Raw genomic sequence first — 144179 nt, forward strand, 5'->3', positions numbered from 1 at the left:
GGGCTATCAGGGTGCACTGGCGACAAGTCAACCACTGAGAAAAACTGTGCATCTGATGTAATTTGAGACAAAATAGTGTGTGGGTTGGGCACAGTAGGAGCATGTGGCTGAACTTTAGCATTCACCGCTTGGAGGTCCTGTACAAAACGCCATTCATCTGGCTGGCCAGCATCTTTAATCTTTTTAACAGGAAACAATGGAGTAAGCACAGGTGAATTTTCAAAAGGAACAATAACGCCTGTTTTCTGAAAAGATTGAAAAACAGGTTTAATCCCTTTAATTGCTTCAGGCTTAAAAGGGTATTGTTTTTTACATGGACAAAAGTCTGATTTAGGGGTGACAATTACTGGTTCACAGCCTTTTATCAACCCCACATCATATTTGCTCTTAGCCCAAAGATCATTGGGCACTTCAGCCAACATGGGTATCGAAGACAAATCTGTTTCAGATAAAAAACATGCTTCAAAATGTGATTCTGTGGTAGGAATTAAGTCCACAGTTCTTTGACAATGCATTGTACTCAAAAATGTTTTTTTGTATGCTGACAATCGTTCAGAAAACATCAAATTTGGATCAGCAGGTGAAACAGTCCACTCCATTTCTTTCTGACATGTAGCAACAAACTCTCCCACACCTTGTCACTGCCAGTGTGTACGTTTGGCCAAGGAAATGTGAGGGCGAGTACCACAAACATTAAAAAAATCGAAGTGCTCTGGAGTGAGCGACACAGCCAATAAAGTAGGCGCACATATTTTTTCACTTCTTCTCATAGTCATTGTCAGGCCCCAAAGAAATGTGTGATGTGCAGTGCAAATCAGTAGGTTGCATGAAATCAGAAAGGGGTGAAACTAGCGCTTTTGCTTCTTCCACTAGTTGTTGTGAAAAAGGAGAGCTGGGAAGTTTCCACTCATAAGCATATGTAAGTGCCGATGAATCAAACTGCACTGCTGTGAAAACTTTGTCAGGCTGTAACATAACCTTAACACCCTCTGGTGTAGAAGTTAAAATAATGCCTAATTTACACATGAGATCACAGCCCATCAGGTTAATGGGACACAACTCTGATAACAAAAATGAGTGTTTGAAGGAGAGCTCATCGGGAGTGACAACACGCAATGGGCATTGTCATTTTCTCCTTCACAACCTGGCCTGATGCAGACATACAGTAAACGTGGTTTCCACTTAACTTTGGAGGACAATCAAACTCCCCTGACGTCACTACTGATGAACATAAGTTCCTATATTCTGAGAGAAATATCTTTGCTCTAGGACTGAAATAGCATGCAAAACTTTACTACGTGAATCACAGTCGGCAAGCGTTGCTTCACTACACAGAGCAGGAAAAATGTGTGAGTGTGTTTGTGCTATCACCCATTAGTGGAGGCTCCGCTGCCGCGTGACGTCCAGAACCTGCCTCCCACCCTCAGTCAGCCTTTTGCCCAATTTCATCACTTTTTAGCTGTGGACAGTTCTTCTTCCAGTGTCCAGTCTGGCCACAGTAAAAACAAATATTCGGATCAGAGCTCTGGCGTGGCCCATTTCGACCTCCTCTCCCACACGTCCACGTCTTCGACTTCGGCCTCGTCCTCTGTTTACACCCACTGCGTAATACATGGTCATGGTGACCAAATGCAGCTCCTTTTCACACTTGTCCCTTTTGATGGTCTTACGCGTCTCAACTTGGTTCTGAGCATGGCGAGCATATCGGCGAACGTCAGCCAAACGAGGACCCTCACACCATCCCACGTAAATGTTCTTTACTTCAGTGGCGACATCTATATAATATTGTCTGTAAAAACATGTATTCCCCATTTTCTATCCCTTCAGTAGCCAACCAGTTTGTATGGAGTACACTGGAGCAACTTGACTGATCAGTAAAACACTGCTTTTGTTGTCACCGCAAGGCTTCCCCCGTCGGTTGTTTCACTGAGACACTACTGAGTAACTACAACTCAACACAGTTTATACACATAACATTCATATACATACTAACAAACAAACAAACAATAATTTATCGCAATTTTCTCATCTCTGTTTGAACGTACACCCAGGTAAATATTCCTGTAGTCTTCTCATACCGACTATGGACCCATTCATTGTTTAACTTCACTGTTTTGCAAATCCTAATTGAATATTACACATTGTTAGAAAAATTCTCTGTAAAATTAGGCTCAGAGTCGCTGGATACGATTAATTAACACAAAACATTTATTTCTTGCAAGAAAGAGACAAGTCCGCACAAATCCACACAACCTGTCGGGAAGACCGCTCAGAGTTGTCTCCCGACCAAATGGTGCTCCAGCTATTTATGTTGTTTATGCTTGCTGATCACACAATGTTATGAGAAAAGGCGCTTTTCTCACCATTCATTATTATGGGAAGGAACATTCAATGTTATGGGGAAAGGTGCTTCTCTCCCCATTCCTTGTTATGGGAAGGAACATAAGAGGTGCTTCTCACCAGTTAATATTATGGGAAAGACTAGTACCAGAGTCAAAACTCTTTTGCTTGAATCATAGAAGGTGAACAGATGGAGGGACTCTTCTGTCATAGTATAACTATATAATTTTTCCAACATTCCCTCCTGTTTATGCTATGAAGTATTAAAACTGTACAATTAACATTGAATGTATTTCTATCGTTCGCAGTGCATAGGAGCGAAAAACCCATTTGCTTTATTTACGGGAAAATTCTCCTATGGCCCCATTCTCTCCTTGGCGACCGACCGCTTAGTCACTCACTCAGTATCAAAGGTCACACTCCGAACCGTTAATTTCAATGAATGGTGATGGACCTAGGTGTGACCAGCAAACACAAAACGGATACAACCAAAAATACATGGAAATAAGGACAAACAAACAATAAAACTATGACTAAATGATTAATGGACAAAATTAATACAATGGAATAATAAAAATGGAAATATGACACAAACAAAAAATTAATGAAATGAAAATAAGAATAATAAATGAAAATATGATTATATGCAATTAATAAATAATATGAAATTGATATTAAATGGAAAAATTAATAAAATGAAAAATAATAATAAATGAAAATCAAGAACAGTCAAACAATAATAATAATAATACAATGCAGTTTATTCAGTCCACTCTGCAATCGTCTGCTTCTGGCCGAACATCAGTCCGGCTGGGTCTGGAACTGCTAAGCTATCTTGGAAGGAGAGGTTACTAGCACTTCACTTCCCGGAAGAGGTCTTTACCACCTCTTATTCCCTAACTAATCCTCTTTTAGGACACTTCAGGATATAATTCAGCCATACAGTGGTTGAAGGCTGTAGATTGTTAGACGTTACTTGGTGGAATGAACTCTTCAAATCAGCTTTTCATTCAGTTGGGGTGGAGCGCTTAGCTTCACCGTCCACCCTTTTGTACACATGTGGATAAAAATTTGTGATTGTTCCGCCATCATCTTGGCATGATGGGAATTCCAGAATTCCAGAAACCTGTTCAGTTACCTGACTTTGAGTCCTGTAGTGGTTCTGCTGCTGATGCAGTTCATCAAACTGTGGACAAATGTTAGCAGGAAGAAGCAACATATCATCTTTACAATGCTCTACATTCAGGAATTGCCTTTTATTAGGTCCAATTCCCATGTTCATTGGTCTTTCATATGAACGCAAAAATAATCATTAGAGAAATCATTTAGAATTCACTCGGGGTCATTCAAAGTACTTTGAACTTTAAAGGTTATCATCGTCTCCATCGTCCACGTGTAGCTCGTTGTCATCATCTCCCTCTATCTGTTGATACATTATGCAGGTAAGGGTGGTTTCAATCAGTCTTTGGGACAGTCCTGTCAAGCATGTGATACAACATCAAGCACAGGTGGCTACTATGGCTGTGACAACAGACAGAGACCAAACCACTTCTCCATCATGTCAGTGAAGGGGTCGTTGATTTTCTATCAGCTCTGCAGAGAGTGAGGCGAGTCCCTCTTTGTGATTCTGCCATCTGCGGAAGTATTGTTAGGAATAAAGGAACAGAATAAAGTTCCAAACATTTTAATTGTTCAGCAATGCCTCGTAGATGTAATTTATCCAATAAACATTTTTATTTATTGTTGCCCACCAGAAAAGAAAAGATTCAAAGTCTGTAGTTACTTGATTTCTAGCTTTAAATTCATCTGGGACTCAGAACTCCAATGCTATCCAGGTACACTCTGTTGTCAAATGAACCTCCAGACGCAGTTGAACGCTTGAGACATTGCAGTTTCTCACCCAAGGCCTTAAAGTCCCCCACAGGGAACAGATGGTAAGGCATCTGTAGTTGGGCTATTGTGCAGCTGCCAGTTAGGCAGAAGGACGGACCTCAGTTTCATATCCCCACACAGCCACCAGAGGTCTGCTCTCATGGAAGTCTGGTTCCGAAACCAAGATGCTGAGTAGTTACCTGCATCCTGAGTGACATTGATGGATTTTTTTACAATAATCTGACATGAGTGTACCCACATTCTTACCTGTACCCCTGTGGATGAAACATATATAATTACCCGTATAAGCCAACGCTGAGGGCAGTACATCTCTTTTCTTAACTGCTGGGAACAACAAAGAGAGAGTTTTACATTGCTCTGTGTTAGGTACAAAAGATTCATTATGCAATTGTAATGCAATTGTAATGCTTCATTTCTAAATTTATGTTCTGGCTTTAGCACATTCAATACAATTAGATTGGTTATTTTGTCATGCTGTACACATTCTAACAAAATTCCAACTGATACACTGGCGATTCTTAAAATAATTGAGCATAAGTCAATGTCAGCCACCCCATCTATTCCTGCAACAAAAAATAGGTTGACAAGTTATCTGTTGGACCTGAAGGACCTCCTATCTCTGTGGTCAGTCTGTGTCAAGGGTCTGAGGGTGATTCAATGCATTATCTTTTAGTTTTTTATTAATCTGTGCTTAATCCCATAGAATTAGGAATACGATAATAAGAATAATGATTAACAATACACAACTGGTTCCTTTTAACCTACAAAATCCTGGTAATCTGAATGGATGCCACGGCTGCTGTCTGTCTATCCCTGTCTTATTTTAGCCACACCCTATGTTCTCATTTTAGCCGTTGTTTTCTTCACTGAGGTTGAGACGAACCCCCTCCTGTTGAGAGAATTCCCCTTTGTAGTCAGACTTATGCCTCAGAGAACGGTGGTGGGTAACTAATCTTTCCCTACTTCTGCAGGTCGTGGCCTTACTGGTTTATAGTGTGATGAGGATCCAGGATATATTAGTTTAGCTGCTGTGGGTGCTGTAAGCAGTACCTGCTATGAACCTTCCCACCTTGGGCTGGAGCAGTTATCTTTCTTTATCACTTTGATGAGGATCCAGTCTCCAGGTTTTAGAGATTCCTCCACAGGGTCACCTGGAACAGACACTAGACAGAATAGATCTCTCTACTTGTTAACATTTTAACCATGTATCCTGCTAAGGTTTCTTCTCTTTCTTCATCATGTCTGGTGAATAGTTCTGTGGTAGTAAAAATGGTCATACATTATACATCATCTCAAATAGAGTTAATTCTGTGCTAGTTAGAGTAATATGTATGTTTAGGACTACTAGTGGTAAACAGTAACCCAATTCTTCCCAGTTTCTTCAGTCTTGCACAGTGGTTTCTGAGATCCTTTTTTGTTTTTAAGTTCTTCGCCATCAGGAAGATAATGTTGTTTACAAAGTGCGTCCCTGTTATCACTGTAGATTTTTCAGGAATTCCAAATCTAGGTAATATTTAATTCACCAGTGTTGAGGGTACATCTGCCTGTGCATTTGGAAATACTTCACTTCATTTGGTAAAACATCACTAATCACCAGGGAGACCCCTTTATTTAATTCAATGAAATCTATACAAACGTGTTGAAAAGGGTCCTCCGGCCCCGGGAACTGTCCTCGTCCCGGTCCTAGGCCATATGTATGGATCATATTTTGCACATATTTGACATGTTAGACAAAAATTCTTTATTATCATATTATGATATTATGATTTTATTATAATTAAAACCATACACTGCAAAAACCTTGTTCATTGTTGCTACCTTCCCTCCTGTAGAGACATGACGTAGTCCATGGCTCGATACTGAAGCATATTTAAACAAACTCTTTGGCAGTATAAGTTCTACATTTCATAGTAAATGGCACCTTTATTCTTCCAGATCTGTCCTTGTAAGTGTATATTTGGTTTTGCATGCGTGGTCCAATTTAATGGACTAGTATATGCATCCAGTTTCTCAGAATAAACGCTCAGGATGGCTCTTACCATTTGCTGATTTGACCCAAATAATTTCCTTGGATTCCTCAACTCCCGGAATGTCATCAGGATGGATTACAGTTCGTGTTGCACCTGTGTCGCATAGAAAAGTTACCTCCGTCCCGGAAACATTCAATGTAATCTCAGGTTTGATGTCATACTATAAGATAAGTTCAATTCCCTCTAAGTTTAGCACTTTTTCTGGCTTTTCTGCTTCTATCCTGGTTACAGCTCCTGTTTTTTTCTTATCTAGTCATAACTGACTCCCAAACTCTTCCTCTATCTTACTGTTGCTCCTGCAGTCCCTCGCCCAATGCCCCCTCCTTCCACACAGCCTCCTGCTCTGTCTCTCCTTCTACTTCCTCTGTCTCTGCTCCTGTTGTGATCTGTGTTTTTGCTTTCCCTCATCACCTAAATAGTTGCTTCTCTCCCTTCCAACAAAAAGTTTAGTCCTTTCTTCCTTTTCTTTTTGTTGTCAGAGTGCTACTCTGCATGCCCTCTTTATTCCATTGCTGTGCAAACACATTAAGATGACTGTTTATTGTCATGTTACAAGTCACACAAAATTACTCTCTGCATTTGACCCATCTAGTTTGGCACCTGTTGAACACACATGCACACACCTTTCTGTTTAATTTAATTAATATTTATCTGCAGGCTTAGAAACTGCTTATAGTATTAATATATTACTCCATATATTACGCTGATTTATTGTAGCTGTCTTTAAATTTCTCTTTAAGAAAGCTATTGTTTGATATCTGACTCACATAGCATATTTCATTGCTGTGTTGGTTTTTTAAAAAAAATATATTTTATATATAAAATATATAAATATATTTATATATCTATATATATATACTAATACTCACTTTAACCCATTCTGTGAGATAAATGCTTTAATCTCTGATGAATATGATGTCAGTTCATAAGTTTTAGGGAAGTTAGTCAATCAGAAGTAATGAAGCATTACTTAACCATAGCATTACTTAACATTAATATGTTAAATTCTCTATTTTCGGCTTATGTTTCTGATACACTTATGATTTTGTTGCAGAAGAGCTAATCTCAAATTTAGAAAATGTTTCAGTTTGGCTTGAAAATCATCTGCACCTGAAGGGTTTGACTGTCTGGTCTCAGACCTGCTTCAGGTGGAAATTATTTCATTTTTTAATGCCTTGAACTTTGTCATTAAAGAATATTCCGACTTCATTACCCTTATATGTAGAAATGAGTTCTAAATGCAACCTGGAGGGTTTGTTAATCTGTTTACTGTAGCAAGCAAGACATGAGAGTTGTTACTGCAGTTTTTTTTATGATTTCAGAAAATAACTCTCTCTTCATCTATGCAAAGTCACACACTGAGTTAGACCAAACATTTCAAAGACAGCAGTGAGTTCTTTAGCTTGCTTATTATGGCCTACATCTATGTGCACCTTCAAGTCCCCTGTTATGATTAAACAGTCAACAGCAGTGCACACAATTTAAAGAAATTCCAGTAAAATCATCAATAAAATCATTCTGCGGTGAGACAAAGTATTTAAGATAATTTTATCTCCCTTTTTAAATGACACATGCTCGAATTAAAGACAAAAATAAATGTTTTATCTTGTGAGTGGGTATATTGGCCCTGAATATGGCACAAAGACCCTCCCCACTCTCTGTCTTGTTGTTTCATCTCTCAGTTAAACACATACTGTGAGATGAAAGTATCAAAAGCATTGTTAGACAGGAAAAAGTCAGAAAGCTGTTGGTATACAACTTTTCCTAGGACTTTGCCTAAGAATGGCAGGTTTGATATGGAATTTATAAAAATCACAGGTTGTAAAACATCTTTTGCTCAGATAGTTTTTCCTGTGAAAGGAGTAAAGATTTGAAATGATCTGTTTGTTTGTCTGAGATCTTCTGAACTTTAACTCTTTAAGAGAGCTGTTAAATCTTAATACACAAGATAAAATATCTTAAGACTACAAATGTCTAGCTCTAATCCTTGTTGTTCTTTTTTTTTTTTGTTGTTGTGTTTTTTTTTAACTAGATTTACTTTGTACATTACTTTTGTCTTCCCCTTCTCTAGGATTGGACAATTTTACCATGTTCAATTCTCCCTCAAACCCAAATTTATTTTCTCATCTCTCTAAGTATTCAATATTATCGGATTTTTTCTGAAACATGATTTTAGCACTCCCACTTAACTCCCGGTTAGCTTTAAAACAGGTATTTCCCATACTGTCCTTTTGCAGCTAATCAATTTTCAGTGGAGTTATTTTGAGTACTACCGAATGAAACACTACTTCTGTCGTTATGTCACGAGCAACAACCAGATTCCAATGTTCACTTCAACTCAATTAGTCAGTAATACATTTTTTCTGTCGTCACCATCAACAACATCACACACCAGCAGCTGTTTCACTCTTATACATACATAGCAAATAAAACAACACTGTAGCAAAGAAGGAAAAAATCACAATTTAACAAACAAATAATTCAGCAACCAGCCCTTTTAGCAAACCAACAATTCTATCACAAAGCAACAGTTCAACAATGACCTATACCTTCAGCAACAATACACACACACACACACAGCTGTTTTACTCCCATACATACATAGCAAATAAAACAACACTGCAGCAAAGACTTTAACAAACAGTTCGACAAACAAACAATTTAACAACCAGCCCCTTTAACAAACAAACGATTAGACGTATAACACTAACAAAAACTAACATGGATTTAAAACTTGCGATCTTTCATCGCAAACTCTCTTAAGAAAGATTCCGTTTTCTAACGCGCTGCGCGGAGTTATTTATTCCTGTAGTCTTCTCACACAGACTATGGACTAACCTTTTCTGACTGCATTTTTGTTGTCCTTGGTTAATCCCACCACTACACACGGTTACCAGTTAAAAGGCTGACATTTTCTGATCGTTTCATTTGTGGGTTATCCAACACAACATACAGGTACCAGTTAAAAGGCTTTTTTCCTTTGCCTCACCTTTTCTGACTGCTTCTTTTATGGGTTCATCCAGCACAATTTACACACAGTTACCAGTTAAAAAGATGACCTTTTCTGACCGCTATTAGGTTTCTATGGGTTAATCCTATACACAGTTACCAGTTAAAAGGCTGACCTTTTCTGACTGCTTCTTTTATGGGTTAATCCAACACAACCTACACACGGTTACCAGTTAAAAGGCTAACGTTTTCTGACTGCTTCAATTGTGAGTGTTCCAACATAACTTATACACAGTTATCAGTTAAAAGGCTTCTTTACTAGGTTGCATTCGAAATAGTAATATTCTTAGGAAAATAACAACGACTCAATCTATTTAAAGGCCTCCATTTTCTATGACTATAACTGGAGCACCATTTTATATCAATTGCTAGTTAATCAAAATTTTCCCTAATAATCACACTATTTCCAACCAACAATAGTAATACAAAGGGTTCCTTACCATAAATCCATTGGTAAGTTAAACAACGAAGAATCCAGCGAGTTTGTCCACTGATTCAAAAATAGATTCTGTCACCTTTCCTCCAGCCAGTGGCAGCCGGCCTCTATCAGAAACTGTGCTGAGAGGACTTCAGTTAGGAATCCTGGACTCCCCCGTGCACGGTTTCAGCTCCGATTCTGGAAGGTGGAAAGGACTTAGAATCTGGCTCGAAGGACCATTATGTTAGAAAAATTCTCTGTAAAATTAGGCTCAGAGTCGCTGGATACGATTAATTAACACAAAACATTTATTTCTTGCAAGAAAGAGACAAGTCCGCACAAATCCACACAACCTGTCGGGAAGACCGCTCAGAGTTGTCTCCCGACCAAATGGTGCTCCAGCTATTTATGTTGTTTATGCTTGCTGATCACACAATGTTATGAGAAAAGGCGCTTTTCTCACCATTCATTATTATGGGAAGGAACATTCAATGTTATGGGGAAAGGTGCTTCTCTCCCCATTCCTTGTTATGGGAAGGAACATAAGAGGTGCTTCTCACCAGTTAATATTATGGGAAAGACTAGTACCAGAGTCAAAACTCTTTTGCTTGAATCATAGAAGGTGAACAGATGGAGGGACTCTTCTGTCATAGTATAACTATATAATTTTTCCAACACACATTGACATTGAAATTTACTGGATAAGCAGGTCTTCATTGCATTCAGCAGCCTATATGTGAGCATCTATATGTAAGCTGTTCTTCTTTGCATTTATCAGCAGCAAGCAATTCTTCACTGCACATGCATATGTAAATAGTAAAACAATTCCAATGTGTTAGCGAAACCTTCTATATCACAGTGGTTTCTAAGATCTATTTTAAGTTCTTTGCCATCAGTGAGATGACATAGTTTACAAAGTGTGTCAAATTATCACTGAAGATCTTTTCAGGTATTTCAAATCTAGAAATGAGTTATTTTACGCGTGATTTTGCTACTGAGAGTGCATCTGCTTGTGCACATGGAAATATTTCAGACCATTTGGTAAAAACCTCTGTTGTCACTGAGCAGAATCGTTTCCCTTAACATTAATTTAGTTCAATGAAATCTACACAATAATGAAATCCAAACAAATATGTTGAAAAAGATACACTGGCTTAGGGAATTATCTTCGTTTTGGTCTTAGATTGCCCTGTGGAATGTATTTTGCACATATTTGACCTGCTAGACAAAACTTTATTCATTTATTTATTCTAAAAAAAAAAATTCAATAATTAGTAAAACCATATGCTGTAAAAACCTTGTTCATTATTGCTTCCATCCCTCCTGTTGAGACATGACATGGTCCGTGGCTCAATACTGCAGCATATTTAAACAAATTCTTTGGCAGTATGGTTTTCCTTCCGGTCATTCATACGAGTCTATTGTAGATGGCAATTGAATAACATCTAATAATGCTAAAATATTTGTAGTTTATACATTTAGCTGTGGATGTCAACATACCTGTTTTTCCAATGCTGTGTTAACACATGTACAGTTGAGAAGGCATACTGACTGTCAGTGTAAACGTTAACAACCTTTTTGTTATTTAATTTACAAGCTTCAGTTAAAGCTACCAATTTGACTGCTTGAACAGAGTAATTTTTTGGTAGTGGTTGTTTTAAGAAAACTTCAGTTTCTGTTACTACTGCAAATCCTGTAGCATTTGTGCCATCAGGGTTTTTTGCTTGACCTGTTGAATAAATATAGTTATTTCTGCATTTTCATAACGTATATCAGTTAAGTCTGGCCTGGGTAAAACACTGATGGTTATTTCTGACATGCAATCATGAGGCTTTCCATCTGTGGGGTAGGTAGCAGTGTGGATGGATTAAGTGTAGCACATCGCTCGACAACAAGGTGTGGCTGTGAAAGAAGAACTGTTATGTAGGAGAGATGTCTGGTAAAGATATTTTGTTAAGTAACCATATCACAGCCACTGCATGAGGTACCTTAAGTGTTAATGGGTGAAATAACACCATTATTGTTGATGCCTGCACTGCCAATGGCTTCTGGCCATTGATTCAAAAGTACGATCTCGTCCCTTTTTCCCCCTTTCAGTGGACACTGGCCCCTAATTACCGCAATTCAGCAGGGGGTCTTTCATTAGGAGTACTGGACTCCCCCGTGCACGGTTTCAGCTCCGACCCTGGAAAGCGGAAAAAACGTTGAGATCTGGTTTGAGGACCCAATTGTTGAGAAAAGTCTCTCAATGAGACTCGGAGTTGCTGGAGTCAGTTAATGCAAATGTTTAATCTTGCAGCAAGTTCAAGAATGTGTGTGTGTATGGGTGTATGTGTGCGAACGTGTGTGAGTTTGTGTGTGTGAGAGTTTAAAGAACCTGTTATCCACAGGCAGGTCTTAACTAGTATGGCACAGGTCCAGCCTGTCTCATCTTTTTTGGAAGGTCCAGCGCTCGCCCCTTCTGTCTGTTTGGACTCTCACATACATTCGGTTAATCATAGAAAAACGAGAACAAAACTTTTTAGCCCCTTAAATTCATAAAACAGACATGGTGCAGTTATTTCCATTCTAGAAAATAAGAGTAATCACCACCATTCCTATAAATTCTGGATATTCTAACAATCTGAATCTTTTTTAAATGTTCGATGAAGCCCTTTGCTGTTCTGTTTAGAGACTCAGCTGATCATAAACCAAGTTTTGCTCTTGAACCAAGCTTCTAAACTCTTCACCTTTTTCATTTCTCAGTTAGTATTCACTTTAAAACTGATTAAAAGAAAAATTAAATGAATGCTTATCAACAAATGTGGGATCTAAACTCTAGTGCTTTCTCTAAAATAATTTCCTTTCTCAATTCAGAAATGTGTGTGTGTAAGTCACAACACCCGTGACACCAAAACGGCTTTCTTTTCTCTCTTTTCTCTACACTCTGCACTGTGAGCACACACACCAAATCAGAAAGGCTTTTTTCTCTCTTTTCTACATTATGGACTGTGGGGACACAAAACCGCTCTCTCTCTTTTTTTTTTTGATTGTGTGCCAGGGCGTTGTCTCACGTATTAGATTATGCTTAAGATACGAATGGGTTTATCAGTCACATCAGAATCCATACATACTGATCCTCCCGTAATAAAATGGTCGGATCTTATCAAACACACTTTGTTTCTTGTGACAAGTCAGCGAAACAGCGTATACACGTCAAGACACTGAATCAAGTTTGCCACAAGAACTCATAAGTTTGGCAGTATTGCTCTGCCGTCAGCAATCATACACCCATTTTATTTTCATGAGACATGTGCAGGCACCTGTTCATCTACTGTTCTATCACTATGAATTAGTTTATCTATTATCAATAAGGATACTTCTACAACTACTATCAAAGTATGTCCGGACTTCTTATGTTGTCAGTTGCTATATATGAATAAGTGGGTTGCTACTGAAAAGCATTAAGCATGTCACACAGCCCAAACATATAACATTTCAGGACACACCACACAGTTAACAACCACAGTGAAGCGTGTCAAAGCCCAAACATGTAACATTCAACAGGACACTTACACAACACATTCAAATCAAACAGTCAGACAACATACAAGAACATATACCCCAGCCGGCATTGCTCCTTGCCTATTTTCCTACAACTCACTATGTGTGCGCACACCTTTATTCACAAACTCTTCAACTTATACTCTTTTACCGAAGCTGCTACAGCTCGATTGGCCAAATACCCTTAGATCCTATTTCGGTGAATTTGACATCTGCCTTGTATGTAACAGATTAGCGGTTTAGCAGTTTTAATTTAGTTTGAGTGAAGGAATTCATTTTATAGCAAAATCCGAAATCGTGAAGAACTCATGAAAGTAAGCTTATTCTCGGATTCCTGAAACTTTAGATTTGCTCTTTCTTTTACTGCAAAGTACAACGTTGAGCAGCACTAATGAGTTGTTTCTATTTTTGGCAGGCTTTACCTTTGCGGATGAAGCCCTTTCTGTCTGTGCAAAAGAAATCTTGTTACTGTGCAGAGTGACTTCTCTGAGTAGAGTCGCCTCACTTGTTGCGACTGTGCCGATGTTGCTTGAATGGTGCTCGCTGGAGCGTGTGGTAGTGTAAAGTTATACCATTTAAAAGGGCTGAAGAGTGCTCAGTGCAGCGGGTGGGCGGAGGTGCAAAGTGACACTATGGCCATAAAAAGAACACCGCTACAAGTGCGCATTGTGCCAGGAAGGGCCCTCGGACGTGAACCAGTGGACAGTTATCGCTTCTCGGCCTTTTGGCTAAGATCAAGTGTAGTATCTGTTCTTATCAGTTTAATGTCTGATATGTCCTCTATGCGAGACTACATATTAAATGGATTTGTATCAATAGGAGTTGAAAAAGGAGCTTGCTCCGTTCACTCCAAGCATCGACCCGGTACTGCAGTGCCGCTGGGAACGGTGCGCTCTCCTCTGCTCTTGTGAAAAAGCAAACAGCGGTGCAGGATGGAAGTTTCAGGGAGCCTAAGATGAAACTTTCTTTTAATCTGCTGATAAAAGAGAGTGAATGCGAAGCAGACTTTAACACGGTTCTGGGAGCGAGCCGAGTGCGGGCTAACTGGGAGAATTGCTTGAAAGAAACGCGACACCGAATGAGCAGTCAGATCAAAGCCTCAACACGGTGTTCCCGTGTTGTTTGTGGCTGCCTTGTCTTTTGCACAGAGTAAAAGACAAGGCCGCCATCGAATATGGCCCGATTGTTCCTACTTGGTCAGCCGAGGAGCAAGGGGGGGGAGCAAGCGTCTCAACCAAGCAAAGCTCACCATGGGGAAGGTGGCTATGCCAACTAGCCTGATGCCCTGCTCCCGCAGTGATGGATAATCATACACTGGTTTCTCTTCATAATGTACAAGTCTTTCGCCTTTTACTAAAGACTTCCGTGTAGAGCAGCACTAATGAATTGTTTCTATTTTTGGCAGGCTTTACCTTTGCGGGTGAAGCCCTTTCTGTCTGTGCAAAAGAAATCTTGTTACTGTGCAGAGTGACTTCTCTGAGTAGAGTCGCCTCACTTGTTGCGACTGTGCCGATGTTGCTTGAATGGTGCTCGCTGGAGCGTGCGGTAGTGTAAAGTTATACCATTTAAAAGGGCTGAAGAGTGCTCAGTGCAGCGGGTGGGCGGAGGTGCAAAGTGACACTATGGCCATAAAACGAACACCGCTACAAGTGCGCATTGTGCCAGGAAGGGCCCTCGGACGTGAACCAGTGGACAGTTATCGCTTCTCGGCATTTTGGCTAAGATCAAGTGTAGTATCTGTACTTATCAGTTTAATATGTTATATGTCTATGCAAGGACTACATATTAAATGGATTTTTATCAATAGGAGTTGAAAAAGGAGCTTGCTCCGTTCACTCCAAGCATCGACCCGGTACTGCAGTGCCGCTGGGAACGGTGCGCTCTCATCTGCTCTTGTGAAAAAGCAAACAGCGGTGCAGGATGGAAGTTTCTTTAATCTGCTGAGAAAAGAGAGTGAATGCGAAGCAGACTTTAACACGGCTCTGGGAGCGAGCCGAGTGCGGGCTAACCAGGAGAATTGCTTGAAAGAAACGCGACACCGAATGAGCGGTCAGAACAAAGCCTCAATACGGTGTTCCTGTGGTGTTTTTATAAAATGCGGTGTAAAAAAAGGTGTGAATGCCCCATAGAAAACTAAAAGGTGGAGCGGAAGTGTTCGGCTGCAAGAAGGTGTGAATGTCCGACTATATTTGGTGAAAAGCAGGTGAAGCAAGGTCTGAATGCCCAACCTTACATCATCAAAAGCGAGATCAGAGGTTTTTGGCTGCAAGAAGGCCATAGTTTGCCAAAAGCGGGTAAGGTGCGAATGATCGGCTAAATATCAACAAAAGTGGGGGCGGAGGTCTTCGGATGCAAGTGGGTGTGAATATCCCACCATACAAGTATGGTGGAGAGGAAGCTGTGAATGGCCGACCATAGTTTGCAAAAAGCGGGTGAGAAAAGGTGCGAATGTCCAACCATACATGATCAAAACAGGGAGCGGAGGTGTTTGGCTGCGACAAGGTGTGAATGTCCACCCATAATTAATGAAAAGCGGGCAACAAGTAGGTTCGAATGCCCAACCATACATCATCAAAAGCAGGAGTGGATGTGTTCGGCTACAAGAAGGTTTGAATGTCCGAGCATAGTTTGTAAAAAGCGGGTAAGAAAAGGTTCGAATGCCCGAACATACACCATCAAAAGAGGGAGCGGAGGTGTTCCGCTGTAAGACGGTGTGAATGTCCGACCATAGTTGGTAAAAAGTGGGTATGAAAAGGTTCGAATGCCCAAATTCGGCTGCAAAAAGGTGTGAATGTTCGACTAAATTTTGTAAAAAGCGGGTAAGACAAGGTGCGAATGCCTGACAATCTATGATCAAAAGCGGGAGCGGAGGTGTTCAGCTGCAAGAAGGTCTAAATGTCCATTTTTAATTAATAGAAAACATGAAAGAAAATTTTCGAAAATCAATCCGCACATGATCATAAGTGGGAGAGGAGGTGTTCAGCTGCAAGAAGGTGTGAATGTCCTACCATAATTGCTGAAAAATGTGTTAGAAACGGTAAGAATGCCGGAATATACATCATCAAAAGAGGTGGTGTTCGGCTGCAAGTAGGTGTGAATGTCTGAGTAAAGTTCAAATATATTAACAAAAGCGGGAGGAGAGGTCTTCGGATGAGTGGTTGAGAATTTCCAACCATAATCTATAAAATGCGGTGAAAAAAAAGGTGTGATAGATACCTAAAAGGTGGAGCGGAAGTGTTCGGCTGCAAGGTGTGAATGTTATATATATAGTTGGTGAAAAGCAGGAAAAGCAAGGTCTGAATGCCCAATCTTACATCATCAAAAGCGAGATCAGAGGTGTTTGGCGGCAAGAAAACGGGTAAGGTGTGAATGATCGACTAAATATCAACAAAAGTGGGGGCGGAGGTCTTCGGATGCAAGTGGGTGTGAATATCCCACCATACAAGTATGGTGGAGAGGAAGCTGTGAATGGCCGACCATAGTTTGCAAAAAGCGGGTGAGAAAAGGTGCGAATGTCCAACCATACATGATCAAAACAGGGAGCGGAGGTGTTTGGCTGCGACAAGGTGTGAATGTCCACCCATAATTAATGAAAAGCGGGCAACAAGTAGGTTCGAATGCCCAACCATACATCAACAAAAGCAGGAGTGGATGTGTTTGGCTACAAGAAGGTTTGAATGTCCGAGCATAGTTTGTAAAAAGCGGGTAAGAAAAGGTGCGAATGCCCGACAAAGTATGATCAAAAGAGGGAGTGGAGGTTTTCGGCTACAAGAAGGTTTGAATGTACGACCATAGTTTGTAAAAAGCGGGTAAGAAAAGGTGCGAATGCCCGAACATACACCATCAAAAGAGGGAGCGGAGGTGTTCCGCTGAAAGACGGTGTGAATGTCCGACCATAGTTGGTAAAAAGCGGGTAAGAAAAGGTTCGAATGCCCGATTATATACCATCAAAAGCGGAAGCGGAGGTGTTCGGCTGTAAGAAGTTGTGAACGTCCGACCAAAGTTTGTAAAAAGCAGTTAAGAAAAGGTTCGAATATCCAACCAAACATAATAAAAAGTGGGAGCAGAGCTGTTCGACTGCAAGTAGGTGTGAATGTCCAGCCATAATTCCTGAAAAATGGGTAAGAAAAGGTGCGAATGCCCAACCATACACCATCAAAAGAGGGAGCGGAGGTGTTCCGCTGTAAGACGGTGTGAATGTCCGACCATAATTGGTAAAAAGCGGGTAAGAAAAGGTTAAAATACCCGACTGTACACAATCAATAGCGGGAGCGGAGTTGTTCAGCTACAAGAAGGTGTGAAAGTCCGACCATGGTTTGTAAAACGCGGGTAAGACAAGGTGCGAATGTCCGGACTCCTATTGATAAAAATCCATTTAATATGTAGTCCTTGCATAGACATATCACATATTAAACTGCTAAGAACAGATACTACACTTGATCTTAGCCAAAAGGCCGAGAAGCGATATCTGTCCACTGGTTCACGTCCGAGGGCCCTTCCTGGCACAATGCGCACTTGTAGCGGTGTTCTTTTTATGGCCATAGTGTCACTTTGCACCTCCGCCCACCCGCTGCACTGAGCACTCTTCAGCCCTTTTAAATGGTATAACTTTACACTACCACACGCTCCAGCGAGCACCATTCAAGCAACAACTTTGCACTCCAGCTTCGAACATCGGCACAGTCGCAACAAGTAAGGCGACTCTACTCAGAGAAGTCACTCTGCACAGTAACAAGATTTCTTTTGCACAGACAGAAAGATCTTCACCCGCAAAGGTAAAGCCTGCCAAAAATAGAAACAACTCATTAGTGCTGCTCTCCACGGAAGTCTTTAGCAAAAGGCGAAAGACTTGTACATTATGAAGAGAAACCAGTGTATGATTATCCATCACTGCAGGAGCAGGGCATCAGGCTAGTTGGCATAGCTTGGTTGAGACGCTTGCTCCCCCCCCTTGCTCCTCGGCTGACCAAGTAGGAACAATCGGGCCCTATTCGATGGCTGCCTTGTCTTTTACTCTGTGCAAAAGACAAGGCAGCAACAAAAACACCACGAGAATCCCGTATTGAGGCTTTGTTCTGACCGCTCATTCGGGGTCGCGTTTCTTTCAAGCAATTCTCCTGGTTAGCCCACACTCGGCTCGCTCCCATAGCCGTGTTAAAGTCTACTTCGCATTCACTCTCTTTTCTCAGCAGACTCTTGGGATTTTATCTATAAAATGAATTCCTTCACTCAAACTATGTGAAAACTGCTTTGTCCTTAATATTTACCATGTCTAGAAAGATTTAAACAAAAAAAACAACGTTGTACTTTGCAGTAAAAGAAAGAGCAAATCTAAAGTTTCAGGAATCCGAGAATAAGCTTACTTTCATGAGTTCTTCACGATTTCGGATTTTGCTATAAAATGAATTCCTTCACTCAAACTAAATTAAAACTGCTAAACCGCTAATCTGTTATATGTAAGGCAGATGTCAAATTCACCGAAATAGGATCAAAGGGTATTCGGCCAATCGAGCTGTAGCAGCTTCGGTAAAAGAGTATAAGTTGAAGAGTTTGTGAATAAAGGTGTGCGCACACATAGTGTGCTGTACGAAAATAGGCAGGGAGCAATGCCGGCTGGGGTATATGTTCTTGTATGTTGTCTGACTGTTTGATTTGAATGTGTTGTGTAAGTGTCCTGTTGAATGTTACATGTTTGGGCTTTGACACGCTTCACTGTGGTTGTTAACTGTGTGGTGTGTCCTGAAATGTTATATGTTTGGGCTGTGTGACATGCTTAATGCTTGTCAGTAGCTACCCACTTATTCATATATAGCAACTGACAACATAAGAAGTCCGGACATACTTTGATAGTAGTTGTAGAAGTATCCTTATTGATAATAGATCACTAATTCATAGTGATAGAACAGTAGATGAACAGGTGCTTGCACATGTCTCACGAAAATAAAATGGGTGTATGATTGCTGACGGCAGAGCAATACTGCCAAACTTATGAGTTCTTGTGGCAAACTTGATTCAGTGTCTTGACGTGTATACGCTGTTTCGCTGACTTGATTGTCACAAGAAACAAAGTGTGTTTGATAAGATCCGACCATTTTATTACGGGAGGATCAGTATGTATGGATTCTGATGTGACTGATAAACCCATTCGTATCTTAAGCATAATCTAATACATGAGACAATGCCCTGGCACACGATAAAAAAAAAAAAGAGAGAGAGCGGTTTTGTGTCCCACTCTAAAACTATCAGGCAGTCGGTCGAGTTTTTCAAAATCTTTAAAAACATCTAAAATGTCTGATGATAAAAGGTCCCAATAGGTCAGATAGAATTCTGCAGGAAGCCCGTCTAAACCCGGAGCTCGACTTCTCTTAAAACCTGTTAGGCATTTTTTTAACTCTAAAGCAGTAAAATTCTGTGTCAAGTGTGCATTCTCTTTTACGGTTTTGTCAACGAATTTTAAGATTTCTGCCGATGTTTCCAAGTGCACTGGTTTCTCTTTGTACATGTTACTATAAAAGGTATGTACAGTTTCAATCATCTCTTGTGTGGATTTTGTTAAAAACCCATCTTCTCTTTTTAGATTTTGAATACACTCCTTTTTATTTATAACTTTCTTTCTTTTTCACCTTCCTCAATTTCCTGCTCCCTGCTTTTTACAAAAATTCCTTTACTCTTTATTTCTGCTAAAACTGACATTTCCTTTTTGACATCTTTGATTTCTTCTTTAAAGTCTATGCCACACTGATTTAGTTTAAAGTAGCGCTGTAAGCGTTTATGTAGTCCCATCATACATCTATTCTCTTTCCTTTTTTTACGTTTACCTTGCTGTTTAAAAAAAGTCTGGGTCGTTTCCTTCACCATTTCCCACCATTGTGCATGTGTTTCGTAGAGGTCTTGAAGGGTCTGCCACTCTTTATAACATTCCCTGTACTGACTGACTATGATTTCATCCTCCAACAGGGAACAGTTGAGTTTCCACAGACCACTTCCTACCGTCACACCAGAAGGGGGTGAAAGGGTGCAGGAGAGCATAAGGTGGTCTGAAAAGAAAACAGGGGTTAATCTAACATCAGTGGGTGGGCAATCTCTAGTAAAGAAATAATCAATGCGAGAGGCTCTGGTGCCATCATGACTAAACCAGGTGAAGCTCTCCTCTCTGGGATGCATGGTTTTAAAACAGTCAGTAAGCTTAAAATCCCTGCATATGCCCTGAAGTAAAATCGAAGTCTTATCCACTTTAAAATCTACCCCTGCTCTTTTTCTATCTTTCCTGCTCAAGATACAGTTAAAATCCCCTCCTACAACTAAAGGTACTTGCCCTAGCATGTAAAGCTGTATATCTTCTAAAAGGTCATACCTTTCATTTTTTCCATTGAAACCATAAATATTTAAGAGGTTAAAGTCTTGCCCCATAAAATTCAAGTGTGCTAAAAGTGCCCGTCCGTCTCTCACCACTGTGCTACCTTTCACCAGAACATGCGGATTTTTAATTAGAATGGCCACACCATCATTTTTATTTTGATTTGAGCCACTCCATATCGATAAATGGGGCCACATTTCCTCCCATTGTCTATGGTTTTTTAAAAAAGGTAGTCCACATTCTTGTATTAAAAACACATCTGATTTTATGGAGTCTAAGAAGGATAAAATACTCTGGGCTCTTGTCTTTGATTTCACACTTCTCACATTTAGTGTTGAGAAGGTGAGAACCATTAAAAGCATAAAGGAAAGTAGGTATGTCATTTTCGTTTTTCTAAGTTATCAAAACAAATTACACACAGGTTATTTCTTGGGAAACTAGCTCTTCCTTCATTTCTTTAGGTGAAAAGTGAGTAGGGTGATCTATATTTCCTTTTCGGACTCTCGGTGTTGGCCTCTGACGCAATGTTGCATTTAACTTTGAGTCCCTGGGGGTTGATTGCAGAGCTGAAGTTAAAAAGGAGACCTCATTTGGTGAGTCGGAGGGGAAGACTCTAGGTTCTTCCACTGAAGAACTGTCTGAAAGGGACCTAACCCTTCCCCTCTTCTCTGATACCACTGGGGAATCAGAGGCTCAGATGCCGTCCTCTTCGGCTGTTGACCTTCGGGGAGGTGAGTATCTTCACTAGACTCACCTGTCTGCTCTTCCTCCTCATTTAGCGTAGCTCCACCCTCTGCCTGTGAATTCTCACAGACTTCAACACTGAGTGGTGAGGCCTCTACAGGCCCCTCCCCTTTTTGCTCCTCACTTCCAATCCAAGCTTTTGGCAGGAAGTTTGAATTTATTGGGTCAACCTCTTCACTTTGTTCACCAACTGCCACCTTTGGTCCTTCTCTTTGTTGGCTTGACTGTGGCTTTACCGTCTTTAATTTGTTGGCAAAAGATTTAGGGCAATCTCTGAAGAGGTGATTTAATTCTCCACAGAGATTACATTTCCTGCCATTTGGACACTCTCCAAAAGTTTGCCCAATTTCTCTGCTCTTCCCACATAACACCTTGGTACAAGCCTCAACCAGGTGTCCATGCTCACCACACTTGCGGCAGAACTTGGGCTGCCCCTGGTAGTGGATGTAACCTCGGTTTTCAAGGTGGCCAGAGTGTCGCCCACCCGCTGCACTGAGCACTCTTCAGCCCTTTTAAATGGTATAACTTTGCACTCCCGCACGCTCCAGCAAGCACCATTCAAGCAACAACTTTGCACTCCAGCTTCGAACATCGGCACAGTCGCAACAAGTAAGGCGACTCTACTCAGAGAAGTCACTCTGCACAGTAAGAAGATTTCTTTTGCACAGACAGAAAGGGCTTCACCCGCAAAGGTAAAGCCTGCCAAAAATAGAAACAACTCATTAGTGCTGCTCTCCACAGAAATCTTTAGTAAAAGGCGAAAGACTTATGAGAAAGAGTTATGAAGAGAAACCAGAGTACGATTATCCGTCACTGCGGGAGCAGGGCATCAGGCTAGTTGGCATAGCCACCTTCCCCATGGTGAGCTTTGCTTGGTTGAGACGCTTGCCCCCCCCCCCCCCCCCCCCCTTGCTCCTCGGCTGACCAAGTAGGAACAATCGGGCCCTATTCGATGGCTGCCTTGTCTTTTACTCTGTGCAAAAGACAAGGCAGCAACAAAAACACCACGAGAATCCCGTATTGAGGCTTTGTTCTGATCGCTCATTCGGTGTCGCGTTTCTTTCAAGCAATTCTCCCGGTTAGCCCACACTCGGCTCGCTCCCATAGCCGTGTTAAAGTCTACTTCGCATTCACTCTCTTTTCTCAGCAGACTCTTGGGATTTTATCTATAAAATGAATTCCTTCACTCAAACTATGTGAAAACTGCTTTGTCCTTAATATTTACCATGTCTAGAAAGATTTAAACAAAAAAAACAACGTTGTACTTTGCAGTAAAAGAAAGAGCAAATCTAAAGTTTCAGGAATCCGAGAATAAGCTTACTTTCATGAGTTCTTCACGATTTCGGATTTTGCTATAAAATGAATTCCTTCACTCAAACTAAATTAAAACTGCTAAACCGCTAATCTGTTATATGTAAGGCAGATGTCAAATTCACCGAAATAGGATCAAAGGGTATTCGGCCAATCGAGCTGTAGCAGCTTCGGTAAAAGAGTATAAGTTGAAGAGTTTGTGAATAAAGGTGTGCGCACACATAGTGTGCTGTACGAAAATAGGCAGGGAGCAATGCCGGCTGGGGTATATGTTCTTGTATGTTGTCTGACTGTTTGATTTGAATGTGTTGTGTAAGTGTCCTGTTGAATGTTACATGTTTGGGCTTTGACACGCTTCACTGTGGTTGTTAACTGTGTGGTGTGTCCTGAAATGTTATATGTTTGGGCTGTGTGACATGCTTAATGCTTGTCAGTAGCTACCCACTTATTCATATATAGCAACTGACAACATAAGAAGTCCGGACATACTTTGATAGTAGTTGTAGAAGTATCCTTATTGATAATAGATCACTAATTCATAGTGATAGAACAGTAGATGAACAGGTGCTTGCACATGTCTCACGAAAATAAAATGGGTGTATGATTGCTGACGGCAGAGCAATACTGCCAAACTTATGAGTTCTTGTGGCAAACTTGATTCAGTGTCTTGACGTGTATACGCTGTTTCGCTGACTTGATTGTCACAAGAAACAAAGTGTGTTTGATAAGATCCGACCATTTTATTACGGGAGGATCAGTATGTATGGATTCTGATGTGACTGATAAACCCATTCGTATCTTAAGCATAATCTAATACGTGAGACAACGCCCTGGCAGACGATAAAAAAAAAAAAAGAGAGAGAGCGGTTTTGTGTCCCCACAGTCCATAATGTAGAAAAGAGAGAAAAAAGCCTTTCTGATTTGGTGTGTGTGCTCATAGTGCAGAGTGTAGAGAAAAGAAAGCCGTTTTGGTGTCACGGGTGTTGTGACTTACACACACACATTTCTAAATTGAGAAAGGAAATTATTTTAGAGGAAGCAGTAGAGTTTAGATCCCACATTTGTTGATAGGCATTCATTTATTTCTTCACTTCTGATGAAGTTTCAACAATAAACAACAAACTTTGTATTATGAGAAAGAACCAGACTCATTCTTCAGGAATCCGAAAATAAGCTCTATTTTATGAGTTATGCACGAATTCGGATTCTCCTATAAAACGAATTCATTAACTCAAACCAAGTTAAGACTGCTTTGTCCTTCATATTTATTCATGTCTAATCAAGTTTCAACGATAAACAACGTTGTACTTTGTAGAATGAGAAAGAACTTCTTCAGCAATAAGCATCTCTCGACATATGACGAAATACAGATTTTGCTATAAAATTAATTCCTTCTATCAGCCTGACTTAAAACTGTTTGTCCTCCTTATTTATCCATTTCAAATCAAGTTTCAACAATTAAAAAAAAATTGTAGTTTGAGAAAGAACAACTTAATCTTCAGCAATCAGTATAAAAAGAAGTGCAAATGCCAACCATACATACCTAAAAGGTGGAGCGGAAGTATTCAGCTGCAAGTAGGTGTGAATGTTCGACCATAATTTGTAAAAAGCGGGTAAGAAAAGGTTCGAATGCCCGACTATATATTAACAAAAGCGGGAGGAGAGGTCTTCGGATGAGAGTGGGTGAGAATTTCCAACCATAATCTATAAAATACGGTGAAAGAAAATATGTGAATGCCTCATAGAACACTAAAAGCGGAAGTGTTCGGCTGCAAGAAGGTGTGAATGTCCGACTATATTTGGTGAAAAGCAGGTGAAGCAAGGTCTGAATGCCCAACCTTACATCATCAAAAGCGAGATCAGAGGTGTTTGGCTGCAAGAAGGCCATAGTTTGCCAAAAGCGGGTAAGGTGCGAATGTCCGACTAAATATCAACAAAATTTGGGGCGGAGGTCTTCGGATGCAAGTGGGTGTGAATGTCCGACTATATTTGGTGAAAAGCAGGTGAAGCAAGGTCTGAATGCCCAACCTTACATCATCAAAAGCGAGATCAGAGGTGTTTGGCTGCAAGAAGGCCATAGTTTGCCAAAAGCGGGTAAGGTGCGAATGACCGACTAAATATCAACAAAAGTGGGGGCGGAGGTCTTCGGATGCAAGTGGGTGTGAATATCCCACCATACAAGTATGGTGGAGAGGAAGCTGTGAATGGCCGACCATAGTAAAAGGCGGGTGAGAGAAGGTGCGAATGTCAAACCATACATAATCAAAACAGGGAGCGGAGGTGTTCTGCTGTAAGAAGGTGTGAATGTCCAACCATAGTTGGTAAAAAGCGGGTAAGAAAAGGTTAAAATACCCGACTGTACACAATCAATAGCGGGAGCGGAGTTGTTCGGCTACTAAAAGGTGTGAAAGTCCGACCATGGTTTGTAAAAAGCGGGTACAAAAAGGTGCGAATGCCCGACAATGTATGATCAAAAGAGGGAGTGGAAGTTTTCGGCTGCAAGAAGGTCTGAATGTCCAACCATAATTTGTAAAAACCGGGGAAGAAAAGGCTTGAAAGCCCGACTATACACCATCAAAAGTGGGAGCGGAGGTGTTCAGCTGCAAGACGGTCTGAATGTCCATCAATAATTGCTAGAAAACATGAAAGAAAATTTTCAAATATCAAACTGCACATGATCATAAGCGGGAGAGGAGGTGTTCAGCTGCAAGAAGGTGTGAATGTCTACCCATAATTACTGAAAAATGGATAAGAAAAGGTGCGAATGTCAAACCATACATAATCAAAACAGGGAGCAGAGGTGTTCTGCTGTAAGAAGGTGTGAATGTCCAACCATAGTTGGTAAAAAGCGGGTAAGAAAAGGTTAAATTACCCGACTGTACACAATCAAAAGAGGGAGCGGAGTTGTTCAGCTAAGAGAAGGTGTGAAAGTCCGACCTTGGTTTGTAAAAAGCGGGTAAGAAAAGGTTCGTATGCCCGAATATACACCATCAAAAGCGGAAGCGGAGGTGTTCGGCTGCAAGATATTGTGAACGTCCGACCAAAGTTTGTAAAAAGCAGTTAAGAAAAGGTTCGAATATCTAACCAAACATAATCAAAAGCGGGAGCAGAGCTGTTCGACTGGAAGTAGGTGTGAATGTCAGATCATAATTTGCAAAAAGCTGATGAGAAAGGGTGAGAATGCCCGACTATACACCATCAAATGCGGTAGCGGAGTTGTTCGGCTGTGAGTAGGTGTGAATCTCCAACCATAATTGCTGAAAAATGTGTTAGAAAAGGTAAAAATGCCGGTCCATACATCATCAAAATCGGGAGAGGTGGTGTTCAGCTGCAAGAAGGTCTAAATGTCCATCAATAATTGCTAGAAAACATGAAAGAAAATTTTCGAAAATCAAACCACACATGATCATAAGTGGGAGGGGAGGTGTTCAGCTGCAAGAAGGTGTGAATGTCCACCCATAATACCTGAAAAATGGGTAAAAAAAAGGTGCGAATGCCCAACCATACATCATCAAAAGCAGGAGTGCATGTGTTCGGCTACAAGAAGGTGTGAACGTCCAACCAAAGTTTGTAAAAAGCAGTTAAGAAAAGGTTCCAATATCCAACCATACATAATCAAAAGCGGGAGCAGAGCTGTTCGACTGCAAGTAGGTGTGAATGTCAGATCATAATTTGCAAAAAGCTGATGAGAAAGGGTGAGAATGCCCGACTATACACCATCAAATGCGGTAGCGGAGTTGTTCGGCTGTGAGTAGGTGTGAATCTCCAACCATAATTGCTGAAAAATGTGTTACAAAAGGTAAAAATGCCGGTCCATACATAATCAAAATCGGGAGAGGTGGTGTTCAGCTGCAAGAAGGTCTAAATGTCCATCAATAATTGCTAGAAAACATGAAAGAAAATTTTCGAAAATCAAACCACACATGATCATAAGTGGGAGAGGAGGTGTTCAGCTGCAAGAAGGTGTGAATGTCCACCCATAATACCTGAAAAATGGGTAAAAAAAAGGTGCGAATGCCCAACCATACATCATCAAAAGCAGGAGTGCATGTGTTCGGCTACAAGAAGGTGTGAACGTCCAACCAAAGTTTGTAAAAAGCAGTTAAGAAAAGGTTCGAATATCCAACCATACATAATCAAAAGCGGGAGCAGAGCTGTTCGACTGCAAGTAGGTGTGAATGTCAGATCATAATTTGCCAAAAGCTTATGAGAAAGGGTGAGAATGCCCGACTATACACCATCAAATGCGGTAGCGGAGTTGTTCGGCTGTGAGTAGGTGTGAATCTCCGACCATAATTGCTGGAAAATGTGTTAGAAAAGGTAAGAATGCCGGTCCATACATCATCAAAAGCGAGAGAGGTTGTGTTCGGCTGCAAGTAGGTGTGAATGTCCAGCCATAATTACTCACAAACGGGTAAGAAAAGGTAGTATTGCCAGACCATATATGATCAAAACAGGGAGCGGAGGTGGTTCAGCTGCAAGAAGGTTTGAATGTCCGACTAAAGTTCAAATATATTAACAAAAGTGGGAGGAGAGGTCTTCGGATGAGAGTGGTTGAAAATTTCCAACCATAATGTATAAAATGCGGTGAAAAAAAGGTGTGATAGAACACTAAAAGGTGGAGCGGAAGTGTTCGGCTGCAAGAAGGTGTGACTGTCCGACTATATTTGGTGAAAAGCAGGTGAAGCAAGGTCTGAATGCCCAACCTTACATCATCAAAAGCGAGATCAGAGGTGTTTGGCTGCAAGAAGGCCATAGTTTGCCAAAAGCGGGTAAGGTGCGAATGTCCGACTAAATATCAACAAAATTTGGGGCGGAGGTCTTCGGATGCAAGTTGGTGTGAATGTCCGACTATATTTGGTGAAAAGCAGGTGAAGCAAGGTCTGAATGCCCAACCTTACATCATCAAAAGCGAGATCAGAGGTGTTTGGCTGCAAGAAGGCCATAGTTTGCCAAAAGCGGGTAAGGTGCGAATGACCGACTAAATATCAACAAAAGTGGGGGCGGAGGTCTTCGGATGCAGGTGGGTGTGAATATCCCACCATACAAGTATGGTGGAGAGGAAGCTGTGAATGGCCGACCATAGTAAAAGGCGGGTGAGAGAAGGTGCGAATGTCAAACCATACATAATCAAAACAGGGAGCGGAGGTGTTCTGCTGTAAGAAGGTGTGAATGTCCAACCATAGTTGGTAAAAAGCGGGTAAGAAAAGGTTAAAATACCCGACTGTACACAATCAATAGCGGGAGCGGAGTTGTTCGGCTACTAAAAGGTGTGAAAGTCCGACCATGGTTTGTAAAAAGCGGGTAAGAAAAGGTGCGAATGCCCGACAATGTATGATCAAAAGAGGGAGTGGAGGTTTTCGGCTGCAAGAAGGTCTGAATGTCCAACCATAATTTGTAAAAACCGGGGAAGAAAAGGCTCGAAAGCCCGACTATACACCATCAAAAGTGGGAGCGGAGGTGTTCAGCTGCAAGACGGTCTGAATGTCCATCAATAATTGCTAGAAAACATGAAAGAAAATTTTCGAATATCAAACTGCACATGATCATAAGCGGGAGAGGAGGTGTTCAGCTGCAAGAAGGTGTGAATGTCTACCCATAATTACTGAAAAATGGGTAAGAAAAGGTGCGAATGCCTAACCATACATCATCAAAAGAGGGAGCGGAGGTGTTCCGCTGTAAGACGGTGTGAATGTCCGACCATAGATGGTAAAAAGCGGGTAAGAAAAGGTTAAATTACCCGACTGTACACAATCAAAAGAGGGAGCGGAGTTGTTCAGCTAAGAGAAGGTGTGAAAGTCCGACCTTGGTTTGTAAAAAGCGGGTAAGAAAAGGTTCGTATGCCCGAATATACACCATCAAAAGCGGGAGCGGAGGTGTTCGGCTGCAAGATATTGTGAACGTCCGACCAAAGTTTGTAAAAAGCAGTTAAGAAAAGGTTCGAATATCTAACCAAACATAATCAAAAGCGGGAGCAGAGCTGTTCGACTGGAAGTAGGTGTGAATGTCAGATCATAATTTGCAAAAAGCTGATGAGAAAGGGTGAGAATGCCCGACTATACACCATCAAATGCGGTAGCGGAGTTGTTCGGCTGTGAGTAGGTGTGAATCTCCAACCATAATTGCTGAAAAATGTGTTAGAAAAGGTAAAAATGCCGGTCCATACATCATCAAAATCGGGAGAGGTGGTGTTCAGCTGCAAGAAGGTCTAAATGTCCATCAATAATTGCTAGAAAACACGAAAGAAAATTTTCGAAAATCAAACCACACATGATCATAAGTGGGAGGGGAGGTGTCCAGCTGCAAGAAGGTGTGAATGTCCACCCATAATACCTGAAAAATGGGTAAAAAAAAGGTGCGAATGCCCAACCATACATCATCAAAAGCAGGAGTGCATGTGTTCGGCTACAAGAAGGTGTGAACGTCCAACCAAAGTTTGTAAAAAGCAGTTAAGAAAAGGTTCGAATATCCAACCAAACATAATCAAAAGCGGGAGCAGAGCTGTTCGACTGCAAGTAGGTGTGAATGTCAGATCATAATTTGCAAAAAGCTGATGAGAAAGGGTGAAAATGCCCGACTATACACCATCAAATGCGGGAGCGGAGTTGTTCAGCTGTGAGTAGGTGTGAATCTCCGACCATAATTGCTGAAAAATGTGTTAGAAAAGGTAAGAATGCCGGTCCATACATCATCAAAAGCGAGAGAGGTTGTGTTCGGCTGCAAGTAGGTGTGACTGTTCGACTAAAGTTTGTAAAAAGTGGGTAAGACAAGGTGCGAATGCCTGACAATGTATGATCAAAAGCGGGAGCGGAGGTGTTCAGCTGCAAGAAGGTCTACATGTCCATCAATAATTGCTAGAAAACATGAAAGAAACTTTTCGAAAATAAAACCACACATGATCATAAGTGGGATAGGAGGTGTTCAGCTGCAAGGTGTGAATGTCCACCAATAATTCCTGAAAAATGGGCAAAAAAAAGGTGTGAATGCCCAACCATACATCATCAAAAGCAGGAGTGGAAGTGTTCGGCTGTTTACTAGGATTCAATGAAAACTAAAAGGTGGAGCGGAAGTGTTCGGCTGCAAGAAGGTGTGAATGTCCGACTATATTTGGTGAAAAGCAGGTGAAGCAAGGTCTGAATGCCCAACCTTACATCATCAAAAGCGAGATCAGAGGTTTTTGGCTGCAAGAAGGCCATAGTTTGCCAAAAGTGGGTAAGGTGCGAATGACCGACTAAATATCAACAAAAGTGGGGGCGGAGGTCTTCGGATGCAAGTGGGTGTGAATATCCCACCATAGAAGTATGGTGGAGAGGAAGCTGTGAATGGCCGACCATAGTTTGCAAAAAGCGGGTGAGAAAAGGTGCGAATGTCCAAGTTCGGCTGAAAAAAACTGTGTTCGGCTGCAAAAAGGTGTGAATGTTTGACTAAAGTTTGTAAGACAAGGTTCGAATGCCTGACAATGTATGATCAAAAGCGGGAGCGGAGGTGTTCAGCTGCAAGAAGGTCTAAATGTCCATCATTAATTGCTAGAAAACATGAAAGAAAATTTTCGAAAATCAATCTGCACATGATCATAAGTGGGAGAGGAGGTGTTCAGCTGCAAGAAGGTGTGAATGTCCTACCATAATTGCTGAAAAATGTGTTAGAAACGGTAAGAATGCCGGACCATACATCATCAAAAGCTAGAGAGGTGGTGTTCGGCTGCAAGTAGGTGTGAATGTCTGACTAAAGTTCAAATATATTAACAAAAGCGGGAGGAGAGGTCTTCGGATGAGTGGTTGAGAATTTCCAACCATAATCTATAAAATGCGGTGAAAAAAAAGGTGTGATAGAAACCTAAAAGGTGGAGCGAAAGTGTTCGGCTGCAAGAAGGTGTGAATGTCCGTCTATAGTTGGTGAAAAGCAGGAAAAGCAAGGTCTGAATGCCCAATCTTACATCATCAAAAGCGAGATCAGAGGTGTTTGGCTGCAAGAAAACGGGTAAGGTGTGAACGACCGACTAAATATCAACAAAAGTGGGGGCGGAGGTCTTCGGATGCAAGTGGGTGTGAATATCCCACCATACAAGTATGGTGGAGAGGAAGCTGTGAATGTCCGACCATGGTTTGTAAAACGCGGGTAAGACAAGGTGCGAATGTCCGACAATGTATGATCAAAAGAGGGAGCGGAGGTGTTCGGCTGCAAGGTCTGAATTTCCAACCATAATTTGTAAACACCGTTGAAGAAAAGCCTCGAAAGCCCGACTATACACCATCAAAAGCGGGAGCAGAGGTGTTCAGCTGCAAGAAGGTCTGAATGTCCACCAATAATTACTGAAAAATGGGTAAGAAGAGGTGTGAATGCCCAACTATACATCATCAAAAGCAGAAGTGGATGTGTTCGGCCACAAGAAGGTTTGAATGTCCGACCATAGTTTGTAAAAGGCGGGTAAGAAAAGGTTTGAATGCCCGAAAATACACCATCAAAAGAGGGAGCGGAGGTGTTCCGCTGTAAGATGGTGCGAATGTCCGACCATAGTTGGTAAAAAGCGGGTAAGAAAAGGTTCGAATGCCCGAATATATACCATCATAAGCGGAAGCGGAGGTGTTCGGCTGCAAGAAGGTGTGAACGTCCGACCAAAGTTTGTAAAAAGCAGTTAAGAAAAGGTTCGAATATCCAACCAAACATAATCAAAAGTGGGAGCAGAGCTGTTCGACTGCAAGTAGGTGTGAATTTCCACCCATAATTCCTGAAAAATGGGTAAGAAAAGGTGCGAATGCCCAACCATACATCATCAAAAGAAGAAGTGGATGTGTTCTGCTACAAGAAGGTTTGAATGTCCGACCATAGCTTGTAAAAAGTGGGTAAGAAAAAGTTCGAATGCTCGAACATACACCATCAAAATTGGGAGCGGAGGTGTTCCGCTGTAAGACGGTGTGAATGTCCGACCATAATTGGTAAAAAGCGGGTAAGAAAAGGTTAAAATACCCGACTGTACACAATCAATAGCGGGAGCGGAGTTGTTCGGCTACAAGAAGGTGTGAAAGTCCGACCATGGTTTGTAAAACGCGGGTAAGACAAGGTGCGAATGCCCGACAATGTATGATCAAAAGAGGGAGCGGAGGTGTTCGGCTGCAAGGTCTGAATTTCCAACCATAATTTGTAAACACCGTTGAAGAAAAGCCTCGAAAGCCCGACTATACACCATCAAAAGCGGGAGCAGAGGTGTTCAGCTGCAAGAAGGTCTGAATGTCCACCAATAATTACTGAAAAATGGGTAAGAAAAGGTGTGAATGCCCAACTATACATCATCAAAAGCAGAAGTGGATGTGTTCGGCCACAAGAAGGTTTGAATGTCCGACCATACTTTGTAAAAGGCGGGTAAGAAAAGGTTTGAATGCCCGAACATACACAATCAAAAGAGGGAGCGGAGGTGTTTCGCTGCAAGAAGGTTTGAATGTCCGAGCATAGTTTGTAAAAAGTGGGTAAGAAAAGTTTCGAATGCCCGAACATACACCATCAAAAGAGGGAGCGGAGGTGTTCCGCTGTAAGAAGGTGTGAATGTCCAACCATAGTTGGTAAAAAGCGGGTAAGAAAAGGTTAAAATACCCGACTCTACACAATCAATAGCGGGAGCGGAGTTGTTCGGCTAAAAGAAGGTGTGAAAGTCCGACCATGGTTTGTAAAAAGCGGGTAAGAAAAGGTTCGAATGCAAAAATATACACCATCAAAAGCGGAAGCTGAGGTGTTCGGCTGCAAGTAGGTCTGAATGTCCACCCATAATTAATGAAAAGCGGGCAACAAGTAGGTTCGAATGCCCAACCATACATCAACAAAAGCAGGAGTGGATGTGTTTGGCTACAAGAAGGTTTGAATGTCCGAGCATTGTTTGTAGAAAGCGGGTAAGAAAAGGTGCGAATGCCCGACAATGTATGATCAAAAGAGGGAGTGGAGGTTTTCGGCTACAAGAAGGTTTGAATGTCCAACCATAGTTTGTAAAAAGCGGGTAAGAAAAGGTGCGAATGCCCGAAAATACACCATCAAAAGAGGGAGCGGAGGTGTTCCGCTGTAAGATGGTGCGAATGTCCGACCATAGTTGGTAAAAAGCGGGTAAGAAAAGGTTCGAATGCCCGAATATATACCATCAAAAGCGGAAACGGAGGTGTTCGGCTGCAAGAAGGTGTGAACGTCCGACAAAAGTTTGTAAAAAGCAGTTAAGAAAAGGTTCGAATATCCAACCAAACATAATCAAAAGTGGGAGCAGAGCTGTTCGACTGCAAATAGGTGTGAATGTCCACCCATAATTCCTGAAAAATGGGTAAGAAAAGGTGCGAATGCCCAACCATACATCATCAAAAGAAGAAGTGGATGTGTTCTGCTACAAGAAGGTTTGAATGTCCGACCATAGTTTGTAAAAAGTGGGTAAGAAAAAGTTCGAATGCCCGAACATACACCATCAAAAGAGGGAGCGGAGGTGTTCCGCTGTAAGACGGTGTGAAAGTCCGACCATAATTGGTAAAAAGCGGGTAAGAAAAGGTTAAAATACCCGACTGTACACAATCAATAGCGGGAGCGGAGTTGTTCGGCTACAAGAAGGTGTGAAAGTCCGACCATGGTTTGTAAAACGCGGGTAAGACAAGGTGCGAATGCCCGACAATGTATGATCAAAAGAGGGAGCGGAGGTGTTCGGCTGCAAGGTCTGAATTTCCAACCATAATTTGTAAACACCGTTGAAGAAAAGCCTCGAAAGCCCGACTATACACCATCAAAAGCGGGAGCAGAGGGGTTCAGCTGCAAGAAGGTCTGAATGTCCACCAATAATTACTGAAAAATGGGTAAGAAAAGGTGTGAATGCCCAACTATACATCATCAAAAGCAGAAGTGGATGTGTTCGGCCACAAGAAGGTTTGAATGTCCGACCATAGTTTGTAAAAAGCGGGTAAGAAAAGGTTCGAATGCCCGAACATACACAATCAAAAGAGGGAGCGGAGGGGTTTCGCTGCAAGAAGGTGTGAATGTCCGAGCATAGTTTGTAAAAAGTGGGTAAGAAAAGGTTCGAATGCCAAAATATACACCATCAAAAACGGAAGCCGAGGTGTTCGGCTGCAAGTAGGTGTGAATGTCAGATCATAATTTGCAAAAAGCTGATGAGAAAGGTGTGAATGACCGACAATAATTATCTAGTTTAATGGATTGGTTTAGACATTTATAACAGCATTTTAAGAACAAAGAGAGAAACAAAAAGGGACAACGCTTCATGGTGGAAGGTGATGTATAAATAACTGTGTATATGATGAAGGAGAGACCATTTGAGCAGCACAGCCATTTCGCAGCACAGGGACAGCAGTCCAAGTTAAAAGATCTCCCATGTGGTATCACCTGTCACACTGTGTCAAGGCATCAAAAGAAGAAAAAATCACCAAACTCAAGGACAAAGAGACGAAGACTCCGGTGAACGAAGAGAGAGGACTTACAAACCAGAAATACAAAAGGATGCTCGATATCAAGATCCAGAAGAAGAGGCTAACAATGCCACGAACACTTACGATGCTGGGAATGATGCCAGCAATGAACAGAGAAGAAGATTCAGTGTCATCAATCTGCAACACGTGCCTCTAATGAGGGGGTGAATATAGAATCCTCAACGATTACAACGTCTCTGGGAACTGTGACAACAACAAGGTTTAAACCATTTTGATATATATTGTAACCTATTGGCTAAGGAATAGTGCTGAAAATGAGGTAAATCTAATCCACCACTGTCCTTGGTCTTCTGTAGGGTTTTTAAACTAATACGTGGTGGTTTGTTTTTCCACAGAAATTTGGAGATGCATGAATCTAGTGACTTAAACCATGTAGCAGATGGTTTTATGGGGATCATTGAGAACAAATAGTTAACTTTTGGTAGTATCATCATTTTAATGGTTGTAACTCTCCCCATAAGTGATATAGGTAAGGACTTCCAACGAGAGAGATCGTCCTCTACTCTCTTTACTAATTGCACATAATCCATCTGTACTTATCAGTTTAATATGTGATATGTCTATGCAAGGACTACATATTAAATGGATTTTTATCAATAGGAGTTGAAAAAGGAGCTTGCTCCGTTCACTCCAAGCATCGACCCGGTACTGCAGTGCCGCTGGGAACGGTGCGCTCTCCTCTGCTCTTGTGAAAAAGCTAACAGCGGTGCAGGATGGAAGTTTCTTTTAGTCTGCTGAGAAAAGAGAGTGAATGCGAAGTAGACTTTAACACGGCTCTGGGAGCGAGCCGAGTGCGGGCTAACCAGGAGAAATGCTTGAAAGAAACGCGACACCGAATGAGCGGTCAGAACAAAGCCTCAATACGGTGTTCCTGTGGTGTTTTTATAAAATGCGGTGAAAATAAAGGTGTGAATGCCCCATAGAAAACTAAAAGGTGGAGCGGAAGTGTTCGGCTGCAAGAAGGTGTGAATGTCCGACTATATTTGGTGAAAAGCAGGTGAAGCAAGGTCTGAATGCCCAACCTTACATCATCAAAAGCGAGATCAGAGGTTTTTGGCTGCAAGAAGGCCATAGTTTGCCAAAAGCGGGTAAGGTGCGAATGACCGACTAAATATCAACAAAAGTGGGGGCGGAGGTCTTCGGATGCAAGTGGGTGTGAATATCCCACCATACAAGTATGGTGGAGAGGAAGCTGTGAATGGCCGACCATAGTTTGCAAAAAGCGGGTGAGAAAAGGTGCGAATGTCCAACCATACATGATCGAAACAGGGTGTTTGGCTGCGACAAGGTGTGAATGTCCACCCATAATTAATGAAAAGCGGGCAACAAGTAGGTTCGAATGCCATACCATACATCATCAAAAGCAGGAGTGGATGTGTTCGGCTACAAGAAGGTTTGAATGTCCGAGCATAGTTTGTAAAAAGCGGGTAAGAAAAGGTTCGAATGCCCGAACATACACCATCAAAAGAGGGAGCGGAGGTGTTCCGCTGTAAGACGGTGTGAATGTCCGACCATAGTTGGTAAAAAGTGGGTATGAAAAGGTGCGAATGCCCAAATTCGGCTGCAAAAAACTGTGTTCGGCTGCAAAAAGGTGTGAATGTTCGACTAAAGTTTGTAAAAAGCGGGTAAGACAAGGTGCGAATGCCTGACAATGTATGATCAAAAGCGGGAGCGGAGGTGTTCAGCTGCAAGAAGGTCTAAATGTCCATAATTAATTGCTAGAAAACATGAAAGAAAATTTTCGAAAATCAATCCGCACATGATCATAAGTGGGAGAGGAGGTGTTAAGCTGCAAGAAGGTGTGAATATCCTACCATAATTGCTGAAAAATGTGTTAGAAACGGTAAGAATCCCGGACCATACCTCATCAAAAGCTAGAGAGGTGGTGTTCGGCTACAAGTAGGTGTGAATGTCTGACTAAAGTTCAAATATATTAACAAAAGCGGGAGGAGAGGTCTTCGGATGAGTGGTTGAGAATTTCCAACCATAATCTATAAAATGCGGTGAAAAAAAAGGTGTGATAGAAACCTAAAAGGTGGAGCGGAAGTGTTCGGCTGCAAGAAGGTGTGAATGTCCATCTATAGTTGGTGAAAAGCAGGAAAAGCAAGGTCTGAATGCCCAATCTTACATCATCAAAAGCGAGATCAGAGGTGTTTGGCGGCAAGAAAACGGGTAAGGTGTGAATGACCGACTAAATATCAACAAAAGTGGGGGCGGAGATCTTCGGATGCAAGTGGGTGTGAATATCCCACCATACAAGTATGGTGGAGAGGAAGCTGTGAATGGCCGACCATAGTTTGCAAAAAGCGGGTGAGAAAAGGTGCGAATGTCCAACCATACATGATCAAAACAGGGAGCGGAGGTGTTTGGCTGTGACAAGGTGTGAATGTCCACCCATAATTAATGAAAAGCGGGCAACAAGTAGGTTCGAATGCCCAACCATACATCAACAAAAGCAGGAGTGGATGTGTTCGGCTACAAGAAGGTTTGAATGTCCGAGCATAGTTTGTAAAAAGCGGGTAAGAAAAGGTGCGAATGCCCGACAAAGTATGATCAAAAGAGGGAGTGGAGGTTTTCGGCTACAAGGTTTGAATGTACGACCATAGTTTGTAAAAAGCGGGTAAGAAAAGGTGCGAATGCCCGAACATACACCATCAAAAGAGGGAGCGGAGGTGTTACACTTGAAAGACGGTGTGAATGTCCGACCATAGTTGGTAAAAAGTGGGTAAGAAAAGGTTCGAATGCCCGAATATATACCATCAAAAGCGGAAGCGGAGGTGTTCGGCTGCAAGAAGGTTTGAACGTCCGACCAAAGTTTGTAAAAAGCAGTTAAGAAAAGGTTCGAATATCCAACCAAACATAATCAAAAGTGGGAGCAGAGCTGTTCGACTGCAAGTAGGTGTGAATATCCACCCATAATTCCTGAAAAATGGGTAAGAAAAGGTGCGAATGCCCAACCATACATCATCAAAAGAAGAAGTGGATGTGTTCTGCTACAAGAAGGTTTGAATGTCCGAGCATAGTTTGTAAAAAGCGGGTAAGAAAAAGTTCGAATGCCCGAACATACACCATCAAAAGAGGGAGCGGAGGTGTTCCGCTGTAAGATGCTGCGAATGTCCGACCATAGTTGGTAAAAAGCGGGTAAGAAAAGGTTAAAAAACCGGACTGTACACAATCAATAGCGGGAGCGGAGTTGTTCGGCTACAAGAAGGTGTGAAAGTCCGACCATGGTTTGTAAAAAGCGGGTAAGACAAGGTGCGAATGCCCGACAATGTATGATCAAAAGAGGGAGCGGAGTGTTTCGAATGCAAGGTCTGAATTTCCAACCATAATTTGTAAACACCGTTGAAGAAAAGGCTCGAAAGCCCGACTATACACCATCAAAAGCGGGAGCGGAGGTGTTCAGCTGCAAGAAGGTCTGAATGTCCACCAATAATTACTGAAAAATGGGTAAGAAAAGGTGTGAATGCCCAACTATACATCATCACAAGCAGAAGTGGATGTGTTCGGCCACAAGAAGGTTTGAATGTCCGACCATAGTTTGAAAAAGGCGGGTAAGAAAAGGTTCGAATGCCCGAACATACACAATCAAAAGAGGGAGCGGAGGTGTTTCACTGCAAGAAGGTGTGAATGTCCGAGCATAGTTTGTAAAAAGTGGGTAAGAAAAGGTTCGAATGCCAGAACATACACCATGAAAAGAGGGAGCGGAGGTGTTCCGCTGTAAGAAGGTGTGAATGTCCGACCATAGTTGGTAAAAAGCGGGTAAGAAAAGGCTAAAATACCCAACTCTACACAATCAATAGCGGGAGCGGAGTTGTTCGGCTAAAAGAAGGTATGAAAGTCCGACCATGGTTTGTAAAAAGCGGGTAAGAAAAGGTTCGAATGCCAAAATATACACCATCAAAAGCGGAAGCCGAGGTGTTCGGCTGCAAGTAGGTGTGAATGTCAGATCATAATTTGTAAAAAGCTGATGAGAAAGGTGTGAATGACCAACAATAATTGCTGAAAAATGTGTTAGAAAAGGTAAGAATGCCGGACCATTCATCATCAAAAGCGGGAGAAGAAGGCTCGGAAGCCCCACTATACACCATCAAAAGCGGGAGCGGAGGTGTTCAGCTGCAAGAAGGTCTCAATGTCCATCAATAATTGCTAGAAAACATGAAAAAAAATGTTCGAATATCCAACCGCACATGATCATAAGTGGGAGAGGAGGTGTTCAGCTGCAAGAAGGTGTTAATGTCCACCCATAATTCCTCAAAAATGGGTAAAAAAAAAGGTGCGAATGCCCAACCATACAACATCAAAAGCAGGTGTGAATGTCAGATCATAATTTGCAAAAACCTGATGAGAAATGGTGAGAATGCCCGACTATACACCATCAAATGCGGGAGCGGAGGTGTTCGGCTGTGAGTAGGTGTGAATGTCCGACCATACTTGCTGAAAAATATGACAAAGCAGTTTTCACTTGGTTTGAGTGAAGGAATTCATTTTATATCAAAATCCGAAATTGTGTAGAACTCGTGGAAATAAGTTTATTCTCGGATTCCTAAAGGTTTAGTGTTGTTCTTTGGTATACTGCAAAGTAATACTTTCTATTTTGTTGAAACCGATTCAGACATGGATAAATATGAAGGACAAAGCAGTTTTAACTTGGTTTGAGTGAAGGAATTCATTTTATATCAAAATCCAAAATTGTGTAGAACTGGTGAAAAGAAGCTTATTCTCGGATTCCTAAAGGTTTAGTGTTGTTCTTTGGTATACTGCAAAGTAATACTTTCTATTTTGTTGAAACCCATTCAGACATGGATAAATATGAAGGACAAAGCAGTTTTAACTTGGTTTGAGTGAAGGAATTCATTTTATATCAAAATCCAAAATTGTGTAGAACTGGTGAAAAGAAGCTTATTCTCGGATTCCTGAAAAGGTTTAGAGTTGTTCTTTCCTATCCTGCAAAGTACAACGTTCTTTTTTGTTTAAAGCTATTTAGACATGAATAAATATGAAGGACAAAGCAGTTTTAACTTGGTTTGAGTGAAGGAATTCATTTTATATCAAAATCCGAAATTGTGTAGAACTCGTGAAAAGAAGATTATTCTCGGATTCCTAAAGGTTTAGTGTTGTTCTTTCCTATCCTGCAAAGTACAACGTTCTTTTTTGTTTAAAGCTATTATGACATGGATAAATATGAAGGACAAAGCAGTTTTAACTTAATCGGTTTCAACAAAATAGAAAGTATTACTTTGCAGTATACCAAAGAACAACACTAAACCTTTAGGAAATCCTTCACTCAAACCAAGTGAAAACTGCTTTGTCATATTTTTCAGCAAGTATGGTCGGACATTCACACCTACTCACAGCCGAACACCTCCGCTCCCGCATTTGATGGTGTATAGTCGGACATTCTCACCATTTCTCATCAGGTTTTTGCAAATTATGATCTGACATTCACACCTGCTTTTGATGATGTATGGTTGGGCATTCGCACCTTTTTTTACCCATTTTTCAGGAATTATGGGTGGACATTCACACCTTCTTGCAGCTGAACACCTCCTCTCCCGCATATGATCATGTGCGATTTGATATTCGAAAATTTTCTTTCATGTTTTTTAGCAATTATTGATGGACATTGAGACCTTCTTGCAGCTGAACACCTCTGCTCCCGCTTTTGATGGTGTATAGTCGGGCTTCCGAGCCTTTTCTTCCCCGGTTTTTACAAATTATGGTTGGACATTCAGACCTTCTTGCAGCCGAAAACCTCCGCTCCCTCTTTTGATCATACATTGTCGGGCATTCACACCTTTTCTTAACCGCTTTTTACAAAACATGGTCGGACTTTCACACCTTCTTGTAGCCGAACACATCCCTTCCCGCTATTGATTGTGTACAGACGGCCATTTTAACCTTTTCTTACCCGCTTTTTACCAACTACGGTCGGACATTCACACCTTCTTATGGCGGAACACCTCCGCTCCCTCTTTTGATGGTGTATGTTCGGGCATTCGCACCTTTTCTTACCCGCTTTTAACAAACTATGCTCGGACATTCAAACCTTGTAGCCGAACACATCCAGTCCTGCTTTTGATGATGTTTGGTTGGCCATTCGAACCTTTTCTTACCCGCTTTTTACCAACTACGGTCGGACATTCACACCTTCTTATGGCGGAACACCTCCGCTCCCTCTTTTGATGGTGTATTTTCGGGCATTCGCACCTTTTCTTACCCGCTTTTTACAAACTATGGTTGGACATTCAAACCTTCTTGTAGCCGAACACATCCAGTTCTGCTTTTGAGGATGTATGGTCGGACTTTCACACCTTTTAGTAGCCAAACAACTCCGCTCCCGCTATTGATTGTGTACAGTCGGGTATTTTAACCTTTTCTTACCCGCTTTTTACCAATTATGGTCGGACATTCACACCTTCTTACAGCGGAACACCTCCGCTCCCTGTTTTGATCATTTATGGTCTGGCAATACTACCTTTTCTTACCCGTTTTTGAGTAATTATGGCTGGACATTCACAGCTTCTTGCATCCGAACACCTCTTCTCTGCTTTTGATGATGAATAGTCCAGCATTCTTACCTTTTCTAACACATTTTTCAGTAATTATTGTCGGTCATTCACACCTTTCTCATCAGCTTTTTGCAAATTATGATCTGACATTCACACCTACTTGCAGCTGAACACCTCGGCTTCCGTTTTTGATGGTGTATATTTTGGCATTCGAACCTTTTCTTACCCACTTTTTACAAACTATGCTCGGACATTCACACCTTCTTGCAGCCGAACACATCCACTTCTGCTTTTTATGATGTATAGTTGGTTATTCACACCTTTTCTTACCCATTTTTCAGTAATTATTGGTTGGAAATTCAGACCTTGCAGCCGAACACCTCCGCTCCCTCTTTTGATCATACATTGTCGGGCATTCGCACCTTGTCTTACCCGCGTTTTACAAACCATGGTCGGACTTTCACACCTTCTTGTAGCCGAACAACTCCGCTCCCGCTATTGATTGTGTAGAGTCGGGTATTCTAACCTTTTCTTACCCGCTTTTTACCAATTATGGTCGGACTTTCACACCGTCTTACAGCGGAACACCTCCGCTCCCTCTTTTGATGGTGTATGTTCGGGCATTCGAACTTTTTCTTACCCACTTTTTACAAACTATGGTCGGACATTCAAACCTTCTTGTAGCAGAACACATCCACTTCTTCTTTTGATGATGTATGGTTGGGCATTCGCACCTTTTCTTACCCATTTTTCAGGAATTATGGGTGGACATTCACACCTACTTGCAGTCGAACAGCTCTGCTCCCACTTTTGATTATGTTTGGTTGGATATTCGAACCTTTTCTTAACTGCTTTTTACAAACTTTGGTCGGACGTTCACACCTTCTTGCAGCCGAACACCTCCGTTTCCGCTTTTGATGGTATATATTCGGGCATTCGAACCTTTTCTTACCCGCTTTTTACCAACTATGGTCGGACATTCGCACCATCTTACAGCGGAACACCTCCGCTCCCTCTTTGGATGGTGTATTTTCGGGCATTCGCACCTTTTCTTACCCGCTTTTTACAAACTATGGTTGGACATTCAAACCTTCTTGTAGCCGAAAACCTCCACTCCCTCTTTTGATCATACATTGTCGGGCATTCGCACCTTTTCTTACCCGCTTTTTGCAAACTATGCTCGGACATTCAAACCTTCTTGTAGCCAAACACATCCACTCCTGCTTTTGTTGATGTATGGTTGGGCATTCGAACCTACTTGTTGCCCGCTTTTCATTAATTATGGGTGGACATTCAGACCTACTTGCAGCCGAACACCTCGGCTTCCGCTTTTGATGGTGTATATTTTTGCATTCGAACCTTTTCTTACCCGCTTTTTACAAACCATGGTCGGACTTTCACACCTTCTTTTAGCCGAACAACTCCGCTCCCGCTATTGATTGTGTAGAGTCGGGTATTTTAACCTTTTCTTACCCGCTTTTTATCAATTATGGTTGGACATTCACACCTTCTTACAGCGGAACACCTCCGCTCCCTCTTTTGATGGTGTATGTTCGGGCATTCGAACATTTTCTTACCCGCTTTTTACAAACTATGCTCGGACATTCACACCTTCTTGCAGCGAAACACCTCCGCTCCCTCTTTTGATTGTGTATGTTCGGGCATTCAAACCTTTTCTTACCCGCCTTTTACAAACTATGGTCGGACATTCAAACCTTCTTGTGGCCGAACACATCCACTTCTGCTTTTGATGATGTATAGTTGGGCATTCACACCTCTTCTTACCCATTTTTCAGTAATTATTGGTGGACATTCAGACCTTCTTGCAGCTGAACACCTCTATGCTCCCGCTTTTGATGGTGTATAGTCGGGCTTTCGAGGCTTTTCTTCAACGGTGTTTACAAATTATGGTTGGAAATTCAGACCTTGCAGCCGAACACCTCCGCTCCCTCTTTTGATCATACATTGTCGGACATTCGCACCTTGTCTTACCCGCGTTTTACAAACCATGGTCGGACATTCACAGCTTCCTCTCCACCATACTTGTATGGTGGGATATTCACACCCACTTGCATTCGAAGACCTCCGCCCCCACTTTTGTTGATATTTAGTCGGTCATTCACACCTCACCCGTTTTCTTGCAGCCAAACACCTCTGATCTCGCTTTTGATGATGTAAGATTGGGCATTCAGACCTTGCTTTTCCTGCTTTTCACCAACTATAGACGGACATTCACACCTTCTTGCAGCCGAACACTTCCGCTCCACCTTTTAGGTTTCTATCACACCTTTTTTTTCACCGCATTTTATAGATTATGGTTGGAAATTCTCAACCACTCATCCGAAGACCTCTCCTCCCGCTTTTATTAATATATTTGAACTTTAGTCAGACATTCACACCTACTTGCAGCCGAACACCACCTCTCTAGCTTTTGATGATGTATGGTCCGGCATTCTTACCGTTTCTAACACATTTTTCAGCAATTATGGTAGGATATTCACACCTTCTTGCAGCTGAACACCTCCTCTCCCACTTATGATCATGTGCAGATTGATTTTCGAAAATTTTCTTTCATGTTTTCTAGCAATTAATGATGGACATTTAGACCTTCTTGCAGCTGAACACCTCCGCTCCCGCTTTTGATCATACATTGTCAGGCATTCGAACCTTGTCTTACAAACTTTAGTCAAACATTCACACCTTTTTGCAGCCGAACACAGTTTTTTTCAGCCGAAGTTGGGCATTCGAACCTTTTCATACCCACTTTTTACCAACTATGGTCGGACATTCAAACCTTCTTGTAGCCGAACACATCCAGTCCTGCTTTTGATGATGTATGTTCAGGCATTCGCACCTTTTCTTACCAGCTTTTTACAAACTATGCTCGGACATTCAAACCTTCTTGTAGCCGAAAACCTCCACTCCCTCTTTTGATCATACTTTGTCGGGCATTCGCACCTTTTCTTACCCGCTTTTTACAAACTATGCTCGGACATTCAAACCTTCTTGTAGCCAAACACATCCACTCCTGCTTTTGTTGATGTATGGTTGGGCATTCGAACCTACTTGTTGCCCGCTTTTCATTAATTATGGGTGGACATTCACACCTTGTCGCAGCCAAACACCTCCGCTCCCTGTTTTGTATGGTTGGACATTCGCACCTTTTCTCACCCGCTTTTTGCAAACTATGGTCGGCCATTCACAGCTTCCTCTCCACCATACTTGTATGGTGGGATATTCACACCCACTTGCATCCGAAGATCTCCGCCCCCACTTTTGTTGATATTTAGTCGGTCATTCACACCTTACCCGTTTTCTTGCCGCCAAACACCTCTGATCTCGCTTTTGATGATGTATGGTTGGGCATTCGAACCTACTTGTTGCCCGCTTTTCATTAATTATGGGTGGACATTCACACCTTGTCGCAGCCAAACACCTCCGCTCCCTGTTTTGATCATGTATGGTTGGACATTCGCACTTTTTCTCACCCGCTTTTTGCAAACTATGGTCGGCCATTCACAGCTTCCTCTCCACCATACTTGTATGGTGGGATATTCACACCCACTTGCATCCGAAGATCTCCGCCCCCACTTTTGTTGATATTTAGTCGGTCATTCACACCTTACCCGCTTTCTTGCCGCCAAACACCTCTGATCTCGCTTTTGATGATGTAAGATTGGGCATTCAGACCTTGCTTTTCCTGCTTTTCACCAACTATAGATGGACATTCACACCTTCTTGCAGCCGAACACTTCCGCTCCACCTTTTAGGTTTCTATCACACCTTTTTTTTCACCGCATTTTATAGATTATGGTTGGAAATTCTCAACCACTCATCCGAAGACCTCTCCTCCCGCTTTTGTTAATATATTTGAACTTTAGTCAGACATTCACACCTACTTGTAGCCGAACACCACCTCTCTGGCTTTTGATGAGGTATGGTCCGGGATTCTTACCGTTTCTAACACATTTTTCAGCAATTATGGTAGGATATTCACACCTTCTTGCAGCTGAACACCTCCTCTCCAACTTATGATCATGTGCGGATTGATTTTCGAAAATTTTCTTTCATGTTTTCTAGCAATTAATAATGGACAATTAGACTTTCTTGCAGCTGAACACCTCCGCTCCCGCTTTTGATCATACATTGTCAGGCATTCGCACCTTGTCTTACCCGCTTTTTACAAACTTTAGTCGAACATTCACACCTTTTTGCAGCCGAACACAGTTTTTTGCAGCCGAATTTGGGCATTCGCACCTTTTCATACCCACTTTTTACCAACTATGGTCGGACATTCACACCTTCTTGTAGCCGAACACATCCAGTCCTGCTTTTGATGATGTATGGTTGGGCATTCGCACCTTTTTTTTTTACCCATTTTTGAGGAATTATGGGTGGACATTCACACCTTCTTGCAGCTGAACACCTCCTCTCCCACTTATGATCAGGTGCGGTTGGATATTCGAAAATTTTTTTTCATGTTTTCTAGAAATTATTAATGGACATTCAGACCTTCTTGTAGCCGAACAACTCCGCTCCCGCTATTGATTGTGTACAGTCCGGTTTTTTAACCTTTTCTTACCCGCTTTTTACCAACTATGGTCGGACATTCGCAGCATCTTACAGCGGAACACCTCCGCTCCCTCTTTTGATGGTGTATGTTCGGGCATTCGAACTTTTTCTTACCCGCTTTTTGCAAACTATGGTCGGACATTCAAACCTTCTCGTAGCAGAACACATCCACTTCTTCTTTTGATGATGTATGGTTGGGCATTGGCACCGTTTCTAACACATTTTTCAGCAATTATGGTAGGACATTCACACCTTCTTGCAGCTGAACACCTCCTCTCCCACTTATGATCATGTGCAGATTGATTTTCGAAAATTTTCTTTCATGTTTTCTAGCAATTAATGATGGACATTTAGACCTTCTTGCAGCTGAACACCTCCGCTCCCGCTTTTGATCATACATTGTCAGGCATTCGAACCTTGTCTTACAAACTTTAGTCAATCATTCACACCTTTTTGCAGCCGAACACAGTTTTTTTCAGCCGAACTTGGGCATTCGAACCTTTTCATACCCACTTTTTACCAACTATGGTCGGACATTCAAACCTTCTTGTAGCCGAACACATCCAGTCCTGCTTTTGATGATGTATGTTCAGGCATTCGAACCTTTTCTTACCAGCTTTTTACAAACTATGCTCGGACATTCAAACCTTCTTGTAGCCGAACACATCCACTCCTGCTTTTGATGATGTATGGTTGGGCATTCGAACCTACTTGTTGCCCGCTTTTCATTAATTATGGGTGGACATTCACACCTTGTCGCAGCCAAACACCTCCGCTCCCTGTTTTGATCATGTATGGTTGGACATTCGCACCTTTTCTCACCCGCTTTTTGCAAACTATGGTCGGCCATTCACAGCTTCCTCTCCACCATACTTCTATGGTGGGATATTCACACCCACTTGCATCCGAAGACCTCCGCCCCCACTTTTGTTGATATTTAGTCGGTCATTCGCACCTTACCCACTTTTGGCAAACTATGGCCTTCTTGCAGCCAAAAACCTCTGATCTCGCTTTTGATGATGTAAGGTTGGGCATTCAGACCTTGCTTCACCTGCTTTTCACCAAATATAGTCGGACATTCACACCTTCTTGCAGCCGAACACTTCCGCTCCACCTTTTAGTTTTCTATGGGGCATTCACACCTTTTTTTTCACCACATTTTATAAAAACACCACAGGAACACCGTATTGAGGCTTTGTTCTGACCGCTCATTCGGTGTCGCGTTTCGTTCAAGCAATTCGCCTGGTTAGCCCGCACTCGGCTCGCTCCCAGAGCCGTGTTAAAGTCTACTTCGCATTCACTCTCTTTTCTCAGCAGACTAAAAGAAAGTTTCATCTTGGGCTCCCTGAAACTTCCATCCTGCACCGCTGTTTGCTTTTTCACAAGAGCAGAGGAGAGCGCACCGTTCCCAGGGGCACTACAGTACCGGGTCGATGCTTGGAGTGAACGGAGCAAGCTCCTTTTTCAACTCCTATTGATACAAATCCATTTAATATGTAGTCCTCGCATAGAGGACACATCAGACATTAAACTGATAAGAACAGATACTACACTTGAATCATGCAGAACTCCTCAAAAGGGAGGTATGGCTTAATCACAAGTGTGGCTCTTTCTCATTCAGGGTAATATGAGGAAGTTTATGCTTGAAATATATGTAGAAATGGGTACATATGAAGGACAAAGCAGTGTTAACTTAGTTTGCGTGAAGAAATTCATTTTATACATAAAATCCGAAATCGTGCAGAACTCATGAAAATAAGCTTATTCTCGGATTCCTAAAACTTTTGATTTGCACTTTCTTTTACTGCAAAGTACAACGTTGTTTTTTGTTGAAATCTATCTAGACATTGATAAATACCAGCCAAAACTCTGCTGCCACTTTTGATAATTTATGGTTGGGCATTCTTACCTTTTCTTACCCGCTTTTTACAAATTATGATCTTACATTCACACCTACTTGCAGTCGAACACCTTCTCATCCACTTATGATCATGTGCGGTTGGGCTTTCGCACCTTTTCTTACCCATTTTTCAGTAATTATGGGTGGATATTCAGACCTTCTTGCAGCTGAAAACCTCCGCACCTCTTTTGATCATACATTGTCGGGCATTCACACCTTGTCTTACCCGCTTTTTACAAACTTTAGTCGGACATTCAAACCTTCTTGCAGCTGAACCACCTCCGCTCCCTGTTTTGATCATATATGGTCTGGCAATAGTACCTTTTCTTACCCGTTTGTGAGTAATTATGGCTGGACATTCACACCTTCTTGCAGCCGAACACAACCTCTCCCGCTTTTGATGATATATGGTCCGGCATTCTTACCTTTTCTAACACATTTTTCAGTATTTGAACCTTCTCTTACCCGCTTTTTACAAACCATGGTTGGACTTTCATACCTTCTTGTAGCTGAACAACTCCGCTCCCGCTATTGATTGTGTAGAGTTGGGTATTTTAGCCTTTTCTTACCCGCTTTTTACCAGCTATGGTCGGACATTCACACCTTCTTACAGCGGAACACCTCCGCTCCCTCTTTTGATGGTGTATGTTCTGGCATTCGAACCTTTTCTTACCCACTTTTTACAAACTATGCTCGGACATTCACACCTTCTTGCAGTGAAACACCTCCGCTCCCTCTTTTGATTGTGTATGTTCGGGCATTCGAACCTTTTCTTACCCGCCTTTTACAAACTATGGTCGGACATTTAAACCTTCTTGTGGCCGAACACATCCACTTCTGCTTGTGATGATGTATAGTTGGGCATTCACACCTTTTCTTACCCATTTTTCAGTAATTATTGGTGGACATTCAGACCTTCTTGCAGCTGAACACCTCCGCTCCCGCTTTTGATGGTGTATAGTCGGGCTTTCGAGCCTTTTCTTCAACGGTGTTTACAAATTATGGTTGGAAATTCAGACCTTGCAGCCGAACAACTCCGCTCCCTCTTTTGATCATACATTGTCGGGCATTCGCACCTTGTCTTACCCGCTTTTTACAAACCATGGTCGGACTTTCACACCTTCTTGTAGCCGAACAACTCCGCTCCCGCTATTGATTGTGTACAGTCCGGTTTTTTAACCTTTTCTTACCCGCTTTTTACCAACTATGGTCGGACATTCGCAGCATCTTACAGCGGAACACCTCCGCTCCCTCTTTTGATGGTGTATGTTCGGGCATTCGAACTTTTTCTTACCCGCTTTTTACAAACTATGGTTGGACATTCAAACCTTCTTGTAGCAGAACGCATCCACTTCTTCTTTTGATGATGTATGGTTGGGCATGCGCACCTTTTCTTACCCATTTTTCAGGAATTATGGGTGGATATTCACACCTACTTGCAGTCGAACAGCTCTGCTCCCACTTTTGATTATGTTTGGTTGGATATTCGAACCTTTTCTTAACTGCTTTTTACAAACTTTGGTCGGACGTTCACACCTTCTTGCAGCCGAACACCTCCGCTTCCGCTTTTGATGGTATATATTCGGGCATTCGAACCTTTTCTTACCCACTTTTTACCAACTATGGTCGGACATTCACACCGTCTTTCAAGTGTAACACCTCCGCTCCCTCTTTTGATGGTGTATGTTCGGGCATTCGCACCTTTTCTTACCCGCTTTTTACAAACTATGGTCGTACATTCAAACCTTCTTGTAGCCGAAAACCTCCACTCCCTCTTTTGATCATACTTTGTCGGGCATTCGCACCTTTTCTTACCCGCTTTTTACAAACTATGCTCGGACATTCAAACCTTCTTGTAGCCAAACACATCTACTCCTGCTTTTGTTGATGTATGGTTGGGCATTCGAACCTACTTGTTGCCCGCTTTTCATTAATTATGGGTGGACATTCACACCTTGTCACAGCCAAACACCTCCGCTCCCTGTTTTGATCATGTATGGTTGGACATTCGCACCTTTTCTCACCCGCTTTTTGCAAACTATGGTCGGCCATTCACAGCTTCCTCTCCACCATACTTGTATGGTGGGATATTCACACCCACTTGCATCCGAAGATCTCCGCCCCCACTTTTGTTGATATTTAGTCGGTCATTCACACCTTACCCGTTTTCTTGCCGCCAAACACCTCTGATCTCGCTTTTGATGATGTAAGATTGGGCATTCAGACCTTGCTTTTCCTGCTTTTCACCAACTATAGATGGACATTCACACCTTCTTGCAGCCGAACACTTCCGCTCCACCTTTTAGGTTTCTATCACACCTTTTTTTTCACCGCATTTTATAGATTATGGTTGGAAATTCTCAACCACTCATCCGAAGACCTCTCCTCCCGCTTTTGTTAATATATTTGAACTTTAGTCAGACATTCACACCTACTTGTAGCCGAACACCACCTCTCTAGCTTTTGATGAGGTATGGTCCGGGATTCTTACCGTTTCTAACACATTTTTCAGCAATTATGGTAGGATATTCACACCTTCTTGCAGCTGAACACCTCCTCTCCCACTTATGATCATGTGCGGATTGATTTTCGAAAATTTTCTTTCATGTTTTCTAGCAATTAATTATGGACATTTAGACCTTCTTGCAGCTGAACACCTCCGCTCCCGCTTTTGATCATACATTGTCAGGCATTCGCACCTTGTCTTACCCGCTTTTTACAAACTTTAGTCGAACATTCACACCTTTTTGCAGCCGAACACAGTTTTTTGCAGCCGAATTTGGGCATTCGCACCTTTTCATACCCACTTTTTACCAACTATGGTCGGACATTCACACCGTCTTAAAGCGGAACACCTCCGCTCCCTCTTTTGATGGTGTATGTTCGGGCATTCGAACCTTTTCTTACCCGCTTTTTACAAACTATGCTCGGACATTCAAACCTTCTTGTAGCCGAACACATCCACTCCTGCTTTTGATGATGTATGGTATGGCATTGGAACCTACTTGTTGCCCGCTTTTCATTAATTATGGGTGGACATTCACACCTTGTCGCAGCCAAACACCCTGTTTCGATCATGTATGGTTGGACATTCGCACCTTTTCTCACCCGCTTTTTGCAAACTATGGTCGGCCATTCACAGCTTCCTCTCCACCATACTTGTATGGTGGGATATTCACACCCACTTGCATCCGAAGACCTCCGCCCCCACTTTTGTTGATATTTAGTCGGTCATTCGCACCTTACCCGCTTTTGGCAAACTATGGCCTTCTTGCAGCCAAAAACCTCTGATCTCGCTTTTGATGATGTAAGGTTGGGCATTCAGACCTTGCTTCACCTGCTTTTCACCAAATATAGTCGGACATTCACACCTTCTTGCAGCCGAACACTTCCTTCCGCTCCACCTTTTAGTTTTCTATGGGGCATTCACACCTTTATTTTCACCGCATTTTATAAAAACACCACAGGAACACCGTATTGAGGCTTTGTTCTGACCGCTCATTCGGTGTCGCGTTTCTTTCAAGCATTTCTCCTGGTTAGCCCGCACTCGGCTCGCTCCCAGAGCCGTGTTAAAGTCTACTTCGCATTCACTCTCTTTTCTCAGCAGACTAAAAGAAACTTCCATCCTGCACCGCTGTTAGCTTTTTCACAAGAGCAGAGGAGAGCGCACCGTTCCCAGCGGCACTGCAGTACCGGGTCGATGCTTGGAGTGAACGGAGCAAGCTCCTTTTTCAACTCCTATTGATAAAAATCCATTTAATATGTAGTCCTTGCATAGACATATCACATATTAAACTGATAAGTACAGATGGATTATGTGCAATTAGTAAAGAGAGTAGAGGACGATCTCTCTCGTTGGAAGTCCTTACCTATATCACTTATGGGGAGAGTTACAACCATTAAAATGATGATACTACCAAAAGTTAACTATTTGTTCTCAATGATCCCCATAAAACCATCTGCTACATGGTTTAAGTCACTAGATTCATGCATCTCCAAATTTCTGTGGAAAAACAAACCACCACGTATTAGTTTAAAAACCCTACAGAAGACCAAGGACAGTGGTGGATTAGATTTACCTCATTTTCAGCACTATTCCTTAGCCAATAGGTTACAATATATATCAAAATGGTTTAAACCTTGTTGTTGTCACAGTTCCCAGAGACGTTGTAATCGTTGAGGATTCTATATTCACCCCCTCATTAGAGGCACGTGTTGCAGATTGATGACACTGAATCTTCTTCTCTGTTCATTGCTGGCATCATTCCCAGCATCGTAAGTGTTCGTGGCATTGTTAGCCTCTTCTTCTGGATCTTGATATCGAGCATCCTTTTGTATTTCTGGTTTGTAAGTCCTCTCTCTTCGTTCACCGGAGTCTTCGTCTCTTTGTCCTTGAGTTTGGTGATTTTTTCTTCTTTTGATGCCTTGACACAGTGTGACAGGTGATACCACGTGGGAGATCCTTTAACTTGGACTGCTGTCCCTGTGCTGCGAAATGGCTGTGCTGCTCAAATGGTCTCTCCTTCATCATATACACAGTTATTTATACATCACCTTCCACCATGAAGCGTTGTCCCTTTTTGTTTCTCTCTTTGTTCTTAAAATGCTGTTATGCATGTCTAAACCAATCCATTAAACTAGATCATTTTGGCAGTAAAGCGATCTACAATGTGCTTGGTCGCAAAGCTGCTCATCTGTGGTAAACAGCTCTTCAGAAAGGCATTCTTCAATTGATTTCACTAATTTTATGTAATAATTTTGTGATTTCCTACAAAACTACACTTCTTCTCCCATCTGTCTGAGTATTTAATATTGTCTGGGTCCCGTTAAAACATGTATTTTTCCCATCTAATTCCTTGTTTGCTTTAAAACAAGTATTCCCCATTTTCTATCCCTTCAGTAGCCAACCAGTTTGTATGGAGTACACTGGAGCAACTTGACTGATCAGTAAAACACTGCTTTTGTTGTCACCGCAAGGCTTCCCCCGTCGGTTGTTTCACTGAGACACTACTGAGTAACTACAACTCAACACAGTTTATACACATAACATTCATATACATACTAACAAACAATAATTTATCGCAATTTTCTCATCTCTGTTTGAACGTACACCCAGGTAAATATTCCTGTAGTCTTCTCATACCGACTATGGACCCATTCATTGTTTAACTTCACTGTTTTGCAAATCCTAATTGAATATTACACATTGACATTGAACTTTACTGGATAAGCAGGTCTTCATTGCATTCAGCAGCCTATATTTGAGCATCTATGTGTAAGCTGTTCTTCTTTGCATTTATCAGCAGCAAGCAATTCTTCACTGCACATGCATATGTAAATAGTAAAACAATTCCAATGTGTTAGCGAAACCTTCTATATCACAGTGGTTTCTAAGATCTATTTTAAGTTCTTTGCCATCAGTGAGATGACATAGTTTACAAAGTGTGTCAAATTATCACTGAAGATCTTTTCAGGAATTTCAAATCTAGAAATGAGTTATTTTACGCGTGATTTTGCTACTGAGAGTGCATCTGCTTGTGCACATGGAAATATTTCAGACCATTTGGTAAAAACCTCTGTTGTCACTGAGCAGAATCGTTTCCCTTAACATTAATTTAGTTCAATGAAATCTACACAATAATGAAATAATGAAATACAAACAAATATGTTGAAAAAGATACACTGGCTTAGGGAATTATCTTCGTTTTGGTCTTAGATTGCCCTGTGGAATGTATTTTGCACATATTTGACCTGCTAGACAAAACTTTATTCATTTATTTATTCTAAAAAAAAAAATTCAATAATTAGTAAAACCATATGCTGTAAAAACCTTGTTCATTATTGCTTCCATCCCTCCTGTTGAGACATGACATGGTCCGTGGCTCAATACTGCAGCATATTTAAACAAATTCTTTGGCAGTATGGTTTTCCTTCCGGTCATTCATACGAGTCTATTGTAGATGGCAATTGAATAACATCTAATAATGCTAAAATATTTGTAGTTTATACATTTAGCTGTGGATGTCAACATACCTGTTTTTCCAATGCTGTGTTAACACATGTACAGTTGAGAAGGCATACTGACTGTCAGTGTAAACGTTAACAACCTTTTTGTTATTTAATTTACAAGCTTCAGTTAAAGCTACCAATTCGACTGCTTGAACAGAGTAATTTTTTGGTAGTGGTTGTTTTAAGAAAACTTCAGTTTCTGTTACTACTGCAAATCCTGTAGCATTTGTGCCATCAGGGTTTTTTGCTTGACCTGTTGAATAAATATAGTTATTTCTGCATTTTCATAACGTATATCAGTTAAGTCTGGCCTGGGTAAAACACTTGTGGTTATTTCTGACATGCAATCATGAGGCTTTCCATCTGTGGGGTAGGTAGCAGTGTGGATGGATTAAGTGTAGCACATCTCTCGACAACAAGGTGTGGCTGTGAAAGAAGAACTGTTATGTAGGAGAGATGTCTGGTAAAGATATTTTGTTAAGTAACCATATCACAGCCACTGCATGAGGTACCTTAAGTGTTAATGGGTGAAATAACACCATTATTGTTGATGCCTGCACTGCCAATGGCTTCTGGCCATTGATTCAAAAGTACGATCTTGTCCCTGTTTCCCCCTTTCAGTGGACACTTGCCCCTAATTACCGCAATTCAGCAGGGGGTCTTTCATTAGGAGTACTGGACTCCCCCGTGCACGGTTTCAGCTCCGACCCTGGAAAGCGGAAAAAACGTTGAGATCTGGTTTGAGGACCCAATTGTTGAGAAAAGTCTCTCAATGAGACTCAGAGTTGCTGGAGTCAGTTAATGCAAATGTTTAATCTTGCAGCAAGTTCAAGAATGTGTGTGTGAATGGGTGTATGTGTGCGAACGTGTGTGAGTTTAATGAACCTGTTATCCACAGGCAGGTCTTAACTAGTATGGCACAGGTCCAGCCTGTCTCATCTTTTTTGGAAGGTCCAGCGCTCGGCCGTAACCCTTCTGTCTGTTTGGACTCTCACATACATTCGGTTAATCATAGAAAAACGAGAACAAAACTTTTTAGCCCCTTAAATTCATAAAACAGACATGGTGCAGTTATTTCCATTCTAGAAAATAAGAGTAATCACCACCATTCCTATAAATTCTGGATATTCTAACAATCTGAATCTTTTTTAAATGTTCGATGAAGCCCTTTGCTGTTCTGTTTAGAGACTCAGCTGATCATAAACCAAGTTTTGCTCTTGAACCAAGCTTCTAAACTCTTCACCTTTTTCATTTCTCAGTTAGTATTCACTTTAAAACTGATTAAAAGAAAAATTAAATGAATGCCTATCAACAAATGTGGGATCTAAACTCTAGTGCTTTCTCTAAAATAATTTCCTTTCTCAATTCAGAAATGTGTGTGTGTAAGTCACAACACCTGTGACACCAAAACGGCTTTCTTTTCTCTCTTTTCTCTACACTCTGCACTGTGAGCACACACACCAAATCAGAAAGGCTTTTTTCTCTCTTTTCTACATTATGGACTGTGGGGACACAAAACCGCTCTCTCTCTTTTTTTTTTTGATTGTGTGCCAGGGCGTTGTCTCACGTATTAGATTATGCTTAAGATACGAATGGGTTTATCAGTCACATCAGAATCCGTACATACTGATCCTCCCGTAATAAAATGGTCGGATCTTATCAAACACACTTTGTTTCTTGTGACAAGTCAGCGAAACAGCGTATACACGTCAAGACACTGAATCAAGTTTGCCACAAGACCTCATAAGTTTGGCAGTATTGCTCTGCTGTCAGCAATCATACACCCATTTTATTTTCATGAGACATGTGCAGGCACCTGTTCATCTACTGTTCTATCACTATGAATTAGTTTATCTATTATCAATAAGGATACTTCTACAACTACTATCAAAGTATGTCTTCTTATGTTGTCAGTTGCTATATATGAATAAGTGGGTTGCTACTGAAAAGCATTAAGCATGTCACACAGCCCAAACATATAACATATCAGGACACACCACACAATTAACAACCACAGTGAAGCGTGTCAAAGCCCAAACATGTAACATTCAACAGGACACTTACACAACACATTCAAATCAAACAGTCAGACAACATACAAGAACATATACCCCAGCCGGGTAGGAAGGTCCAGCGCTCGGCCGTAACCCTTCTGTCTGTTTGGACTCTCACATACATTCGGTTAATCATAGAAAAACGAGAACAAAACTTTTTAGCCCCTTAAATTCATAAAACAGACATGATAGTCTGAGACGATAGGACTGCTTTTTAGTTTTTATTTGAATAAAAGAGGGTTTCCCGGTTGTGTCATTAGTGAGACAGAGATTTCATGGGTAAGTGAAACTTTTGAAGCAGTCCGAAGAAGTGTGAAGTACTCCGAAGAAGTGTGAGTACAGATTAAGGTCCTCATTGGAGACGTCCTTTGAGTGAAGGAATATATTTCCCCATTCCAAGTCTGAGAATGGGAAACAGTAGGTCTCAGACTTTTGACCCTACCGGGGGACCTAAGCATGATAAAATGAAAAAGACATATGGTCCAGAGGTTTTCCACCAGAAGGTTCTTTTAGTATGTTAGAAATAAGAAAATTAGAAGAAAAGTTTTGCAAATATGAGAAAGAGATGAAGCAAAAAAAAAGAAAATTAAGTTTAAATAAGAAGTAAGAAAGGTATAGAATTTTGGAAAAAATAAAGTGTATTAAGAGAAAGAAAGGAAAATGTTAAACAAATGCCATGACGGAATGATGATAATAATTTAGTATTAGCTGTGCCGGATCCAGACCTGGACTCCTGCCCTCCACAACGCCTGCAACAACAACAGCCAGCCCTGCCACAAGCCTCTGGCTCTCGGGAAGAAGGGACTTCTTCCATCCTCCCTCGGGAAGAAATTCCATCATTCTCACAACATCAGCTACATAGGTCTGATGATGAGGAAAAGGAAGACGTTTGGTTCTCCAGCGTACCTGCCCAAGAACTTTTAACGCAAGTGACAAAAATCCTTTACCCACAATCTGGACTTCAGAGATCTAAACGTGAGAAAAAACAAAACCAGATTCAAACCATGCCTATGGTTAAAGTTGCAGTTCCCACTGGACCATTACTGGTTTATCGACCCTGGACTGAGACTGACATCATGGAAGCATAACAATGCTTACCAGATCCAGAGATTTCTGGACCCCATTTTGCTGACGAGTTGCGAGATTTCTGCGCACAATTCTGCCCGACTGGGGTTGAATTGCGTCGCATATTGGCAAAAAAGTTCAAACCGTCCGACCTCTGCAAAATAGAGGCCAGTATGCTACAACTGGATTTGCGACCTACCAACAGTGAACGAGGACATAATGATAACGCTCAATATGAAGCAGCCAACCAAAGACTGTGTCAAGCCATCACCACTCAATTTCCAACCAAAATCAATATGTCCCACATTTACACCTGCAAACAGAAACCTGGTGAAGGGACTGATGATTTTGTACACCGCATCCTTGAGGAAGTCAGCAAGCACAGCGGTCATCAGAGACCAAGGGATTTGGGTAATGAATCAGGACCATGGGAGAGTATTGCATGCAATGCAATAATTAAAGGCCTCATGCCAGATGTCGCCACTGAAGTAAAGAACATTTACGTGGGATGGTGTGAGGGTCCTCGTTTGGCTGACGTTCGCCGATATGCTCGCCATGCTCATAACCAAATTGAGACGCGTAAGACAACCAAAAGGGACAAGTGTGAAAAGGAGCTGCATTTGGCAGCCATGACCATGTATTACGCAGTTGGTGTAAACAGAGGACGAGGCCGAAGTCGAAGACGTGGACGTGTGGGATCAGAGCTATGATCCGAATATTTGTTTTTACTGTGGCCAGACTGGACACTGGAAGAAGGACTGTCCACAGCTGAAAAGTGATGAAATTGGGCAAAAGGCTGACTGAGGGTGGGAGGCAGGTTCTGGACGTCACGCAGCAGCGGAGCCTCCACTAATGGGTGATAGCACAAACACACTCACACATTTTTCCTGCTCTGTGTAGTGAAGAAACGCTTGCCGACTGTGATTCACGTAGTAAAGTTTTGCATGCTATTTCCGTCCTAGAGCAAAGATATTTCTCTCAGAATATGGGAACTTATGTTCATCAGTAGTGACGTCAGGGGAGTTTTATTGTCCTCCAAAGTTAAGTGGAAACCACGTTTACTCTATGTCTGCCTCAGGCCAGGTTGTGAAGGAGAAAATGACAATGCCCATTGCGTGTTGTCACTCCCGATGAGCTCTCCTTCAAACACTAATTTTTGTTATCAGAGTTGTGTCCCATTAACCTGATGGGCTGTGATCTCATGTGTAAATTAGGCATTATTTTAACTTCTACACCAGAGGGTGTTAAGGTTATGTTACAGCCTGACAAAGTTTTCACAGCAGTGCAGTTTGATTCATCGGCACTTACATATGCTTATGAGTGGAAACTTCCCAGCTCTCCTTTTTCACAACAACTAGTGGAAGAAGCAAAAGTGTTAGTTTCACCCCTTTCTGATTTCATGCAACCTACTGATTTGCACTGCACATCACACATTTCTTTGGGGCCTGACAATGACTATGAGAAGAAGTGAAAAAATATGTGCGCCTACTTTATTGGCTGTGTCGCTCACTCCAGAGCACTTCGATTTTTTTAATGTTTGTGGTACTCGCCCTCACATTTCCTTGGCCAAACGTACACACTGGCAGTGACAAGGTGTGGGAGAGTTTGTTGCTACATGTCAGAAATAAATGGAGTGGACTGTTTCACCTGCTGATCCAAATTTGATGTTTTCTGAACGATTGTCAGCATACAAAAAAACATTTTTGAGTACAATGCATTGTCAAAGAACTGTGGACTTAATTCCTACCACAGAATCACATTTTGAAGCATGTTTTTTATCTGAAACAGATTTGTCTTCGATACCCATGTTGGCTGAAGTGCCCAATGATCTTTGGGCTAAGAGCAAATATGATGTGGGGTTGATAAAAGGCTGTGAACCAGTAATTGTCACCCCTAAATCAGACTTTTGTCCATGTAAAAAACAGTACCCTTTTAAGCCTGAAGCAATTAAAGGGATTAAACCTGTTTTTCAATCTTTTCAGAAAACAGGCGTTATTGTTCCTTTTGAAAATTCACCTGTGCTTACTCCATTGTTTCCTGTTAAAAAGATTAAAGATGCTGGCCAGCCAGATGAATGGCGTTTTGTACAGGACCTCCAAGCGGTGAATGCTGCAGTTCAGCCACATGCTCCTACTGTGCCCAACCCACACACTATTTTGTCTCAAATTACATCAGATGCACAGTTTTTCTCAGTGGTTGACTTGTCGCCAGTGCACCCTGATAGCCCATTTTGGTTTGCTTTTTAGTTTGAAGGGAGATCTTGGACTTTTACCCGGTTATGCCAGGGGTACTGTGAAAGTCCCACTATTTACAATGCTGCCCTCAAAGCTAGTCTGGATTAACTTCAATCAACCACAGGCTCTGCTCTTTTGCAGTATGTGGATGACATCCTTTTATGTGGTCCATCTAAACAACAGTGTGAAAAAGACAGTGAATCTGTTGAAACATCTTCCTTCTTATGGCCATAAAGCCAGCCTTTCTAAATTACAGTTTGTACAGGACGAAGTCACCTTTTTGGGTCATGTGATTTCTAAGGATGGGCGCTCACTTTCTCCTAAACGTGTTGCTGCAGTTCAGATCATTCCTAAACCGGTTACTAAAAAACAGCTTATGTCATTCTTAGGTATAACATCTTACTGCAGGAACTTTATTCCTAACTACTCTTTTCTCGAAGCTCTCTTAGGTGCTCTTATCCATGGTAAAGGCAGCTGCAGTTCTGACATGCAGCTCCAGCCTTTAGTCAGCTTAAGCTGGCTCTTCAAACAGCACCAACACTTGGCATTCCAGATCCTCATAAACCTTTCATACAGGCAGTTGATGAGAAGCATGGTTGTATGACATCTGTTCTTATGCAGGAACATGGGGCAGGCAAAGGCCAGTGGCTCATTTCTCAGCAAAACTGGACTCTGTGGCTGCAGGCCTGCCTGGTTGTCTTCGTGCTGTTGCAGCTGCAGAGAAAGCTGTCCTGGCCTCCCAAGATATTGTGGGCTACGCTAATTTGACTGTTTTGGTTCCTCATACTGTTGCCATTATTCTTCTCGAGCAGAAAACTTCACATCTTTCAACTGCTTGTTGGCTCAGATACACCTCTGTGCTCCGTGATATGCCAAATGTCACTGTTAAACGTTGTACTGTTCTGAATCCTGCTACTTTGCTTCCGACTCCTGAGGATGGGGAGCCTCATGACTGTGAAGCTGTTTTGGAACAAGTTTGTACACCCCGACCTGATCTTTTAGAGACTCCTCTTCCAAACTCTGACATGATTCTTTTTGTAGATGGATCAGCTTTGCGTGATCCAGCCACAGGTACTAACTGTGTTTGGTTTGCAGTATGTTCTTCACATGACACTTTGTTGTCTGGTTCTCTTCCTAAACATTTCTCCGCTCAAACTACTGAACTTATTGCACTTACTGAAGCTTGTAAGTTGGCAGCTGGTAAGTCTGTCACTATTTACACAGATTCCAGATATGCTTTTGGTGTTGTTCATGACTTTGGTGCGCTGTGGAAACACAGGCATTTCCTTAAATCAGATGGTAAAACTATTCTGAACTCCAAGCAGGTTTCTGATCTTCTTGATGCGATCCATTTGCCTACAGCAATCTCGGTCTGTAAGTGTGCGGCTCACACTAACTCAGACGATCCTGTTGCTTGTGGTAATGCCAGAGCTGATGCTGCAGCTAAGCAAGCAGCTAATTTTTTTCCTGTTTTTGCTTCCCTCTCTTTGCAGGCAGAAGACTCCCTCACAGATGTCCATGCTTTGCAAACTTTTGCCTCTGCAGATGAAATTTGGTCCTCTGGACGCATTTGGTCCTCTGTGGGTGCAACTCATACGGATGGTGTTTGGATGGGACCTGAGGGTAAACCCTGTCTACCTAAACATTTTTTTCCTCATTTTTCAAAATTGACACATGGGTTGAACCATGTGTCAAAAGGAGGGATGCTGAATGCACTCACTGCTCAGTGGTTCACAAAAGGGTTCAGTTCATATGCGCAAAAATACTGTCAGTCATGTATGGTTTGTGCCACACATAATGTAGGAAAGGCATTACACACATCGCAAGTTGCACACCCTCCACCAGAGAAACCTTTTGAACATTTGATGATGGATTTTGTTGAACTCACACCAGCTGAAGGAAAGAAATATGCACTAGTAATAGTGGACGTGTTTAGTAAATGGGTTGAAGTTTTCCCTGCAAAACATGCAAACAGTAATGCAGTGACTAAAGCACTGCTAAACAGAAATCATTCCTAGATGGGGCATTCCAGAGAAGATCAGCAGTGATAATGGCACACATTTTGTAAACACTGCATTGACTGAGGTTGGTAAATTCCTGGGAATAAGCTTGCGCACACATTGTGCTTATCATCCACAGAGTGGAGGTGCTGTGGAAAAAGAAAATGGTACATTAAAGTCCAAGTTAGCCAAATGTTGTGAAGAAACAGGTCTGCCATGGACAAAAGCATTACCTATTGTGCTTACCTACATGAGAATGAGAATCAGAGCTCAAGTGAATCTCAGCCCATTTGAAATTTTATTTGGCAGACCTCCTAACCTGGGATTGGGACCTGTAACCAGACCCCTCCCTTCCACAACTGTTTGTGATGATGCTATGTTGTCTTACTGTCGAAACCTTTCCACTGTTCTATCTCAAGTTTCACAGGCAGTAAAAGCAGCCCTTCCAGCCACAGAAAACACACCACTCCAACCAGATGACAGGTGGTGAAGGAACTTCGCAGGAAACATTGGAAGTCCAAACGTTGGCAAGGCCCGTTCCAGGTGCTACTGGTCACTCACACAGCTGTTAAAGTTGCAGAGAGAGCAACCTGGATTCATGCCAGTCACTGTAAGAAGGTACCAGAACCAGTAGATGACTTCCACCCTGACATACATCAGCCTAACCAACACGCCCGGAAGGACAAAGATAAGAGTCAGCAGTAAAAGCTGTACTCCACCGGTGTGTTAAGTGCTAGTAACCTCTGACACCGAAGATTGAAACATCCTTACTGAGACCAGCGATGAAGATGATCATACACATGCTGTGAACCATGGAAGAAACTGTTTGTTGTTTGTATTTTCTTATTTGTAACCAGCATGTGCACATTGTATCTTGATTTCACAGGAAGCAATAATACAGGGCTGCTGTATTTCCCCACGACCCGAGAGACCACCAGACGCCCGAAGCCACACAGCCCCCCCCAGCACACACCCAACCGCCCAGAGCGACGGGACAGCAACCCACCACCACCACTATGTGATCAAGCTAATCAGAAGGGACCAGAGAGAATTAAATTCAGCCAATTGATGTTTTGAGGAAGCAGACATTGTTTCCATGCTAATATAATCTAAAAGAAAATTTCTAAACTGGTTAATACACAGATTGTTCTTCGCTTTCCAGTTCATGAGAATAGTTTTCTTTGCTATACATAACACTGTGAGGATCATGTGTGCTAAGCTAAATTCCACGTTGATGTTGTCTAAGTCACCCAGTATGCACAGTGTGGGGCATGCAGGAATGCTACACTTTAGTCATGTTGATAGGTCCGCACAGACTTCAAGCCAGAACTTCTGGACAGGCGCACAAAACCACAAAGCGTGTGCATAATCATCAGGTGTGTTATCTGTGCAATGTGAGCAGATGTTTGAGTGTGTTAAACCCATCCTGAACATCCTTTGTCCTGTATAGTGTGTTCTATGAAGAATTTTGTATTGTATGAGCTGTAAATTAGGATTTCGAGTCATTCTGAAGGTGTTCAAACATATATGTGGCCAGAAGCTATGACTAGAACTGATGGATAAATCTGCCTCCCATTTTGAGGACGGTAGAGACATTGTGTCATCTATCTTAGACAATAATTTATATATTTTTGATAGTAGTTTTGGGGTGCAGATGCTTAGAAATTCTACTACCCTAATCGGGAGTTGTAAGTCTGGTTGGTGGAGGATATATTTCTTTTTTATTATAGACTTAAGTTGTTGATATTCTAGGAATTTATTGCTGCCTATCTCATGTTGTGATATGAGCTCATCAAATAAAATAAAATGTCCATTTTGGATTATATGTTCCAGATGTTTGATTCCTTTGATCTTCCAGAGAGTAAAGTTTAGCATTTTTTTGTTTTGCAGGATGTCAGGATTGTTCCAGATGGGTGTAAGCTTACACGGGACAAGTGAAGACTATGTTATTTTAAGAAATTCCCACCAGGCTGTCAGAGAGGTGCTGATGTTAATGCTTTTTAAACATTTGTGATTTTTTACGTTTTGACTAATAAGTGGCAGGTCAGAGATTTCCAGATTATCACACAATGCTTGTTCTATATTTATCCATGGTTCATCTATTGGGCTAGGTTTAAACCATTTTGATATATACTGTAACCTATTGGCTAAGGAATAGTGCTGAAAATTAGGTAAATCTAATCCACCCTGTCCTTGGTCTTCTGTAGGGTTTTTAAACTAATACGTGGTGGTTTGTTTTTCCACAGAAATTTGGAGATGCATGAACCTAGTGACTTAAACCAAGTAGCAGATGGTTTTATGGGGATCATTGAGAACAAATAGTTAACTTTTGGTAGTATCATCATTTTAATGGTTGTAACTCTCCCCATAAGTGATATAGGTAAGGACTTCAAACGAGAGAGATCGTCCTCTACTGTCTTTAATAATTGCACATAATTTAGCTTTGTTAGCCCTGAGAGCCTGGAGGAAATGTTTATTCCTAAATATCTAATATTTCCTGACTGTAAAGTGATCGCAGGTATATTCTGGTCCCTATAGTTAATGGGCAGAACTGTGGTCTTAGACCAATTGATAGAGTAGTCAGAAAGTGCTGAGAATTTATTTATGAGTGTGATCGTGTGAGTGAGAGACGTTTGTGAGTTCTGAAGGAAAAGTAATACATCATCAGCATAAAGACTTATTTTATGCTCAATATTTTGGGGTTGGATGCCTTTAATATTTCTATCTTGTCTGATAGCAGCTGCTAAAGGTTCGATGAAAATAGCAAAAAGTGAGGGCGAAAGTGGGCAACCCTGTCTTGTACCTCTCTGCAGACTGAAGCTTGGAGAAGTTTGATCATTTGTCCTGACACTTGCACTTGGGGAGTCAGTTATTTTCTTTTGAGGAGATAAGAGGCTTTAATAATAATATCTTGCAAGAGAGAACAACACAGTACAGAATACAGAGTTGCTCTGACCACTGAAGCAAAAACACACAGTTATATTGCCCACTCATCACGTCATCTGTTTTTGGGTATAGTTGATTGTTCTTCTAACTTTCCTCCCCAACCATTAGTTGAGGTTACCCAGACACACTCGTAAATACCAGCCTAACCCTGTCCCCCCTAAAGTGCAGCTATCTCATAATAACAAGCCCACCATTGTAAAGAGGAATTTAAGAAAACAGGGCAGGGTGGTACCTTGCAGCTCAGTGTTTTGCAGGTTATACACAGTAACACTCAATGCAATGCATATAAGAATTATTTTCCATTACATTCCTCCCTTTTGATTATAATAATACCATTATATTAATCAACCCAAAAGAAACAAGGAAAATAATAACTTTATCTGTAAAACATCAGCCTGCATTTGCACACAACGTGAGTTTAAAATGCAGGCATCATAGTGATAAAGGGTCCAATGATAAACAATCAAAACATGAACAATTAAATATGATTATCTTCATCCCTCTCTAAGTCAGCGTCACTAGAGGAAAAATTTTGAAAGCAAAAAAGTTCTTTGAGTCATTTGAATCATTTGGTGAGATACATACAATGAGGCCTTTCACACAGGGAAAAATACAGCAGCCCTGTATTATTGCTTCCTGTGAAATCAAGATACAATGTGCACATGCTGGTTACAAATAAGAAAATACAAACAACAAACAGTTTCTTCCATGGTTCACAGCATGTGTATGATCATCTTCATCACAGGTCTCAGTAAGGATGTTTCAATCTTCGGTGTCAGAGGTTACTAGCACTTAACACACCGGTGGAGTACAGCTTTTACTGCTGACTCTTATCTTTGTCCTTCCGGGCGTGTTGGTTAGGCTGATGTATGTCAGGGTGGAAGTCATCTACTGGTTCTGGTACCTTCTTACAGTGACTGGCATGAATCCAGGTTGCTCTCTCTGCAACTTTAACAGCTGTATGAGTGACCAGTAGCACCTGGAACGGGCCTTGCCAACGTTTGGACTTCCAATGTTTCCTGCGAAGTTCCTTCACCACCTGTCATCTGGTTGGAGTGGTGTGTTTTCTGTGGCTGGAAGGGCTGCTTTTACTGTCTGTGAAACTTGAGATAGAACAGTGGAAAGGTTTCGACAGTAAGACAACATAGCATCATCACAAACAGTTGTGGAAGGGAGGGGTCTGGTTACAGGTCCCAATCCCAGGTTAGGAGGTCTGCCAAATAAAATTTCAAATGGGCTGAGATTCACTTGAGCTCTGATTCTCATTCTCATGTAGGTAAGCACAATAGGTAATGTTTTTGTCCATGGCAAACCTGTTTCTTCACAACATTTGGCTAACTTGGACTTTAATGTACCATTTTCTCTTTCCACAGCACCTCCACTCTGTGGATGATAAGCACAATGTGTGCGCAAGGTTATTCCCAGGAATTTACCAACCTCAGTCAATGCAGTGTTTACAAAATGTGTGCCATTATCACTGCTGATCTTCTCTGGAATGCCCCATCTAGGAATGATTTCTGTTTAGCAGTGCTTTAGTCACTGCATTACTGTTTGCATGTTTTGCAGGGAAAACTTCAACCCATTTACTAAACACGTCCACTATTACTAGTGCATATTTCTTTCCTTCAGCTGGTGTGAGTTCAACAAAATCCATCATCAAATGTTCAAAAGGTTTCTCTAATGGAGGGTGTGCAACTTGCGATGTGTGTAATGCCTTTCCTACATTATGTGTGGCACAAACCATACATGACTGACAGTATTTTTGCGCATATGAACTGAACCCTTTTGTGAACCACTGAGCAGTGAGTGCATTCAGCATTCCCCCTTTTGACACATGGTCCAACCCATGTGTCAATTTTGAAAAATGAGGAAAAAAATGTTTAGGTAGACAGGGTTTACCATCAGGTCCCATCCAAACACCATCCATATAAGTTGCACCCACAGAGGACCAAATGCGTCCAGAGGACCAAATTTCATCTGCAGAGGCAAAAGTTTGCAAAGCATGGACATCTGTGAGGGAGTCTTCTGCCTGCAAAGAGAGGGAAGCGAAAACAGGAAAAGATTTAGCTGCTTGCTTAGCTGCAGCATCAGCTCTGGCATTGCCACAAGCAACAGGATTGTCTGAGTTAGTGTGAGCCGCACACTTACAGACCGAGATTGCTGTAGGCAAAAGGATCGCATCAAGAAGATCAGAAACCTGCTTGGAGTTCAGAATAGTTTTACCATCTGATTTAAGGAAATGCCTGTGTTTCCACAGCGCACCAAAGTCATGAACAACACCAAAAGCATATCTGGAATCTGTGTAAATAGTGACAGACTTACCAGCTGCCAACTTACAAGCTTCAGTAAGTGCAATAAGCTCAGTAGTTTGAGCAGAGAAATGTTTAGGAAGAGAACCAGACAACAAAGTGTCATGTGAAGAACATACTGCAAACCAAACACAGTTAGTACCTGTGGCTGGATCACGCAAAGCTGATCCATCTACAAAAAGAATCATGTCAGAGTTTGGAAGAGGAGTCTCTAAAAGATCAGGTCGGGGTGTACAAACTTGTTCCAAAACAGCTTCACAGTCATGAGGCTCCCCATCCTCAGGAGTCGGAAGCAAAGTAGCAGGATTCAGAACAGTACAACGTTTAACAGTGACATTTGGCATATCACAGAGGTGTATCTGAGCCAACGAGCAGTTGAAAGATGTGAAGTTTTCTGCTCGAGAAGAATAAAGGCAACAGCATGAGGAACCAAAACAGTCAAATTAGCGTAGCCCACAATATCTTGGGAGGCCAGGACAGCTTTCTCTGCAGCTGCAACAGCACGAAGACAACCAGGCAGGCCTGCAGCCACAGAGTCCAGTTTTGCTGAGAAATGAGCCACTGGCCTTTGCCTGCCCCATGTTCCTGCATAAGAACAGATGTCATACAACCATGCTTCTCATCAACTGCCTGTATGAAAGGTTTATGAGGATCTGGAATGCCAAGTGTTGGTGCTGTTTGAAGAGCCAGCTTAAGCTGACTAAAGGCTGGAGCTGCATGTCAGAACTGCAGCTGCCTTTACCATGGATAAGAGCACCTAAGAGAGCTTCGAGAAAAGAGTAGTTAGGAATAAAGTTCCTGCAGTAAGATGTTATACCTAAGAATGACATAAGCTGTTTTTTAGTAACCGGTTTAGGAATGATCTGAACTGCAGCAACACGTTTAGGAGAAAGTGAGCGCCCATCCTTAGAAATCACATGACCCAAAAAGGTGACTTCGTCCTGTACAAACTGTAATTTAGAAAGGCTGGCTTTATGGCCATAAGAAGGAAGATGTTTCAACAGATTCACTGTCTTTTTCACACTGTTGTTTAGATGGACCACATAAAAGGATGTCATCCACATACTGCAAAAGAGCAGAGCCTGTGGTTGATTGAAGTTAATCCAGACTAGCTTTGAGGGCAGCATTGTAAATAGTGGGACTTTCACAGTACCCCTGGCATAACCGGGTAAAAGTCCAAGATCTCCCTTCAAACTAAAAAGCAAACCAAAATGGGCTATCAGGGTGCACTGGCGACAAGTCAACCACTGAGAAAAACTGTGCATCTGATGTAATTTGAGACAAAATAGTGTGTGGGTTGGGCACAGTAGGAGCATGTGGCTGAACTGCAGCATTCACCGCTTGGAGGTCCTGTACAAAACGCCATTCATCTGGCTGGCCAGCATCTTTAATCTTTTTAACAGGAAACAATGGAGTAAGCACAGGTGAATTTTCAAAAGGAACAATAACGCTTGTTTTCTGAAAAGATTGAAAAACAGGTTTAATCCCTTTAATTGCTTCAGGCTTAAAAGGGTATTGTTTTTTACATCGACAAAAGTCTGATTTAGGGGTGACAATTACTGGTTCACAGCCTTTTATCAACCCCACATCATATTTGCTCTTAGCCCAAAGATCATTGGGCACTTCAGCCAACATGGGTATCGAAGACAAATCTGTTTCAGATAAAAAACATGCTTCAAAATGTGATTCTGTGGTAGGAATTAAGTCCACAGTTCTTTGACAATGCATTGTACTCAAAAATATTTTTTTGTATGCTGACAATCGTTCAGAAAACATCAAATTTGGATCAGCAGGTGAAACAGTCCACTCCATTTCTTTCTGACATGTAGCAACAAACTCTCCCACACCTTGTCACTGCCAGTGTGTACGTTTGGCCAAGGAAATGTGAGGGCGAGTACCACAAACATTAAAAAAATCGAAGTGCTCTGGAGTGAGCGACACAGCCAATAAAGTAGGCGCACATATTTTTTCACTTCTTCTCATAGTCATTGTCAGGCCCCAAAGAAATGTGTGATGTGCAGTGCAAATCAGCAGGTTGCATGAAATCAGAAAGGGGTGAAACTAACGCTTTTGCTTCTTCCACTAGTTGTTGTGAAAAAGGAGAGCTGGGAAGTTTCCACTCATAAGCATATGTAAGTGCCGATGAATCAAACTGCACTGCTGTGAAAACTTTGTCAGGCTGTAACATAACCTTAACACCCTCTGGTGTAGAAGTTAAAATAATGCCTAATTTACACATGAGATCACAGCCCATCAGGTTAATGGGACACAACTCTGATAACAAAAATGAGTGTTTGAAGGAGAGCTCATCGGGAGTGACAACACGCAATGGGCATTGTCATTTTCTCCTTCACAACCTGGCCTGAGGCAGACATACAGTAAACGTGGTTTCCACTTAACTTTGGAGGACAATCAAACTCCCCTGACGTCACTACTGATGAACATAAGTTCCTATATTCTGAGAGAAATATCTTTGCTCTAGGACGGAAATAGCATGCAAAACTTTACTACGTGAATCACAGTCGGCAAGCGTTGCTTCACTACACAGAGCAGGAAAAATGTGTGAGTGTGTTTGTGCTATCACCCATTAGTGGAGGCTCCGCTGCCGCGTGACGTCCAGAACCTGCCTCCCACCCTCAGTCAGCCTTTTGCCCAATTTCATCACTTTTTAGCTGTGGACAGTCCTTCTTCCAGTGTCCAGTCTGGCCACAGTAAAAACAAATATTCGGATCATAGCTCTGGCGTGGCTCCTCTCCCACACGTCCACGTCTTCGACTTCGGCCTCGTCCTCTGTTTACACCAACTGCGTAATACATGGTCATGGTTGCCACATGCAGCTCCTTTTCACACTTGTCCCTTTTGGTTGTCTTACGCGTCTCAACTGGGTTCTGAGCATGGCGAGCATATCGGCGAACGTCAGCCAAACGAGGACCCTCACACCATCCCACGTAAATGTTCTTTACTTCAGTGGCGACATCTATATAATATTGTCTGGGTCCCGTTAAAACATGTATTTTTCCCATCTAATTCCTTGTTTGCTTTAAAACAAGTATTCCCCATTTTCTATCCCTTCAGTAGCCAACCAGTTTGTATGGAGTACACTGGAGCAACTTGACTGATCAGTAAAACACTGCTTTTGTTGTCACCGCAAGGCTTCCCCCGTCGGTTGTTTCACTGAGACACTACTGAGTAACTACAACTCAACACAGTTTATACACATAACATTCATATACATACTAACAAACAAACAAACAATAATTTATCGCAATTTTCTCATCTCTGTTTGAACGTACACCCAGGTAAATATTCCTGTAGTCTTCTCATACCGACTATGGACCCATTCATTGTTTAACTTCACTGTTTTGCAAATCCTAATTGGATATTACACATTGACATTGAACTTTACTGGATAAGCAGGTCTTCATTGCATTCAGCAGCCTATATGTGAGCATTTATGTGTAAGCTGTTCTTCTTTGCATTTATCAGCAGCAAGCAATTCTTCACTGCACATGCATATGTAAATAGTAAAACAATTCCAATGTGTTAGCGAAACCTTCTATATCACAGTGGTTTCTAAGGTCTATTTTAAGTTCTTTGCCATCAGTGAGATGACATTGTTTACAAAGTGTGTCAAATTATCACTGAAGATCTTTTCAGGAATTTCAAATCTAGAAATGAGTTATTTTACGCGTGATTTTGCTACTGAGAGTGCATCTGCTTGTGCACATGGAAATATTTCAGACCATTTGGTAAAAACCTCTGTTGTCACTGAGCAGAATCGTTTCCCTTAACATTAATTTAGTTCAATAAAATCTCCAAAATAATGAAATAATGAAATCCAAACAAATATGTTGAAAAAGATACACTGGCTTAGGGAATTATCTTCGTTTTGGTCTTAGATTGCCCTGTGGAATGTATTTTGCACATATTTGACCTGCTAGACAAAACTTTATTCATTTATTTATTCTAAAAAAATGTTTTTAATAATTAGTAAAACCATATGCTGTAAAAACCTGGTTCATTATTGCTTCCATCCCTCCTGTTGAGACATGACATGGTCCGTGGCTCAATACTGCAGCATATTTAAACAAATTCTTTGGCAGTATGGTTTTCCTTCCGGTCATTCATACGAGTCTATTGTAGATGGCAATTGAATAACATCTAATAATGCTAAAATATTTGTAGTTTATACATTTAGCTGTGGATGTCAACATACCTGTTTTTCCAATGCTGTGTTAACACATGTACAGTTGAGAAGGCATACTGACTGTCAGTGTAAACGTTAACAACCTTTTTGTTATTTAATTTACAAGCTTCAGTTAAAGCTACCAATTCGACTGCTTGAACAGAGTAATTTTTTGGTAGTGGTTGTTTTAAGAAAACTTCAGTTTCTGTTACTACTGCAAATCCTGTAGCATTTGTGCCATCAGGGTTTTTTTCTTTGATCTGTTGAATAAATATAGTTATTTCTGCATTTTCATAATGTATATCAGTTAAGTCTGGCCTGGGTAAAACACTGATGGTTATTTCTGACATGCAATCATGAGGCTTTCCATCTGTGGGGTAGGTAGCAGTGTGGATGGATTAAGTGTAGCACATCTCTCGACAACAAGGTGTGGCTGTGAAAGAAGAACTGTTATGTAGGAGAGATGTCTGGTAAAGATATTTTGTTAAGTAACCATATCACAGCCACTGCATGAGGTACCTTAAGTGTTAATGGGTGAAATAACACCATTATTGTTGATGCCTGCACTGCCAATGGCTTCTGGCCATTGATTCAAAAGTACGATCTCGTCCCTTTTTCCCCTTTCAGTGGACACTGGCCCCTAATTACCGCAATTCAGCAGGGGGTCTTTCATTAGGAGTACTGGACTCCCCCGTGCACGGTTTCAGCTCCGACCCTGGACAGCGGAAAAAACGTTGAGATCTGGTTTGAGGACCCAATTGTTGAGAAAAGTCTCTCAATGAGACTCAGAGTTGCTGGAGTCAGTTAATGCAAAGGTTTAATCTTGCAGCAAGTTCAAGAATGTGTGTGTGTATGGGTGTATGTGTGCGAACGTGTGTGAGTTTGTGTGTGTGAGAGTTTAAAGAACCTGTAATCCACAGGCAGGCCTTAACTAGTATGGCACGGGTCCAGCCTGTCTCATCTTTTTTGGAAGGTCCAGCGCTCGGCCGTAACCCTTCTGTCTGTTTGGACTCTCACATACATTCGGTTAATCATAGAAAAACGAGAACAAAACTTTTTAGCCCCTTAAATTCATAAAACAGACATGGTGCAGTTATTTCCATTGTAGAAAATAAGAGTAATCACCACCATTCCTATAAATTCTGGATATTCTAACAATCTGAATCTTTTTTAAATGTTCGATGAAGCCCTTTGCTGTTCTGTTTAGAGACTCAGCTGATCATAAACCAAGTTTTGCTCTTGAACCAAGCTTCTAAACTCTTCACCTTTTTCATTTCTCAGTTAGTATTCACTTTAAAACTGATTAAAAGAAAAATTAAATGAATGCCTATCAACAAATGTGGGATCTAAACTCTAGTGCTTCCTCTAAAATAATTTCCTTTCTCAATTCAGAAATGTGTGTGTGTAAGTCACAACACCCGTGACACCAAAACGGCTTTCTTTTCTCTCTTTTCTCTACACTCTGCACTGTGAGCACACACAACAAATCAGAAAGGCTTTTTTCTCTCTTTTCTACATTATGGACTGTGGGGACACAAAACCGCTCTCTCTTTTTTTTTTTTTGATTGTGTGCCAGGGCGTTGTCTCACGTATTAGATTATGCTTAAGATACGAATGAGTTTATCAGTCACATCAGAATCCATATATACTGATCCTCCCGTAATAAAATGGTCGGATCTTATCAAACACACTTTGTTTCTTGTGACAAGTCAGCGAAACAGCGTATACACGTCAAGACACTGAATCAAGTTTGCCACAAGAACTCATAAGTTTGGCAGTATTGCTCTGCCGTCAGCAATCATACACCCATTTTATTTTCATGAGACATGTGCAGGCACCTGTTCATCTACTGTTCTATCACTATGAATTAGTTTATCTATTATCAATAAGGATACTTCTACAACTACTATCAAAGTATGTCCGGACTTCTTATGTTGTCAGTTGCTATATATGAATAAGTGGGTTGCTACTGAAAAGCATTAAGCATGTCACACAGCCCAAACATATAACATTTCAGGACACACCACACAGTTAACAACCACAGTGAAGCGTGTCAAAGCCCAAACATGTAACATTCAACAGGACACTTACACAACACATTCAAATCAAACAGTCAGACAACATACAAGAACCTATACCCCAGCCGGCATTGCTCCCTGCCTATTTTCCTACAACTCACTATGTGTGTGCACACCTTTATTCACAAACTCTTCAACTTATACTCTTTTACCGAAGCTGCTACAGCTCGATTGGCCAAATACCCTTAGATCCTATTTCGGTGAATTTGACATCTGCCTTGCATGTAACAGATTAGCGGTTTAGCAGTTTTAATTTAGTTTGAGTGAAGGAATTCATTTTATAGCAAAATCCGAAATCGTGAAGAACTCATGGAAGTAAGCTTATTCTCGGATTCCTGAATCTTTAGATTTGCTCTTTCTTTTACTGCAAAGTACAACGTTGAGCAGCACTAATGAGTTGTTTCTATTTTTGGCAGGCTTTACCTTTGCGGATGAAGCCCTTTCTGTCTGTGCAAAAGAAATCTTGTTACTGTGCAGAGTGACTTCTCTGAGTAGAGTCGCCTTACTTGTTGCGACTGTGCCAATGTTCGAAGCTGGAGTGCAAAGTTGTTGCTTGAATGGTGCTCGCTGGAGCGTGCGGTAGTGTAAAGTTATACCATTTAAAAGGGCTGAAGAGTGCTCAGTGCAGCGGGTGGGCCGAGGTGCAAAGTGACACTATGGCCATAAAAAGAACACCGCTACAAGTGCGCATTGTGCCAGGAAGGGCCCTCGGACGTGAACCAGTGGACAGTTATCGCTTCTCGGCCTTTTGGCTAAGATCAAGTGTAGTATCTGTTCTTATCAGTTTAATGTCTGATGTGTCCTCTATGCGAGGACTACATATTAAATGGATTTGTATCAATAGGAGTTGAAAAAGGAGCTTGCTCCGTTCACTCCAAGCATCGACCCGGTACTGTAGTGCCCCTGGGAACGGTGCGCTCTCCTCTGCTCTTGTGAAAAAGCAAACAGCGGTGCAGGATGGAGGTTTCAGGGAGCCCAAGATGAAACTTTCTTTTAGTCTGCTGAGAAAAGAGAGTGAATGCGAAGTAGACTTTAACACGGCTCTGGGAGCGAGCCGAGTGCGGGCTAACCAGGCGAATTGCTTGAAAGAAACGCGACACCGAATGAGCGGTCAGAACAAAACCTCAATACGGTGTTCCTGTGGTGTTTTTATAAAATGCGGTGAAAAAAAAGGTGTGAATGCCCCATAGAAAACTAAAAGGTGGAGCGGAAGTGTTCGGCTGCAAGAAGGTGTGAATGTCCGACTATATTTGGTGAAAAGCAGGTGAAGCAAGGTCTGAATGCCCAACCTTACATCATCAAAAGCGAGATCAGAGGTTTTTGGCTGCAAGAAGGCCATAGTTTGCCAAAAGTGGGTAAGGTGCGAATGACAAACTAAATATCAACAAAAGGGGGGGCGGAGGTCTTCGGATGCAAGTGGGTGTGAATATCCCACCATAGAAGTATGGTGGAGAGGAAGCTGTGAATGGCCGACCATAGTTTGCAAAAAGCGGGTGAGAAAAGGTGCGAATGTCCAACCATACATGATCAAAACAGGGAGCGGAGGTGTTTGGCTGCGACAAGGTGTGAATGTCCACCCATAATTAATGAAAAGCGGGCAACAAGTAGGTTCGAATGCCATACCATACATCATCAAAAGCAGGAGTGGATGTGTTCGGCTACAAGAAGGTTTGAATGTCCGAGCATAGTTTCTAAAAAGCTGGTAAGAAAAGGTTCGAATGCCTGAACATACATCATCAAAAGCAGGACTGGATGTGTTCGGCTACAAGAAGGTTTGAATGTCCGACCATAGTTGGTAAAAAGTGGGTATGAAAAGGTTCGAATGCCCAAGTTCGGCTGAAAAAAACTGTGTTCGGCTGCAAAAAGGTGTGAATGTTTGACTAAAGTTTGTAAGACAAGGTTCGAATGCCTGACAATGTATGATCAAAAGCGGGAGCGGAGGTGTTCAGCTGCAAGAAGGTCTAAATGTCCATCATTAATTGCTAGAAAACATGAAAGAAAATTTTCGAAAATCAATCTGCACATGATCATAAGTGGGAGAGGAGGTGTTCAGCTGCAAGAAGGTGTGAATGTCCTACCATAATTGCTGAAAAATGTGTTAGAAACGGTAAGAATTCCGGACCATACATCATCAAAAGCTAGAGAGGTGGTGTTCGGCTGCAAGTAGGTGTGAATGTCTGACTAAAGTTCAAATATATTAACAAAAGCGGGAGGAGAGGTCTTCGGATGAGTGGTTGAGAATTTCCAACCATAATCTATAAAATGCGGTGAAAAAAAAGGTGTGATAGAAACCTAAAAGGTGGAGCGGAAGTGTTCGGCTGCAAGAAGGTGTGAATGTCCGTCTATAGTTGGTGAAAAGCAGGAAAAGCAAGGTCTGAATGCCCAATCTTACATCATCAAAAGCGAGATCAGAGGTGTTTGGCTGCAAGAAAACGGGTAAGGTGTGAATGACCGACTAAATATCAACAAAAGTGGGGGCGGAGGTCTTCGGATGCAAGTGGGTGTGAATATCCCACCATACAAGTATGGTGGAGAGGAAGCTGTGAATGTCCGACCATGGTTTGTAAAACGCGGGTAAGACAAGGTGCGAATGTCCGACAATGTATGATCAAAAGAGGGAGCGGAGGTGTTCGGCTGCAAGGTCTGAATTTCCAACCATAATTTGTAAACACCGTTGAAGAAAAGCCTCGAAAGCCCGACTATACACCATCAAAAGCGGGAGCAGAGGTGTTCAGCTGCAAGAAGGTCTGAATGTCCACCAATAATTACTGAAAAATGGGTAAGAAGAGGTGTGAATGCCCAACTATACATCATCAAAAGCAGAAGTGGATGTGTTCGGCCACAAGAAGGTTTGAATGTCCGACCATAGTTTGTAAAAGGCGGGTAAGAAAAGGTTTGAATGCCCGAACATACACAATCAAAAGAGGGAGCGGAGGTGTTTCGCTGCAAGAAGGTGTGAATGTCCGAGCATAGTTTGTAAAAAGCGGGTAAGAAAAGGTTCGAATGCCCGAACATACACCATCAAAAGAGGGAGCGGAGGTGTTCCGCTGTAAGAAGGTGTGAATGTCCAACCATAGTTGGTAAAAAGCGGGTAAGAAAAGGTTAAAATACCCGACTCTACACAATCAATAGCGGGAGCGGAGTTGTTCGGCTAAAAGAAGGTGTGAAAGTCCGACCATGGTTTGTAAAAAGCGGGTAAGAAAAGGTTCGAATGCAAAAATATACACCATCAAAAGCGGAAGCCGAGGTGTTCGGCTGCAAGTAGGTCTGAATGTCCACCCATAATTAATGAAAAGCGGGCAACAAGTAGGTTCGAATGCCCAACCATACATCAACAAAAGCAGGAGTGGATGTGTTTGGCTACAAGAAGGTTTGAATGTCCAACCATAGTTTGTAAAAAGCGGGCAAGAAAAGGTGCGAATGCCCGAAAATACACCATCAAAAGAGGGAGCGGAGGTGTTCCGCTGTAAGATGGTGCGAATGTCCGACCATAGTTGGTAAAAAGCGGGTAAGAAAAGGTTCGAATGCCCGAATATATACCATCATAAGCGGAAGCGGAGGTGTTCGGCTGCAAGAAGGTGTGAACGTCCGACCAAAGTTTGTAAAAAGCAGTTAAGAAAAGGTTTGAATATCCAACCAAACATAATCAAAAGTGGGAGCAGAGCTGTTCGACTGCAAGTAGGTGTGAATTTCCACCCATAATTCCTGAAAAATGGGTAAGAAAAGGTGCGAATGCCCAACCATACATCATCAAAAGAAGAAGTGGATGTGTTCTGCTACAAGAAGGTTTGAATGTCCGACCATAGCTTGTAAAAAGTGGGTAAGAAAAAGTTCGAATGCTCGAACATACACCATCAAATTTGGGAGCGGAGGTGTTCCGCTGTAAGACGGTGTGAATGTCCGACCATAATTGGTAAAAAGCGGGTAAGAAAAGGTTAAAATACCCGACTCTACACAATCAATAGCGGGAGCGGAGTTGTTCGGCTACAAGAAGGTGTGAAAGTCCGACCATGGTTTGTAAAACGCGGGTAAGACAAGGTGCGAATGCCCGACAATGTATGATCAAAAGAGGGAGCGGAGGTGTTCGGCTGCAAGGTCTGAATTTCCAACCATAATTTGTAAACACCGTTGAAGAAAAGCCTCGAAAGCCCGACTATACACCATCAAAAGCGGGAGCAGAGGTGTTCAGCTGCAAGAAGGTCTGAATGTCCACCAATAATTACTGAGAAATGGGTAAGAAAAGGTGTGAATGCCCAACTATACATCATCACAAGCAGAAGTGGATGTGTTCGGCCACAAGAAGGTTTGAATGTCCGACCATGGTTTGTAAAAGGCGGGTAAGAAAAGGTTTGAATGCCCGAACATACACAATCAAAAGAGGGAGCGGAGGTGTTTCGCTGCAAGAAGGTGTGAATGTCCGAGCATAGTTTGTAAAAAGTGGGTAAGAAAAGGTTCGAATGCCAGAACATACACCATCAAAAGAGGGAGCGGAGGTTTTCCGCTGTAAGAAGGTGTGAATGTCCGACCATAGTTGGTAAAAAGCGGGTAAGAAAAGGTTAAAATACCCGACTCTACACAATCAATAGCGGGAGCGGAGTTGTTCGGCTAAAAGAAGGTGTGAAAGTCCGACCATGGTTTGTAAAAAGCGGGTAAGAAAAGGTTCGAATGCAAAAATACACACCATCAAAAGCGGAAGCCGAGGTGTTCGGCTGCAAGTAGGTGTGAATGTCCACCCATAATTAATGAAAAGCGGGCAACAAGTAGGTTCGAATGCCCAACCATACATCAACAAAAGCAGGAGTGGATGTGTTTGGCTACAAGAAGGTTTGAATGTCCGAGCATAGTTTGTAAAAAGCGGGTAAGAAAAGGTGCGAATGCCCGACAATGTATGATCAAAAGAGGGAGTGGAGGTTTTCGGCTACAAGAAGGTTTGAATGTCCAACCATAGTTTGTAAAAAGCGGGTAAGAAAAGGTGCGAATGCCCGAAAATACACCATCAAAAGAGGGAGCGGAGGTGTTCCGCTGTAAGATGGTGCGAATGTCCGACCATAGTTGGTAAAAAGCGGGTAAGAAAAGGTTCGAATGCCCGAATATATACCATCATAAGCGGAAGCGGAGGTGTTCGGCTGCAAGAAGGTGTGAACGTCTGACCAAAGTTTGTAAAAAGCAGTTAAGAAAAGGTTCGAATATCCAACCAAACATAATCAAAAGTGGGAGCAGAGCTGTTCGACTGCAAGTAGGTGTGAATTTCCACCCATAATTCCTGAAAAATGGGTAAGAAAAGGTGCGAATGCCCAACCATACATCATCAAAAGAAGAAGTGGATGTGTTCTGCTACAAGAAGGTTTGAATGTCCGACCATAGCTTGTAAAAAGTGGGTAAGAAAAAGTTCGAATGCTCGAACATACACCATCAAATTTGGGAGCGGAGGTGTTCCGCTGTAAGACGGTGTGAATGTCCGACCATAATTGGTAAAAAGCGGGTAAGAAAAGGTTAAAATACCCGACTGTACACAATCAATAGCGGGAGCGGAGTTGTTCGGCTACAAGAAGGTGTGAAAGTCCGACCATGGTTTGTAAAACGCGGGTAAGACAAGGTGCGAATGCCCGACAATGTATGATCAAAAGAGGGAGCGGAGGTTTTCGGCTGCAAGGTCTGAATTTCCAACCATAATTTGTAAACACCGTTGAAGAAAAGCCTCGAAAGCCCGACTATACACCATCAAAAGCGGGAGCAGAGGTGTTCAGCTGCAAGAAGGTCTGAATGTCCACCAATAATTACTGAGAAATGGGTAAGAAAAGGTGTGAATGCCCAACCATACATCATCAAAAGAAGAAGTGGATGTGTTCTGCTACAAGAAGGTTTGAATGTCCGACCATAGCTTGTAAAAAGTGGGTAAGAAAAAGTTCGAATGCTCGAACATACACCATCAAATTTGGGAGCGGAGATGTTCCGCTGTAAGACGGTGTGAATGTCCGACCATAATTGGTAAAAAGCGGGTAAGAAAAGGTTAAAATACCCGACTGTACACAATCAATAGCGGGAGCGGAGTTGTTCGGCTACAAGAAGGTGTGAAAGTCCGACCATGGTTTGTAAAACGCGGGTAAGACAAGGTGCGAATGCCCGACAATGTATGATCAAAAGAGGGAGCGGAGGTTTTCGGCTGCAAGGTCTGAATTTCCAACCATAATTTGTAAACACCGTTGAAGAAAAGCCTCGAAAGCCCGACTATACACCATCAAAAGCGGGAGCAGAGGTGTTCAGCTGCAAGAAGGTCTGAATGTCCACCAATAATTACTGAGAAATGGGTAAGAAAAGGTGTGAATGCCCAACTATACATCATCACAAGCAGAAGTGGATGTGTTCGGCCACAAGAAGGTTTGAATGTCCGACCATAGTTTGTAAAAGGCGGGTAAGAAAAGGTTTGAATGCCCGAACATACACAATCAAAAGAGGGAGCGGAGGTGTTTCGCTGCAAGAAGGTGTGAATGTCCGAGCATAGTTTGTAAAAAGTGGGTAAGAAAAGGTTCGAATGCCAGAACATACACCATGAAAAGAGGGAGCGGAGGTGTTCCGCTGTAAGAAGGTGTGAATGTCCGACCATAGTTTGTAAAAAGCGGGTAAGAAAAGGTTAAAATACCCGACTCTACACAATCAATAGCGGGAGCGGAGTTGTTCGGCTAAAAGAAGGTGTGAAAGTCCGACCATGGTTTGTAAAAAGCGGGTAAGAAAATGTTCGAATGCAAAAATACACACCATCAAAAGCGGAAGCCGAGGTGTTCGGCTGCAAGTAGGTGTGAATGTCCACCCATAATTAATGAAAAGCGGGCAACAAGTAGGTTCGAATGCCCAACCATACATCAACAAAAGCAGGAGTGGATGTGTTTGGCTACAAGAAGGTTTGAATGTCCGAGCATAGTTTGTAAAAAGCGGGTAAGAAAAGGTGCGAATGCCCGACAATGTATGATCAAAAGAGGGAGTGGAGGTTTTCGGCTACAAGAAGGTTTGAATGTCCAACCATAGTTTGTAAAAAGCGGGTAAGAAAAGGTGCGAATGCCCGAAAATACACCATCAAAAGAGGGAGCGGAGGTGTTCCGCTGTAAGATGGTGCGAATGTCCGACCATAGTTGGTAAAAAGCGGGTAAGAAAAGGTTCGAATGCCCGAATATATACCATCATAAGCGGAAGCGGAGGTGTTCGGCTGCAAGAAGGTGTGAACGTCCGACCAAAGTTTGTAAAAAGCAGTTAAGAAAAGGTTCGAATATCCAACCAAACATAATCAAAAGTGGGAGCAGAGCTGTTCGACTGCAAGTAGGTGTGAATTTCCACCCATAATTCCTGAAAAATGGGTAAGAAAAGGTGCGAATGCCCAACCATACATCATCAAAAGAAGAAGTGGATGTGTTCTGCTACAAGAAGGTTTGAATGTCCGACCATAGCTTGTAAAAAGTGGGTAAGAAAAAGTTCGAATGCTCGAACATACACCATCAAATTTGGGAGCGGAGGTGTTCCGCTGTAAGACGGTGTGAATGTCCGACCATAATTGGTAAAAAGCGGGTAAGAAAAGGTTAAAATACCCGACTGTACACAATCAATAGCGGGAGCGGAGTTGTTCGGCTACAAGAAGGTGTGAAAGTCCGACCATGGTTTGTAAAACGCGGGTAAGACAAGGTGCGAATGCCCGACAATGTATGATCAAAAGAGGGAGCGGAGGTGTTCGGCTGCAAGGTCTGAATTTCCAACCATAATTTGTAAACACCGTTGAAGAAAAGCCTCGAAAGCCCGACTATACACCATCAAAAGCGGGAGCAGAGGTGTTCAGCTGCAAGAAGGTCTGAATGTCCACCAATAATTACTGAGAAATGGGTAAGAAAAGGTGTGAATGCCCAACTATACATCATCACAAGCAGAAGTGGATGTGTTCGGCCACAAGAAGGTTTGAATGTCCGACCATAGTTTGTAAAAGGCGGGTAAGAAAAGGTTTGAATGCCCGAACATACACAATCAAAAGAGGGAGCGAAGGTGTTCCGCCATAAGAAGGTGTGAATGTCCGACCGTAGTTGCTAAAAAGTGGGTAAGAAAAGGTTAAAATACCCGACTGTACACAATCAATAGCGGGAGCGAATGTGTTCGGCTACAAGAAGGTGTGAAAGTCCGACCATGTTTTGTAAATAGCGGGTAAGAAAAGGTGCGAATGCCCGACAATGTATGATCAAAAGAGGGAGCGGAGGTTTTCGGCTAAAAGAAGGTCTGAATGTCCAACCATAATTTGTAAAAACCGGGGAAGAAAAGGCTCGAAAGCCCGACTATACACCATCAAAAGCGGGAGCAGAGGGGTTCAGCTGCAAGAAGGTCTGAATGTCCATCAATAATTGCTAGAAAACATGAAAGAAAATTTTCGAATATCAAACCGCACATGATCATAAGTGGGAGCGGAGGTGTTTAGCTGCAAGAAGGTGTGAATGTCCACCCATAATTCCTCAAAAATGGGTAAAAAAAAGGTGCGAATGCCCAACCATACATCATCAAAAGCAGGACTGGATGTGTTCGGCTACAAGGTTTCAATGTCCGAGCATAGTTTGTTAAAAGCGGGTAAGAAAAGGTTCGAATGCCCGAACATACACCATCAAAAGAGGGAGCGGAGGTGTTCAGCCATAAGAAGGTGTGAATGTCCGACCGTAGTTGGTAAAAAGCGGGTAAGAAAAGGTTAAAATGGCCGTCTGTACACAATCAATAGCGGGAAGGGATGTGTTCGGCTACAAGAAGGTGTGAAAGTCCGACCATGTTTTGTAAAAAGCGGTTAAGAAAAGGTGTGAATGCCCGACAATGTATGATCAAAAGAGGGAGCGGAGGTTTTCGGCTGCAAGAAGGCCTGAATGTCCAACCATAATTTGTAAAAACCGGGGAAGAAAAGGCTCGGAAGCCCGACTATACACCATCAAAAGCGGGAGCAGAGGTGTTCAGCTGCAAGAAGGTCTCAATGTCCATCAATAATTGCTAAAAAACATGAAAGAAAATTTTCGAATATCAAACCGCACATGATCATATGCGGGAGAGGAGGTGTTCAGCTGCAAGAAGGTGTGAATGTCCACCCATAATTCCTGAAAAATGGGTAAAAAAAGGTGCGAATGCCCAACCATACATCATCAAAAGCAGGTGTGAATATCAGATCATAATTTGCAAAAACCTGATGAGAAATGGTGAGAATGCCCGACTATACACCATCAAATGCGGGAGCGGAGGTGTTCGGCTGTGAGTAGGTGTGAATGTCCGACCATACTTGCTGAAAAAAATGACAAAGCAGTTTTCACTTGGTTTGAGTGAAGGATTTCATTTTATATAGAAATCCGAAATTGTGTAGAACTCGTGGAAATAAGTTTATTCTCGGATTCCTAAAGGTTTAGTGTTGTTCTTTGGTATACTGCAAAGTAATACTTTTTATTTTGTTGAAACCGATTCAGACATGGATAAATATCAAGGAAAAAGCAGTTTTAACTTGGTTTGAGTGAAGGAATTCATTTTATATCAAAATCCGAAATTGTGTAGAACTCGTGGAAATAAGTTTATTCTCGGATTCCTAAAGGTTTAGTGTTGTTCTTTGGTATACTGCAAAGTAATACTTTCTATTTTGTTGAAACCGATTAAGTTAAAACTGCTTTGTCCTTCATATTTATCCATGTCATAATAGCTTTAAACAAAAAAGAACGTTGTACTTTGCAGGATAGGAAAGAACAACACTAAACCTTTAGGAATCCGAGAATAATCTTCTTTTCACGAGTTCTACACAATTTCGGATTTTGATATAAAATGAATGCCTTCACTCAAACCAAGTTAAAACTGCTTTGTCCTTCATATTTATTCATGTCTAAATAGCTTTAAACAAAAAAGAACGTTGTACTTTGCAGGATAGGAAAGAACAACTCTAAACCTTTTCAGGAATCCGAGAATAAGCGTCGATTGACGAGTTCTACACAATTTCGGATTTTGATATAAAATGAATTCGTTCACTCAAACCAAGTTAAAACTGCTTTTGTCCTTCATATTTATCCATGTCTGAATAGGTTTCAACAAAAAAGAAAGTATTACTTTGCAGTATACCAAAGAACAACACTAAACCTTTAGAAATCCGAAAATAAGCTTCTTATCACCAGTTCTACACAATTTCGGATTTTGATATAAAATGAATTCCTTCACTCAAACCAAGTTAAAACTGCTTTGTCCTTAATATTTATCCATGTCTGAATAGGTTTCAACAAAAAAGAAAGTATTACTTTGCAGTATACCAACGAACAACACTAAACCTTTAGGAATCCGAGAATAAGCTTCTTTTCACCAGTTCTACACAATTTTGGATTTTGATATAAAATGAATTCCTTCACTCAAACCAAGTTAAAACTGCTTTGTCCTTCATATTTATCCATGTCTGAATGGGTTTCAACAAAATAGAAAGTATTACTTTGCAGTATACCAAAGAACAACACTAAACCTTTAGGAATCCGAGAATAAGCTTCTTTTCACCAGTTCTACAAAATTTTGGATTTTGATATAAAATGAATTCCTTCACTCAAACCAAGTTAAAACTGCTTTGTCCTTCATATTTATCCATGTCTGAATCGGTTTCAACAAAATAGAAAGTATTACTTTGCAGTATACCAAAGAACAACACTAAACCTTTAGGAATCCGAGAATAAACTTATTTCCACGAGTTCTACACAATTTCGGATTTCTATATAAAATGAAATCCTTCACTCAAACCAAGTGAAAACTGCTTTGTCATTTTTTTCAGCAAGTATGGTCGGACATTCACACCTACTCACAGCCGAACACCTCCGCTCCCGCATTTGATGGTGTATAGTCGGGCATTCTCACCATTTCTCATCAGGTTTTTGCAAATTATGATCTGATATTCACACCTGCTTTTGATGATGTATGGTTGGGCATTCGCACCTTTTTTTTACCCATTTTTCAGGAATTATGGGTGGACATTCACACCATCTTGCAGCTGAACACCTCCTCTCCCGCATATGATCATGTGCGGTTTGATATTCGAAAATTTTCTTTCATGTTTTCTAGCAATTATTGATGGACATTGAGACCTTCTTGCAGCTGAACACCTCCGCTCCCGCTTTTGATGATGTATAGTCGGGCTTTCGAGCCTTTTCTTCCCCGGTTTTTACAAATTATGGTTGGACATTCAGACCTTCTTGCAGCCGAAAACCTCCGCTCCCTCTTTTGATCATACATTGTCGGGCATTCGCACCTTTTCTTAACCACTTTTTACAAAACATGGTTGGACTTTCACACTTTCTTGTAGCCGAACACATCCCTTCCCGCTATTGATTGTGTACAGTCGGGTATTTTAACCTTTTCTTACCCGCTTTTTACCAACTACGGTCGGACATTCACACCTTCTTATGGCGGAACACCTCCGCTCCCTCTTTTGATGGTGTAGGTTCGGGCATTCGAACCTTTTCTTACCCGCTTTTTACAAACTATGCTCGGACATTCAAACCTTCTTGTAGCCGAACACATCCAGTCCTGCTTTTGATGATGTATGGTTGGGCATTCGCACCTTTTTTTTTACCCATTTTTGAGGAATTATGGGTGGACATTCACACCTTCTTGCAGCTGAACACCTCCTCTCCCACTTATGATCATGTGCGGTAGGATATTCGAACATTTTTTTTCATGTTTTCTAGCAATTATTGATGGACATTCAGACCTTCTTGCAGCTGAACACCTCCGCTCCCGCTTTTGATGGTGTATAGTCGGGCTTCCGAGCCTTTTCTTCCCCGGTTTTTACAAATTATGGTTGGACATTTAGACCTTCTTGCAGCCGAAAACCTCCGTTCCCTCTTTTGATCATACATTGTCCGGCATTCGCAACTTTTCTTACCCGCTTTTTACAAACCATGGTCGGACTTTCACACCTTTTAGTAGCCAAACAACTCCGCTCCCGCTATTGATTGTGTACAGTCGGGTATTTTAACCTTTTCTTACCCGCTTTTTACCAATTATGGTGGGACATTCACACCTTCTTACAGCGGAACACCTCCGCTCCCTGTTTTGATCATTTATGGTCTGGCAATACTACCTTTTCTTACCCGTTTTTGAGTTATTATGGCTGGACATTCACAGCTTCTTGCAGCCGAACACCTCTTCTCCCTTTTTTGATGATGAATGGTCCGGCATTCTTACCTTTTCTAACACATTTTTCAGCAATTATTGTTGGTCATTCACACCTTTCTCATCAGCTTTTTACAAATTATGATCTGACATTCACACCTACTTGCAGCCGAACACCTCGGCTTCCGCTTTTGATGGTGTATATTTTGGCAATCGAACCTTTTCTTACCCGCTTTTTACAAACCATGGTCGGACTTTCATACCTTCTTTTAGCCGAACAACTCCGCTCCCGCTATTGATTGTGTAGAGTTGGGTATTTTAGCCTTTTCTTACCCGCTTTTTACCAACTATGGTCGGACATTCACACCTTCTTACAGCGGAACACCTCCGCTCCCTCTTTTGATGGTGTATGTTCTGGCATTCGAACCTTTTCTTACCCACATTTTACAAACTATGCTCGGACATTCACACCTTCTTGCAGTGAAACACCTCCGCTCCCTCTTTTGATGGTGTATGTTCGGGCATTTGCACCTTTACTTACCCGCTTTTTACAAACTATGGTCGTACATTCAAACCTTGTAGCCGAAAACCTCCACTCCCTCTTTTGATCATACTTTGTCGGGCATTCGCACCTTTTCTTACCCGCTTTTTACAAACTATGCTCGGACATTCAAACCTTCTTGTATCCAAACACATCCACTCCTGCTTTTGTTGATGTATGGTTGGGCATTCGAACCTACTTGTTGCCCGCTTTTCATTAATTATGGGTGGACATTCACACCTTGTCACAGCCAAACACCTCCGCTCCCTCTTTTGATCATGTATGGTTGGACATTCGCACCTTTTCTCACCCGCTTTTTGCAAACTATGGTCGGCCATTCACAGCTTCCTCTCCACCATACTTGTATGGTGGGATATTCACACCCACTTGCATCCGAAGATCTCCGCCCCCACTTTTGTTGATATTTAGTCGGTCATTCACACCTTACCTGTTTTCTTGCCGCCAAACACCTCTGATCTCGCTTTTGATGATGTAAGATTGGGCATTCAGACCTTGCTTTTCCTGCTTTTCACCAACTATAGATGGACATTCACACCTTCTTGCAGCCGAACACTTCCGCTCCACCTTTTAGGTTTCTATCACACCTTTTTTTTCACCGCATTTTATAGATTATGGTTGGAAATTCTCAACCACTCATCCGAAGACCTCTCCTCCCGCTTTTGTTAATATATTTGAACTTTAGTCAGACATTCACACCTACTTGTAGCCGAACACCACCTCTCTAGCTTTTGATGAGGTATGGTCCGGGATTCTTACCGTTTCTAACACATTTTTCAGCAATTATGGTAGGATATTCACACCTTCTTGCAGCTGAACACCTCCTCTCCCACTTATGATCATGTGCGGATTGATTTTCGAAAATTTTCTTTCATGTTTTCTAGCAATTAATTATGGACATTTAGACCTTCTTGCAGCTGAACACCTCCGCTCCCGCTTTTGATCATACATTGTCAGGCATTCGCACCTTGTCTTACCCGCTTTTTACAAACTTTAGTCGAACATTCACACCTTTTTGCAGCCGAACACAGTTTTTTGCAGCCGAATTTGGGCATTCACACCTTTTCATACCCACTTTTTACCAACTATGGTCGGACATTCACACCGTCTTACAGCGGAACACCTCCGCTCCCTCTTTTGATGGTGTATGCTCGGACATTCAAACCTTCTTGTAGCCGAACACATCCACTCCTGCTTTTGATGATGTATGGTATGGCATTCGAACCTACTTGTTGCCCGCTTTTCATTAATTATGGGTGGACATTCACACCTTGTCGCAGCCAAACACCCTGTTTCGATCATGTATGGTTGGACATTCGCACTTTTTCTCACCCGCTTTTTGCAAACTATGGTCGGCCATTCACAGCTTCCTCTCCACCATACTTGTATGGTGGGATATTCACACCCACTTGCATCCGAAGACCTCCGCCCCCACTTTTGTTGATATTTAGTCGGTCATTCGCACCTTACCCGCTTTTGGCAAACTATGGCCTTCTTGCAGCCAAAAACCTCTGATCTCGCTTTTGATGATGTAAGGTTGGGCATTCAGACCTTGCTTCACCTGCTTTTCACCAAATATAGTCGGACATTCACACCTTCTTGCAGCCGAACACTTCCGCTCCACCTTTTAGTTTTCTATGGGGCATTCACACCTTTATTTTCACCGCATTTTATAAAAACACCACAGGAACACCGTATTGAGGCTTTGTTCTGACCGCTCATTCGGTGTCGCGTTTCTTTCAAGCATTTCTCCTGGTTAGCCCGCACTCGGCTCGCTCCCAGAGCCGTGTTAAAGTCTACTTCGCATTCACTCTCTTTTCTCAGCAGACTAAAAGAAACTTCCATCCTGCACCGCTGTTAGCTTTTTCACAAGAGCAGAGGAGAGCGCACCGTTCCCAGCGGCACTGCAGTACCGGGTCGATGCTTGGAGTGAACGGAGCAAGCTCCTTTTTCAACTCCTATTGATAAAAATCCATTTAATATGTAGTCCTTGCATAGACATATCACATATTAAACTGATAAGTACAGATGGATTATGTGCAATTAGTAAAGAGAGTAGAGGACGATCTCTCTCGTTGGAAGTCCTTACCTATATCACTTATGGGGAGAGTTACAACCATTAAAATGATGATACTACCAAAAGTTAACTATTTGTTCTCAATGATCCCCATAAAACCATCTGCTACTTGGTTTAAGTCACTAGATTCATGCATCTCCAAATTTCTGTGGAAAAACAAACCACCACGTATTAGTTTAAAAACCCTACAGAAGACCAAGGACAGTGGTGGATTAGATTTACCTCATTTTCAGCACTATTCCTTAGCCAATAGGTTACAATATATATCAAAATGGTTTAAACCTTGTTGTTGTCACAGTTCCCAGAGACGTTGTAATCGTTGAGGATTCTATATTCAACCCCTCATTAGAGGCACGTGTTGCAGATTGATGACACTGAATCTTCTTCTCTGTTCATTGCTGGCATCATTCCCAGCATCGTAAGTGTTCGTGGCATTGTTAGCCTCTTCTTCTGGATCTTGATATCGAGCATCCTTTTGTATTTCTGGTTTGTAAGTCCTCTCTCTTCGTTCACCGGAGTCTTCGTCTCTTTGTCCTTGAGTTTGGTGATTTTTTCTTCTTTTGATGCCTTGACACAGTGTGACAGGTGATACCACATGGGAGATCCTTTAACTTGGACTGCTGTCCCTGTGCTGCGAAATGGCTGTGCTGCTCAAATGGTCTCTCCTTCATCATATACACAGTTATTTATACATCACCTTCCACCATGAAGCGTTGTCCCTTTTTGTTTCTCTCTTTGTTCTTAAAATGCTGTTATAAATGTCTAAACCAATCCATTAAACTAGATCATTTTGGCAGTAAAGCGATCTACAATGTGCTTGGTCGCAAAGCTGCTCATCTGTGGTAAACAGCTCTTCAGAAAGGCATTCTTCAATTGATTTCACTCATTTTATGTAATAATTTTGTGATTTCCTACAAAACTACACTTCTTCTCCCATCTGTCTGAGTATTTAATATTGTCTGGGTCCCGTTAAAACATGTATTTTTCCCATCTAATTCCTTGTTTCCTTTAAAACAAGTATTCCCCATTTTCTATCCCTTCAGTAGCCAACCAGTTTGTATGGAGTACACTGGAGCAACTTGACTGATCAGTAAAACACTGCTTTTGTTGTCACCGCAAGGCTTCCCCCGTCGGTTGTTTCACTGAGACACTACTGAGTAACTACAACTCAACACAGTTTATACACATAACATTCATATACATACTAACAAACAAACAAACAATAATTTATCGCAATTTTCTCATCTCTGTTTGAACGTACACCCAGGTAAATATTCCTGTAGTCTTCTCATACCGACTATGGACCCATTCATTGTTTAACTTCACTGTTTTGCAAATCCTAATTGAATATTACACATTGACATTGAACTTTACTGGATAAGCAGGTCTTCATTGCATTCAGCAGCCTATATGTGAGCATTTATGTGTAAGCTGTTCTTCTTTGCATTTATCAGCAGCAAGCAATTCTTCACTGCACATGCATATGTAAATAGTAAAACAATTCCAATGTGTTAGCGAAACCTTCTATATCACAGTGGTTTCTAAGGTCTATTTTAAGTTCTTTGCCATCAGTGAGATGACATTGTTTACAAAGTGTGTCAAATTATCACTGAAGATCTTTTCAGGAATTTCAAATCTAGAAATGAGTTATTTTACGCGTGATTTTGCTACTGAGAGTGCATCTGCTTGTGCACATGGAAATATTTCAGACCATTTGGTAAAAACCTCTGTTGTCACTGAGCAGAATCGTTTCCCTTAACATTAATTTAGTTCAATGAAATCTACAAAATAATGAAATAATGAAATCCAAACAAATATGTTGAAAAAGATACACTGGCTTAGGGAATTATCTTTGTTTTGGTCTTAGATTGCCCTGTGGAATGTATTTTGCACATATTTGACCTGCTAGACAAAACTTTATTCATTTATTTATTCAAAAAAAATGTTTTTAATAATTAGTAAAACCATATGCTGTAAAAACCTGGTTCATTATTGCTTCCATCCCTCCTGTTGAGACATGACATGGTCCGTGGCTCAATACTGCAGCATATTTAAACAAATTCTTTGGCAGTATGGTTTTCCTTCCGGTCATTCATACGAGTCTATTGTAGATGGCAATTGAATAACATCTAATAATGCTAAAATATTTGTAGTTTATACATTTAGCTGTGGATGTCAACATACCTGTTTTTCCAATGCTGTGTTAACACATGTACAGTTGAGAAGGCATACTGACTGTCAGTGTAAACGTTAACAACCTTTTTGTTATTTAATTTACAAGCTTCAGTTAAAGCTACCAATTCGACTGCTTGAACAGAGTAATTTTTTGGTAGTGGTTGTTTTAAGAAAACTTCAGTTTCTGTTACTACTGCAAATCCTGTAGCATTTGTGCCATCAGGGTTTTTTTCCTTGATCTGTTGAATAAATATAGTTATTTCTGCATTTTCATAACGTATATCAGTTAAGTCTGGCCTGGGTAAAACACTGATGGTTATTTCTGGCTTTCCATCTGTGGGGTAGGTAGCAGTGTGGATGGATTAAGTGTAGCACATCTCTCGACAACAAGGTGTGGCTGTGAAAGAAGAACTGTTATGTAGGAGAGATGTCTGGTAAAGATATTTTGTTAAGTAACCATATCACAGCCACTGCATGAGGTACCTTAAGTGTTAATGGGTGAAATAACACCATTATTGTTGATGCCTGCACTGCCAATGGCTTCTGGCCATTGATTCAAAAGTACGATCTCGTCCCTTTTTCCCCCTTTCAGTGGACACTGGCCCCTAATTACCGCAATTCAGCAGGGGGTCTTTCATTAGGAGTACTGGACTCCCCCGTGCACGGTTTCAGCTCCGACCCTGGACAGCGGAAAAAACGTTGAGATCTGGTTTGAGGACCCAATTGTTGAGAAAAGTCTCTCAATGAGACTCAGAGTTGCTGGAGTCAGTTAATGCAAAGGTTTAATCTTGCAGCAAGTTCAAGAATGTGTGTGTGTATGGGTGTATGTGTGCGAACGTGTGTGAGTTTGTGTGTGTGAGAGTTTAAAGAACCTGTTATCCACAGGCAGGCCTTAACTAGTATGGCACGGGTCCAGCCTGTCTTATCTTTTTTGGAAGGTCCAGCGCTCGGCCGTAACCCTTCTGTCTGTTTGGACTCTCACATACATTCGGTTAATCATAGAAAAACGAGAACAAAACTTTTTAGCCCCTTAAATTCATAAAACAGACATGGTGCAGTTATTTCCATTCTAGAAAATAAGAGTAATCACCACCATTCCTATAAATTCTGGATATTCTAACAATCTGAATCTTTTTTAAATGTTCGATGAAGCCCTTTGCTGTTCTGTTTAGAGACTCAGCTGATCATAAACCAAGTTTTGCTCTTGAACCAAGCTTCTAAACTATTCACCTTTTTCATTTCTCAGTTAGTATTCACTTTAAAACTGATTAAAAGAAAAATTAAATGAATGCCTATCAACAAATGTGGGATCTAAACTCTAGTGCTTCCTCTAAAATAATTTCCTTTCTCAATTCAGAAATGTGTGTGTGTAAGTCACAACACCCGTGACACCAAAACGGCTTTCTTTTCTCTCTTTTCTCTACACTCTGCACTGTGAGCACACACAACAAATCAGAAAGGCTTTTTTTCTCTCTTTTCTACATTATGGACTGTGGGGACACAAAACCGCTCTCTCTTTTTTTTTTTTTTTGATTGTGTGCCAAGGCGTTGTCTCACGTATTAGATTATGCTTAAGATACGAATGAGTTTATCAGTCACATCAGAATCCATACATACTGATCCTCCCGTAATAAAATGGTCGGATCTTATCAAACACACTTTGTTTCTTGTGACAAGTCAGCGAAACAGCGTATACACGTCAAGACACTGAATCAAGTTTGCCACAAGAACTCATAAGTTTGGCAGTATTGCTCTGCCGTCAGCAATCATACACCCATTTTATTTTTATGAGACATGTGCAGGCACCTGTTCATCTACTGTTCTATCACTATGAATTAGTTTATCTATTATCAATAAGGATACTTCTACAACTACTATCAAAGTATGTCCGGACTTCTTATGTTGTCAGTTGCTATATATCAATAAGTGGGTTGCTACTGAAAAGCATTAAGCATGTCACACAGCCCAAACATATAACATTTCAGGACACACCACACAGTTAACAACCACAGTGAAGCGTGTCAAAGCCCAAACATGTAACATTCAACAGGACACTTACACAACACATTCAAATCAAACAGTCAGACAACATACAAGAACCTATACCCCAGCCGGCATTGCTCCCTGCCTATTTTCCTACAACTCACTATGTGTGCGCACACCTTTATTCACAAACTCTTCAACTTATACTCTTTTACCGAAGCTGCTACAGCTCGATTGGCCAAATACCCTTAGATCCTATTTCGGTGAATTTGACATCTGCCTTGCATGTAACAGATTAGCGGTTTAGCAGTTTTAATTTAGTTTGAGTGAAGGAATTCATTTTATAGCAAAATCCGAAATCGTGAAGAACTCATGGAAGTAAGCTTATTCTCGGATTCCTGAATCTTTAGATTTGCTCTTTGTTTTACTGCAAAGTACAACGTTGAGCAGCACTAATGAGTTGTTTCTATTTTTGGCAGGCTTTACCTTTGCGGATGAAGCCCTTTCTGTCTGTGCAAAAGAAATCTTGTTACTGTGCAGAGTGACTTCTCTGAGTAGAGTCGCCTTACTTGTTGCGACTGTGCCAATGTTCGAAGCTGGAGTGCAAAGTTGTTGCTTGAATGGTGCTCACTGGAGCGTGCGGTAGTGTAAAGTTATACCATTTAAAAGGGCTGAAGAGTGCTCAGTGCAGCGGGTGGGCCGAGGTGCAAAGTGACACTATGGCCATAAAAAGAACACCGCTACAAGTGCGCATTGTGCCAGGAAGGGCCCTCGGACGTGAACCAGTGGACAGTTATCGCTTCTCGGCCTTTTGGCTAAGATCAAGTGTAGTATCTGTTCTTATTAGTTTAATGTCTGATGTGTCCTCTATGCGAGGACTACATATTAAATGGATTTGTATCAATAGGAGTTGAAAAAGGAGCTTGCTCCGTTCACTCCAAGCATCGACCCGGTACTGTAGTGCCCCTGGGAACGGTGCGCTCTCCTCTGCTCTTGTGAAAAAGCAAACAGCGGTGCAGGATGGAAGTTTCAGGGAGCCCAAGATGAAACTTTCTTTTAGTCTGCTGAGAAAAGAGAGTGAATGCGAAGTAGACTTTAACACGGTTCTGGGAGCGAGCCGAGTGCGGGCTAACCAGGAGAATTGCTTGAAAGAAACGCGACACCGAATGAGCGGTCAGAACAAAGCCTCAATACGGTGTTCCTGTGGTGTTTTTATAAAATGCGGTGAAAAAAAAGGTGTGAATGCCCCATAGAAAACTAAAAGGTGGAGCGGAAGTGTTCGGCTGCAAGAAGGTGTGAATGTCCGACTATATTTGGTGAAAAGCAGGTGAAGCAAGGTCTGAATGCCCAACCTTACATTATCAAAAGCGAGATCAGAGGTTTTTGGCTGCAAGAAGGCCATAGTTTGCCAAAAGTGGGTAAGGTGCGAATGACCGACTAAATATCAACAAAAGTGGGGGCGGAGGTCTTCGGATGCAAGTGGGTGTGAATATCCCACCATAGAAGTATGGTGGAGAGGAAGCTGTGAATGGCCGACAATAGTTTGCAAAAAGCGGGTGAGAAAAGGTGCGAATGTCCAACCATACATGATCAAAACAGGGAGCGGAGGTGTTTGGCTGCGACAAGGTGTGAATGTCCACCCATAATTAATGAAAAGCGGGCAACAAGTAGGTTCGAATGCCCAACCATACATCATCAAAAGCAGGAGTGGATGTGTTCGGCTACAAGAAGGTTTGAATGTCCGAGCATAGTTTGTAAAAAGCGGGTAAGAAAAGGTTCGAATGCCTGAACATACATCATCAAAAGCAGGACTGGATGTGTTCGGCTACAAGAAGGTTTGAATGTCCGACCATAGTTGGTAAAAAGTGGGTATGAAAAGGTTTGAATGCCCAAAATCGGCTGAAAAAAACTGTGTTCGGCTGCAAAAAGGTGTGAATGTTTGACTAAAGTTTGTAAGACAAGGTTCGAATGCCTGACAATGTATGATCAAAAGCGGGAGCGGAGGTATTCAGCTGCAAGAAGGTCTAAATGTCCATCATTAATTGCTAGAAAACATGAAAGAAAATTTTCGAAAATCAATATGCATATGATCATAAGTGGGAGAGGAGGTGTTCAGCTGCAAGAAGGTGTGAATGTCCTACCATAATTGCTGAAAAATGTGTTAGAAACGGTAGGAATGCCGGACCATACATCATCAAAAGCTAGAGAGGTGGTGTTCGGCTGCAAGTAGGTGTGAATGTCTGACTAAAGTTCAAATATATTAACAAAAGCGGGAGGAGAGCTCTTCGGATGAGTGGTTGAGAATTTCCAACCGTAATCTATAAAATGCGGTGAAAAAAAAGGTGTGATAGAAACCTAAAAGGTGGAGCGGAAGTGTTCGGCTGCAAGAAGGTGTGAATGTCCGTCTATAGTTGGTGAAAAGCAGGAAAAGCAAGGTCTGAATGCCCAATCTTACATCATCAAAAGCGAGATCAGAGGTGTTTGGCTGCAAGAAAACGGGTTAGGTGTGAATGACCGACTAAATATCAACAAAAGTGGGGGCGGAGGTCTTCGGATGCAAGTGGGTGTGAATATCCCACCATACAAGTATGGTGGAGAGGAAGCTGTGAATGTCCGACCATGGTTTGTAAAACGCGGGTAAGACAAGGTGCGAATGTCCGACAATGTATGATCAAAAGAGGGAGCGGAGGTATTCGGCTGCAAGGTCTGAATTTCCAACCATAATTTGTAAACACCGTTGAAGAAAAGCCTCGAAAGCCCGACTATACACCATCAAAAGCGGGAGCAGAGGTGTTCAGCTGCAAGAAGGTCTGAATGTCCACCAATAATTACTGAAAAATGGGTAAGAAAAGGTGTGAATGCCCAACTATACATCATCAAAAGCAGAAGTGGATGTGTTCGGCCACAAGAAGGTTTGAATGTCCGACCATAGTTTGTAAAAGGCGGGTAAGAAAAGGTTTGAATGCCCGAACATACACAATCAAAAGAGGGAGCGGAGGTGTTTCGCTGCAAGAAGGTGTGAATGTCCGAGCATAGTTTGTAAAAAGTGGGTAAGAAAAGTTTCGAATGCCCGAACATACACCATCAAAAGAGGGAGCGGAGGTGTTCCGCTGCAAGAAGGTGTGAATGTCCGAGCATAGTTTGTAAAAAGCGGGTAAGAAAAGGTTTGAATGCCCGGACATACACCATCAAAAGAGGGAGCGGAGGTGTTCCGCTGTAAGAAGGTGTGAATGTCCAACCATAGTTGGTAAAAAGCGGGTAAGAAAAGGTTAAAATAACCGACTCTACACAATCAATAGCGGGAGCGGAGTTGTTCGGCTAAAAGAAGGTGTGAAAGTCCGACCATGGTTTGTAAAAAGCGGGTAAGAAAAGGTTCGAATGCAAAAATATACACCATCAAAAGCGGAAGCCGAGGTGTTCGGCTGCAAGTAGGTCTGAATGTCCACCCATAATTAATGAAAAGCGGGCAACAAGTAGGTTCGAATGCCCAACCATACATCAACAAAAGCAGGAGTGGATGTGTTTGGCTACAAGAAGGTTTGAATGTCCGAGCATAGTTTGCAAAAAGCGGGTAAGAAAAGGTGCGAATGCCCGACAATGTATGATCAAAAGAGGGAGTGGAGGTTTTCGGCTACAAGAAGGTTTGAATGTCCAACCATAGTTTGTAAAAAGCGGGTAAGAAAAGGTGCGAATTCCCGAACATACACCATCAAAAGAGGGAGCGGAGGTGTTCCGCTGTAAGATGGTGCGAATGTCCGACCATAGTTGGTAAAAAGCGGGTAAGAAAAGGTTCGAATGCCCGAATATATACCATCATAAGCGGAAGCGGAGGTGTTCGGCTGCAAGAAGGTGTGAACGTCCGACCAAAGTTTGTAAAAAGCAGTTAAGAAAAGGTTCGAATATCCAACCAAACATAATCAAAAGCGGGAGCAGAGCTGTTCGACTGCAAGTAGGTGTGAATTTCCACCCATAATTCCTGAAAAATGGGTAAGAAAAGGTGCGAATGCCCAACCATACATCATCAAAAGAAGAAGTGGATGTGTTCTGCTACAAGAAGGTTTGAATGTCCGACCATAGCTTGTAAAAAGTGGGTAAGAAAAAGTTCGAATGCTCGAACATACACCATCAAAATTGGAAGCGGAGGTGTTCCGCTGTAAGACGGTGTGAATGTCCGACCATAATTGGTAAAAAGCGGGTAAGAAAAGGTTAAAATACCCGACTGTACACAATCAATAGCGGGAGCGGAGTTGTTCGGCTACAAGAAGGTGTGAAAGTCCGACCATGGTTTGTAAAACGCGGGTAAGACAAGGTGCGAATGCCCGACAATGTATGATCAAAAGAGGGAGCGGAGGTGTTCGGCTGCAAGGTCTGAATTTCCAACCATAATTTGTAAACACCGTTGAAGAAAAGCCTCGAAAGCCCGACTATACACCATCAAAAGCGGGAGCAGAGGTGTTCAGCTGCAAGAAGGTCTGAATGTCCACCAATAATTACTGAGAAATGGATAAGAAAAGGTGTGAATGCCCAACTATACATCATCACAAGCAGAGGTGGATGTGTTCGGCCACAAGAAGGTTTGAATGTCCGACCATAGTTTGTAAAAGGCGGGTAAGAAAAGGTTTGAATGCCCGAACATACACAATCAAAAGAGGGAGCGGAGGTGTTTCGCTGCAAGAAGGTGTGAATGTCCGAGCATAGTTTGTAAAAAGTGGGTAAGAAAAGGTTCGAATGCCAGAACATACACCATCAAAAGAGGGAGCGGAGGTTTTCCGCTGTAAGAAGGTGTGAATGTCCGACCATAGTTGGTAAAAAGCGGGTAAGAAAATGTTAAAATACCCGACTCTACACAATCAATAGCGGGAGCGGAGTTGTTCGGCTAAAAGAAGGTGTGAAAGTCCGACCATGGTTTGTAAAAAGCGGGTAAGAAAAGGTTCGAATGCAAAAATACACACCATCAAAAGCGGAAGCCGAGGTGTTCGGCTGCAAGTAGGTGTGAATGTCCACCCATAATTGATGAAAAGCGGGCAAGAAGTAGGTTCGAATGCCCAACCATACATCAACAAAAGCAGGAGTGGATGTGTTTGGCTACAAGAAGGTTTGAATGTCCGAGCATAGTTTGTAAAAAGCGGGTAAGAAAAGGTGCGAATGCCCGACAATGTATGATCAAAAGAGGGAGTGGAGATTTTCAGCTACAAGAAGGTTTGAATGTCCAACCATAGTTTGTAAAAAGCGGGTAAGAAAAGGTGCGAATGCCCGAAAATACACCATCAAAAGAGGGAGTGGAGGTGTTCCGCTGTAAGATGGTGCGAATGTCCGACCATAGTTGGTAAAAAGCGGGTAAGAAAAGGTTCGAATGCCCGAATATATACCATCAAAAGCGGAAGCGGAGGTGTTCGGCTGCAAGAAGGTGTGAACGTCCGACCAAAGTTTGTAAAAAGCAGGTAAGAAAAGGTTCGAATATCCAACCAAACGTAATCAAAAGTGGGAGCAGAGCTGTTCGACTGCAAGTAGGTGTGAATGTCCACCCATAATTCCTGAAAAATGGGTAAGAAAAGGTGCGAATGCCCAACCATACATCATCAAAAGAAGAAGTGGATGTGTTCTGCTACAAGAAGGTTTGAATGTCCGACCATAGTTTGTAAAAAGTGGGTAAGAAAAAGTTCGAATGCCCGAACATACACCATCAAAAGAGGGAGCGGAGGTGTTCCGCTGTAAGACGGTGTGAAAGTCCGACCATAATTGGTAAAAAGCGGGTAAGAAAAGGTTAAAATACCCGACTCTACACAATCAATAGCGGGAGCGGAGTTGTTCGGCTACAAGAAGGTGTGAAAGTCCGACCATGGTTTGTAAAACGCAGGTAAGACAAGGTGCGAATGCCCGACAATGTATGATCAAAAGAGGGAGCGGAGGTGTTCGGCTGCAAGGTCTGAATTTCCAACCAATAATTACTGAAAAATGGGTAAGAAAAGGTGTGAATGCCCAACTATACATCATAAAAAGCAGAAGTGGATGTGTTCGGCTGCAAGAAGGTGTGAATGTCCGAGCATAGTTTGTAAAAAGTGGGTAAGAAAAGGTTCGAATGCCAAAATATACACCATCAAAAACGGAAGCCGAGGTGTTCGGCTGCAAGTAGGTGTGAATGTCAGATCATAATTTGCAAAAAGCTGATGAGAAAGGTGTGAATGACCGACAATAATTACTGAAAAATGTGTTAGAAAAGGTAAGAATGCCGGACTATTCATCATCAAAAGCAGAGAAGAGGTGTTCGGATGCAAGAAGCTGTGAATGTCCAGCCATAATTACTCAAAAACGGGTAAGAAAAGGTAGTATTGCCAGACCATAAATGATCAAAACAGGGAGCGGAGGTGTTCCGCTGTAAGAAGGTGTGAATGTCCGACCATAATTGGTAAAAAGCGGGTAAGAAAAGGTTAAAATACCCGACTGTACACAATCAATAGCGGGAGCGGAGTGGTTTGGCTACTAAAAGGTGTGAAAGTCCGACCATACATCCTCAAAAGCAGAACTGGATGTGTTCGGCTACAAGAAGGTTTGAATGTCTGACCATAGTTTGTAAAAAGCGGGTAAGAAAAGGTTCGAATGCCCAAACATACACCATCAAAAGAGGGAGCGGAGGTGTTCCGCCATAAGAAGGTGTGAATGTCCGACCGTAGTTGGTAAAAAGCGGGTAAGAAAAAGTTCGAATGGCCAACCATACATCATAAAAAGCAGGACTGGATGTGTTCGGCTACAAGGTTTGAATGTCCGAGCATAGTTTGTTAAAAGCGGGTAAGAAAAGGTTCGAATGCCCGAACATACACCATCAAAAGAGGGAGCGGAGGTGTTCAGCCATAAGAAGGTGTGAATGTCCGACCACAGTTGGTAAAAAGTGGGTATGAAAAGGTTCGAATATCCAACCAAACATAATCAAATGCGGGAGCGGAGGTGTTCGGCTGTGAGTAGGTGTGAATGTCCGACCATACTTGCTGAAAAATATGACAAAGCAGTTTTCACTTGGTTTGAGTGAAGGATTTCCTAAAGGTTTAGTGTTGTTCTTTGGTATACTGCAAAGTAATACTTTCTATTTTGTTGAAACCGATTAAGTTAAAACTGCTTTGTCCTTCATATTTATCCATGTCATAATAGCTTTAAACAAAAAAGAACGTTGTACTTTGCAGGATAGGAAAGAACAACACTAAACCTTTAGGAATCCGAGAATAATCTTCTTTTCACGAGTTCTACACAATTTCGGATTTTGATATAAAATGAATTCCTTCACTCAAACCAAGTTAAAACTGCTTTGTCCTTCATATTTATTCATGTCTAAATAGCTTTAAAAAAAAAAGAACGTTGTACTTTGCAGGATAGGAAAGAACAACTCTAAACCTTTTCAGGAATCCGAGAATAAGCGTCGATTGACGAGTTCTACACAATTTCGGATTTTGATATAAAATGAATTCGTTCACTCAAACCAAGTTAAAACTGCTTTTGTCCTTCATATTTATCCATGTCTGAATAGGTTTCAACAAAAAAGAAAGTATTACTTTGCAGTATACCAAAGAACAACACTAAACCTTTAGGAATCCGAGAATAAGCTTCTTTTCACCAGTTCTACACAATTTTGGATTTTGATATAAAATGAATTCCTTCACTCAAACCAAGTTAAAACTGCTTTGTCCTTCATATTTATCCATGTCTGAATGGGTTTCAACAAAATAGAAAGTATTACTTTGCAGTATACCAAAGAACAACACTAAACCTTTAGGAATCCGAGAATAAGCTTCTTTTCACCAGTTCTACACAATTTTGGATTTTGATATAAAATGAATTCCTTCACTCAAACCAAGTTAAAACTGCTTTGTCCTTCATATTTATCCATGTCTGAATCGGTTTCAACAAAATAGAAAGTATTACTTTGCAGTATACCAAAGAACAACACTAAACCTTTAGGAATCCGAGAATAAACTTATTTCCACGAGTTCTACACAATTTCGGATTTTGATATAAAATGAATTCCTTCACTCAAACCAAGTGAAAACTGCTTTGTCATATTTTTCAGCAAGTATGGTCGGACATTCACACCTACTCACAGCCGAACACCTCCGCTCCCGCATTTGATGGTGTATAGTCGGGCATTCTCACCATTTCTCATCAGGTTTTTGCAAATTATGATCTGACATTCACACCTGCTTTTGATGTTGTATGGTTGGGCATTCGCACCTTTTTTTACCCATTTTTCAGGAATTATGGGTGGACATTCACACCATCTTGCAGCTGAACACCTCCTCTCCCGCATATGATCATGTGCGGTTTGATATTCGAAAATTTTCTTTCATGTTTTCTAGCAATTATTGATGGACATTGAGACCTTCTTGCAGCTGAACACCTCTGCTCCCGCTTTTGATGGTGTATAGTCGGGCTTTCGAGCCTTTTCTTCCCCGGTTTTTACAAATTATGGTTGGACATTCAGACCTTCTTGCAGCCGAAAACCTCCGCTCCCTCTTTTGATCATACATTGTCGGGCATTCGCACCTTTTCTTAACCACTTTTTACAAAACATGGTTGGACTTTCACACTTTCTTGTAGCCGAACACATCCCTTCCCGCTATTGATTGTGTACAGTCGGGTATTTTAACCTTTTTTTACCCGCTTTTTACCAACTACGGTCGGACATTCACACCTTCTTATGGCGGAACACCTCCGCTCCCTCTTTTGATGGTGTAGGTTCGGGCATTCGAACCTTTTCTTACCCGCTTTTTACAAACTATGCTCGGACATTCAAACCTTCTTGTAGCCGAACACATCCAGTCCTGCTTTTGATGATGTATGGTTGGGCATTCGCACCTTTTTTTTTACCCATTTTTGAGGAATTATGGGTGGACATTCACACCTTCTTGCAGCTGAACACCTCCTCTCCCACTTATGATCATGTGCGGTTGGATATTCGAACATTTTTTTTCATTTTTTCTAGCAATTATTGATGGACATTCAGACCTTCTTGCAGCTGAACACCTCCGCTCCCGCTTTTGATGGTGTATAGTGGGGCTTCCGAGCCTTTTCTTCCCCGGTTTTTACAAATTATGGTTGGACATTTAGACCTTCTTGCAGCCGAAAACCTCCGTTCCCTCTTTTGATCATACATTGTCCGGCATTCGCACCTTTTCTTACCCGCTTTTTACAAACCATGGTCGGACTTTCACACCTTTTAGTAGCCAAACAACTCCGCTCCCGCTATTGATTGTGTACAGTCGGGTATTTTAACCTTTTCTTACCCGCTTTTTACCAATTATGGTGGGACATTCACACCTTCTTACAGCGGAACACCTCCACTCCCTGTTTTGATCATTTATGGTCTGGCAATACTACCTTTTCTTACCCGTTTTTGAGTTATTATGGCTGGACATTCACAGCTTCTTGCAGCCGAACACCTCTTCTCCCGCTTTTGATGATGACTGGTCCGGCATTCTTACCTTTTCTAACACATTTTTCAGCAATTATTGTTGGTCATTCACACCTTTCTCATCAGCTTTTTACAAATTATGATCTGACATTCACACCTACTTGCAGCCGAACACCTCGGCTTCCGCTTTTGATGGTGTATATTTTGGCATTCGAACCTTTTCTTACCCGCTTTTTACAAACCATGGTCGGACTTTCATACCTTCTTTTAGCCGAACAACTCCGCTCCCGCTATTGATTGTGTAGAGTTGGGTATTTTAGCCTTTTCTTACCCGCTTTTTACAAACTATGGTCGGACATTCACACCTTCTTACAGCGGAACACCTCCGCTCCCTCTTTTGATGGTGTATGTTCTGGCATTCGAACCTTTTCTTACCCACTTTTTACAAACTATGCTCGGACATTCACACCTTCTTGCAGTGAAACACCTCCGCTCCCTCTTTTGATTGTGTATGTTCGGGCATTCGAACCTTTTCTTACCCGCCTTTTACAAACTATGGTCGGACATTCAAACCTTCTTGTGGCCGAACACATCCACTTCTGCTTGTGATGATGTATAGTTGGGCATTCACACCTTTTCTTACCCATTTTTCAGTAATTATTGGTGGACATTCAGACCTTCTTGCAGCTGAACACCTCCGCTCCCGCTTTTGATGGTGTATAGTCGGGCTTTCGAGCCTTTTCTTCAACGGTGTTTACAAATTATGGTTGGAAATTCAGACCTTGCAGCCGAAACACTCCGCTCCCTCTTTTGATCATACATTGTCGGGCATTCGCACCTTGTCTTACCCGCTTTTTACAAACCATGGTCGGACTTTCACACCTTCTTGTAGCCGAACAACTCCGCTCCCGCTATGGATTGTGTACAGTCCGGTTTTTTAACCTTTTCTTACCCGCTTTTTACCAACTATGGTCGGACATTCGCAGCATCTTACAGCGGAACACCTCCGCTCCCTCTTTTGATGGTGTATGTTCGGGCATTCGAACTTTTTCTTACCCGCTTTTTACAAACTATGGTCGGACATTCAAACCTTCTTGTAGCAGAACACATCCACTTCTTCTTTTGATGATGTATGGTTGGGCATTCGCACCTTTTCTTACCCATTTTTCAGGAATTATGGGTGGATATTCACACCTACTTGCAGTCGAACAGCTCTGCTCCCACTTTTGATTATGTTTGGTTGGATATTCGAACCTTTTCTTAACTGCTTTTTACAAACTTTGGTCGGACGTTCACACCTTCTTGCAGCCGAACATCTCCGCTTCCGCTTTTGATGGTATATATTCGGGCATTCGAACCTTTTCTTACCCACTTTTTACCAACTATGGTCGGACATTCACACCGTCTTTCAAGTGTAACACCTCCGCTCCCTCTTTTGATGGTGTATGTTCGGGCATTCGCACCTTTTCTTACCCGCTTTTTACAAACTATGGTCGTACATTCAAACCTTGTAGCCGAAAACCTCCACTCCCTCTTTTGATCATACTTTGTCGGGCATTCGCACCTTTTCTTACCCGCTTTTTACAAACTATGCTCGGACATTCAAACCTTCTTGTAGCCAAACACATCCACTCCTGCTTTTGTTGATGTATGGTTGGGCATTCGAACCTACTTGTTGCCCGCTTTTCATTAATTATGGGTGGACATTCACACCTTGTCACAGCCAAACACCTCCGCTCCCTGTTTTGATCATGTATGGTTGGACATTCGCACCTTTTCTCACCCGCTTTTTGCAAACTATGGTCGGCCATTCACAGCTTCCTCTCCACCATACTTGTATGGTGGGATATTCACACCCACTTGCATCCGAAGACCTCCGCCCCCACTTTTGTTGATATTTAGTCGGTCATTCACACCTTACCCGTTTTCTTGCCGCCAAACACCTCTGATCTCGCTTTTGATGATGTAAGATTGGGCATTCAGACCTTGCTTTTCCTGCTTTTCACCAACTATAGATGGACATTCACACCTTCTTGCAGCCGAACACTTCCGCTCCACCTTTTAGGTTTCTATCACACCTTTTTTTTCACCGCATTTTATAGATTATGGTTGGAAATTCTCAACCACTCATCCGAAGACCTCTCCTCCCGCTTTTGTTAATATATTTGAACTTTAGTCAGACATTCACACCTACTTGTAGCCGAACACCACCTCTCTAGCTTTTGATGAGGTATGGTCCGGGATTCTTACCGTTTCTAACACATTTTTCAGCAATTATGGTAGGATATTCACACCTTCTTGCAGCTGAACACCTCCTCTCCCACTTATGATCATGTGCGGATTGATTTTCGAAAATTTTCTTTCATGTTTTCTAGCAATTAATTATGGACATTTAGACCTTCTTGCAGCTGAACACCTCCGCTCCCGCTTTTGATCATACATTGTCAGGCATTCGCACCTTGTCTTACCCGCTTTTTACAAACTTTAGTCGAACATTCACACCTTTTTGCAGCCGAACACAGTTTTTTGCAGCCGAATTTGGGCATTCGCACCTTTTCATACCCACTTTTTACCAACTATGGTCGGACATTCACACCGTCTTACAGCGGAACACCTCCGCTCCCTCTTTTGATGGTGTATGTTCGGGCATTCGAACCTTTTCTTACCCGCTTTTTACAAACTATGCTCGGACATTCAAACATTCTTGTAGCCAAACACATCCACTCCTGCTTTTGATGATGTATGGTATGGCATTCGAACCTACTTGTTGCCCGCTTTTCATTAATTATGGGTGGACATTCACACCTTGTCGCAGCCAAACACCCTGTTTCGATCATGTATGGTTGGACATTCGCACCTTTTCTCACCCGCTTTTTGCAAACTATGGTCGGCCATTCACAGCTTCCTCTCCACCATACTTGTATGGTGGGATATTCACACCCACTTGCATCCGAAGACCTCCGCCCCCACTTTTGTTGATATTTAGTCGGTCATTCGCACCTTACCCGCTTTTGGCAAACTATGGCCTTCTTGCAGCCAAAAACCTCTGATCTCGCTTTTGATTATGTAAGGTTGGGCATTCAGACCTTGCTTCACCTGCTTTTCACCAAATATAGTCGGACATTCACACCTTCTTGCAGCCGAACACTTCCGCTCCACCTTTTAGTTTTCTATGGGGCATTCACACCTTTATTTTCACCGCATTTTATAAAAACACCACAGGAACACCGTATTGAGGCTTTGTTCTGACCGCTCATTCGGTGTCGCGTTTCTTTCAAGCATTTCTCCTGGTTAGCCCGCACTCGGCTCGCTCCCAGAGCCGTGTTAAAGTCTACTTCGCATTCACTCTCTTTTCTCAGCAGACTAAAAGAAACTTCCATCCTGCACCGCTGTTAGCTTTTTCACAAGAGCAGAGGAGAGCGCACCGTTCCCAGCGGCACTGCAGTACCGGGTCGATGCTTGGAGTGAACGGAGCAAGCTCCTTTTTCAACTCCTATTGATAAAAATCCATTTAATATGTAGTCCTTGCATAGACATATCACATATTAAACTGATAAGTACAGATGGATTATGTGCAATTAGTAAAGAGAGTAGAGGACGATCTCTCTCGTTGGAAGTCCTTACCTATATCACTTATGGGGAGAGTTACAACCATTAAAATGATGATACTACCAAAAGTTAACTATTTGTTCTCAATGATCCCCATAAAACCATCTGCTACTTGGTTTAAGTCACTAGATTCATGCATCTCCAAATTTCTGTGGAAAAACAAACCACCACGTATTAGTTTAAAAACCCTACAGAAGACCAAGGACAGTGGTGGATTAGATTTACCTCATTTTCAGCACTATTCCTTAGCCAATAGGTTACAATATATATCAAAATGGTTTAAACCTTGTTGTTGTCACAGTTCCCAGAGACGTTGTAATCGTTGAGGATTCTATATTCACCCCCTCATTAGAGGCACGTGTTGCAGATTGATGACACTGAATCTTCTTCTCTGTTCATTGCTGGCATCATTCCCAGCATCGTAAGTGTTCGTGGCATTGTTAGCCTCTTCTTCTGGATCTTGATATCGAGCATCCTTTTGTATTTCTGGTTTGTAAGTCCTCTCTCTTCGTTCACCGGAGTCTTCGTCTCTTTGTCCTTGAGTTTGGTGATTTTTTCTTCTTTTGATGCCTTGACACAGTGTGACAGGTGATACCACATGGGAGATCCTTTAACTTGGACTGCTGTCCCTGTGCTGCGAAATGGCTGTGCTGCTCAAATGGTCTCTCCTTCATCATATACACAGTTATTTATACATCACCTTCCACCATGAAGCGTTGTCCCTTTTTGTTTCTCTCTTTGTTCTTAAAATGCTGTTATAAATGTCTAAACCAATCCATTAAACTAGATCATTTTGGCAGTAAAGCGATCTACAATGTGCTTGGTCGCAAAGCTGCTCATCTGTGGTAAACAGCTCTTCAGAAAGGCATTCTTCAATTGATTTCACTCATTTTATGTAATAATTTTGTGATTTCCTACAAAACTACACTTCTTCTCCCATCTGTCTGAGTATTTAATATTGTCTGGGTCCCGTTAAAACATGTATTTTTCCCATCTAATTCCTTGTTTGCTTTAAAACAAGTATTCCCCATTTTCTATCCCTTCAGTAGCCAACCAGTTTGTATGGAGTACACTGGAGCAACTTGACTGATCAGTAAAACACTGCTTTTGTTGTCACCGCAAGGCTTCCCCCGTCGGTTGTTTCACTGAGACACTACTGAGTAACTACAACTCAACACAGTTTATACACATAACATTCATATACATACTAACAAACAAACAAACAATAATTTATCGCAATTTTCTCATCTCTGTTTGAACGTACACCCAGGTAAATATTCCTGTAGTCTTCTCATACCGACTATGGACCCATTCATTGTTTAACTTCACTGTTTTGCAAATCCTAATTGAATATTACACATTGACATTGAACTTTACTGGATAAGCAGGTCTTCATTGCATTCAGCAGCCTATATGTGAGCATTTATGTGTAAGCTGTTCTTCTTTGCATTTATCAGCAGCAAGCAATTCTTCACTGCACATGCATATGTAAATAGTAAAACAATTCCAATGTGTTAGCGAAACCTTCTATATCACAGTGGTTTCTAAGGTCTATTTTAAGTTCTTTGCCATCAGTGAGATGACATTGTTTACAAAGTGTGTCAAATTATCACTGAAGATCTTTTCAGGAATTTCAAATCTAGAAATGAGTTATTTTACGCGTGATTTTGCTACTGAGAGTGCATCTGCTTGTGCACATGGAAATATTTCAGACCATTTGGTAAAAACCTCTGTTGTCACTGAGCAGAATCGTTTCCCTTAACATTAATTTAGTTCAATGAAATCTACAAAATAATGAAATAATGAAATCCAAACAAATATGTTGAAAAAGATACACTGGCTTAGGGAATTATCTTCGTTTTGGTCTTAGATTGCCCTGTGGAATGTATTTTGCACATATTTGACCTGCTAGACAAAACTTTATTCATTTATTTATTCTAAAAAAATGTTTTTAATAATTAGTAAAACCATATGCTGTAAAAACCTGGTTCATTATTGCTTCCATCCCTCCTGTTGAGACATGACATGGTCCGTGGCTCAATACTGCAGCATATTTAAACAAATTCTTGGGCAGTATGGTTTTCCTTCCGGTCATTCATACGAGTCTATTGTAGATGGCAATTGAATAACATCTAATAATGCTAAAATATTTGTAGTTTATACATTTAGCTGTGGATGTCAACATACCTGTTTTTCCAATGCTGTGTTAACACATGTACAGTTGAGAAGGCATACTGACTGTCAGTGTAAACGTTAACAACCTTTTTGTTATTTAATTTACAAGCTTCAGTTAAAGCTACCAATTCGACTTCTTGAACAGAGTAATTTTTTGGTAGTGGTTGTTTTAAGAAAACTTCAGTTTCTGTTACTACTGCAAATCCTGTAGCATTTGTGCCATCAGGGTTTTTTGCTTGACCTGTTGAATAAATATAGTTATTTCTGCATTTTCATAACGTATATCAGTTAAGTCTGGCCTGGGTAAAACACTGATGGTTATTTCTGACATGCAATCATGAGGCTTTCCATCTGTGGGGTAGGTAGCAGTGTGGATGGATTAAGTGTAGCACATCTCTCGACAACAAGGTGTGGCTGTGAAAGAAGAACTGTTATGTAGGAGAGATGTCTGGTAAAGATATTTTGTTAAGTAACCATATCACAGCCACTGCATGAGGTACCTTAAGTGTTAATGGGTGAAATAACACCATTATTGTTGATGCCTGCACTGCCAATGGCTTCTGGCCATTGATTCAAAAGTACGATCTTGTCCCTGTTTCCCCTTTTCAGTGGACACTTGCCCCTAATTACCGCAATTCAGCAGGGGGTCTTTCATTAGGAGTACTGGACTCCCCCGTGCACGGTTTCAGCTCCGACCCTGGAAAGCGGAAAAAACGTTGAGATCTGGTTTGAGGACCCAATTGTTGAGAAAAGTCTCTCAATGAGACTCAGAGTTGCTGGAGTCAGTTAATGCAAATGTTTAATCTTGCAGCAAGTTCAAGAATGTGTGTGTGAATGGGTGTATGTGTGCGAACGTGTGTGAGTTTGTGTATGTGAGAGTTTAATGAACCTGTTATCCACAGGCAGGTCTTAACTAGTATGGCACAGGTCCAGCCTGTCTCATCTTTTTTGGAAGGTCCAGCGCTCGGCCGTAACCCTTCTGTCTGTTTGGACTCTCACATACATTCGGTTAATCATAGAAAAACGAGAACAAAACTTTTTAGCCCCTTAAATTCATAAAACAGACATGGTGCAGTTATTTCCATTCTAGAAAATAAGAGTAATCACCACCATTCCTATAAATTCTGGATATTCTAACAATCTGAATCTTTTTTAAATGTTCGATGAAGCCCTTTGCTGTTCTGTTTAGAGACTCAGCTGATCACAAACCAAGTTTTGCTCTTGAACCAAGCTTCTAAACTCTTCACCTTTTTCATTTCTCAGTTAGTATTCACTTTAAAACTGATTAAAAGAAAAATTAAATGAATGCCTATCAACAAATGTGGGATCTAAACTCTAGTGCTTTCTCTAAAATAATTTCCTTTCTCAATTCAGAAATGTGTGTGTGTAAGTCACAACACCTGTGACACCAAAACGGCTTTCTTTTCTCTCTTTTCTCTACACTCTGCACTGTGAGCACACACACCAAATCAGAAAGGCTTTTTTCTCTCTTTTCTACATTATGGACTGTGGGGACACAAAACCGCTCTCTCTCTTTTTTTTTTTGATTGTGTGCCAGGGCGTTGTCTCACGTATTAGATTATGCTTAAGATACGAATGGGTTTATCAGTCACATCAGAATCCGTACATACTGATCCTCCCGTAAGAAAATGGTCGGATCTTATCAAACACACTTTGTTTCTTGTGACAAGTCAGCGAAACAGCGTATACACGTCAAGACACTGAATCAAGTTTGCCACAAGAACTCATAAGTTTGGCAGTATTGCTCTGCCGTCAGCAATCATACACCCATTTTATTTTCATGAGACATGTGCAGGCACCTGTTCATCTACTGTTCTATCACTATGAATTAGTTTATCTATTATCAATAAGGATACTTCTACAACTACTATCAAAGTATGTCTTCTTATGTTGTCAGTTGCTATATATGAATAAGTGGGTTGCTACTGAAAAGCATTAAGCATGTCACACAGCCCAAACATATAACATTTCAGGACACACCACACAGTTAACAACCACAGTGAAGCGTGTCAAAGCCCAAACATGTAACATTCAACAGGACACTTACACAACACATTCAAATCAAACAGTCAGACAACATACAAGAACATATACCCCAGCCGGGTAGGAAGGTCCAGCGCTCGGCCGTAACCCTTCTGTCTGTTTGGACTCTCACATACATTCGGTTAATCATAGAAAAACGAGAACAAAACTTTTTAGCCCCTTAAATTCATAAAACAGACATGATAGTCTGAGACGATAGGACTGCTTTTTAGTTTTTATTTGAATAAAAGAGGGTTTCCCGGTTGTGTCATTAGTGAGACAGAGATTTCATGGGTAAGTGAAACTTTTGAAGCAGTCCGAAGAAGTGTGAAGTACTCCGAAGAAGTGTGAGTACAGATTAAGGTCCTCATTGGAGACGTCCTTTGAGTGAAGGAATATATTTCCCCATTCCAAGTCTGAGAATGGGAAACAGTAGGTCTCAGACTTTTGACCCTACCGGGGGACCTAAGCATGATGAAATGAAAAAGACATATGGTCCAGAGGTTTTCCACCAGAAGGTTCTTTTAGTATGTTAGAAATAAGTAAATTAGAAGAAAAGTTTTGCAAATATGAGAAAGAGATGAAGCAAAAAAAAAGAAAATTAAGTTTAAATAAGAAGTAAGAAAGGTATAGAATTTTGGAAAAAATAAAGTGTATTAAGAGAAAGAAAGGAAAATGTTAAACAAATGCCATGACGGAATGATGATAATAATTTAGTATTAGCTGTGCCGGATCCAGACCTGGACTCCTGCCCTCCACAACGCCTGCAACAACAACAGCCAGCCCTGCCACAAGCCTCTGGCTCTCGGGAAGAAGGGACTTCTTCCATCCTCCCTCGGGAAGAAATTCCATCATTCTCACAACATCAGCTACATAGGTCTGATGATGAGGAAAAGGAAGACGTTTGGTTCTCCAGCGTACCTGCCCAAGAACTTTTAACGCAAGTGACAAAAATCCTTTACCCACAATCTGGACTTCAGAGATCTAAACGTGAGAAAAAAAAAACCAGATTCAAACCATGCCTATGGTTAAAGTTGCAGTTCCCACTGGACCATTACTGGTTTATCGACCCTGGACTGAGACTGACATCATGGAAGCATAACAATGCTTACCAGATCCAGAGATTTCTGGACCCCATTTTGCTGACGAGTTGCGAGATTTCTGCGCACAATTCTGCCCGACTGGGGTTGAATTGCGTCGCATATTGGCAAAAAAGTTCAAACCGTCCGACCTCTGCAAAATAGAGGCCAGTATGCTACAACTGGATTTGCGACCTACCAACAGTGAACGAGGACATAATGATAACGCTCAATATGAAGCAGCCAACCAAAGACTGTGTCAAGCCATCACCACTCAATTTCCAACCAAAATCAATATGTCCCACATTTACACCTGCAAACAGAAACCTGGTGAAGGGACTGATGATTTTGTACACCGCATCCTTGAGGAAGTCAGCAAGCACAGCGGTCATCAGAGACCAAGGGATTTGGGTAATGAATCAGGACCATGGGAGAGTATTGCATGCAATGCAATAATTAAAGGCCTCATGCCAGATGTCGCCACTGAAGTAAAGAACATTTACGTGGGATGGTGTGAGGGTCCTCGTTTGGCTGACGTTCGCCGATATGCTCGCCATGCTCATAACCAAATTGAGACGCGTAAGACAACCAAAAGGGACAAGTGTGAAAAGGAGCTGCATTTGGCAGCCATGACCATGTATTACGCAGTTGGTGTAAACAGAGGACGAGGCCGAAGTCGAAGACGTGGACGTGTGGGATCAGAGCTATGATCCGAATATTTGTTTTTACTGTGGCCAGACTGGACACTGGAAGAAGGACTGTCCACAGCTGAAAAGTGATGAAATTGGGCAAAAGGCTGACTGAGGGTGGGAGGCAGGTTCTGGACGTCACGCAGCAGCGGAGCCTCCACTAATGGGTGATAGCACAAACACACTCACACATTTTTCCTGCTCTGTGTAGTGAAGAAACGCTTGCCGACTGTGATTTCCGTCCTAGAGCAAAGATATTTCTCTCAGAATATGGGAACTTATGTTCATCAGTAGTGACGTCAGGGGAGTTTTATTGTCCTCCAAAGTTAAGTGGAAACCACGTTTACTCTATGTCTGCCTCAGGCCAGGTTGTGAAGGAGAAAATGACAATGCCCATTGCGTGTTGTCACTCCCGATGAGCTCTCCTTCAAACACTAATTTTTGTTATCAGAGTTGTGTCCCATTAACCTGATGGGCTGTGATCTCATGTGTAAATTAGGCATTATTTTAACTTCTACACCAGAGGGTGTTAAGGTTATGTTACAGCCTGACAAAGTTTTCACAGCAGTGCAGTTTGATTCATCGGCACTTACATATGCTTATGAGTGGAAACTTCCCAGCTCTCCTTTTTCACAACAACTAGTGGAAGAAGCAGAAGTGTTAGTTTCACCCCTTTCTGATTTCATGCAACCTACTGATTTGCACTGCACATCACACATTTCTTTGGGGCCTGACAATGACTATGAGAAGAAGTGAAAAAATATGTGCGCCTACTTTATTGGCTGTGTCGCTCACTCCAGAGCACTTCGATTTTTTTAATGTTTGTGGTACTCGCCCTCACATTTCCTTGGCCAAACGTACACACTGGCAGTGACAAGGTGTGGGAGAGTTTGTTGCTACATGTCAGAAATAAATGGAGTGGACTGTTTCACCTGCTGATCCAAATTTGATGTTTTCTGAACGATTGTCAGCATACAAAAAAACATTTTTGAGTACAATGCATTGTCAAAGAACTGTGGACTTAATTCCTACCACAGAATCACATTTTGAAGCATGTTTTTTATCTGAAACAGATTTGTCTTCGATACCCATGTTGGCTGAAGTGCCCAATGATCTTTGGGCTAAGAGCAAATATGATGTGGGGTTGATAAAAGGCTGTGAACCAGTAATTGTCACCCCTAAATCAGACTTTTGTCCATGTAAAAAACAGTACCCTTTTAAGCCTGAAGCAATTAAAGGGATTAAACCTGTTTTTCAATCTTTTCAGAAAACAGGCGTTATTGTTCCTTTTGAAAATTCACCTGTGCTTACTCCATTGTTTCCTGTTAAAAAGATTAAAGATGCTGGCCAGCCAGATGAATGGCGTTTTGTACAGGACCTCCAAGCGGTGAATGCTGCAGTTCAGCCACATGCTCCTACTGTGCCCAACCCACACACTATTTTGTCTCAAATTACATCAGATGCACAGTTTTTCTCAGTGGTTGACTTGTCGCCAGTGCACCCTGATAGCCCATTTTGGTTTGCTTTTTAGTTTGAAGGGAGATCTTGGACTTTTACCCGGTTATGCCAGGGGTACTGTGAAAGTCCCACTATTTACAATGCTGCCCTCAAAGCTAGTCTGGATTAACTTCAATCAACCACAGGCTCTGCTCTTTTGCAGTATGTGGATGACATCCTTTTATGTGGTCCATCTAAACAACAGTGTGAAAAAGACAGTGAATCTGTTGAAACATCTTCCTTCTTATGGCCATAAAGCCAGCCTTTCTAAATTACAGTTTGTACAGGACGAAGTCACCTTTTTGGGTCATGTGATTTCTAAGGATGGGCGCTCACTTTCTCCTAAACGTGTTGCTGCAGTTCAGATCATTCCTAAACCGGTTACTAAAAAACAGCTTATGTCATTCTTAGGTATAACATCTTACTGCAGGAACTTTATTCCTAACTACTCTTTTCTCGAAGCTCTCTTAGGTGCTCTTATCCATGGTAAAGGCAGCTGCAGTTCTGACATGCAGCTCCAGTCAGCTGATCGTGTTCCATGGACTCCTGAGGCTGAATCAGCCTTTAGTGAGCTTAAGCTGGCTCTTCAAACAGCACCAACACTTGGCATTCCAGATCCTCATAAACCTTTCATACAGGCAGTTGATGAGAAGCATGGTTGTATGACATCTGTTCTTATGCAGGAACATGGGGCAGGCAAAGGCCAGTGGCTCATTTCTCAGCAAAACTGGACTCTGTGGCTGCAGGCCTGCCTGGTTGTCTTCGTGCTGTTGCAGCTGCAGAGAAAGCTGTCCTGGCCTCCCAAGATATTGTGGGCTACGCTAATTTGACTGTTTTGGTTCCTCATACTGTTGCCATTATTCTTCTCGAGCAGAAAACTTCACATCTTTCAACTGCTTGTTGGCTCAGATACACCTCTGTGCTCCGTGATATGCCAAATGTCACTGTTAAACGTTGTACTGTTCTGAATCCTGCTACTTTGCTTCCGACTCCTGAGGATGGGGAGCCTCATGACTGTGAAGCTGTTTTGGAACAAGTTTGTACACCCCGACCTGATCTTTTAGAGACTCCTCTTCCAAACTCTGACATGATTCTTTTTGTAGATGGATCAGCTTTGCGTGATCCAGCCACAGGTACTAACTGTGTTTGGTTTGCAGTATGTTCTTCACATGACACTTTGTTGTCTGGTTCTCTTCCTAAACATTTCTCCGCTCAAACTACTGAACTTATTGCACTTACTGAAGCTTGTAAGTTGGCAGCTGGTAAGTCTGTCACTATTTACACAGATTCCAGATATGCTTTTGGTGTTGTTCATGACTTTGGTGCGCTGTGGAAACACAGGCATTTCCTTAAATCAGATGGTAAAACTATTCTGAACTCCAAGCAGGTTTCTGATCTTCTTGATGCGATCCATTTGCCTACAGCAATCTCGGTCTGTAAGTGTGCGGCTCACACTAACTCAGACGATCCTGTTGCTTGTGGTAATGCCAGAGCTGATGCTGCAGCTAAGCAAGCAGCTAATTTTTTTCCTGTTTTTGCTTCCCTCTTTGCAGGCAGAAGACTCCCTCACAGATGTCCATGCTTTGCAAACTTTTGCCTCTGCAGATGAAATTTGGTCCTCTGGACGCATTTGGTCCTCTGTGGGTGCAACTCATACGGATGGTGTTTGGATGGGACCTGAGGGTAAACCCTGTCTACCTAAACATTTTTTTCCTCATTTTTCAAAATTGACACATGGGTTGAACCATGTGTCAAAAGGAGGGATGCTGAATGCACTCACTGCTCAGTGGTTCACAAAAGGGTTCAGTTCATATGCGCAAAAATACTGTCAGTCATGTATGGTTTGTGCCACACATAATGTAGGAAAGGCATTACACACATCGCAAGTTGCACACCCTCCACCAGAGAAACCTTTTGAACATTTGATGATGGATTTTGTTGAACTCACACCAGCTGAAGGAAAGAAATATGCACTAGTAATAGTGGACGTGTTTAGTAAATGGGTTGAAGTTTTCCCTGCAAAACATGCAAACAGTAATGCAGTGACTAAAGCACTGCTAAACAGAAATCATTCCTAGATGGGGCATTCCAGAGAAGATCAGCAGTGATAATGGCACACATTTTGTAAACACTGCATTGACTGAGGTTGGTAAATTCCTGGGAATAACCTTGCGCACACATTGTGCTTATCATCCACAGAGTGGAGGTGCTGTGGAAAAAGAAAATGGTACATTAAAGTCCAAGTTAGCCAAATGTTGTGAAGAAACAGGTCTGCCATGGACAAAAGCATTACCTATTGTGCTTACCTACATGAGAATGAGAATCAGAGCTCAAGTGAATTCCAGCCCATTTGAAATTTTATTTGGCAGACCTCCTAACCTGGGATTGGGACCTGTAACCAGACCCCTCCCTTCCACAACTGTTTGTGATGATGCTATGTTGTCTTACTGTCGAAACCTTTCCACTGTTCTATCTCAAGTTTCACAGGCAGTAAAAGCAGCCCTTCCAGCCACAGAAAACACACCACTCCAACCAGATGACAGGTGGTGAAGGAACTTCGCAGGAAACATTGGAAGTCCAAACGTTGGCAAGGCCCGTTCCAGGTGCTACTGGTCACTCACACAGCTGTTAAAGTTGCAGAGAGAGCAACCTGGATTCATGCCAGTCACTGTAAGAAGGTACCAGAACCAGTAGATGACTTCCACCCTGACATACATCAGCCTAACCAACACGCCCGGAAGGACAAAGATAAGAGTCAGCAGTAAAAGCTGTACTCCACCGGTGTGTTAAGTGCTAGTAACCTCTGACACCGAAGATTGAAACATCCTTACTGAGACCAGCGATGAAGATGATCATACACATGCTGTGAACCATGGAAGAAACTGTTTGTTGTTTGTATTTTCTTATTTGTAACCAGCATGTGCACATTGTATCTTGATTTCACAGGAAGCAATAATACAGGGCTGCTGTATTTCCCCACGACCCGAGAGACCACCAGACGCCCGAAGCCACACAGCCCCCCCCAGCACACACCCAACCGCCCAGAGCGACGGGACAGCAACCCACCACCACCACTATGTGATCAAGCTAATCAGAAGGGACCAGAGAGAATTAAATTCAGCCAATTGATGTTTTGAGGAAGCAGACATTGTTTCCATGCTAATATAATCTAAAAGAAAATTTCTAAACTGGTTAATACACAGATTGTTCTTCGCTTTCCAGTTCATGAGAATAGTTTTCTTTGCTATACATAACACTGTGAGGATCATGTGTGCTAAGCTAAATTCCACGTTGATGTTGTCTAAGTCACCCAGTATGCACAGTGTGGGGCATGCAGGAATGCTACACTTTAGTCATGTTGATAGGTCCGCACAGACTTCAAGCCAGAACTTCTGGACAGGCGCACAAAACCACAAAGCGTGTGCATAATCATCAGGTGTGTTATCTGTGCAATGTGAGCAGATGTTTGAGTGTGTTAAACCCATCCTGAACATCCTTTGTCCTGTATAGTGTGTTCTATGAAGAATTTTGTATTGTATGAGCTGTAAATTAGGATTTCGAGTCATTCTGAAGGTGTTCAAACATATATGTGGCCAGAAGCTATGACTAGAACTGATGGATAAATCTGCCTCCCATTTTGAGGACGGTAGAGACATTGTGTCATCTATCTTAGACAATAATTTATATATTTTTGATAGTAGTTTTGGGGTGCAGATGCTTAGAAATTCTACTACCCTAATCGGGAGTTGTAAGTCTGGTTGGTGGAGGATATATTTCTTTTTTATTATAGACTTAAGTTGTTGATATTCTAGGAATTTATTGCTGCCTATCTCATGTTGTGATATGAGCTCATCAAATAAAATAAAATGTCCATTTTGGATTATATGTTCCAGATGTTTGATTCCTTTGATCTTCCAGAGAGTAGAGTTTAGCATTTTTTTGTTTTGCAGGATGTCAGGATTGTTCCAGATGGGTGTAAGCTTACACGGGACAAGTGAAGACTATGTTATTTTAAGAAATTCCCACCAGGCTGTCAGAGAGGTGCTGATGTTAATGCTTTTGAAACATTTGTGATTTTTTACGTTTTGACTAATAAGTGGCAGGTCAGAGATTTCCAGATTATCACACAATGCTTGTTCTATATTTATCCATGGTTCATCTATTGGGCTAGGTTTAAACCATTTTGATATATACTGTAACCTATTGGCTAAGGAATAGTGCTGAAAATTAGGTAAATCTAATCCACCCTGTCCTTGGTCTTCTGTAGGGTTTTTAAACTAATACGTGGTGGTTTGTTTTTCCACAGAAATTTGGAGATGCATGAACCTAGTGACTTAAACCAAGTAGCAGATGGTTTTATGGGGATCATTGAGAACAAATAGTTAACTTTTGGTAGTATCATCATTTTAATGGTTGTAACTCTCCCCATAAGTGATATAGGTAAGGACTTCAAACGAGAGAGATCGTCCTCTACTGTCTTTAATAATTGCACATAATTTAGCTTTGTTAGCCCTGAGAGCCTGGAGGAAATGTTTATTCCTAAATATCTAATATTTCCTGACTGTAAAGTGATCGCAGGTATATTCTGGTCCCTGTAGTTAATGGGCAGAACTGTGGTCTTAGACCAATTGATAGAGTAGTCAGAAAGTGCTGAGAATTTATTTATGAGTGTGATCGTGTGAGTGAGAGACGTTTGTGAGTTCTGAAGGAAAAGTAATACATCATCAGCATAAAGACTTATTTTATGCTCAATATTTTGGGGTTGGATGCCTTTAATATTTCTATCTTGTCTGATAGCAGCTGCTAAAGGTTCGATGAAAATAGCAAAAAATGAGGGAGAAAGTGGGCAACCCTGTCTTGTACCTCTCTGCAGACTGAAGCTTGGAGAAGTTTGATCATTTGTCCTGACACTTGCACTTGGGGAGTCAGTTATTTTCTTTTGAGGAGATAAGAGGCTTTAATAATAATATCTTGCAAGAGAGAACAACACAGTACAGAATACAGAGTTGCTCTGACCACTGAAGCAAAAACACACAGTTATATTGCCCACTCATCACGTCATCTGTTTTTGGGTATAGTTGATTGTTCTTCTAACTTTCCTCCCCAACCATTAGTTGAGGTTACCCAGACACACTCGTAAATACCAGCCTAACCCTGTCCCCCCTAAAGTGCAGCTATCTCATAATAACAAGCCCACCATTGTAAAGAGGAATTTAAGAAAACAGGGCAGGGTGGTACCTTGCAGCTCAGTGTTTTGCAGGTTATACACAGTAACACTCAATGCAATGCATATAAGAATTATTTTCCATTACATTCCTCCCTTTTGATTATAATAATACCATTATATTAATCAACCCAAAAGAAACAAGGAAAATAATAACTTTATCTGTAAAACATCAGCCTGCATTTGCACACAACGTGAGTTTAAAATGCAGGCATCATAGTGATAAAGGGTCCAATGATAAACAATCAAAACATGAACAATCAAATATGATTATCTTCATCCCTCTCTAAGTCAGCGTCACTAGAGGAAAAATTTTGAAAGCAAAAAAGTTCTTTGAGTCATTTGAATCATTTGGTGAGATACATACAATGAGGCCTTTCACACAGGGAAAAATACAGCAGCCCTGTATTATTGCTTCCTGTGAAATCAAGATACAATGTGCACATGCTGGTTACAAATAAGAAAATACAAACAACAAACAGTTTCTTCCATGGTTCACAGCATGTGTATGATCATCTTCATCACAGGTCTCAGTAAGGATGTTTCAATCTTCGGTGTCAGAGGTTACTAGCACTTAACACACCGGTGGAGTACAGCTTTTACTGCTGACTCTTATCTTTGTCCTTCCGGGCGTGTTGGTTAGGCTGATGTATGTCAGGGTGGAAGTCATCTACTGGTTCTGGTACCTTCTTACAGTGACTGGCATGAATCCAGGTTGCTCTCTCTGCAACTTTAACAGCTGTATGAGTGACCAGTAGCACCTGGAACGGGCCTTGCCAACGTTTGGACTTCCAATGTTTCCTGCAAAGTTCCTTCACCACCTGTCATCTGGTTGGAGTGGTGTGTTTTCTGTGGCTGGAAGGGCTGCTTTTACTGTCTGTGAAACTTGAGATAGAACAGTGGAAAGGTTTCGACAGTAAGACAACATAGCATCATCACAAACAGTTGTGGAAGGGAGGGGTCTGGTTACAGGTCCCAATCCCAGGTTAGGAGGTCTGCCAAATAAAATTTCAAATGGGCTGAGATTCACTTGAGCTCTGATTCTCATTCTCATGTAGGTAAGCACAATAGGTAATGTTTTTGTCCATGGCAAACCTGTTTCTTCACAACATTTGGCTAACTTGGACTTTAATGTACCATTTTCTCTTTCCACAGCACCTCCACTCTGTGGATGATAAGCACAATGTGTGCGCAAGGTTATTCCCAGGAATTTACCAACCTCAGTCAATGCAGTGTTTACAAAATGTGTGCCATTATCACTGCTGATCTTCTCTGGAATGCCCCATCTAGGAATGATTTCTGTTTAGCAGTGCTTTAGTCACTGCATTACTGTTTGCATGTTTTGCAGGGAAAACTTCAACCCATTTACTAAACACGTCCACTATTACTAGTGCATATTTCTTTCCTTCAGCTGGTGTGAGTTCAACAAAATCCATCATCAAATGTTCAAAAGGTTTCTCTGATGGAGGGTGTGCAACTTGCGATGTGTGTAATGCCTTTCCTACATTATGTGTGGCACAAACCATACATGACTGACAGTATTTTTGCGCATATGAACTGAACCCTTTTGTGAACCACTGAGCAGTGAGTGCATTCAGCATCCCCCCTTTTGACACATGGTCCAACCCATGTGTCAATTTTGAAAAATGAGGAAAAAAATGTTTAGGTAGACAGGGTTTACCATCAGGTCCCATCCAAACACCATCCATATAAGTTGCACCCACAGAGGACCAAATGCGTCCAGAGGACCAAATTTCATCTGCAGAGGCAAAAGTTTGCAAAGCATGGAGATCTGTGAGGGAGTCTTCTGCCTGCAAAGAGAGGGAAGCGAAAACAGGAAAAGATTTAGCTGCTTGCTTAGCTGCAGCATCAGCTCTGGCATTGCCACAAGCAACAGGATTGTCTGAGTTAGTGTGAGCCGCACACTTACAGACCGAGATTGCTGTAGGCAAATGGATCGCATCAAGAAGATCAGAAACCTGCTTGGAGTTCAGAATAGTTTTACCATCTGATTTAAGGAAATGCCTGTGTTTCCACAGCGCACCAAAGTCATGAACAACACCAAAAGCATATCTGGAATCTGTGTAAATAGTGACAGACTTACCAGCTGCCAACTTACAAGCTTCAGTAAGTGCAATAAGTTCAGTAGTTTGAGCGGAGAAATGTTTAGGAAGAGAACCAGACAACAAAGTGTCATGTGAAGAACATACTGCAAACCAAACACAGTTAGTACCTGTGGCTGGATCACGCAAAGCTGATCCATCTACAAAAAGAATCATGTCAGAGTTTGGAAGAGGAGTCTCTAAAAGATCAGGTCGGGGTGTACAAACTTGTTCCAAAACAGCTTCACAGTCATGAGGCTCCCCATCCTCAGGAGTCGGAAGCAAAGTAGCAGGATTCAGAACAGTACAACGTTTAACAGTGACATTTGGCATATCACAGAGGTGTATCTGAGCCAACGAGCAGTTGAAAGATGTGACGTTTTCTGCTCGAGAAGAATAAAGGCAACAGCATGAGGAACCAAAACAGTCAAATTAGCGTAGCCCACAATATCTTGGGAGGCCAGGACAGCTTTCTCTGCAGCTGCAACAGCACGAAGACAACCAGGCAGGCCTGCAGCCACAGAGTCCAGTTTTGCTGAGAAATGAGCCACTGGCCTTTGCCTGCCCCATGTTCCTGCATAAGAACAGATGTCATACAACCATGCTTCTCATCAACTGCCTGTATGAAAGGTTTATGAGGATCTGGAATGCCAAGTGTTGGTGCTGTTTGAAGAGCCAGCTTAAGCTGACTAAAGGCTGGAGCTGCATGTCAGAACTGCAGCTGCCTTTACCATGGATAAGAGCACCTAAGAGAGCTTCGAGAAAAGAGTAGTTAGGAATAAAGTTCCTGCAGTAAGATGTTATACCTAAGAATGACATAAGCTGTTTTTTAGTAACCGGTTTAGGAATGATCTGAACTGCAGCAACACGTTTAGGAGAAAGTGAGTGCCCATCCTTAGAAATCACATGACCCAAAAAGGTGACTTCGTCCTGTACAAACTGTAACTTAGAAAGGCTGGCTTTATGGCCATAAGAAGGAAGATGTTTCAACAGATTCACTGTCTTTTTCACACTGTTGTTTAGATGGACCACATAAAAGGATGTCATCCACATACTGCAAAAGAGCAGAGCCTGTGGTTGATTGAAGTTAATCCAGACTAGCTTTGAGGGCAGCATTGTAAATAGTGGGACTTTCACAGTACCCCTGGCATAACCGGGTAAAAGTCCAAGATCTCCCTTCAAACTAAAAAGCAAACCAAAATGGGCTATCAGGGTGCACTGGCGACAAGTCAACCACTGAGAAAAACTGTGCATCTGATGTAATTTGAGACAAAATAGTGTGTGGGTTGGGCACAGTAGGAGCATGTGGCTGAACTGCAGCATTCACCGCTTGGAGGTCCTGTACAAAACGCCATTCATCTGGCTGGCCAGCATCTTTAATCTTTTTAACAGGAAACAATGGAGTAAGCACAGGTGAATTTTCAAAAGGAACAATAACGCCTGTTTTCTGAAAAGATTGAAAAACAGGTTTAATCCCTTTAATTGCTTCAGGCTTAAAAGGGTATTGTTTTTTACATGGACAAAAGTCTGATTTAGGGGTGACAATTACTGGTTCACAGCCTTTTATCAACCCCACATCATATTTGCTCTTAGCCCAAAGATCATTGGGCACTTCAGCCAACATGGGTATCGAAGACAAATCTTTTTCAGATAAAAAACATGCTTCAAAATGTGATTCTGTGGTAGGAATTAAGTCCACAGTTCTTTGACAATGCATTGTACTCAAAAATGTTTTTTTGTATGCTGACAATCGTTCAGAAAACATCAAATTTGGATCAGCAGGTGAAACGGTCCACTCCATTTCTTTCTGACATGTAGCAACAAACTCTCCCACACCTTGTCACTGCCAGTGTGTACATTTGGCCAAGGAAATGTGAGGGCGAGTACCACAAACATTAAAAAAATCGAAGTGCTCTGGAGTGAGCGACACAGCCAATAAAGTAGGCGCACATATTTTTTCACTTCTTCTCATAGTCATTGTCAGGCCCCGAAGAAATGTGTGATGTGCAGTGCAAATCAGTAGGTTGCATGAAATCAGAAAGGGGTGAAACTAACGCTTTTGCTTCTTCCACTAGTTGTTGTGAAAAAGGAGAGCTGGGAAGTTTCCACTCATAAGCATATGTAAGTGCCGATGAATCAAACTGCACTGCTGTGAAAACTTTGTCAGGCTGTAACATAACCTTAACACCCTCTGGTGTAGAAGTTAAAATAATGCCTAATTTACACATGAGATCACAGCCCATCAGGTTAATGGGACACAACTCTGATAACAAAAATGAGTGTTTGAAGGAGAGCTCATCGGGAGTGACAACACGCAATGGGCATTGTCATTTTCTCCTTCACAACCTGGCCTGAGGCAGACATACAGTAAACGTGGTTTCCACTTAACTTTTGAGGACAATCAAACTCCCCTGACGTCACTACTGATGAACATAAGTTCCTATATTCTGAAAGAAATATCTTTGCTCTAGGACGGAAATAGCATGCAAAACTTTACTACGTGAATCACAGTCGGCAAGCGTTTCTTCACTACACAGAGCAGGAAAAATGTGTGAGTGTGTTTGTGCTATCACCCATCAGTGGAGGCTCCGCTGCCGCGTGACGTCCAGAACCTGCCTCCCACCCTCAGTCAGCCTTTTGCCCAATTTCATCACTTTTCAGCTGTGGACAGTTGCAGTTTTGTTTTTTCTCACGTTTAGATCTCTGAAGTCCAGATTGTGGGTAAAGGATTTTTGTCACTTGCGTTAAAAGTTCTTGGGCAGGTACGCTGGAGAACCAAACGTCTTCCTTTTCCTCATCATCAGACCTATGTAACTGATGTTGTGAGAATGATGGAATTTCTTCCAGAGGGAGGATGGAAGAAGTCCCTTCTTCCCGAGAGGCTTGTGGCAGGGCTGGCTGTTGTTGTTGCAGGGCAGGAGTCCAGGTCTGGATCCGGCACAGCTAATACTAAATTATTATCATCATTCCGTCATGGCATTTGTTTAACATTTTCCTTTCTTTCTCTTAATACACTTTATTTTTTCCAAAATTCTATACCTTTCTTACTTCTTATTTAAACTTAATTTTCTTTTTTTTGCTTCATCTCTTTCTCATATTTGCAAAACTTTTCTTCTAATTTTCTTATTTCTAACATACTAAAAGAACCTTCAGGTGGAAAACCTCTGGACCATATGTCTTTTTCATTTCATCATGCTTAGGTCCCCCGGTAGGGTCAAAAGTCTGAGACCTACTGTTTCCCATTCTCAGACTTGGAATGGGGAAATATATTCCTTCACTCAAAGGACGTCTCCAATGAGGACCTTAATCTGTACTCACACTTCTTCGGAGTACTTCACACTTCTTCGGACTGCTTCAAAAGTTTCACTTACTCATGAAATCTCTGTCTCACTGATGACACAACCGGGAAACACTCTTTTATTCAAATAAAAACTAAAAAGCAGTCCTATCGTCTCAGACTATCATATTTCAAAAATGATCCCAGCGCTGGTATTCAAGAAAAGGACCTGCCAGTCCTCTCTCTCAGAAAAGGCCTTGGAGGTATGAGGCTGGAACAGCTACTTCAGTCCAGGCTGGCCATGCACTGCGATCCGGTTCAGAGACACCAGTCGAGGGATCCTGTTCTTGACGCCAAAATTGTGGTGGAAATTTAGTAACGCACAGAGTCAGTTATTTTCTTCTGAGGAGATAAGAGGCTTTAATAATAATATCTTGAAAGAGAGAACAACACAGTACAGAATACAGAGTTGCTCTGACCACTGAAGCAAAAACACACAGTTATATTGCCCGCTCATCACGTCATCTGTCTTTGGTTGATAGTTGATTGTTCTTCTAACTTTCCTCCCCAACCATCAGTTTAGGTTACCCAAAAGGAGTGTATTGCTCCATCACAAGTATGCTTCTTTCACATACAGGGTAATATGAAGAATTTTATGCCTGAAACCTATTTAGACATGCAAAAATATGAAGGACAAAGCAGTTTTAACTTGGTTTGAGTGAAGGAATTCATTTTATATCAAAATCCGGAATTGTGCATTATGGCAGCAGAATTGTAGTCTGAATACCTTTATGCCAAACAGATTTGCTTTGCCAAGGGAAGTTTTATAAATGTTTATTGTTTATGTTTACAATATATAAACTAGCAGAATAATTAATTCATCCTCCTGGTCCCTCCCACCCCGGAGAGGGCAGCCAGAGACTGGCTGCAATAGGCATCCCCGCTACCTGGGACCCAACACAGGGCAGGAGGGCCTGATGTCCACCAGGCTCGGGGCCTGCAGTCACCATATTCCGGGAGCTACTGTACCCCCAGAAGGAACCCATCCCGCCCCACCCCACTCAACCCAACCCCACCCCGGAGGACCTCTACAAAAACAAACAAACAACAACAAAAATCAAACAAACAAACAAACAAATCACCCGGTCACACCAGTCGCAGCAGCGAGACCCACCATCACCCAGGCCCCCCCCAACAGGGGAAAAGCACACCCCCACTCAGACCCCCTCCCCCTCACCGCACGCCCCAACACCCTAAAAAAAATAACCACCTGCGGACACCTTGGAGTTCCCAGAGCAACAAGGCCGGCACCAGGATCTGCACCAACCCACGCATATTGTGGCATGTCCAGGGCAACCCAGACCCCCCAGGCACAGGCAGGGCCCCGCCCCGGGCGCAAGGCAGCGGCAAGCCACCAGGTCCAGGCCCAGCTCCACCACCCACGCCAGAGCGGCCCGGTCACCCGGTACAGAGCCAGCAGCCACCACCCCAAGGCCCCTAAGGGACCCCGCCCCACACCGCAAGACAGCCCCACCCGCAAGCCCCCAAAACTGCCCTCCAAGCCCGACACACAGTCCCCCCCAGCAATGACCAACCCGGTCCCCACGACCCGAGAGACCACCAGACGCCCGAAGCCACACAGCCCCCCCCAGCACACACCCAACCGCCCAGAGCGACGGGACAGCAACCCACCACCAACACTATGTGATCAAGCTAATCAGAGGGGACCAGAGAGAATTAAATTCAGCCAATTGATGTTTTGAGGAGGCAGACATTGTTTCCATGCTAATATAATCTAAAAGAAAATTTCTAAACTGGTAAATACACAGATTGTTCTTCGCTTTCCAGTTCATGAGAATAGTTTTCTTTGCTATACATAACACTGTGAGGATCATGTGTGCTAAGCTAAATTCCACGTTGATGTTGTCTAAGTCACCCAGTATACACAGTGTGGGGCATGCAGGAATGCTACACTTTAGCCATGTTGATAGGTCCGCACAGACTTCAAGCCAGAACTTCTGGACAGGCGCACAAAACCACAAAGCGTGTGCATAATCATCAGGTGTGTTATCTGTGCAATGTGAGCAGATGTTTGAGTGTGTTAGACCCATCCTGAACATCCTTTGTCCTGTATAGTGTGTTCTATGAAGAATTTTGTATTGTATGAGCTGTAAATTAGGATTTTGAGTCATTCTGAAGGTGTTCAAACATATTTGTGGCCAGAAGCTATGACTAGAACTGATGGATAAATCTGCCTCCCATTTTGAGGACGGTAGAGACATTGTGTCATCTATCTTAGACAATAATTTATATATTTTTGATAGTAGTTTTGGGGTGCAGATGCTTAGAAATTCTGCTACCCTAATCGGGAGTTGTAAGTCTGGTTGGTGGAGGATATATTTCTTTGTTATTATAGACTTAAGTTGTTGATATTCTAGGAATTTATTGCTGCCTATCTCATGTTGTGATATGAGCTCATCAAATGAAATAAAATGTCCATTTTGGATTATATGTTCCAGATGTTTGATTCCTTTGATCTTCCACAGAGTAAAGTTTAGCATTTTTTTGTTTTGCAGGATGTCAGGATTGTTCCAGATGGGTGTAAGCTTACACGGGACAAGTGAAGACTTTGTTATTTTAAGAAATTCCCACCAGGCTGTCAGAGAGGTGCTGGTGTTAATGCTTTTGAAACATTTGTGATTTTTTACGTTTTGACTAATAAGTGGCAGGTCAGAGATTTCCAGATTATCACACAATGCTTGTTCTATATTTATCCATGTTCATCTATTGGGCTAGGTTTAAACCATTTTGATATATACTGTAACCTATTGGCTAAGGAATAGTGCTGAAAATTAGGTAAATCTAATCCACCCTGTCCTTGGTCTTCTGTAGGGTTTTTAAACTAATACGCGGTGGTTTGTTTTTCCACGGAAATTTGGAGATGCATGAATCTAGTGACTTAAACCAAGTAGCAGGTTGGTTTTATGGGGATCATTGAGAACAAATAGTTAACTTTTGGTAGTATCATCATTTTAATGGTTGTAACTCTCCCCATAAGTGATATAGGTAAGGACTTCCAACGAGAGAGATTGTCCTCTACTGTCTTTAATAATTGCACATAAATTAGCTTTGTTAGCTCTGAGAGCCTGGAGGAAATGTTTATGCCTAAATATCTAATCTTTCCTGACTGTAAAGTGATCGCAGGTATATTCTGGACCCTACAGTTAATGGGCAGAACTGTGGTCTTAGACCAATTGATAGAGTAGTCAGAAAGTGCTGAGAATTTATTTATGAGTGTGATCGTGAGTGAGAGACGTCTGTGAGTTCTGAAGGAAAAGTAATACATCATCAGCATAAAGACTTATTTTATGCTCAATATTTTGGGGTTGGATGTCTTTAATATTTCTATCTTGTCTGATAGCAGCTGCTAAAGGTTTGATGAAAATAGCAAAAAGTGAGGGAGAAAGTGAGCAACCCTGTCTTGTACTTCTCTGCAGACTGAAGCTTGGAGAAGTTTGATCATTTGTCCTGACACTTGCATTTGGGGAGTCAGTTATTTTCTTGTGAGGAGATAAGAGACTTTAATAATAATATCTTGCAAGAGAGAACAACACAGTACAGAATACAGAGTTGCTCTGACCACTGAAGCAAAAACACACAGTTATATTGCCCGCTCATCACGTCATCTGTTTTTGGGTATAATTGATTGTTCTTCTAACTTTCCTCCCCAACCATCAGTTGAGGTTACCCAGACACACTCGTAAATACCAGCCTAACCCTGTCCCCCCTAAAGTGCAGCTATCTCATTATAACAAGCCCACCATTGTAAAGAGGAATTTAAGAAAACAGGGCAGGGTGGTACCTTGCAGCTCGGTCATTTGCAGGTTATACACAGTAACACTCAATACAATGCATATAAGAATTATTTTCCATTACATTCCTCCCTTTTGATTATAATAATACCATTATATTAATCAACCCAAAAGAAACAAGGAAAATAATAACTTTATCTGTAAAACATCAGCCTGCATTTGCACACAACGTGAGTTTAAAATGCAGGCATCATAGTAATAAAGGGTCCAATGATAAACAATCAAAACATGAACAATTAAACGTGATTATCTTCATCCCTCTCTAAGTCAGTGTCACTAGAGGAAAAATTTTGAAAGCAAGAAAGTTATTTGAGTCATTTGGTCTTTTTCACACTGTTGTTTAGATGGACTACATAAAATGATGTCATCCACATACTGCAAAAGAGCAGAGCCTGTGGTTGATTGAAGTTAATCCAGACTAGCTTTGAGGGCAGCATTGTAAATAGTGGGACTTTCACAGTACCCCTGGCATAACCGGGTAAAAGTCCAAGATCTCCCTTCAAACTAAAAAGCAAACCAAAATGGGCTATCAGGGTGCACTGGCGACAAGTCAACCACTGAGAAAAACTGTGCATCTGATGTAATTTGAGACAAAATAGTGTGTGGGTTGGGCACAGTAGGAGCATGTGGCTGAACTGCAGCATTCACCGCTTGGAGGTCCTGTACAAAACGCCATTCATCTGGCTGGCCAGCATCTTTAATCTTTTTAACAGGAAACAATGGAGTAAGCACAGGTGAATTTTCAAAAGGAACAATAACGCCTGTTTTCTGAAAAGATTGAAAAACAGGTTTAATCCCTTTAATTGCTTCAGGCTTAAAAGGGTATTGTTTTTTACATGGACAAAAGTCTGATTTAGGGGTGACAATTACTGGTTCACAGCCTTTTATCAACCCCACATCATATTTGCTCTTAGCCCAAAGATCATTGGGCACTTCAGCCAACATGGGTATCGAAGACAAATCTGTTTCAGATAAAAAACATGCTTCAAAATGTGATTCTGTGGTAGGAATTAAGTCCACAGTTCTTTGACAATGCATTGTACTCAAAAATGTTTTTTTGTATGCTGACAATCGTTCAGAAAACATCAAATTTGGATCAGCAGGTGAAACAGTCCACTCCATTTCTTTCTGACATGTAGCAACAAACTCTCCCACACCTTGTCACTGCCAGTGTGTACGTTTGGCCAAGGAAATGTGAGGGCGAGTACCACAAACATTAAAAAAATCGAAATGCTCTGGAGTGAGCGACACAGCCAATAAAGTAGGCGCACATATTTTTTCACTTCTTCTCATAGTCATTGTCAGGCCCCAAAGAAATGTGTGATGTGCAGTGCAAATCAGTAGGTTGCATGAAATCAGAATGGGGTGAAACTAACGCTTTTGCTTCTTCCACTAGTTGTTGTGAAAAAGGAGAGCTGGGAAGTTTCCACTCATAAGCATATGTAAGTGCCGATGAATCAAACTGCACTGCTGTGAAAACTTTGTCAGGCTGTAACATAACCTTAACACCCTCTGGTGTAGAAGTTAAAATAATGCCTAATTTACACATGAGATCACAGCCCATCAGGTTAATGGGACACAACTCTGATAACAAAAATGAGTGTTTGAAGGAGAGCTCATCGGGAGTGACAACACGCAATGGGCATTGTCATTTTCTCCTTCACAACCTGGCCTGATGCAGACATACAGTAAACGTGGTTTCCACTTAACTTTGGAGGACAATCAAACTCCCCTGACGTCACTACTGATGAACATAAGTTCCTATATTCTGAGAGAAATATCTTTGCTCTAGGACGGAAATAGCATGCAAAACTTTACTACGTGAATCACAGTCGGCAAGCGTTGCTTCACTACACAGAGCAGGAAAAATGTGTGAGTGTGTTTGTGCTATCACCCATTAGTGGAGGCTCCGCTGCCGCGTGACGTCCAGAACCTGCCTCCCACCCTCAGTCAGCCTTTTGCCCAATTTCATCACTTTTTAGCTGTGGACAGTCCTTCTTCCAGTGTCCAGTCTGGCCACAGTAAAAACAAATATTCGGATCATAGCTCTGGCGTGGCTCCTCTCCCACACGTCCACGTCTTCGACTTCGGCCTCGTCCTCTGTTTACACCAACTGCGTAATACATGGTCATGGTTGCCACATGCAGCTCCTTTTCACACTTGTCCCTTTTGGTTGTCTTACGCGTCTCAACTTGGTTCTGAGCATGGCGAGCATATCGGCGAACGTCAGCCAAACGAGGACCCTCACACCATCCCACGTAAATGTTCTTTACTTCAGTGGCGACATCTATATAATATTGTCTGGGTCCCGTTAAAACATGTATTTTTCCCATCTAATTCCTTGTTTGCTTTAAAACAAGTATTCCCCATTTTCTATCCCTTCAGTAGCCAACCAGTTTGTATGGAGTACACTGGAGCAACTTGACTGATCAGTAAAACACTGCTTTTGTTGTCACCGCAAGGCTTCCCCCGTCGGTTGTTTCACTGAGACACTACTGAGTAACTACAACTCAACACAGTTTATACACATAACATTCATATACATACTAACAAACAAACAAACAATAATTTATCGCAATTTTCTCATCTCTGTTTGAACGTACACCCAGGTAAATATTCCTGTAGTCTTCTCATACCGACTATGGACCCATTCATTGTTTAACTTCACTGTTTTGCAAATCCTAATTGGATATTACACATTGACATTGAACTTTACTGGATAAGCAGGTCTTCATTGCATTCAGCAGCCTATATGTGAGCATTTATGTGTAAGCTGTTCTTCTTTGCATTTATCAGCAGCAAGCAATTCTTCACTGCACATGCATATGTAAATAGTAAAACAATTCCAATGTGTTAGCGAAACCTTCTATATCACAGTGGTTTCTAAGGTCTATTTTAAGTTCTTTGCCATCAGTGAGATGACATTGTTTACAAAGTGTGTCAAATTATCACTGAAGATCTTTTCAGGAATTTCAAATCTAGAAATGAGTTATTTTACGCGTGATTTTGCTACTGAGAGTGCATCTGCTTGTGCACATGGAAATATTTCAGACCATTTGGTAAAAACCTCTGTTGTCACTGAGCAGAATCGTTTCCCTTAACATTAATTTAGTTCAATGAAATCTACAAAATAATGAAATAATGAAATCCAAACAAATATGTTGAAAAAGATACACTGGCTTAGGGAATTATCTTCGTTTTGGTCTTAGATTGCCCTGTGGAATGTGTTTTGCACATATTTGACCTGCTAGACAAAACTTTATTCATTTATTTATTCTAAAAAAATGTTTTTAATAATTAGTAAAACCATATGCTGTAAAAACCTGGTTCATTATTGCTTCCATCCCTCCTGTTGAGACATGACATGGTCCGTGGCTCAATACTGCAGCATATTTAAACAAATTCTTTGGCAGTATGGTTTTCCTTCCGGTCATTCATACGAGTCTATTGTAGATGGCAATTGAATAACATCTAATAATGCTAAAATATTTGTAGTTTATACATTTAGCTGTGGATGTCAACATACCTGTTTTTCCAATGCTGTGTTAACACATGTACAGTTGAGAAGGCATACTGACTGTCAGTGTAAACGTTAACAACCTTTTTGTTATTTAATTTACAAGCTTCAGTTAAAGCTACCAATTCGACTGCTTGAACAGAGTAATTTTTTGGTAGTGGTTGTTTTAAGAAAACTTCAGTTTCTGTTACTACTGCAAATCCTGTAGCATTTGTGCCATCAGGGTTTTTTTCTTTGATCTGTTGAATAAATATAGTTATTTCTGCATTTTCATAATGTATATCAGTTAAGTCTGGCCTGGGTAAAACACTGATGGTTATTTCTGACATGCAATCATGAGGCTTTCCATCTGTGGGGTAGGTAGCAGTGTGGATGGATTAAGTGTAGCACATCTCTCGACAACAAGGTGTGGCTGTGAAAGAAGAACTGTTATGTAGGAGAGATGTCTGGTAAAGATATTTTGTTAAGTAACCATATCACAGCCACTGCATGAGGTACCTTAAGTGTTAATGGGTGAAATAACACCATTATTGTTGATGCCTGCACTGCCAATGGCTTCTGGCCATTGATTCAAAAGTACGATCTCGTCCCTTTTTCCCCTTTCAGTGGACACTGGCCCCTAATTACCGCAATTCAGCAGGGGGTCTTTCATTAGGAGTACTGGACTCCCCCGTGCACGGTTTCAGCTCCGACCCTGGACAGCGGAAAAAACGTTGAGATCTGGTTTGAGGACCCAATTGTTGAGAAAAGTCTCTCAATGAGACTCAGAGTTGCTGGAGTCAGTTAATGCAAAGGTTTAATCTTGCAGCAAGTTCAAGAATGTGTGTGTGTATGGGTGTATGTGTGCGAACGTGTGTGAGTTTGTGTGTGTGAGAGTTTAAAGAACCTGTAATCCACAGGCAGGCCTTAACTAGTATGGCACGGGTCCAGCCTGTCTCATCTTTTTTGGAAGGTCCAGCGCTCGGCCGTAACCCTTCTGTCTGTTTGGACTCTCACATACATTCGGTTAATCATAGAAAAACGAGAACAAAACTTTTTAGCCCCTTAAATTCATAAAACAGACATGGTGCAGTTATTTCCATTCTAGAAAATAAGAGTAATCACCACCATTCCTATAAATTCTGGATATTCTAACAATCTGAATCTTTTTTAAATGTTCGATGAAGCCCTTTGCTGTTCTGTTTAGAGACTCAGCTGATCATAAACCAAGTTTTGCTCTTGAACCAAGCTTCTAAACTCTTCACCTTTTTCATTTCTCAGTTAGTATTCACTTTAAAACTGATTAAAAGAAAAATTAAATGAATGCCTATCAACAAATGTGGGATCTAAACTCTAGTGCTTCCTCTAAAATAATTTCCTTTCTCAATTCAGAAATGTGTGTGTGTAAGTCACAACACCCGTGACACCAAAACGGCTTTCTTTTCTCTCTTTTCTCTACACTCTGCACTGTGAGCACACACAACAAATCAGAAAGGCTTTTTTCTCTCTTTTCTACATTATGGACTGTGGGGACACAAAACCGCTCTCTCTTTTTTTTTTTTTGATTGTGTGCCAGGGCGTTGTCTCACGTATTAGATTATGCTTAAGATACGAATGAGTTTATCAGTCACATCAGAATCCATATATACTGATCCTCCCGTAATAAAATGGTCGGATCTTATCAAACACACTTTGTTTCTTGTGACAAGTCAGCGAAACAGCGTATACACGTCAATACACTGAATCAAGTTTGCCACAAGAACTCATAAGTTTGGCAGTATTGCTCTGCCGTCAGCAATCATACACCCATTTTATTTTTATGAGACATGTGCAGGCACCTGTTCATCTACTGTTCTATCACTATGAATTAGTTTATCTATTATCAATAAGGATACTTCTACAACTACTATCAAAGTATGTCCGGACTTCTTATGTTGTCAGTTGCTATATATGAATAAGTGGGTTGCTACTGAAAAGCATTAAGCATGTCACACAGCCCAAACATATAACATTTCAGGACACACCACACAGTTAACAACCACAGTGAAGCGTGTCAAAGCCCAAACATGTAACATTCAACAGGACACTTACACAACACATTCAAATCAAACAGTCAGACAACATACAAGAACCTATACCCCAGCCGGCATTGCTCCCTGCCTATTTTCCTACAACTCACTATGTGTGTGCACACCTTTATTCACAAACTCTTCAACTTATACTCTTTTACCGAAGCTGCTACAGCTCGATTGGCCAAATACCCTTAGATCCTATTTCGGTGAATTTGACATCTGCCTTGCATGTAACAGATTAGCGGTTTAGCAGTTTTAATTTAGTTTGAGTGAAGGAATTCATTTTATAGCAAAATCCGAAATCGTGAAGAACTCATGGAAGTAAGCTTATTCTCGGATTCCTGAATCTTTAGATTTGCTCTTTCTTTTACTGCAAAGTACAACGTTGAGCAGCACTAATGAGTTGTTTCTATTTTTGGCAGGCTTTACCTTTACGGATGAAGCCCTTTCTGTCTGTGCAAAAGAAATCTTGTTACTGTGCAGAGTGACTTCTCTGAGTAGAGTCGCCTTACTTACTGTGCCAATGTTCGAAGCTGGATGCAAAGTTGTTGCTTGAATGGTGCTCGCTGGAGCGTGCGGTAGTGTAAAGTTATACCATTTAAAAGGGCTGAAGAGTGCTCAGTGCAGCGGGTGGGCCGAGGTGCAAAGTGACACTATGGCCATAAAAAGAACACCGCTACAAGTGCGCATTGTGCCAGGAAGGGCCCTCGGATGTGAACCAGTGGACAGTTATCGCTTCTCGGCCTTTTGGCTAAGATCAAGTGTAGTATCTGTTCTTATCAGTTTAATGTCTGATGTGTCCTCTATGCGAGGACTACATATTAAATGGATTTGTATCAATAGGAGTTGAAAAAGGAGCTTGCTCCGTTCACTCCAAGCATCGACCCGGTACTGTAGTGCCCCTGGGAACGGTGCGCTCTCCTCTGCTCTTGTGAAAAAGCAAACAGCGGTGCAGGATGGAGGTTTCAGGGAGCCCAAGATGAAACTTTCTTTTAGTCTGCTGAGAAAAGAGAGTGAATGCGAAGTAGACTTTAACACGGCTCTGGGAGCGAGCCGAGTGCGGGCTAACCAGGCGAATTGCTTGAAAGAAACGCGACACCGAATGAGCGGTCAGAACAAAGCCTCAATACGGTGTTCCTGTGGTGTTTTTATAAAATGCGGTGAAAAAAAAGGTGTGAATGCCCCATAGAAAACTAAAAGGTGGAGCGGAAGTGTTCGGCTGCAAGAAGGTGTGAATGTCCGACTATATTTGGTGAAAAGCAGGTGAAGCAAGGTCTGAATGCCCAACCTTACATCATCAAAAGCGAGATCAGAGGTTTTTGGCTGCAAGAAGGCCATAGTTTGCCAAAAGTGGGTAAGGTGCGAATGACCGACTAAATATCAACAAAAGTGGGGGCGGAGGTCTTCGGATGCAAGTGGGTGTGAATATCCCACCATAGAAGTATGGTGGAGAGGAAGCTGTGAATGGCCGACCATAGTTTGCAAAAAGCGGGTGAGAAAAGGTGCGAATGTCCAACCATACATGATCAAAACAGGGAGCGGAGGTGTTTGGCTGCGACAAGGTGTGAATGTCCACCCATAATTAATGAAAAGCGGGCAACAAGTAGGTTCGAATGCCATACCATACATCATCAAAAGCAGGAGTGGATGTGTTCGGCTACAAGAAGGTTTGAATGTCCGAGCATAGTTTGTAAAAAGCTGGTAAGAAAAGGTTCGAATGCCTGAACATACATCATCAAAAGCAGGACTGGATGTGTTCGGCTACAAGAAGGTTTGAATGTCCGACCATAGTTGGTAAAAAGTGGGTATGAAAAGGTTCGAATGCCCAAGTTCGGCTGAAAAAAACTGTGTTCGGCTGCAAAAAGGTGTGAATGTTTGACTAAAGTTTGTAAGACAAGGTTCGAATGCCTGACAATGTATGATCAAAAGCGGGAGCGGAGGTGTTCAGCTGCAAGAAGGTCTAAATGTCCATCATTAATTGCTAGAAAACATGAAAGAAAATTTTCGAAAATCAATCTGCACATGATCATAAGTGGGAGAGGAGGTGTTCAGCTGCAAGAAGGTGTGAATGTCCTACCATAATTGCTGAAAAATGTGTTAGAAACGGTAAGAATGCCGGACCATACATCATCAAAAGCTAGAGAGGTGGTGTTCGGCTGCAAGTAGGTGTGAATGTCTGACTAAAGTTCAAATATATTAACAAAAGCGGGAGGAGAGGTCTTCGGATGAGTGGTTGAGAATTTCCAACCATAATCTATAAAATGCGGTGAAAAAAAAGGTGTGATAGAAACCTAAAAGGTGGAGCGGAAGTGTTCGGCTGCAAGAAGGTGTGAATGTCCGTCTATAGTTGGTGAAAAGCAGGAAAAGCAAGGTCTGAATGCCCAATCTTACATCATCAAAACCGAGATCAGAGGTGTTTGGCTGCAAGAAAACGGGTAAGGTGTGAATGACCGACTAAATATCAACAAAAGTGGGGGCGGAGGTCTTCGGATGCAAGTGGGTGTGAATATCCCACCATACAAGTATGGTGGAGAGGAAGCTGTGAATGTCCGACCATGGTTTGTAAAACGCGGGTAAGACAAGGTGCGAATGTCCGACAATGTATGATCAAAAGAGGGAGCGGAGGTGTTCGGCTGCAAGGTCTGAATTTCCAACCATAATTTGTAAACACCGTTGAAGAAAAGCCTCGAAAGCCCGACTATACACCATCAAAAGCGGGAGCAGAGGTGTTCAGCTGCAAGAAGGTCTGAATGTCCACCAATAATTACTGAAAAATGGGTAAGAAGAGGTGTGAATGCCCAACTATACATCATCAAAAGCAGAAGTGGATGTGTTCGGCCACAAGAAGGTTTGAATGTCCGACCATAGTTTGTAAAAGGCGGGTAAGAAAAGGTTTGAATGCCCGAACATACACAATCAAAAGAGGGAGCGGAGGTGTTTCGCTGCAAGAAGGTGTGAATGTCCGAGCATAGTTTGTAAAAAGCGGGTAAGAAAAGGTTCGAATGCCCGAACATACACCATCAAAAGAGGGAGCGGAGGTGTTCCGCTGTAAGAAGGTGTGAATGTCCAACCATAGTTGGTAAAAAGCGGGTAAGAAAAGGTTAAAATACCCGACTCTACACAATCAATAGCGGGAGCGGAGTTGTTCGGCTAAAAGAAGGTGTGAAAGTCCGACCATGGTTTGTAAAAAGCGGGTAAGAAAAGGTTCGAATGCAAAAATATACACCATCAAAAGCGGAAGCCGAGGTGTTCGGCTGCAAGTAGGTCTGAATGTCCACCCATAATTAATGAAAAGCGGGCAACAAGTAGGTTCGAATGCCCAACCATACATCAACAAAAGCAGGAGTGGATGTGTTTGGCTACAAGAAGGTTTGAATGTCCAACCATAGTTTGTAAAAAGCGGGTAAGAAAAGGTGCGAATGCCCGAAAATACACCATCAAAAGAGGGAGCGGAGGTGTTCCGCTGTAAGATGGTGCGAATGTCCGACCATAGTTGGTAAAAAGCGGGTAAGAAAAGGTTCGAATGCCCGAATATATACCATCATAAGCGGAAGCGGAGGTGTTCGGCTGCAAGAAGGTGTGAACGTCCGACCAAAGTTTGTAAAAAGCAGTTAAGAAAAGGTTCGAATATCCAACCAAACATAATCAAAAGTGGGAGCAGAGCTGTTCGACTGCAAGTAGGTGTGAATTTCCACCCATAATTCCTGAAAAATGGGTAAGAAAAGGTGCGAATGCCCAACCATACATCATCAAAAGAAGAAGTGGATGTGTTCTGCTACAAGAAGGTTTGAATGTCCGACCATAGCTTGTAAAAAGTGGGTAAGAAAAAGTTCGAATGCTCGAACATACACCATCAAATTTGGGAGCGGAGGTGTTCCGCTGTAAGACGGTGTGAATGTCCGACCATAATTGGTAAAAAGCGGGTAAGAAAAATTTAAAATACCCGACTGTACACAATCAATAGCGGGAGCGGAGTTGTTCGGCTACAAGAAGGTGTGAAAGTCCGACCATGGTTTGTAAAACGCGGGTAAGACAAGGTGCGAATGCCCGACAATGTATGATCAAAAGAGGGAGCGGAGGTGTTCGGCTGCAAGGTCTGAATTTCCAACCATAATTTGTAAACACCGTTGAAGAAAAGCCTCGAAAGCCCGACTATACACCATCAAAAGCGGGAGCAGAGGTGTTCAGCTGCAAGAAGGTCTGAATGTCCACCAATAATTACTGAGAAATGGGTAAGAAAAGGTGTGAATGCCCAACTATACATCATCACAAGCAGAAGTGGATGTGTTCGGCCACAAGAAGGTTTGAATGTCCGACCATAGTTTGTAAAAGGCGGGTAAGAAAAGGTTTGAATGCCCGAACATACACAATCAAAAGAGGGAGCGGAGGTGTTCCGCCATAAGAAGGTGTGAATGTCCGACCGTAGTTGCTAAAAAGTGGGTAAGAAAAGGTTAAAATACCCGACTGTACACAATCAATAGCGGGAGCGAATGTGTTCGGCTACAAGAAGGTGTGAAAGTCCGACCATGTTTTGTAAATAGCGGGTAAGAAAAGGTGCGAATGCCCGACAATGTATGATCAAAAGAGGGAGCGGAGGTTTTCGGCTAAAAGAAGGTCTGAATGTCCAACCATAATTTGTAAAAACCGGGGAAGAAAAGGCTCGAAAGCCCGACTATACACCATCAAAAGCGGGAGCAGAGGGGTTCAGCTGCAAGAAGGTCTGAATGTCCATCAATAATTGCTAGAAAACATGAAAGAAAATTTTCGAATATCAAACCGCACATGATCATAAGTGGGAGCGGAGGTGTTTAGCTGCAAGAAGGTGTGAATGTCCACCCTTAATTCCTCAAAAATGGGTAAAAAAAAAGGTGCGAATACCCAACCATACATCATCAAAAGCAGGACTGGATGTGTTCGGCTACAAGGTTTGAATGTCCGAGCATAGTTTGTTAAAAGCGGGTAAGAAAAGGTGCAAATGCCCGAACATACACCATCAAAAGAGGGAGCGGAGGTGTTACACTTGAAAGACGGTGTGAATGTCCGACCATAGTTGGTAAAAAGTGGGTAAGAAAAGGTTCGAATGCCCGAATATATACCATCAAAAGCGGAAGCGGAGGTGTTCGGCTGCAAGAAGGTGTGAACGTCCGACCAAAGTTTGTAAAAAGCAGTTAAGAAAAGGTTCGAATATCCAACCAAACATAATCAAAAGTGGGAGCAGAGCTGTTCGACTGCAAGTAGGTGTGAATTTCCACCCATAATTCCTGAAAAATGGGTAAGAAAAGGTGCGAATGCCCAACCATACATCATCAAAAGAAGAAGTGGATGTGTTCTGCTACAAGAAGGTTTGAATGTCCGACCATAGCTTGTAAAAAGTGGGTAAGAAAAAGTTCGAATGCTCGAACATACACCATCAAATTTGGGAGCGGAGGTGTTCCGCTGTAAGACGGTGTGAATGTCCGACCATAATTGGTAAAAAGCGGGTAAGAAAAGGTTAAAATACCCGACTGTACACAATCAATAGCGGGAGCGGAGTTGTTCGGCTACAAGAAGGTGTGAAAGTCCGACCATGGTTTGTAAAACGCGCGTAAGACAAGGTGCGAATGCCCGACAATGTATGATCAAAAGAGGGAGCGGAGGTGTTCGGCTGCAAGGTCTGAATTTCCAACCATAATTTGTAAACACCGTTGAAGAAAAGCCTCGAAAGCCCGACTATACACCATCAAAAGCGGGAGCAGAGGTGTTCAGCTGCAAGAAGGTCTGAATGTCCACCAATAATTACTGAGAAATGGGTAAGAAAAGGTGTGAATGCCCAACTATACATCATCACAAGCAGAAGTGGATGTGTTCGGCCACAAGAAGGTTTGAATGTCCGACCATAGTTTGTAAAAGGCGGGTAAGAAAAGGTTTGAATGCCCGAACATACACAATCAAAAGAGGGAGCGGAGGTGTTCCGCCATAAGAAGGTGTGAATGTCCGACCGTAGTTGCTAAAAAGTGGGTAAGAAAAGGTTAAAATACCCGACTGTACACAATCAATAGCGGGAGCGAATGTGTTCGGCTACAAGAAGGTGTGAAAGTCCGACCATGTTTTGTAAATAGCGGGTAAGAAAAGGTGCGAATGCCCGACAATGTATGATCAAAAGAGGGAGCGGAGGTTTTCGGCTAAAAGAAGGTCTGAATGTCCAACCATAATTTGTAAAAACCGGGGAAGAAAAGGCTCGAAAGCCCGACTATACACCATCAAAAGCGGGAGCAGAGGGGTTCAGCTGCAAGAAGGTCTGAATGTCCATCAATAATTGCTAGAAAACATGAAAGAAAATTTTCGAATATCAAACCGCACATGATCATAAGTGGGAGCGGAGGTGTTTAGCTGCAAGAAGGTGTGAATGTCCACCCATAATTCCTCAAAAATCGGTAAAAAAAAAGGTGCGAATGCCCAACCATACATCATCAAAAGCAGGACTGGATGTGTTCGGCTACAAGGTTTGAATGTCCGAGCATAGTTTGTTAAAAGCGGGTAAGAAAAGGTTCGAATGCCCGAACATACACCATCAAAAGAGGGAGCGGAGGTGTTCAGCCATAAGAAGGTGTGAATGTCCGACCGTAGTTGGTAAAAAGCGGGTAAGAAAAGGTTAAAATGGCCGTCTGTACACAATCAATAGCGGGAAGGGATGTGTTCGGCTACAAGAAGGTGTGAAAGTCCGACCATGTTTTGTAAAAAGCGGTTAAGAAAAGGTGTGAATGCCCGACAATGTATGATCAAAAGAGGGAGCGGAGGTTTTCGGCTGCAAGAAGGCCTGAATGTCCAACCATAATTTGTAAAAACCGGGGAAGAAAAGGCTCGGAAGCCCGACTATACACCATCAAAAGCGGGAGCAGAGGTGTTCAGCTGCAAGAAGGTCTCAATGTCCATCAATAATTGCTAAAAAACATGAAAGAAAATTTTCGAATATCAAACCGCACATGATCATATGCGGGAGAGGAGGTGTTCAGCTGCAAGAAGGTGTGAATGTCCACCCATAATTCCTGAAAAATGGGTAAAAAAAGGTGCGAATGCCCAACCATACATCATCAAAAGCAGGTGTGAATATCAGATCATAATTTGCAAAAACCTGATGAGAAATGGTGAGAATGCCCGACTATACACCATCAAATGCGGGAGCGGAGGTGTTCGGCTGTGAGTAGGTGTGAATGTCCGACCATACTTGCTGAAAAAAATGACAAAGCAGTTTTCACTTGGTTTGAGTGAAGGATTTCATTTTATATAGAAATCCGAAATTGTGTAGAACTCGTGGAAATAAGTTTATTCTCGGATTCCTAAAGGTTTAGTGTTGTTCTTTGGTATACTGCAAAGTAATACTTTTTATTTTGTTGAAACCGATTCAGACATGGATAAATATCAAGGAAAAAGCAGTTTTAACTTGGTTTGAGTGAAGGAATTCATTTTATATCAAAATCCGAAATTGTGTAGAACTCGTGGAAATAAGTTTATTCTCGGATTCCTAAAGGTTTAGTGTTGTTCTTTGGTATACTGCAAAGTAATACTTTCTATTTTGTTGAAACCGATTAAGTTAAAACTGCTTTGTCCTTCATATTTATCCATGTCATAATAGCTTTAAACAAAAAAGAACGTTGTACTTTGCAGGATAGGAAAGAACAACACTAAACCTTTAGGAATCCGAGAATAATCTTCTTTTCACGAGTTCTACACAATTTCGGATTTTGATATAAAATGAATGCCTTCACTCAAACCAAGTTAAAACTGCTTTGTCCTTCATATTTATTCATGTCTAAATAGCTTTAAACAAAAATGAACGTTGTACTTTGCAGGATAGGAAAGAACAACTCTAAACCTTTTCAGGAATCCGAGAATAAGCGTCGATTGACGAGTTCTACACAATTTCGGATTTTGATATAAAATGAATTCGTTCACTCAAACCAAGTTAAAACTGCTTTGTCCTTAATATTTATCCATGTCTGAATAGGTTTCAACAAAAAAGAAAGTATTACTTTGCAGTATACCAACGAACAACACTAAACCTTTAGGAATCCGAGAATAAGCTTCTTTTCACCAGTTCTACAAAATTTTGGATTTTGATATAAAATGAATTCCTTCACTCAAACCAAGTTAAAACTGCTTTGTCCTTCATATTTATCCATGTCTGAATCGGTTTCAACAAAATAGAAAGTATTACTTTGCAGTATACCAAAGAACAACACTAAACCTTTAGGAATCCGAGAATAAACTTATTTCCACGAGTTCTACACAATTTCGGATTTTGATAGAAAATGAATTCCTTCACTCAAACCAAGTGAAAACTGCTTTGTCATATTTTTCAGCAAGTATGGTCGGACATTCACACCTACTCACAGCCGAACACCTCCGCTCCCGCATTTGATGGTGTATAGTCGGGCATTCTCACCATTTCTCATCAGGTTTTTGCAAATTATGATCTGACATTCACACCTGCTTTTGATGTTGTATGGTTGGGCATTCGCACCTTTTTTTACCCATTTTTCAGGAATTATGGGTGGACATTCACACCAACTTGCAGCTGAACACCTCCTCTCCCGCATATGATCATGTGCGGTTTGATATTCGAAAATTTTCTTTCATGTTTTCTAGCAATTATTGATGGACATATTGAGACCTTCTTGCAGCTGAACACCTCCGCTCCCGCTTTTGATGATGTATAGTCGGGCTTTCGAGCCTTTTCTTCCCCGGTTTTTACAAATTATGGTTGGACATTCAGACCTTCTTGCAGCCGAAAACCTCCGCTCCCTCTTTTGATCATACATTGTCGGGCATTCGCACCTTTTCTTAACCACTTTTTACAAAACATGGTTGGACTTTCACACTTTCTTGTAGCCGAACACATCCCTTCCCGCTATTGATTGTGTACAGTCGGGTATTTTAACCTTTTCTTACCCGCTTTTTACCAACTACGGTCGGACATTCACACCTTCTTATGGCGGAACACCTCCGCTCCCTCTTTTGATGGTGTAGGTTCGGGCATTCGAACCTTTTCTTACCCGCTTTTTACAAACTATGCTCGGACATTCAAACCTTCTTGTAGCCGAACACATCCAGTCCTGCTTTTGATGATGTATGGTTGGGCATTCGCACCTTTTTTTTTACCCATTTTTGAGGAATTATGGGTGGACATTCACACCTTCTTGCAGCTGAACACCTCCTCTCCCACTTATGATCATGTGCGGTTTGATATTCGAACATTTTTTTTCATGTTTTCTAGCAATTATTGATGGACATTCAGACCTTCTTGCAGCTGAACACCTCCGCTCCCGCTTTTGATGGTGTATAGTCGGGCTTCCGAGCCTTTTCTTCCCCGGTTTTTACAAATTATGGTTGGACATTTAGACCTTCTTGCAGCCGAAAACCTCCGTTCCCTCTTTTGATCATACATTGTCCGGCATTCGCAACTTTTCTTACCCGCTTTTTACAAACCATGGTCGGACTTTCACACCTTTTAGTAGCCAAACAACTCCGCTCCCGCTATTGATTGTGTACAGTCGGGTATTTTAACCTTTTCTTACCCGCTTTTTACCAATTATGGTGGGACATTCACACCTTCTTACAGCGGAACACCTCCGCTCCCTGTTTTGATCATTTATGGTCTGGCAATACTACCTTTTCTTACCCGTTTTTGAGTTATTATGGCTGGACATTCACAGCTTCTTGCAGCCGAACACCTCTTCTCCCGCTTTTGATGATGAATGGTCCGGCATTCTTACCTTTTCTAACACATTTTTCAGCAATTATTGTTGGTCATTCACACCTTTCTCATCAGCTTTTTACAAATTATGATCTGACATTCACACCTACTTGCAGCCGAACATCTCGGCTTCCGCTTTTGATGGTGTATATTTTGGCATTCGAACCTTTTCTTACCCGCTTTTTACAAACCATGGTCGGACTTTCATACCTTCTTTTAGCCGAACAACTCCGCTCCCGCTATTGATTGTGTAGAGTTGGGTATTTTAGCCTTTTCTTACCCGCATTTTACCAACTATGGTCGGACATTCACACTTTCTTACAGCGGAACACCTCCGCTCCCTCTTTTGATGGTGTATGTTCTGGCATTCGAACCTTTTCTTACCCACTTTTTACAAACTATGCTCGGACATTCACACCTTCTTGCAGTGAAACACCTCCGCTCCCTCTTTTGATGGTGTATGTTCGGGCATTCGCACCTTTACTTACCCGCTTTTTACAAACTATGGTCGTACATTCAAACCTTGTAGCCGAAAACCTCCACTCCCTCTTTTGATCATACTTTGTCGGGCATTCGCACCTTTTCTTACCCGCTTTTTACAAACTATGCTCGGACATTCAAACCTTCTTGTATCCAAACACATCCACTCCTGCTTTTGTTGATGTATGGTTGGGCATTCGAACCTACTTGTTGCCCGCTTTTCATTAATTATGGGTGGACATTCACACCTTGTCACAGCCAAACACCTCCGCTCCCTCTTTTGATCATGTATGGTTGGACATTCGCACCTTTTCTCACCCGCTTTTTGCAAACTATGGTCGGCCATTCACAGCTTCCTCTCCACCATACTTGTATGGTGGGATATTCACACCCACTTGCATCCGAAGATCTCCGCCCCCACTTTTGTTGATATTTAGTCGGTCATTCACACCTTACCTGTTTTCTTGCCGCCAAACACCTCTGATCTCGCTTTTGATGATGTAAGATTGGGCATTCAGACCTTGCTTTTCCTGCTTTTCACCAACTATAGATGGACATTCACACCTTCTTGCAGCCGAACACTTCCGCTCCACCTTTTAGGTTTCTATCACACCTTTTTTTTCACCGCATTTTATAGATTATGGTTGGAAATTCTCAACCACTCATCCGAAGACCTCTCCTCCCGCTTTTGTTAATATATTTGAACTTTAGTCAGACATTCACACCTACTTGTACTTGTACACCTACTTTTTGCAGCCGAACACAGTTTTTTGCAGCCGAATTTGGGCATTCGCACCTTTTCATACCCACTTTTTACCAACTATGGTCGGACATTCACACCGTCTTACAGCGGAACACCTCCGCTCCCTCTTTTGATGGTGTATGCTCGGACATTCAAACCTTCTTGTAGCCGAACACATCCACTCCTGCTTTTGATGATGTATGGTATGGCATTCGAACCTACTTGTTGCCCGCTTTTCATTAATTATGGGTGGACATTCACACCTTGTCGCAGCCAAACACCCTGTTTCGATCATGTATGGTTGGACATTCGCACCTTTTCTCACCCGCTTTTTGCAAACTATGGTCGGCCATTCACAGCTTCCTCTCCACCATACTTGTATGGTGGGATATTCACACCCACTTGCATCCGAAGACCTCCGCCCCCACTTTTGTTGATATTTAGTCGGTCATTCGCACCTTACCCGCTTTTGGCAAACTATGGCCTTCTTGCAGCCAAAAACCTCTGATCTCGCTTTTGATGATGTAAGGTTGGGCATTCAGACCTTGCTTCACCTGCTTTTCACCAAATATAGTCGGACATTCACACCTTCTTGCAGCCGAACACTTCCGCTCCACCTTTTAGTTTTCTATGGGGCATTCACACCTTTATTTTCACCGCATTTTATAAAAACACCACAGGAACACCGTATTGAGGCTTTGTTCTGACCGCTCATTCGGTGTCGCGTTTCTTTCAAGCATTTCTCCTGGTTAGCCCGCACTCGGCTCGCTCCCAGAGCCGTGTTAAAGTCTACTTCGCATTCACTCTCTTTTCTCAGCAGACTAAAAGAAACTTCCATCCTGCACCGCTGTTAGCTTTTTCACAAGAGCAGAGGAGAGCGCACCGTTCCCAGCGGCACTGCAGTACCGGGTCGATGCTTGGAGTGAACGGAGCAAGCTCCTTTTTCAACTCCTATTGATAAAAATCCATTTAATATGTAGTCCTTGCATAGACATATCACATATTAAACTGATAAGTACAGATGGATTATGTGCAATTAGTAAAGAGAGTAGAGGACGATCTCTCTCGTTGGAAGTCCTTACCTATATCACTTATGGGGAGAGTTACAACCATTAAAATGATGATACTACCAAAAGTTAACTATTTGTTCTCAATGATCCCCATAAAACCATCTGCTACTTGGTTTAAGTCACTAGATTCATGCATCTCCAAATTTCTGTGGAAAAACAAACCACCACGTATTAGTTTAAAAACCCTACAGAAGACCAAGGACAGTGGTGGATTAGATTTACCTCATTTTCAGCACTATTCCTTAGCCAATAGGTTACAATATATATCAAAATGGTTTAAACCTTGTTGTTGTCACAGTTCCCAGAGACGTTGTAATCGTTGAGGATTCTATATTCACCCCCTCATTAGAGGCACGTGTTGCAGATTGATGACACTGAATCTTCTTCTCTGTTCATTGCTGGCATCATTCCCAGCATCGTAAGTGTTCGTGGCATTGTTAGCCTCTTCTTCTGGATCTTGATATCGAGCATCCTTTTGTATTTCTGGTTTGTAAGTCCTCTCTCTTCGTTCACCGGAGTCTTCGTCTCTTTGTCCTTGAGTTTGGTGATTTTTTCTTCTTTTGATGCCTTGACACAGTGTGACAGGTGATACCACATGGGAGATCCTTTAACTTGGACTGCTGTCCCTGTGCTGCGAAATGGCTGTGCTGCTCAAATGGTCTCTCCTTCATCATATACACAGTTATTTATACATCACCTTCCACCATGAAGCGTTGTCCCTTTTTGTTTC

At 41.9% G+C, this 144179-nt stretch overlaps 9 non-coding genes and 6 pseudogenes across 9 annotated transcripts; 7 read left to right on the forward strand and 8 right to left on the reverse strand.

The window, feature by feature from the left end:
- Positions 1-13941: 13941 nt before the first annotated feature.
- LOC140285313 (U2 spliceosomal RNA) lies at positions 13942-14131 on the forward strand. Its single transcript, XR_011910406.1, has one exon. It is a non-coding gene; the product is annotated as a U2 spliceosomal RNA (small nuclear RNA).
- Positions 14132-14542: 411 nt separating this feature from the next.
- LOC140285288 (U5 spliceosomal RNA) lies at positions 14543-14656 on the forward strand. Its single transcript, XR_011910383.1, has one exon. It is a non-coding gene; the product is annotated as a U5 spliceosomal RNA (small nuclear RNA).
- Positions 14657-14931: 275 nt separating this feature from the next.
- On the forward strand, positions 14932-15119 carry LOC140285210 (U2 spliceosomal RNA). The gene has a single exon (XR_011910347.1). It is a non-coding gene; the product is annotated as a U2 spliceosomal RNA (small nuclear RNA).
- Positions 15120-17531: 2412 nt separating this feature from the next.
- On the reverse strand, positions 17532-17699 carry LOC140285218 (U2 spliceosomal RNA; annotated as a pseudogene).
- Positions 17700-17997: 298 nt separating this feature from the next.
- Positions 17998-18111, reverse strand: LOC140285275 (U5 spliceosomal RNA). The gene has a single exon (XR_011910371.1). It is a non-coding gene; the product is annotated as a U5 spliceosomal RNA (small nuclear RNA).
- Positions 18112-22015: 3904 nt separating this feature from the next.
- Positions 22016-22135, reverse strand: LOC140285290 (U5 spliceosomal RNA). Its single transcript, XR_011910384.1, has one exon. It is a non-coding gene; the product is annotated as a U5 spliceosomal RNA (small nuclear RNA).
- A 12474-nt stretch (positions 22136-34609) lies between these two features.
- LOC140285235 (U2 spliceosomal RNA) lies at positions 34610-34786 on the forward strand (annotated as a pseudogene).
- Positions 34787-46583: 11797 nt separating this feature from the next.
- Positions 46584-46774, reverse strand: LOC140285213 (U2 spliceosomal RNA). The gene has a single exon (XR_011910349.1). It is a non-coding gene; the product is annotated as a U2 spliceosomal RNA (small nuclear RNA).
- A 3976-nt stretch (positions 46775-50750) lies between these two features.
- On the reverse strand, positions 50751-50927 carry LOC140285236 (U2 spliceosomal RNA; annotated as a pseudogene).
- A 21777-nt stretch (positions 50928-72704) lies between these two features.
- Positions 72705-72895, forward strand: LOC140285307 (U2 spliceosomal RNA). The gene has a single exon (XR_011910401.1). It is a non-coding gene; the product is annotated as a U2 spliceosomal RNA (small nuclear RNA).
- A 13641-nt stretch (positions 72896-86536) lies between these two features.
- On the reverse strand, positions 86537-86713 carry LOC140285237 (U2 spliceosomal RNA; annotated as a pseudogene).
- A 4974-nt stretch (positions 86714-91687) lies between these two features.
- LOC140285320 (U2 spliceosomal RNA) lies at positions 91688-91878 on the forward strand. Its single transcript, XR_011910413.1, has one exon. It is a non-coding gene; the product is annotated as a U2 spliceosomal RNA (small nuclear RNA).
- An 11825-nt stretch (positions 91879-103703) lies between these two features.
- LOC140285238 (U2 spliceosomal RNA) lies at positions 103704-103880 on the reverse strand (annotated as a pseudogene).
- Positions 103881-132155: 28275 nt separating this feature from the next.
- Positions 132156-132346, forward strand: LOC140285308 (U2 spliceosomal RNA). The gene has a single exon (XR_011910402.1). It is a non-coding gene; the product is annotated as a U2 spliceosomal RNA (small nuclear RNA).
- Positions 132347-143251: 10905 nt separating this feature from the next.
- LOC140285239 (U2 spliceosomal RNA) lies at positions 143252-143428 on the reverse strand (annotated as a pseudogene).
- Between the last annotated feature and the right edge of the window lie 751 nt (positions 143429-144179).

Source organism: Leuresthes tenuis, unplaced genomic scaffold (genome assembly GCF_036924035.1).
Source record: "Leuresthes tenuis unplaced genomic scaffold, fLeuTen1.0.hap1 SCAF_34, whole genome shotgun sequence".
Lineage (NCBI taxonomy): Eukaryota > Metazoa > Chordata > Actinopteri > Atheriniformes > Atherinopsidae > Leuresthes > Leuresthes tenuis.